This window comes from Brienomyrus brachyistius, chromosome 14, assembly GCF_023856365.1.
Source record: "Brienomyrus brachyistius isolate T26 chromosome 14, BBRACH_0.4, whole genome shotgun sequence".
In the NCBI taxonomy this organism is placed as follows: Eukaryota; Metazoa; Chordata; class Actinopteri; order Osteoglossiformes; family Mormyridae; genus Brienomyrus; species Brienomyrus brachyistius.
The window spans coordinates 17083651-17220195 of NC_064546.1; the positions used below are offsets into that span (position 1 = coordinate 17083651).

The 136545-nt window shown below is 47.4% G+C and overlaps 13 protein-coding genes and 1 long non-coding RNA gene across 30 annotated transcripts in view; 7 read left to right on the plus strand and 7 right to left on the minus strand.

Moving 5' to 3' along the window:
* The window catches only part of prima1 (proline rich membrane anchor 1), a 26483-nt gene extending 8744 nt beyond the window's left edge, over positions 1–17739 (minus strand). For 2 of the 3 annotated variants that reach the window (XM_048975732.1, XM_048975734.1), the window contains exons 1-3: positions 16553–17739; positions 15229–15379; positions 3632–3758 (exon numbers count right to left, since the gene is read on the minus strand). In XM_048975732.1, coding sequence (XP_048831689.1) covers positions 3632–3758; positions 15229–15379; positions 16553–16645 — 371 coding nt within the window. In that variant the 5' untranslated portion in view covers positions 16646–17739. Of the gene's footprint in view, positions 1–3631; positions 3759–15228; positions 15380–15938; positions 16222–16552 lie in introns of those variants that run through there. The other variant, XM_048975733.1, reaches the window with a different exon arrangement.
* Positions 17740–20642: 2903 nt separating this feature from the next.
* On the plus strand, positions 20643–22817 carry LOC125707893 (uncharacterized). The gene is made up of 3 exons (XR_007382386.1): positions 20643–20791; positions 21490–21546; positions 22743–22817. It is a non-coding gene; the product is annotated as an uncharacterized LOC125707893 (long non-coding RNA).
* Positions 22818–27871: 5054 nt separating this feature from the next.
* Positions 27872–31597, plus strand: LOC125707892 (protein FAM181A-like). 2 transcript variants are annotated; one of them, XM_048975307.1, is made up of 2 exons: positions 27872–28015; positions 30107–31597. In XM_048975307.1, the coding sequence occupies exon 2, from the start codon at positions 30186–30188 to the stop codon at positions 31050–31052; it is 867 nt and encodes a 288-aa protein (XP_048831264.1). In that variant the 5' UTR covers positions 27872–28015; positions 30107–30185; the 3' UTR covers positions 31053–31597. The 2 variants fall into 2 exon arrangements, with proteins under 2 accessions (XP_048831264.1, XP_048831263.1); XM_048975306.1 differs by lacking the exon at positions 27872–28015 and adding an exon at positions 29796–29936.
* Positions 31598–31649: 52 nt separating this feature from the next.
* LOC125707890 (ankyrin repeat and SOCS box protein 2-like) lies at positions 31650–43360 on the minus strand. 5 transcript variants are annotated; one of them, XM_048975305.1, is made up of 11 exons: positions 43209–43360; positions 40921–41101; positions 38617–38748; positions 37436–37605; positions 36804–36959; positions 36354–36599; positions 35266–35437; positions 34071–34674; positions 33818–33971; positions 32855–33003; positions 31650–32643 (listed from the first exon to the last, which is right to left on the minus strand). In XM_048975305.1, exons 2-10 carry the CDS (start codon positions 40971–40973, stop codon positions 32858–32860), a joined length of 1833 nt encoding a protein of 610 aa, XP_048831262.1. In that variant the 5' UTR covers positions 40974–41101; positions 43209–43360; the 3' UTR covers positions 31650–32643; positions 32855–32857. The 5 variants fall into 5 exon arrangements, with proteins under 5 accessions (XP_048831262.1, XP_048831258.1, XP_048831259.1 ...); XM_048975301.1 differs by having other exon boundaries at positions 31650–33003; XM_048975302.1 differs by having other exon boundaries at positions 31650–33003; positions 40921–42801; positions 43209–43349.
* A 541-nt stretch (positions 43361–43901) lies between these two features.
* Positions 43902–46973, plus strand: si:ch1073-416d2.4 (coiled-coil domain-containing protein 42 homolog). The gene is made up of 9 exons (XM_048975617.1): positions 43902–44273; positions 44496–44547; positions 44810–44986; positions 45100–45257; positions 45443–45525; positions 45640–45812; positions 46021–46131; positions 46230–46346; positions 46723–46973. Exons 1-9 carry the CDS (start codon positions 44152–44154, stop codon positions 46897–46899), a joined length of 1170 nt encoding a protein of 389 aa, XP_048831574.1. The 5' UTR covers positions 43902–44151; the 3' UTR covers positions 46900–46973.
* Positions 46974–47365: 392 nt separating this feature from the next.
* Positions 47366–49486, plus strand: LOC125706970 (ubiquitin thioesterase OTUB2-like). Its single transcript, XM_048973812.1, has 5 exons — positions 47366–47897; positions 48011–48126; positions 48261–48345; positions 48511–48702; positions 48980–49486. Exons 1-5 carry the CDS (start codon positions 47820–47822, stop codon positions 49184–49186), a joined length of 678 nt encoding a protein of 225 aa, XP_048829769.1. The 5' UTR covers positions 47366–47819; the 3' UTR covers positions 49187–49486.
* ddx24 (DEAD (Asp-Glu-Ala-Asp) box helicase 24) lies at positions 49399–55385 on the minus strand. Of its 2 annotated transcripts, none has more exons than XM_048973806.1 (9): positions 55248–55385; positions 52690–53477; positions 51723–52175; positions 51397–51550; positions 50751–51263; positions 50509–50584; positions 50241–50429; positions 50022–50151; positions 49399–49749 (listed from the first exon to the last, which is right to left on the minus strand). In XM_048973806.1, the coding sequence occupies exons 1-9, from the start codon at positions 55250–55252 to the stop codon at positions 49487–49489; spliced, it is 2571 nt and encodes an 856-aa protein (XP_048829763.1). In that variant the 5' UTR covers positions 55253–55385; the 3' UTR covers positions 49399–49486. The 2 variants fall into 2 exon arrangements, with proteins under 2 accessions (XP_048829763.1, XP_048829764.1); XM_048973807.1 differs by lacking the exon at positions 55248–55385 and adding an exon at positions 54028–54161.
* Positions 55386–55418: 33 nt separating this feature from the next.
* ppp4r4 (protein phosphatase 4, regulatory subunit 4) lies at positions 55419–78001 on the plus strand. 6 transcript variants are annotated; one of them, XM_048973800.1, is made up of 25 exons: positions 55419–55611; positions 57000–57073; positions 65742–65844; positions 65956–66103; positions 66554–66630; positions 66759–66865; positions 67184–67291; positions 68112–68233; positions 68439–68561; positions 68663–68826; positions 70433–70552; positions 70638–70715; positions 71394–71477; positions 71781–71963; positions 73604–73709; positions 73818–73965; positions 74036–74180; positions 74631–74669; positions 74753–74824; positions 75322–75385; positions 75584–75664; positions 75920–76010; positions 76126–76199; positions 76411–76561; positions 77441–78001. In XM_048973800.1, the coding sequence occupies exons 1-25, from the start codon at positions 55522–55524 to the stop codon at positions 77616–77618; spliced, it is 2730 nt and encodes a 909-aa protein (XP_048829757.1). In that variant the 5' UTR covers positions 55419–55521; the 3' UTR covers positions 77619–78001. The 6 variants fall into 6 exon arrangements, with proteins under 6 accessions (XP_048829757.1, XP_048829760.1, XP_048829759.1 ...); XM_048973803.1 differs by having other exon boundaries at positions 77445–78001; XM_048973802.1 differs by having other exon boundaries at positions 71784–71963.
* serpina10b (serpin peptidase inhibitor, clade A (alpha-1 antiproteinase, antitrypsin), member 10b) lies at positions 77946–80436 on the minus strand. Its single transcript, XM_048973808.1, has 5 exons — positions 80319–80436; positions 79260–79984; positions 78847–79120; positions 78547–78694; positions 77946–78415 (listed from the first exon to the last, which is right to left on the minus strand). The coding sequence occupies exons 2-5, from the start codon at positions 79846–79848 to the stop codon at positions 78224–78226; spliced, it is 1203 nt and encodes a 400-aa protein (XP_048829765.1). The 5' UTR covers positions 79849–79984; positions 80319–80436; the 3' UTR covers positions 77946–78223.
* Positions 80437–80583: 147 nt separating this feature from the next.
* Positions 80584–84738, minus strand: atxn3 (ataxin 3). 3 transcript variants are annotated; one of them, XM_048973809.1, is made up of 11 exons: positions 84620–84738; positions 83906–84070; positions 83735–83779; positions 83522–83607; positions 83183–83249; positions 82997–83084; positions 82690–82831; positions 82428–82594; positions 82106–82271; positions 81965–82019; positions 80584–81887 (listed from the first exon to the last, which is right to left on the minus strand). In XM_048973809.1, exons 1-11 carry the CDS (start codon positions 84641–84643, stop codon positions 81804–81806), a joined length of 1089 nt encoding a protein of 362 aa, XP_048829766.1. In that variant the 5' UTR covers positions 84644–84738; the 3' UTR covers positions 80584–81803. The 3 variants fall into 3 exon arrangements, with proteins under 3 accessions (XP_048829766.1, XP_048829767.1, XP_048829768.1); XM_048973810.1 differs by having other exon boundaries at positions 81965–82023; XM_048973811.1 differs by lacking the exon at positions 84620–84738 and adding an exon at positions 84380–84512.
* Positions 84739–84810: 72 nt separating this feature from the next.
* On the plus strand, positions 84811–104011 carry ubr1 (ubiquitin protein ligase E3 component n-recognin 1). 2 transcript variants are annotated; one of them, XM_048973798.1, is made up of 47 exons: positions 84811–85136; positions 86038–86297; positions 88001–88079; positions 90394–90504; positions 91821–91951; positions 92973–93111; positions 93199–93261; positions 93383–93506; positions 93627–93734; positions 93843–93931; positions 94055–94153; positions 94239–94396; positions 94473–94572; positions 94687–94815; positions 95028–95208; positions 95300–95361; positions 95635–95745; positions 95845–95910; positions 95997–96098; positions 96198–96261; positions 96461–96585; positions 96676–96732; positions 96853–96951; positions 97031–97079; positions 97178–97332; positions 97448–97547; positions 97863–97966; positions 98047–98127; positions 98225–98400; positions 98572–98774; positions 98943–99036; positions 99132–99284; positions 99510–99610; positions 99694–99781; positions 99869–100017; positions 100098–100153; positions 100232–100328; positions 100431–100498; positions 100595–100742; positions 100951–101038; positions 101303–101433; positions 101524–101632; positions 101783–101839; positions 101932–102009; positions 102267–102437; positions 102521–102622; positions 102784–104011. In XM_048973798.1, exons 1-47 carry the CDS (start codon positions 85092–85094, stop codon positions 102923–102925), a joined length of 5202 nt encoding a protein of 1733 aa, XP_048829755.1. In that variant the 5' UTR covers positions 84811–85091; the 3' UTR covers positions 102926–104011. The 2 variants fall into 2 exon arrangements, with proteins under 2 accessions (XP_048829755.1, XP_048829756.1); XM_048973799.1 differs by having other exon boundaries at positions 98575–98774.
* Positions 104012–105938: 1927 nt separating this feature from the next.
* On the minus strand, positions 105939–108326 carry LOC125707572 (photoreceptor outer segment membrane glycoprotein 2-like). Its single transcript, XM_048974808.1, has 3 exons — positions 107554–108326; positions 106738–106984; positions 105939–106202 (listed from the first exon to the last, which is right to left on the minus strand). Exons 1-3 carry the CDS (start codon positions 108183–108185, stop codon positions 105939–105941), a joined length of 1143 nt encoding a protein of 380 aa, XP_048830765.1. The 5' UTR covers positions 108186–108326.
* A 15350-nt stretch (positions 108327–123676) lies between these two features.
* On the plus strand, positions 123677–127818 carry LOC125707934 (transmembrane protein 179-like). Its single transcript, XM_048975369.1, has 4 exons — positions 123677–124310; positions 125407–125544; positions 125819–125897; positions 126303–127818. The coding sequence occupies exons 1-4, from the start codon at positions 123898–123900 to the stop codon at positions 126480–126482; spliced, it is 810 nt and encodes a 269-aa protein (XP_048831326.1). The 5' UTR covers positions 123677–123897; the 3' UTR covers positions 126483–127818.
* c14h14orf180 (chromosome 14 C14orf180 homolog) overlaps positions 127410–136545 on the minus strand; it is a 13392-nt gene continuing 4256 nt past the window's right edge. The window contains exons 3-9 of the mRNA XM_048975368.1: positions 136102–136188; positions 134971–135097; positions 132631–132661; positions 132315–132423; positions 130906–131072; positions 130250–130379; positions 127410–129378 (exon numbers count right to left, since the gene is read on the minus strand). Coding sequence (XP_048831325.1) covers positions 129173–129378; positions 130250–130379; positions 130906–131072; positions 132315–132423; positions 132631–132661; positions 134971–135097; positions 136102–136188 — 857 coding nt within the window. The 3' untranslated portion in view covers positions 127410–129172. The remainder of the gene's footprint in view (positions 129379–130249; positions 130380–130905; positions 131073–132314; positions 132424–132630; positions 132662–134970; positions 135098–136101; positions 136189–136545) is intronic.

Sequence of the window (136545 nt, forward strand, 5' to 3'; positions counted from 1 at the left end):
ATGCAGCAAACGTAATGACCAGTCTAATTTATTTATTTGCTATAAAATATTTATTTCCCCTCCCAAGCATACGAGTGTTTACACAGTAGTTGTTTCAATGGGACACTTATCAAGTCAATCCATAAACTGCCACATTATCGGTATTATAAGTAACAGCATAATCAGCTCCTGGTCCATAACCTTGTTTATTTCAAAATGTAAATATTTACTTTGACATAAAAATGCTTCCTGACTTCACTTTACAGCATTAATATGTTAATTATTTGTCCACAGTTAATGAATTCAGAAGAGTGCATGATAATGAACTGGAATCTGGTCCTCTGCACTCTGCTTTAATTACAACTCTACCAAATAAGTGGTATGAAAGATGTATAGATGGATCGATGGATGGATAGATGGATCGATGGATGGATAGATGGATCGATGGATGGATAGATGGATGGATGGCCAAAAAGAAAGTTGTATATTACAGGTATAAGCAATCAGCTGTGCAGCTGATAGACACTGATTTTGTTCTGCATACATAAATATTACAGAAAAAAAAGTAATTTGGGAAAACAATGCACCAGCCGATGTCAGATTTGGATTTGAACCTAGAACCTTCCGGAAAACAGGTCAGTGCACTTCCCTTAGTTTCCAAGGACATGGTCAGCCCAGAGAGTAATCAGTGCAAATGGATTATAGTTTCCTAAAATACAGGGATCGCATTTTCAATAAAAGCGGATGATTCCATCCGCAATAACCTGAGGTCCTAGTGTTGAAAATAATCATGGTTAGCTATCTGCGGCATTTTAACCATGGTAAATACAGGCACTACTTATCATATTTATACCCTACAAATACTGGGCACCCCTTCACTACAACCTGCCTGAGGCAGGCGTCGCCTGCGATCAGAGCCAGGCGGCCATGAAGGGAAAAGGAAAACGCGAGTTGAGAGGAACCCATTTACAGTGAAGCATGAACAGCGAGTGACCAAACATCCCACCCCACCCTGTGTGGTGTTTACCGCTCACCGGCACGACGGGCGCACTTACACCTGTAGCGTAACAAGTCGCAAAACTGGCAGAGTAACTTTTAAAACGTAAGAAAACGTGAACGTGGGAGATTAAAAAAGAGAAGCGGAGTCTTCAGAGAGGTCCTGGGCGCAGAAGCGGCAGCCGATACACCGGTCAGCGCCTGAGGAGCAAGCGGCTGCTGTGATTCATTGCTGGTAGCGTTGACCTCCCAAGCTGCCACTCTGAATAACGTTACGCATCATCCTCGCTGCGCACGAGTCCAACCTTTTCACTCCGTTTACATAAGATCTACCATCTATATTTCACCCACGGCCTTGATCGGCTGTTTTAACCGATCGAATTCTCCTGTTTGCCGAAATTAAACGAGTTTATTTGAACCCGTCGGGCTTCATCGGACTTCCTGATGCTCTGATAGATGCTGCGCATTCATTTTAATTTGATGTCCGTGATGAGTGATGTGCGTGTGGATAGACTGCAGACGCTTCTCATGAAGGCCGGTGATGCGCTTTCAAATGTAGAGAGAGGTAGAGAGAGAGAGAGGTAGAGAGAGAGAGGGAGAGAGAGAGGGAGAGAGAGAGGTGGAGAGAGAGAGAGAGAGAGAGAGCTCTACGCAGCTGTGGGTGGTGTGTGTGGGACGGCTGAGTGCAATGGACCTACACAGCGGTGAGACTCAAGGCAGCATCCGCTGCTGCTTTGCAAACCACGCAGGCTTTCTGGGAAAAAAAATACAGCTAGCATGCAGTTCTGCCTCAGAGTGGGGGGGGGGGGGATGGCAGGAGGAGGTGTGAGATTAATTACTGGACAAATGTGATGTGCTGGCTGCACACACGCAGGAGAGAGCACCACTATAAAGGCCCCCAGCCATAACGGCCCCAAGCCTTAAGGGTTCCCAGCCCAGGAGTGCAAACCCAGAAGCCTAAGAGGCACCATCTAGCCCCCCCTGCCCATCCCCCTGCCTGCTTCCCCTCCTCTGTGCCCATTTTCACTCCCGCTTGGCAGCGTTACCTAACCGCAGAGCCCCACGTCTCACAGAGACTCGCAAAGCCACACAGCGCAGACGGGAACGTACACAAGCCCGCCGGGGACCACCTCCATCACCAAGGGAAATAGCCGGATGGTGCTGGTCCCCTGCCTAACGGATTAACAACCTGTGTCCAGAGGAAGCTGTGGTGGTGGTGGTGCAGTGAGGACTCCCAGGCTGAATCCTGGGGCTGTGCTGTGATCCTATAGCTGTGTCTGGGCCCACAGCATGAAGTTTTTACTCTATAAGTTATTCGAAGACTGGAAACAACTGCACAAAAATTCACTAACAAACACACTGAAACGCCCCAGCGAAGCCGGCCCTTAGTATGCATGTCGTCAGCATTACATGCCCCCCAGGGGCAAAGGAGGGGTCTCACAGTGGGGGAGGGCCTCTGTAAAATTTTGCAGTAGCCCCCCCCGTTGAGATGAGCTCAGGGGCAGACACCACACTGCCTCCTTTGTCCCCCCTCTACCCCCTGGCTCCTGACAGCCATACCAGGCTGGTAAAATAAATCATATAATGTGGTTTTACCACACCCCAACTGGAGACTGTAGTAGGAAGAACAAAACAACAGTGATGTCTTCACTAGCCCTGAGACAAACCCTGATTGTGTTTTATGAGATTACATCACAAGGGCTTATGGGTAAATCTGACAGGCCAGTACAGAATGGAAAGGTCTGATTTCTGACATATGATAAAGACCCCTTTCTGTCCCTGTCTTTTTGAGACGTGTACAATAAGGAAATAAAAGGCTAGAACAAAAACCGACACAATGAGCGGCCCTCTAGCCAGCACCAAAGAGTTTAACCGGCAGGGACCAGCAAGACAGGAAGTCCTGATGTTCTAAAATCAGATTATAATGCAACGAGGAACATTCCGAAGTCTTTGAAACCAGGATTTGATTTTAATCTTCTAAAAAGCTCCACTCTACATAGGAGATGAGAACAATTCTGTATGGAGCTATGGAACATGATGTGGAACACTCTGTACAGGCTTATAGGAAATGTGGAGAACATGATGTGGAACACTCCATATAGGCTAATAGGAAATGTGGAGAACATGATGTGGAACACTCCGTATAGGCTTATAGGAAATGTGGAGAACATGATGTGGAACACTCCATATAGGCTAATACGAAATGTGGAGAACATGATGTGGAACACTCCGTATAGGCTAATAGGAAATGTGGAGAACATGATGTGGAACACTCCGTATAGGCTAATAGGAAATGTGGAGAACATGATGTGGAACACTCCGTATAGGCTAATAGGAAATGTTGAGAACATGATGTGGAACACTCCGTATAGGCTAATAGGAAATGTGGAGAACATGATGTGGAACACTCCGTATAGGCTAATAGGAAATGTGGAGAACATGATGTGGAACACTCCGTATAGGCTAATAGGAAATGTGGAGAACATGATGTGGAACACTCTGTATAGGCTAATAGGAAATGTTGAGAACATGATGTGGAACACTCCATATAAGCTAATAGGAAATGTGGAGAACATCGTTGCTTGGTGATACAGGACATGGTGAGGAACACCTCTGTATAGGTGAGAAGCTTTAGGATGGGTCTGGAGAAGCTTACCTTTTTATGGCCTTATAGCAGATGATGGCAGTCAGAAGTAGGAAGACCCCAGAAGCACATCCCAGTGATCCCAGTACAGCTATCTCCTTCCACCAGGGCTTCATCTGAGGCACAATGGATTCAGCCACTAGGAACAGAATGGGGATGGGGGCAGGCAAGGGGAAGGAGGTAACTGAGTGTGTGAGCTTCTGCTTTACAACACAAAGCTCCTGACAATTTTAAGTTGTAAACCATTTATTAAAAATCCACAACGTTGCTCGTTAGTTTGGAGGGGAAACTCTTCATCCAGCCAGACCAAAAGCTCGTGACATTGGACCTGCACGGACCACTATACCAGACCATGCACATGTTTCCCATTGAGCATTACCATCACCCCAAACTCCATCGGATGCTCAATCTGTCTCCTAAAAATGCCATGTGGGCCGGGCTTCCCACGGAAGCGCTCTGATGATGAGAGTGACAGCACTCCGAGCACATCGGCAGAGCAAGAAGCCTCCTATCCACGGCTGGTGTGTCGGCAGATGCACTCACCGCGATTCCATTCGGGACTCGGAACCCCTAAAGCGCTTCATTTGCATGATTATAGAAGTGCCCCAGGCCTGACCACTTAAGCCCCCACCCTTAACGCTCAAGAACCCCCTATTGCTGGCTAGACGTCATCGCTGGTACATCTCTCAATACGAAGAACTTAACACCAAGAGTCCATTTCCGTTAATGGACCATCGTCCACAGTGGATAAAAACCATAAATAACATAAGTGGATCCCCGAGAATCTGCTCCTACCATCAGGATAAAATTCATACATGTACCATTATTCTCCAGACTACTGTGTATTGTGATTGGACGATTTAAAATGTAATCATTTTTGGTTGGTCATCTATCAACAATATCCAGAATACTATTGTTCCCCATACATGCTGCATAAAGCTGCCGTGTAGAATTTGGAATTACTGCTGCCCCAAAAGTCAGCAGTGTATCTTTGCCGGATATTTACTGAAATATCACACCACAGGTATGGCACTTGTGATTTGAACCTGCACCCTACCGGCAGAAATTCCAATTGTCAGATCCACTCGTAGGTGGAGTGCATGGTACCGGTAGGACATTTTCAGAGTACTTCATCTCGTCTTCAACAATGAACAGCATTAAACCAAGTGCACTTAAAGCCTTATCAATGTTTGACTGACTGGCAGTTATGATCCTCAGATAAAGAGATGGGAACAAAGGGTCCGTCTCTGTCCACCACCACGCCCGCCGATTTAGCTTATGCGCTCAGATAAGAGGGGGACGTGGCTCCTTCCAATACGACCCTCAATCGTTATCAAAGTGCTGCATGTTCTGTTTGTTATCATCGCTGCTTCCCAAGGATGACCGGGATGCTGGAATCTGAGAGACACAGACATAAATCGCCCGGCCCCCACGGACGGCGAATTTCGAAGAAATCTGACGACAAATTCTTATCTCATTTGACAGAATACCAGGGGGATAGAGGGACCTTTACTCCGGTAGGAAGGACAGGAAACAAGTATTTTTAAGAAACGTTTACAGTTGTCAGTTATGATGTTACTCCGAGCAAAGGGCACTAGCTGCTGGCATTAAGAAATGTCAGCCAGTCAGCCAGGGAGCCGCTCAGCAGATAAAAAAACATGAGGGAGAGGCCTGATTAAACCCCTCCTCCATCACTTCAATGGGCAGAAATGTCAGGATTTGTGTTTATAATTGGTATATAAATACAAACCAAACATTTACAATGTATATGTTGAAAGGCATGTCTGGCAGAGTGTCCCCTACCACCTGTGCTTAAACTCACTGTGACCTTGTACTAGAAGAGGGATGGATAGATGGATGGATGGATGGATGGATGGATGGATTTTGCATTCTTTACAAAGGTAGATATACCTGATCATCTTTTTATCCTGAGTAGTCCGGTACCCAGAAATAGATATCATGGTGTGTTTGACAGCCGTACAGATAGCCCCCCCCCCCTCAGTCTCCAGGAAAGCTCCATCTGAATATTCATCGTCTTTCCCTTCTCTCTCAACTCACACAATGTCCAAACCCACAAAGCTGCACATTTCAAGGGAAAAATCCATGTAAGATGCCCAGGGGAATTACTATTGCTGCTGACTTAATATCAGTTAAAAAAAATCTGACAATTCGAATAACTCTCTTCACTGAATATAATGGAGAAGAATCAAGTTGCCTACAGTTGTCAAACAGGAGACATTTGCAGAGTACACCTACAGAAGAGCGGGTCGCAGGGACTCAAAACTGACTTCTGATGCCGAACAACTTGGGAAGCTTGTGGCTGAAACCTTTCAATCAAAAGGGTACTTAGCAAAGTTACATAAACAGCAGGCTCCCTGTCTTGCAGTGCACTTGAAAGTGGCTGCTATGCAAAAGATACATAGATTGACATGCATTTTAAACCATGTTGCTTCTGGCGAAGGGAGATGTCCATCAGGGCACATCAGTCAGGAACACACTACTTTCTGATTTTATATCATTTCAGATTTATGTATTTCACCTAAACAAGACCAAGTCATTACTAAGACCAAAGTGTATTGAGACCAAGACACGACCAAGACCAAGGCAGGGCGAGACCAAGGCAAAACCAAGACTAAGGCAGGGCGAGACCAAGTCAAGACCAGAAACAGGCTAATGTTTGAGCCAACATAATAACACACTATAAAAGTTGGAGCATAAGCACCAATTTATGGCTAGACAGTACGGACTAAAATTTGTATCACAGTATTATTTGAACCATGGACGTTTTTTTCTTAAAATTTCAATATAAATGATTCAGCACAAATGTAACTTTTTTTTTCAAATAAGACCTTATTGGTTGCATTTGAATTCTGAAGCATGACGTTTCACACCCAATCACAGAACTGAGTTGACTCTTTGAATGCTATCCACTTTTTAAGTGTTGTTGTATCCCTTTGATTTTAGGCTGATTACATCATATATGCATGAGTTAGCTGCATATGCTTTATGGTTTTGCTTTCAGGACATTCTGGGCTACTCAGATATGTCATAATTTGATGGGTGAATGCTGACACAGTCTTGATATCATCCTTCCTATGAGGAAAAACTACTATCTATATGAATATATTTGTAGTGCCTGCAAATTTATCTAATAAATGTTGAGATTCTATGGCTTACTATTTTGAAGGAATACACGGTTAGTGTCAAGCGGAAATGAATATCTTTGATTTTACATCCATTTTGTAACTTGTCGAAGTTATCCGACAGACAGCAAATGCATAGTTTTATGTTTATATTTTTTTATTTATTACTTCTGAACATCTGAAAGAAATTGAAATAGAAAAGCATTGTTCAGTTTATGATCCACTGGATAAACACAGACATAACAGACGGTTTTAGAGTCTAAGGCTGAATGTTTATTGCTGTCGTTTTTCCGTTTATATACACTATGATTGGTAAAGTGAAATTTGAGAAGGAAACTTTTAGTCTGCATTTTAGCCTCAAACAACAAACCGGCGCTGTAACAAATCATTGTGTTTCCATGTAGGAGGTGTTCCAATTACACGATGGGCGCGTTCTAGCTCAACTGATTTGACGGCGCTCGACATTAAATATACGTATACAAACTTTTGTGAATAAATATTGCAAAAATATTGTCTTCCTAATAAATTTACTCAGTGACAAAAAAAAGTTAAGTACCCAGACAGAGTGCTGGAAATAAATCTGCACATGGTGAAAGGTCATGTGACTGTATCGCAATGATTATAATATCAGATCAAACGGACAACAGAGTGGGCAGTATGGGCACAGTGCTGGTCCCAGGTCAGTAGGGTATGGCACCTCCATGGGCCTGGATACATACACAATATGGTGCAGAAGGGAGTCATACAGCTGTTGTATCTTCTCATGCGACAAGTCGGCCCACAGCTGTTGTAACTGGCCCTGAGATCCTGCAGACTGGCACTGAGTCTGAGTTGATGTACAAGCTGATCCCACACATATTCGATTGGGGAAAGATCGGTGGACCTGGCTGGCCATGGGAGGACCTCAACATGAAGCAGGCAGTCCATAGACACACGTGCCATACGTGGACAGATGTTGTCTTGTTGAAAGGTTGTACCAGGGTGCTGTCACAGGAGGGGTAAGACATGCGAATGCAGGATGTCACTGACGTCATGCTATGCTGTCATGGTCTCCTGAATCACTACCAGACATGACCTGAAGTCATACCCTATGGGTCCCCACACCATGATGTCATACCCTATGGGTCCCCGCACCATGAAGTCATACCCTATGGGTCCCCACACCATGATGTCATACCCTATGGGTCCCCACACCATGATGTCATACCCTATGGCTCCCCACACCATGATGTCATACCCTATGGCTCCCCACACCATGAAGTCATACCCTATGGCTCCCCACACCATGATGTCATACCCTATGGCTCCCCACACCATGATGTCAGGAGTAACACTGGTGTGTCTCTCTTCAACATTGGCAGCATTGGTCCTCTCCCCTTGGTGCCACCATACTCGCACATGATTATCATCCATCTTAATGCAAAACCGAGATTCATCGCTGAACACGGTGCGATGTCACTTGTCATCAGTCCATGCCTCCCGGTTATGGCATCACATGCTGGTGTTAACAGCAGAGACGGTGAACCCAGAGTTCGGCTGATGCATTGGGTGTTGTAGAGGGTCCAATGCCTGTCTCCGGATCGTAGGCACCGACGTCATGGGGTTCTGTAATGCTTGGCGTACAATACGACGATCCTCCCTTGGTGTCGTCTGTCTTGGGCAATCAGAACCTTCACGACGTATATGGAAACCCTCATGTGCCTGTTTGGCTCCAACGTCGGGTGACTGTAACATCTGCAGGTCCACATACCAGGTAATTTCACGATACCACCACCCTGCCTCATGCAAATACACAATGTGACCCCTATCGAACTCCATCAAGTGCTGGTAATGCTGTCCATTGCGTCTACAAGGCATCCTCTGTGCCTGGTGACTAGACGTGCCAGTTCCTTGCAAATCAAATCATTTACATACCCATCGCTGGTCTGCACATGTACCAAATTACATCCAAATCGGACCATTACTTCTGGGTGCTTAACTTTTTTTGTCACTGAGTATCGAATGCGGCATTTTGTTATTTCTAGTAGAATTCTGGCCCTTTTTCTATCCCATTATTTATATGCTTATAATAAACAAATTATAAATTAAATATTTTTTTCCCCAGAAGGATAGTGCGACGGGGAAGCGAATATGTGCTTCGTTTTTCATATAATGTGAATAATATCGATGTTTTATGGATCATTAGCGGTGCTTTTTCATGGAAAATGTTTAAAATATATGCCTCATTGCGCACAGGAATATTTTGAAAAGGTATGCAATTTATGTCTGAGCGTTGTACTTATCCAAAGTTATGAGCCTGACATTACTGGGGGTGAAAATCAAAACGTGTTCTCAGGTATAACAGATGAATATTAAGCCATTGTGATAAATACCGAGCCGTTTTTATGAGTGGTCTTGACCCGTCTTGAAATAAAACCTTGAGCCCTCTATGTCCTAGACAAGACAGAGTCAAAATAAAGTCAGTTATGCGACGAGACCAAGACTGCAAAAAAAAACTGGTCTCAAGACCGATCCTAAGACCAAGACTGGTCTCGAGTACTACAACGCAAACTGCAAGGCCACGTTTCAAATTATACTCCACAACAGCGTTATAAATGAAATATAGATAATGATGTCCCACTGCAGCTCTACGTGAGCTGTCGGTCTGAAACAGGAAGAGCGGATCTTCCCAGATGTTCGGCGCCACTCACAGCTGCAGGGGATGCGACAGTCGCAAAGAAATCTGTGGGGGTTTTTGTGCAAGTCATGCGAAAGGAGGCGCTCCTGCCAACAGCCGCCGATGTCACAGGTCACAGAGCTGAAGTCACAGGGCGGTGCCACCAACATCTTTCTGAATCTCAGGTACAGGACATGGGGCTCAAACAGAATTCTGGTACAACATGCATGGATGCCATCCGGACAGAGTGGCTGTCCCTGCAGCAGTCTCGTCAGCGGGGAGCTTTGCAGAGATGTGAAGCGCAGGCCTGCTCCAGCACAAGCGCATCTGGCTGTAGAGAGCATGAGTGAGAGAGCGGCGGGAATAATTTCATTTCCACGAAGCAAGATCGCCAAGCACCATTGTACCGTAACGAGGACCTTAGCGGGCAAATCAGCCTATTACATAAGGCTATTTTTAAACCTGCACTGGAGGTCAATCCATTTATTCCTCTTCGGAGTGTTGCACGCAGAGGGGGGAAGCGATAGCAAACAGGCCAGGAAACTGGTCAATAATTTTGTACTGAACCAATGATCAGTAATTAAATGCACAAACTGGCTGAAGAACAAGTTCCAGAGTCAAGATTAATTAAGAATAAAAGCCCCCTTTTCTCCTGCGACGGTGCCGTTTTTTTTTTTGCCGTGTTGCTTAAGGTACGACGTCATCTTTGGAGCGAGATGCTGGGATCTGTTACCACTGCTGCAAACACAACCATAATAGGACCCCCCCCCCCTACAAAAAGCTTAGGGCCCCAGCCCTTACTGGCACTTTAGTTAAAGGAGGAGCCAATTGTCACCGTGCCACTAAATTACAACCAGGTGCTAAAACCTGTCATTTTATATGTGTAACACCCTATTTGAAAACAGGTGTTTTTCAAAATACTGGGACAGCTAAAGTGCCAGGCTTTTCATTCAGACTGGGGGTCTGTCGGGTGGGGTCACGCCCCGCCATTACTGAGGCGGCGAGTCTCACCCTCTCAGGTGAGCCGGAAAAGCCCGGCAGCAGGAGAGATCCACACAGATTAGTCCATGAAAGCCCCACTGCTGTTCTTTAATCCCTCTTTAATTAAAGTTAAAGCAGACTCCAGTTATCACAGTGTACGCTGGCACATCGCTGAGGTGATGCAGGGCATATGCCGCGGGTTTCCCCCCCCCCCCCCCCCGCGAAGGGGCACGTTGTGACCGCTGATGGCCGTGAGGCACCGGGGGTAATAAATGCTTGATCCTGGGGGTTAGTACGAACAGCCGATAGCTCCACCTGTCTGTAAGCTCCACAGGTGCAGGCGCGGGGGAGGTTTGGGCAAACTATTGGAAATTGAACCTTACTTCACCTCTAAAGCAATTAAATAAGGTCAGGCTTCGCCATGAAGAGCAAGGGAGCCATGATTAGTGCTGTTTGTCTTCACAGAGCCGGGCTCAGGCAGCCACAGCGAGCCAGAGACGGCAGGCAAACAGGAATTGATTGTTCCAACCGATCTTTAATGGGGGAGTATGGCTGGGGAGGGCATGGAAAATAATACAGAGTTTTGCAGTAAATCCAGGAGATGTTGAAATGAGTTGAATCAGCCATTTTCCGGTCATTACAGGCTGTAGAGTTTGAAGAATGAAATGAAATAAAAATGTTTTTAAATCAACCTACTGTGCGCGGCATCCTTGGAGCTGCTGGCCGATTTACGTGTCCTGCAGAAATGCTCACAGTGCCATGATAGTCTTGATAACATGTTAAACACAATTTGTTAAAATAGCTTAAATTATCATTGCCAGTTGTGACCAGTGTTTGACATTTTAACTCATTTTTATGGCTCTTTCCAATAACAAGAAATAAGCAAAATAGTTCAGGAGCCAATCAAGATCCAAACGATCTTGACCTTCTTCTGCACTGATCCGGCGTAACACCAGTGATTCGATGATGGTTGGTGATAAGTCACGATCTTTAAACAGCACTCGATAAATGCTGATTCTAAGAGTTACCCGAATTAGACTAGTGGATTGATTATGGGGTGATTGTGTGGGGCTGCCAGTCAGCTGCCTTGGGGAAGAAGCTGTCAAAGAAAGGCAGCAAGAGACAGCCAACCAGAAACAACCATAGACATCCAACCAAAGATGACCGACTAAAGAGAGCCAGGAACCCAGAGAAAACTCCAAGACGACATGGGGAGAACATGCAAGCTCCACAGACATACAGCTGGGGAGGAAACTCAAATCCTTTTCTCCAGGGATGTGATATAAACTTGCTATCCACAGCACTGCCACACCACTCTTAATTCCACCATGTTCTAGATTATCATGACATTCTAAGCAATCGTAACTTTATATTTTGATCTGCTTCAAAATCAAAGTAGGCATTCTGTTTGCCTTTCCCTCAAAGCCAGACAGCTTCACCTGAAACAGACAAGCTAAAGTTTCTCAGAATAAAATCAGTTGTATATTTCCTGCTAAAAATCACTGTCTCTCCCAGTGTAAGCCTGTGACATGGTGACCAGAGCTTCCAAACATCATGAAAGCAGTAATATCGGCACATAGCATCAGGCTTCCATGTGATCAGCTGCTGGGTGAAGAGTGGAGGCTTCAAGCCAGCAGTGGGTAAAGGAGAGTGTCTCATCATCTCAGAGCTCCTCACACACCTCTCACCATTCAGGGCTCCAGCACTAGAATATAATAAACACGAGAGCAAAGGAGATGACTCTACAGTTTTAACATGGCCTTTGAATATTAAATGAGCTCATATTTTTGGATGTTTTAGGCTGTTTCGAAAAAAATAATGTGGAGAAGTACATAAAAAGGGAGATAAAATTCATTCATCAGAATTTTGTTACGGTAATTACAGGGGCAGGGGAATAAGTGCATCTTAGCTAAAAATGATCGGCTAAAAATAGTAGCTTATCTGCATCCGGCACAGTCGTGAAGTCGTTCATCCTTCGATTTTGTGAATCTTCAGGCATTAAAAGTGTTCTGGATGCACATGTGCGTGGCACGGCTCCTTTAACGAGAGCGTCTGGGCTGTATTAAACGTGACGCAGCAGACTTGGTAGTCAGTCACTTGTGTCAAACAACGAAAGGCTTGACGAGGCCCCATTCCAGCAATCGGGGTGCCATGGGACCCCAGACAGAGAGGTACACACCAGTGTGTCACACCCTCTGATGCTGCAGGGGGCAGCAGAGAGCACGCATGTGCGCACACGCATGCAGCCTGTCCTCTCCTAAGCCTGGCACAGTGCCGCTCACTTCCAGAAGCCTGTAGCCAATCTGGGCTCTTCCTGTACACCAATAATGACATCCAGTTAGAGCCAGACAAAAGCAGAGCTTTCTGCTATTTTTGGAGTGTTTTTTTTTTTTTTTGGGGGGGGGGGGGGCGGTACTGTTCTCACCCCCCACACATGGTCGAGTGTGCCTCTGGCTGATTGGGGCACAGATTAAATCCAGCCCAGCTTCTGCAGCCAACACAAAGACACGGAGTCGGACACACGTGGCCGTGGGCACAGCCAGCGAATACTTAGCATGGTACCACCAAACTGAAACAGATACTTAATCCCAAAGGTTGACATCGGACGTACGACTTAGGGGCAGGCACAGCACGGATTCCTCTCACGGTGACAGCCAGCAGGTCACATTCACACAATAACAGAGTCAGCACCAGCATCAGGATGTCGCCTGCACTTGACTCTCTTTTAGGAGTGTCAGCCTTTCTGCATGAGCCGATGGTAGTGCTCCCCTTGCACGTTCCAAACTCGAACACAAACATGGTCCTGGAGCGAGCCTTCTGGAATCTACCGCTTCCATCCTCTGCGCTTTGATCAGATATGCACTGTAACCTGGAGCAAATCCTGTTTTGCCTGATGTTCTGTTGTTAAAAACCAAAATTATGAATATTTGCTGTCATTCATTTGCAGCTCTGGAAAAATTAAGACACCAGGCCGTATTTTATTTTTTTAAATCCGAATTTCTAAATCCTGGTTTAATTCTGGTTCTGCTGGCAGAAGGCTACACTGCGAGGCAGGCTGCTTCCAGGCTCAACGTTCATAAGACAGTAGGACAAAAGAAGAAGATGGGACAGGAGACACTGGAAATGACCACAAACCAGCCAGGTAGAGGGCAAATGTCACTTTCTAATGCCAGAGGTGACCGTAAACTTATCCGACCTCAAAGTAACCTTCAAAAAGAACGGGAAACATTAAATGGTGTGAAGTACACTGCTAAGACACGATCGTAACAAGCTCCTGGAAGCAAGGAAGAAGCCCTCCATCAATGAGAAGCAGGGAAGGGCCAGGCTGTAGTTTGCAAAAAAAAAAACAAAAAAAAAACGTATAATTCACACAGACGCTAACCCATAAATTGAGAAATGAGTGAAACTGAAAATTACTGTGCTCTTAATTTTTTCTAGAGCTGAATTTATGGTAAACTGGCCTATCGATCAAACAAACGAATTGTGCATTATATGTACTAACTTGTTTTATGGGGGCAAATGCTTTAGTGTACACAGAATGGGGTGGTGGTGGCCAGTTTGCGGCCGGAACACAGCCCAGCGGAGGCAGAAGCTCACAGGCATGCATAACTCTTTTTTTACATGGTGACATGGTGTTGGGGTCTTCGGTGGCAAGTGTGTCTGCTTGCCGTGATTCCCGCCTCAGGAGCTGAGCACAACATAGTGAGAAGATACAAAAAAAAACAACAGCACAAGCAGCATACATAACTAAAGCAGTGTGTCAAGGTGATCTGAGGGAGGAGGTGGAACGGAGAAGCAGAGATTCTTAGGGGACGGCATGGGGTCACCTTGCTCATGACATGAAAATACCTTTTTCAGTGAGATATCACGTACGTTCCCACAGCTATGCGCTTTGTAATGTGCTCTCGGACGAGCTTACGCTATGCAGTACCGCACTCCAGCCTGCCTTTGGGTGCTATGACACCTGACCAGCTTTGGGTCATCGAGTCAAGGCCAAAACGGACCCACACATGAAGCTCCTACGCCTTCGGGGACTGCGGCTAGGGATGCACCTCCCACCACGAGGCGGCTCGTAAACCACAGAGGCACTAAAAACAGCAGCCCCCAATGAGCCCGTGTGTAAATTCAACTGGCGCCTCGCGGGCTATCACCGCCATGGTTCATGGCCCTCCATATTCATCGTCAGGGGACCTTGATATTACTACCGATACGGCTGAGCCACCCTCCCCCACACACAGACTTTAATAAACCAGAAAAGAGATTTTATAACGGCAAAAATCTCATCCCTTTAACTGGGTTTTTATTATAGCATTCCCTGGAATTATCTTTCTTATTTGCTGTTAAAAGCCATTCAGCTCCATCTCACGCAGCTTCTTCCCCGCCAGCTTAACGCCAAAACCCACACTACAGCAAGAGCCTGGCTCATTAGTGTCCTATTCGTTTCGAACCCTAATTTAATTAAGCCGTCTCCTTTTTAATAAGCTGGCCCTCAGGGGTCTTCTAAGCCTGACGACACAGACGTTGTGCAGCCCCCGCCCTGCCGTCAAGGGAGGTTCTCCCCGAGGCCCAGCACCGCACAAAGGTCCTCTTCTGGGGTCCACCAGGAGGAAATTCCAGCTTGCCACCTTGCTCCCCTGCTGGCCCGTCACCTGCACTACCCATAAGGCCAAGGGCTCACCACTCCTGCGGGTTCAGCCTGCCCTCATCCAATCACAATCCATGGACGACATCATCGACACATGACAACGTGAAAGTCCTGAAGAGTTCAGTCTGGCTGACGCTTTGTTTTTATTTTTTTATTTTTTTTTGGGGGGGGGGGGGGCACGTACCTGTGGAAACGAGCAGCCTGGGAGGTGGAGGCGGTGGTGGTGGTGGGGGCAGCGGAGGGTAGGGTCTACAGTGGCAGGCCAGCTGGCATGTGTCGCTCACCTTCGCAGTCACAGTCTGCGAGCATGACCTCTGGAGGTCGCCTTGAGTGCACTGGGGGGGGGGGGGGGGGGGGGGTTAGAGTCATATTAATGCCCAACCACTGGAGCCTAAACAGAATTACAGGAATATGTACTGCAGTTTTAAACCTGAATGGCAAAAGACATGTGCCTGAGACCCAAAGCCATGTGATAAGGTCTGTTAGGGGAATCACATAACCCCCCCCCCCCCAATAAAAAAAATTTAATAAATTAAATTAAATATCTGCAGGAGAAACCATCCAGTACGTGAAGGAACCCCGGCCGCCCACTGTGGGCATGCTGTGACCGTGCTTCATAGGAGAGAGGAGTTTCCTCCTACGTAGAGGGAGCAAAAGTGCCCCAGGCTGAGAGCCTCTCCTCTGAAGGGCCGCCCACCGCCAGCGTGGGTGTCCAGCGCCTCCCAGGAAGAGGGCAGCTGGGCCACGAGCATACCGAGGAGAACCCTGGTTTTGAAATCCCTATGGTTAAAGCAGGCTGCGGGACACTCCACGCTGTGTTTTCTAAAACCAAGCTGCTTCAGCTAAACACACACACATTCCCTCAGGGTCTGAGACGCACTTCTACCCGCTTACACATCTCAAGCGACACGCGTCCCACATCTAGGTGTTTTCACAGCTGTTCCTGAGGTGCGACGGGCAGAAATGTGAACTAACACACACATTAAATGGTATTTCGCGGTGATTTTACAGCTACACGCGCTCTGAAGGCGCTTTCGAAGCAGCCCTGTGTCGTGATTCTAATAAAACTGCCTTTAGTGGCCGGTACCCAAACTAACACTTACGGCTCCTAAAAGCCAACAGTGCCCTACCAGCCCAAATAAGTTCTCCTGAAACCCGAAATACGCATAATCCTAACTCCGCCGTTTGTGCATTAAGTTTGAGACAAATACTGCAGACCGTTAACGGTAGTTTATTCCAAGCGGTACTTATAAATATACAGGTTTGTACTCAGTACACAAAGCGACTCACGTGTGACTGCAATACATTCATGCTATTCTCAAAATAAAATACCCTACCGTCACTCAGTCTCCACTTTTTCGCACCATTAATTTATTCTTACGACTCAAAGCTACAAATTAATTGCCGCAACAGTAACACCGTTGCTGCACTGAAAGCCCGACTGTCATCCGACGAGAGACCCAAGATAAAAGTTCAAGCAAGAAGAACAGAGGAAGCGAAGGACCCACCTGCAACAAGAGCAAGAAAGACGTGAGAAAACAATGACTGAAGAGAAAACGCCAAAAACTTAAAATGAGCGCTGGGGGGTCGCGGAACAGCATTCCTCCGTCTTTGGGGCAGGCAGACGAGCAGGAGGCGCACACGGCTGGGGCGCTTCGGAACACTTAACCCGCTCTGCCCGCGGCGGCGGCGAGATCACTACCAGCCGATTCCAGGAACGATCTGCACCGCATTCTCTTCTTTGGATCCCTGTTATCGCTAGCATGGGGGAGCCCGGATTGGTGTACACCTAGCTCCAGCAGTTTCTGACAATTTCATTTAGGTTCTGGAAAGTTAATCCACCCGAGAAAAAAAAGACATAAAACACGCCGGGTAACTGATGCACTACGTCTGAGAGCGAAGTTCTCCGCTGCGCCGCTGGACGGGAGCGATGCTGAGGCACCGTCAAATCTGACGTCCCTTTCCGATCGGGGGCAGGTCTGTACCACCAAAGTTGGACTAACTAAAGACTTAAATAAGTGCAACGTCAGGAACACATCTATCTCCCGGCATCACTACAAAGAAACTGTAGGCGCTGACTCCCGATCCCCCAGTTTAGGTTTGCAGCGTAAACAATTGCGTGTTTATCCCCGGTGGGTACAGCAATCGCCGCTGGATGAGTGTTGCACCCCTTCTTGGTTAAAAGCGTATTAGGAAAACACCCGTCCGCCCGGCTACCAACATCAGTGCCGCTCGCAGTCCCAAAAACATCGGGGCAGCCCCTCCAGCTCGGTGCTCAGTACGAATTTCACTGGAGGTACCCGGATTACATCAGCGTAATTCGGGTCGGAGAAAAGTGCACAAGGTCCGTGTGTTTTATGGGAATTGACGAGCCGCGAAACGTCGAGGCTGCCGAAGTGTCAGTTTGCACGGCGCTTGCAGAGACGAGCTTCTCTGAGGACGGTTTCCGTAGGTCGCATCGCCAGTCCGTCAGCTGGCGGGGCTACACACGGAGACTGGGGTCCTATCAAGGAGGCTGTGAACCGTGTTTTACGAGAGAAGGGAAAAAAGGCGATGAGATCAAAAGATTGAAAGAGAGCAGTGGAGAGATTCAGGCAGCCTGCCCAGTGCCACCCGCGAGTAGCACATTGCAGTCTTCTGTCGTTCAGCCCGACGGCTTCCCCTCTCTCGGTTAGGAGGTGCGTGATCCCTGCCGCTGGCCCTGACAAAAAAGGAAAAACTGCCCGTCAGCATCGCGGAACCGTAACAGGTCCTGGCCCAATTTGGAGGAAGGGTTCAATGAATATTAAGAAAAAAATGCCGAGGGGTAAACCCCTACTTTATCTTATTATTTGAGGGCACACAATCACATTAGATCCAACGCGATATTTAATTATTAATGACTGCTCTAAAGACGCCGCATACGTGTATTTGCATTAGAGAATAGGAATATGCATTATACTGTATATTACCGCACTATATGGGGATCTACGAGGACGCCCGGGATTTCTCTGAGAGCAAGAATAAAGCACTGGAAAAGTTGCGTAATAACTCTGGCACTGGTCCGTGACTAATGCGCGACAGCTGATTGTCATCATCCTTTCCTCTTTGTCCCCATTTGCGACGCAAACGTGGACTCATGTGGGGGAATACAGAGCTAACATATCCATTTAAAGAGTGCTAGGACAAGCGGGTACAGAAAATGGATGGATTGATGGATGGGTGCTCCACCCTAAAGACCAGGACTGCACTTGGGCATCATTTTGGCTTGTGAGTTTTCATTCTTTGCTTGGTGACGTAGCTCGCCTTTGAGAAGAGAAATTCACCCACTCCCAGGGGGCACGGTGGATTCAGTCAGCCCTGCAAACAGCCCGGGGGGGGGGGGGGGGGGAGAGACGCAGACTTAGTCAGGTTCTGCTATATAGGGAGGTCAGGAGATCTTAGGAGGGAACGAAAGATCGATCTGACAGCTGTGTAGTAAATGCCCTGAAGGTGAGCTCTCTTCTTAATCTTACTCCTCATAAACGATTCACATAAAGGAGTAAGAAGGACACCCCTCACTATCCACACCTCCACATGGAGGAGAACTTGCTGGATGTGGGTGGAAGATGCAATCGATTCAAACGTTCCAGTGGACTTTGTGTCATTGCTGGATCACAAACCTGTAGCAAGCATCTCTTTGGAGAGGCATCAGCGTACGTGCAGTTAGGGGTCACCCCTCTCCCGAAAATGGAAACCGTCTTATGAATGCTGACTCTTGTAACAGTTCAGGCACTGGCTCATGGCGAATTTCCACAATATAACGTCTTTCCCCCTTTTGCCCAAACTGGACAGCATGCAAACACATTAAGCCTGCAGGTATTTCACGAGTGTGTCAATTCGTATGATGGGTGGTGCTCCTTGATCAGCTCCATAATCGCCAAAGGAAAAAGGGAATAATTCTCACGGCAGTGATTCCCATTGAATCTCATTAGGAGCTGTGCTTTTATCCTCCATTTAAAGCAGCGGCCTAGTACTGGTCACAGCCCAGTATGTAAGGTGATGTCACCATATGTAATGCTACCTTTGATTGTTGACTTGGCTCTTTGGTCACATAGTCACCTGGTTTTCTTCTTTTGTAGGAAGCGATCGAGGCAGAATGGCATGCTGGAGTTATGAGGGGGGGTTAAGGTACCAGTGCAGTCAGGGGGTGGGACATCCTGCCTCCTACTCCCTCCCCCCCTGCTAAATGGCAATCTGCCGCCGGCTCTAATCAGCCTGGGCACACAGTCCACTCCCCCGGCGACCGTTACCACACACATAAAAAAAACACCCACACCACTCCTTCAGAAGCGTCGGCTGCTCACATCAAGGTCAAGTGGCAGCAATAGCTGTGAGGCCTTTTTAAATGAAATAAACAGGACGTGTAAAACAGCACTGATAGTAACATACACACATTAGTGTTACATTAGCACTACACACACGTCAGTGTTAAAACACATACCAGTGTTACACACATTTCAGCGTTACACACATCAGTGTAACATCAGCACTAAACATATCAGTGTTACACACATCAGCATTACACACATCCCTGTTACATCAGCGTTACATATCAGTGTTACAGTGTTACATCAATACTACACATATATCAGTGTTATATACATATCAATGTCACACGCATCTGCGTTACATGAGTGTTACATCAGCGTTACACACAAAGCAGTGTTACACACGTCAGCATTAAACGTTTATCAGTGTTTCAAACATCAGTGCTACACATATATCAGTGTCACACACATCAGCCTTACACACATATCAGTATTGCACACATCAACATTTCTTCAGCGTTACACGCATCAGTGTCACACCAGCATTGCACACGAGTGTTACATGCATATCAGCATTACACAAAGTGCTACACACATATCAGCGTTACACACAAATCAGTGTTACATGCATCGGAGTCACACTTATCAGTGTTACATCAACAGTACAGACATATCAATGTTACACTTATCAGTGTTACATCAGCAGTACAGACATATAAATGTTACACTTATCAGTGTTACATCAGCAGTACAGACATATCAATGTTACACTTATCAGCATAGACACATCAGTGTTGCAGCCCCCACCCGACATGGTGTGCCTGGCATTTAAATCGCACACAGCCGTGTGTGGCCAGTGCGTGGTCATCATTTACCAGCTCTTGTTCTTTCTGACACTAGTCCAGAATGTTGTATGGGGCCTCCTTTTGTGAAGCCTTGTAAATGACATTCGAAAGCTTCTATTTCAAAACACAATGAACCGAGAACAAAGTGCAAGTGCAGTAGTATGAAATTCTGCTCGGACGTCTTTTTATTTTATTCAGTATATGTTTACGTGCACACTAAGAAAATCGAATTATTTTGTTAGTCCTACTAAAACCGGATCTTTCAAGTGCATGTAAACATGTTAGTCCGACTGAAATCGTACTAAATCATATTTCTCAAAGTCAAACTAAGACAAGCAGATAATGCGATTGGGAGTCGATTTAAAACTGGCTGAAACTGAAAGCGGCCTAGGCGCTCTGCGCATGCTCCAGTTTCCCCCTGGTTTTCTGACCCGGAAGTAACAGAAGAAGCTGCCACGCGGAAGAGGCTCGGAGCAGAGCAGAGGTCGCGTTGTTGCCGCACTTCATTTGCTTTCCACAAGGGAAAAAAGGAAGATGGAAAAAAGGACAACATACAAAATGTACAGCTGTCGAATTCACAGCTCAACTAAAGGGTGCGTTTCCACCACACCAGGTACCGTACTTTTGGTACTTCAAGAAGGTACCAAAACTGCACTTCAAATGTGTTGGTTTTCAACTGGCACAAAAACTGGTACCGGTGCCAAATGACATCACAACACGAAGCAGGGTATTTTGTACTGATTTCAATAAATGGCTGTAGTAGGATTGGACGACGTGCAATATTATTACCAACATCACATGTTATGCACATCCAATTCTTACACCGCTAGTCAGCTAGATTAAGATTTTAAGGAGTTTAAGTTTCGTTCAAACATTTTTACTCTGTCATAGGAAAAAAAAAACTTGGCAGGTTTTGCAATTTTAATGATTAATCCTTTTCAAGATTATCTAGTATATGTTTAAAAATCAGTTTAAAGTTTACCTCCACAGCTTTTGTATGAGCGCTGCATCAATCATTTTCACCTTTGCTGTTTAAATCACTCCCAGACGGGTTCATGAGAATTTTATGCTGACCTCCTTTCTTGTTTCATAAATACCTCAATATTTATTACAACAAAATCACATTGCAATATTTGTGAAATTTCCAATACCGTGCTGCCGTAGTATATTATACAGTATACTTGGTATTTCGTGTTCGTGTTGCGATCCTGATCTTGTTGTATCTGTTCTTCTGACCAGATCGCAAATAATTTCATGTCCATCCATTATTATTTATGTTATTCATTTTTTTTTACGTCTGTGACATAATAGGTCAACCGGGAAAAGCCCTGAACTTACAAGCTAAAAGGAGCCATATCGCCACCTATTGTAAGTGGAGTCGGACATACTTCGCTCAATAAATCATTTTCCCTCCCGTACATGTATACTGGGACAGGGACAGTAGTCCGATTAAATGGCGCAGTCGAGCTATAACCGTAGCTTATTGGTCTCGCACGATTTCAGTTTCTGAATAGAGTTAGCAGCCAAGCAGAAAGGTGACAGCTTTCTGGATCAAACATTTCCTGATGTGAGTTTGTGCTTAAATCTAATATACCTGTCCACAAAGAGACACATGCTACCAGCTTATGGAACCAGGACAGCAATAATCAGAGTTGGGTAATTCGGGTCCAAGAGTAAAAGACCAGACCAACATCTTGCTTCAACCAACCAGTTGAGTACTCTGTGACTCTATATGCTCAACTGGATGGTTGAAGCAAGGTCTTGGTCTGGACTTTTACTCTCTGAACCTGAATTACCCAACTCTGGCAATAAACAGTACCTGGTGTGCCCCATGTCACAGTGTACCGTCCCAGTGGTTTTTCTCCTGACCTCCACGCAGCCCTGCTGGTGGCCGTACCTGAGAGGAGGGACCTCAGGCTGATTATCATATCACACAGATTTCAGATGAATAATGAGGAGCAGAGTTCCTGTGGGAGGAATCCATTGCCATCACGCTGATCCTAGACCAGACTATAATTTATCTTTTGGCCCTGGACATAATTTGATTCCCAGAAGCTGGCATCAGCTGTAGAGAGCCTCTCCAGAAAGTCCAGGAAGAAACGCATAAAGGAATCATGAAGCATTTTCAGTACATTTGGGGCCGTTTAAGAGATAAAGCTCTTGTTTATTCACACAGACCAGTGCAGTTTAGCACCCCAGAGTACCTAGCGTACCCTGTTGTGTTTTCAGTCACCTGATTCTCTTACCTCCATTTTGAAGTCTCCCAGGTGTAGCGGAGCAGCTGCTAGCTGATTAGCCTGCAGTAGTGTTACTTGCCGCTCTTGATAAACAGCTGAATATTCCGTCTCCCTGGTGTTCCACTCAGACGATCGACCGCAATATCGACCAGACCAAACTTAGGGAGAGCTAAGCGAACATGAGAGTGCCTCAGTAGGCTGTCACGGAGGCAGGTGACATGCTTGAACTTCAATTTGCTGATTGGAGAAGCCTGACCAACGGCCTTTTCTGCTAATTGCTGGCTGTTTCTGTGAACACAGCCACAAACTGACGCCATTTAATTACAGGAAGCTGGTGGATGGTGGAGCGGATTAAGAAGGTGGAGAGGCCTGCTTCATCGGCAGTTTGGACCCCCCCCCCCCCCCCCCACTGGCTGAACTTGGAGACTGTAACATTTTTAAATGGTGATGGATGAAGTTGCTATGGATTCAGGTCCACGCTTGACTGATAGCCCTCGATGCTGCCATTCCGCAGCTGGGAGTGGGCGCTGGAAGGTGGAAGAGGGCTCCGCCTGCCTGCTGGGCTGGGAACGAGCCCCAGCAGCGTGCTCCCTCTCCTGATGAATGACTGACAGAGTGATGACCTCGCCTTCCCACAATCCCACATCAAGCCCATAAATCTGCCACGAGGAACATTTAAAGAGCTCCTGGACTTCCTGTCTGTCTCAACCAGTGACATAATACATATTTCTCATCTTGTGAATGTCATCAAATACATTTCCATAAAAACAATGATTAGGCGTAGCTCCCACACAAAAACATGCACATACTTCCCCAGCCTATTATGTCCATATCAGCTTGGACTGACTGCAGGCTCGGTTCTGGTCGGATCAGCCGTTAAAAAAACCATTCTTGGTTCTGCTCAAAATTTTTTTTACAGTGAGACATAAATAATTTAACAGGAACTGACGTTTTACATCTTCCCTTTATTAGTCTTTAAAAAATTTAAATCCTTTTTTATTGAGTTTAATTGCACATGAGCTGACACGCTTGAGATAAAATCCGACAAAGTAAGTGATAATTTTTACATTATCTGCTGCTGGAATTCGCCAGCCGTACTTGATGCTATTAAGTCTGTAATTTATGAAGTCCTGAGTATTTATTTTAAGGGGATGTATTTTTAATTCACTTTCTGCTCCTATTCAGAAGGAAGACTGAATAAATGAGGCATCATTAAAGCACGTCAGGGATGGGATCAGACTCCCAGAGAGTTGGCTTCTGTTGGCTTATATTTATATATTTTTTTCTTCCCAGAAAAGTCGGCCGAATGCCCTGAGACCCACCAGCTCATACATTGTTGAAATGATGCGCCCCCTCCCCTCGGGGCCAGGTATCCTGTGAAGAGCTGATAAATCCTGCCAGGGGTACGAGGCGTCCCACGGGGGCCGTTCGGCTGGTCGCCTGAGCAGCCTGCGTCCAGAATCGATGCACGGGCAAGACAGAAGCCTTAAATCACCCCCCGGTTTCTGCTGACGGTGGTTAAAACCCCCAGCTGGCAAACAAGCGGCTGTCACAACACGATCCATCACAGGACCGACTCCCGCGGCACAAAACCGTGGTGGCAGGCGTGGGGGGGGCGGGTGGCAGGAAGGGATTCTGCACCCACAGGGTCATGACCCCATCTTACACATACCAGCCCTTGTGGCACCACTTGTTGACTCACCCTAGCTAGTAACTTTCCCTCCAAATAATATAATTTGCACACCAAGATTTAATTGTGCCTCATGGGCATAACAGACCCAGTTCTATATCCGTCTCAGAGCTGGTGCAATAATGACAGGTAAATCCACCGATGGGAATGGCTTCTAAGTGCTGTTGTTTCCTCTTTCCCCATTTGTACTGTTCTAAGATGGCGGCATGTTAAAGGGGCTGCCCCAAATGGGGAATGTTTGAATGGGGCCTGTTATGGCTACAGAATTGCAGGCTGACACTCATGGACTCAGAAGTGGACCCTCTGTACCCTTCTGCCTTTGGAATTTGTTCAGCAGTGAGGCGGAGCTTCAGGATCCCACCTCGCACGTGAAATGATGCCCCCCCCCAAACGAAATGGTTAGAAATCACTGGAAATTGTACTGTGGCTGCCCTGCGCTACAATTTAGCCATCAGGAGCCAGTGACAGTAAAAGCCATATCGAGGATCCCTGGAACAGTGCAGCACGCGTAAGCGTGCAGTGGCGCAGTGCTGCGACACTTCCCAGAAACGCCTGGAGCTGGATGCTTTGATACATAGAAGAGGCAGCAGGATCTGCCATCACCTCACATACTGGCCCATCCTCAGGGGCCCAGCCAGTGAGGTAAGAGCGCCTGCTAATGACAGGGCATGAGGGCACAATTAATCTTTAGCCACTTTTATGGTAAGCGGGGGGGGGGGACTGTTTACGTGACCCACTGAAACACTACAGGCCTGTGCCGGGAAATTAATGTAACTAAACACAGCCTCGGGACACAAGTCAGGGGAGTTAAACAAACTTACCCCTCCTGACACCCACCGGAGGGATCGGGGGGGGGGGGGCATTCTGACAGCTGAGTACAGTAGTATTTTCTAAAATAATAAAAAAATGGAGTGTTTCTTGTGTGTTCAAACCTCCTAATGTAGAGAGAGCTCCGTTAAGCTTTGCGTGCACCGTTTCCCACTGTGCCTCATTCTCTCATGGGGACGTGGGTACGGTCACCTGTCCAAAGGGCCTGACACACAGTCCTCCTCCAGACTCCTTACCTTTGGCAGGTCTCTTCATTCCAGTTCGTTTGGTTATTTGCGTACTTTGCTGTGTAACCAAGGAGAACAACAGCATCTGTGAGTGACACACGTCCATCAGAGTCCAGCTCTTCCTCACTACCTACATCGGAGGATTATCGAGGTGTGACTTTGTCTATCACACTTGTTTCTTAACAGACCGCCCATGCTTGTAGAATGGATTATAATAGTAGTAAATCATATATTGCTTAAGTACAGTGAGTACAGTGTCCTGCAAGATATTGTCGTTCCAGACGCACACAGTCATTTTAATAGCAAACTGAAATGCAAGGCTATTCTCTTTTTACACTTTTAAAAGATGCTACATACCCAGGCTCTCTTGCGTTTCTGAAAACTGCCCAATGAAGAGATACAAGTCTGACTGAAGCTGGAAGGTTGTCAGATGTTGGCCGGGTCTGAGCCAGTTGTGCACTGGAAGGTGCAGAACCAACAGGATTGACAGGTGGCCTCCTACCTTGCTATTGTAAAGCACTTTGTGACCAGTGTCTGTGAAAAGTGCTATATAAGTAAACTTTACTTACTTACTTACTAACTGTCCCACTAAGGGAAAAGGGAATGTTTATCAGAGCTATTCTCAGAGAGGCAGACAGTCTCAGCCAGCCAAGCGGGCACACAATCCATCTATCAATTTGAAATATACCAGCAATGGGGTGGGGGTGGGAGTGGGTTGGGATGGTTGTGTGTGTGGGGGAGGGGAGGGGATTCCACCTTCTGTTCTATTTCAGAGTGATAGTTGGGAATGTCTGACCTAGACTTCCTGAAGATTCACGTATAACCCACAACCATTGTTATCACGGGCTAAGGCAGCAGAGAAATATTCAGCCTCTCAAACCCATTTACCCGCTATTAAATATCCCCTCCAATACAAAATACAAACTGATATGCAAAAGAAAAGCCTGATCATTAGTAATGAAATCATTTCATGTGCCTGATGCAGAGAAAAATGTCAGGCTCCGTGAGATCGGCAGCAATAAATATCTTTCAGCAGAATTTATGCTCTGATTTCTCACTCTATATACCCGCTTCCATGTGTGCATATAATTACAAATGCTGTGCCCAAAGTTTTTTTTCTTAAAGCCGAAGTAAAACACTGAAATACCAGCTCTGCAGAGGAAATTCATTCACTGAACTCTTGCGGGGCCTTGAAATATTCAATAAAGTGCTCTATTGCCACCTAGTGGAACAACGTTATACTACATCAGCTCTCTTTCGATAGCAACCGAAGTTACGAAATCGTCCAACGTTACCAATGGACTCAAGTAACACAATATAAACGTAACCGCCAGGCAAAATTATGTTATGCATCGATTCTTCCTTCTGTAAATACAGATCTAGGTTGTTACCATTATGTGCAGGGAATTTCATAAAAACTGCTATATTGGGGGAAACGTATTCTTACACTTAACACTGCAAGCCCTATGAACTGCAGTGGCTTATTTAGCATACAGTTGTGACGAAGCAAAGCTAAGTATAAACCCCCCTCCTGGAACGTGACTCTTGAGCCCAGTTCTCCAAACACTGTGACACTGGAGTGTATTTGAAATTGACCCTCAGCTGGCTGGATGAACTCTGAACAAACACTGGTGTTCTGCCTGGGGTGGGTGGGTGGGGGGGTACCAGAGGGGAACTTTCAAGCTCGCTGTATCAGAACATTCATGGGGGACATTTAGCAGACCTCTATGTCCAAGATCAGTGTGAGGTTCACCTGGATGGAACACTGTGGCATGCAGGCTCTGTGCATGTGTGTGTATGTGTGTGTGTGTGTGTGTGTGACACTTACAGCCGCACCTATTCATTCCCTAACAGCCCCGCCATCTGTCTTGAAGGCCGAGGTGCCTGAGCGTCTCTGACACCGCGACGCGCTGCAGCCCCCATCGCCGACGTCGCCGCTCCCAGCGAGGGGCTCCACTTGAAAGTAAACGGCGCGGCGTTTCAAAGCGCAGCGGCTGCTTTGGTGTGCGCGGCTGGCTTTGCAGCAGACGCCCGCGGGAGCGGTTCAGTCGCGGAGCAGCCGCTAATAAGAAGGGTAAACACAAACAAAACGGCTGCCGGCACTGGCTGCACCTGCTTTGGCCCTGAACCGCATCCACTTTTAATCAAGTTCTTTATGAGGCGGCATGCAGTCGCAGACTCGCCGCTTCTGTTTGATGAGGCTTCGCGGTGGAGCTGCCCGCGTCGCCCCACGCCGCTCCAGGATTCGGCCCGGCGTCCGCGAGCCCCTCTGTGAGTTTTTGTCCCATTCGGGCACTTAAGCACACGATTGAAACTAATTATTCTGCTAATTGAACTAATTTGGCCTCCTCTTGCAGAGCCATTGCTGTCGGCTGCTATGAGAGAAGACCCTCATGCTCCCTGGCTATCTGGGGGTTGGTGACTGGGGGGAGTGGAGGGGGGGTTCCTGATTAAAGATGGTCGACTTTAAAGTGACATAAATAACAGGCCGCGCCCCATCCGTCTTACTCAAGTTGGCGTGACGACCAGACGTGGGGGTATTTATCAGTCCCAAATACTTCCCTTTCTCCCCCCCCACCCCTATTCACTTCAAAGACCAGGAGTGGGACTGCAAGCCCAGGAACAGGGGGGGAGGGTGATGGTGGTTGTGTGTGTGTGTGTGTGTGGGGGGGGGGGGGGTCACTATTGTTAATTGGTCTTTTGAGCTGAACAGCAAGGTGGACACGATAGAGCACTGGGACCGACAATGGGCTCCAGCACCCTCTCGGATGGCTACCGGCCGGGCCCGACGAAGAAGGATTGCTGCCCCAAAACAAGGGCCTGTCTGTGCAGCTGCTGCTGAGGGCGTGGGGAAAGTGAGTCGGGCAAAGTGTTCAGAGTCAATCGCTCTCCTGCTCATCTGGACATGCGCATGTGTTCATGTGTCAGGGCCCTGCAGTCAAATTTATCTGGTGTTGCTATGGGAGCCAGCGTGGAAAGGACAGAAATGAGTCCAATGTCCTCATTGTCACTACAGTTCTCGTTCCGCCGCTTTTTCTCCGCACTATTTGCATTTGTGCGCATATTAATTTCGTCTCTTGGACGGCCTTTTATATCCACCTCTTTAGTTTCCAACAAATGTGTATATTAATCTGTCTATTAAGGGTGAATTTTTTTTTAAATGGGACGTAATAGAATTAGCTATGAAATAGGAAAACAAATAAGTGTTGGGTTCAGAGATTGGGTAGTGTCATTTCCGTCCATCTCACTAGCATTCCCTAAACGCTTATTCCGTATTCCGTTTCTATATGCATGGAACACACCGCTTTTCCTAGGAAAAGATACATTTCCTGCATCGGTCATCCCGAGAAACTGCAGTGACGAAACAGACGTGAATACGGACATTATAATCATATCATCCTGTATCGTTTATAAGACGTATCCGGCATGAAGGAATTTGCATTAGGTAGGTCTATGGGTTAGGTGTGCGCTTAGGGTATTGGATTAATTAATTCTGAATTCATGTTTTGTCACTAAAACCCTCAATTTCGCGTGAATAAGTCGGCTGTGTACAGTATTTCACTCTTAAAACCTGATCGTGCAACTTGACAGTTCATCGTAAGAGGAAATGATGGGCGAGGTGGACTGCGGTCCGGTTTGCAGAGGAGGCTGCAGGGGCGATACGTCGCGCGTTACCTTGAGGGACAGTCTACGCGCATTAAGTGCCACCTTGCCGGGAGGAGGTGCTTCAGGGGAGGGGGTGATTGGTACTCCTTTTTTTCTCAATAAGGGGATGGAGCTCAATTAGCATTTCACAAGTCCTTTCTCCCTTTTCTATTGCCACCTTCCCCGCGGAGTCCATGCTTTCTCCACGGATTGTCCTGTTTTTGGCCCTTGTCGGCGTTGGCAGGGTGACAGTATTCGAGTGTGCAAACTTGTGCTATTGTCCCCGAGCCAGGAGGAGCCATGGAGACCTCACTAATATGACACAGGAAAATGTTTGCTGATGGCAATTCTATGGGCTTTGTCCCACTCTTTCTCCTTCATGACGACTCGATTTAAGTCTCTAAATGTTTGACTACAAATGCAGGAGTGCTATCCAGCTCCTTTTCCTTTGTCCCGTGAGGTTTGAATGAGTAATTCAGCCTTTGTGTGGCTCGATTGAGGGGGCAAACATAAAGACAAGATTCTTGAGCGTTCAAGCCCCCTTTCCATGGATATGCGCACATCTCTTTAGATTCCACCACCCCCCCTCCAAATCCTACTTTTTCTGACATCACTCTTAGAAGGGGAAAAGGACTCCAGATCAGAACAGTTAAAAGTAGCCCGAACTGAGCCCTAAAAGCTGGCATTGTCTCGTGGCGGTGAAGCATGCCCACTGCCAACCCCCAGACAGACTTAAGTTATATTCGAGAATAAAAGATTTAAGTAGTCTTTGCACACCGTCAGCATACGACGTTTTTGAGACGTCGGAGAGGAAAAAACGTGACAGAGGTTCAGGGGTCCGGAGAGTGAGGGACAGAACAGAGAGGAACGGCTGCAAAGAAATATTGCATCTATTAGCCGCTTTTCATGGGGGGGGGGGGGGGTCCCCATGACAACAATTTGCAATGGAAAAGAATGTGATACCGGGAAGCTCGGTGCCTGATTGGGGTGCATTGTGTGGCGAAAGAGGTCGCTGATTGGCTTGAAGAAAGCAGCACAACTACATGCTGTTTATATTCATTCAGCTTGTTCAAGTGGTAAAACTATTTTTGGAAGAGAGGTTGTGTCGGGATTCTACCATTCAGAGGGACGGTAAGTTGAAGAACGGCAAGTTGGGAACATTTCATACTCAAGCGACTGTGGCATGCCGAAAGAGCATGCAGCATGTTAACAGGGGGGGAGTAGCTTTGGGTTATCGGTGTGAAAACGTGACGCTCCCAATCTTGCGTTGTGAATGATGCGAGAATTTGATATTTTTCTAGGTTATGAAGACGGCAAAGAAATCCGTAACTTGCACCGATAGTATGGATTAACCGAATCTATAAATCTAATAATGAAATCATGGCCAGCGCGGACAGTGAAGTAAAAACATTGCTGAATTTTGTCAACTTGGCATCAAGCGATATAAAGGCTGCCCTTGACAAGTCCGCTCCGTGCAGGCGCTCGGTGGACCACAGGAAATACCTACAGAAACAACTGAAACGCTTCTCCCAGAAGTGCTCCAGGATGCCCTCCAGGTGCCATGCGTACAGGGCGGATGAATGCGGAGTCCCCAAAACCCTTGAAGACAAGTCTGCAGTGTACGCGTTTGAACCAGTGAATCGTAACCTCCAGTTTTCCCGATTGAAAGACAGGAGCGGAGCGGAAGTGCGAACCGAGGACAACTCCGGGCTGAATCCGAACCCCAAAGTGGAGCACGATCCTCACAGGCAAGACCAGGTGCCCATGAGGAAGCGGCAGCTCCCCGCGTCGTTCTGGGAGGAGCCCAGTTCCTCCAGGAGCAAACGTGATGCTTTGCCGGTCTCCTGGAGGAAGAGCCCTGGAGACGTCGGAGCCAGTGGGCCTTCAGCTCCGGAGGAGGAGAACAAGAAGAAATCTCCAGACGAGAGAAAAGCTCATTTAATACTCTCAAGTGATCAGATCGCAGCCGAGAAAGAGCCGCTAATGCTGGACATCACCCCAGGAAGCGTGAACGTGTGCGGCTGCTGTCCTTTTCAGTACCATGGACACCACGTCTTCCAAGGCCATATAGTCCTTCCCCACTCAAGTTTCTCGGAGGTGGGATTATGGGGGAATACCACGGTTGTCCATGCGGAGACATCGGACATCCAAAATGGACAGAAAAGTCAAACTCACGTCGTTGTGAAGCCCATCCCCACAAAACCGTCGGTACCATCTCCTATTTTCAGTGTATTTGGATTTATCTGACGGTCATATCGTCTTTTAGACCATGACCAGCAACTATGGAACAAGCACAATGTAAATAACTGTTAGATATTTTGTGATATTTGGTTAAAACTCCCCGATCAATCTATTTATTGCAGGCTCTAATTAAAACCATTGAAAATGTTTATTTTTCCAACAGTAAGGCTATTTTTTTCTAACGGGCTAAAGTTTTGTTTGTTAACTGTGTATAGGCCTATGTGATCTGAAGCACTTACGTCAAATTAACAAACACTGAATGAATTCATGAAGATGTGAAAAGAATTTAAATGTTCTTTTTCCGCGATTACCAAGGCAGCTGTATAGAATAACGTAATAGGATACAACACATAGAGGATTAATTATAAACATGCTATAGCCTATATTTTGAGAATGTCAGTTTCTGATGTAACAAATTGTGTATTCACTTGTACGTCAAAGCTTTATCAGCATAAGGGTATGTGTAAAACTTACTAAATCTGTGTCATGGAAAATGCCAAAAGAACGTGTTTTAACAGCAATGTATGACACCTTGTAAGATTAAATTGTGTTGGAAAACCAAACAAATCCGTATTATAAAGAAGGACCTGCGTAGAACTGATCGCAAATTAATGGTAAATTTATTAAATTTCAGGGCTCGTACTGAATAAAATACATTCCGAGTTCATCACATTTAAATCTGAGAAGATCTCAGTTTTGTCTGAAGTTCCTTCCCGTTTCTATTTGTAATATATTTCAGATGACTCAAGGAACCCACGTTTTTAAATAAAGAGTAAAGAATTCACATTTTTAGGTATGTTCTGTTTCGGTCAACACCACACAACAGGATCCCTAAAGCACACTTTAAATATGTGGCAATTCCTGATAGGCCGATAATTAAACATAATTCACGTTATAAAAACGTGGAAACGTAAACATTAATACAACAAGCAGAAAGAAAACACCGTGCAAAAATATCGACATTCATTTCAATTTCCTATAAATGCGTATGTTCACTATATTCAAACACATTTTTTCCAACACTTCAGCAGGCACCACCGTACAACCCGCAGTTATTCCAAAATATTTAAAACCCATTTAAAAACTGCAGAATTTGATTTATTTTTTGGTATAAAATGGACTTTCTTATATAATACTGATTAGTATAACCGGAAGCAGTTTTATTCGAAACAAATGTTCAACGTGTAAAACAAACTCGTGTTGCAAAACGACCGACATCACACTCACGTCTGACATTATTTTCACGCATTATAAATAAGGCAACTTCATGCGGTCTACAGCTTTTTGGAAATCAGTCATTGCGTTCTAATTAAATACAGTACCACCTACAATTCACAAGATCACGAAATATTCACGCAACGAATGAACAGTGAAAAATCTCGAGACAGCGACGCGTGTTAAGCTGCTGGCGTGTGGAAAACACTCAGACACAAACCGCTTCAGCTGCACGCCTACCGTCATACACCGCAAGATTCAAGATTCAAGAGCTCTCCAGGATCTATATCGGTCAGGACACGATGGCTTCTCGGAGGCAGAGTCTAGTTTAATCTGTGAAGCATCCTGACCTGCATAGCTCAACACATCTTCCTTTAAAATCCTGCAGCCAATCAAGGAGAAGATACACACTGAGCAAGGACACATATAAGGGATTGTACAGTAAATGTACACCTCCAAACTGAATATTAAATATTCTCTGATTGTTTTGTTTCCAAATCAAGCACTACTGGGATATGACCTTCCACTTAATTGTCTGATTAATATCCACATAAGGCCTGTTTGTAAGCTCAGTATCCATCCTGGCCAGTCACCTGTCAGCAGTCATCCTCAGAATGGTTGTTGTTCAGGTATTTGAGCAGTCTTCCAGGGAGGGGCAGAGTGGCCAGACGCCGCAACCCCCGCCCTCCCACCTGCTCACGAATTCTTTGTCTGCACAGGTGCATTAGTGGGCGGGGAGATGCTGTAAACACAACGAAGGGGATGGGAAAATCACATCAGCAATTTATGAACAATTATCTTCGTGATCTGCGCCACCTGCCCGATTCGTACCTTGCATATACGGCACATGCACAGCATCACACTTTACGCCATATTGTATGGTGGTGCCTGATTTGTACCACTTTGTCTCGACGTAACTAGATCCTATTATTATTTATTTTTGCTAGATAAGGTTCCTTTTACGGACGGCTTGTAAGCGACCAGCCCAGAAAGGGACATTGTGCCAGATATTCTGATTTTCATTCTTTATGTTCTGTGTTTAATGAAAGTCCTGCACAGCACCTGCACCCAAGTGCACGTTTATGGGTCTTGTTTGGAACCCCAGTCAGGGTCGGGTGACCGTTTATGTCCCTGACGGCTGCCACTGTTATGCAGCAAAGAAAATATGATTAATATGAAATGGCAGGATGAACAGACTGAGCAGTGCCAGAAAATGTAATACAATATACACACTTGAAAATCCAAATCGGGCTGGTGATGCGGTAGCGTCAAGCCTGAGGGTCTAGGTTTGGATTCAGCATCGACAGGGACCAAATCAACCCCTTGCTCCCTACCCCCCCTAAACACACAGTACTTCCACACTATTGATTGGGACGTGATTACTGTCCAAACCCAAACATAGCTCTTCAACATGCTACTGGATTCTTCTAAAACTGAGATGTTATCTAATAGAAAAATGTACAGAAAACGCTGACCCCTGCAGCGTATCCCGTTAATTTTCCCTCCACTAAATTAGCACTTGTGCTTGGTTGCTTCCCAATAGCCGGCGCACTCACCTGACTTGTCCTTGATGGCAGCCCAGCCTTCGAAGCTGTCCAGGTGCTGGAGGAGCCGGGAGCACAGCCGCACGCTGCCCACGTAGTCCAGCAGCAGGTCGATGACGGGTCCTGCCCAGCGGCTCACGGCAGGAGAGGAGATCGCCTCGCAGAACTGGCAGGCAATCGAGCAAGAGGAGAGTTGGGAGGTGAGCCAGGTCACAAGCAGAGTAACCCCAGTCCAAGGCTGGCTGCCATCAATGTTGGCGGCTACCTGCAAGGGGACCGTGCGGGCTTCGTCGGAACTGACGGGGAACACCGGGGTGCTGAAGCGCAGGGTGCTGCTGTTGAAGTCGCCGCTGATGCCGCTGGTCTTGAGAGGAGGGTGTGGGTCGCTGCCGTACTCGCAGCTGAAGAAGGCCTGGGCATCGCAGCCGCCATCCAGGAGGACTCTGAGCAGGGAGGGCTGGTTCATGCAGAAGACTGCGGCGGCTGGGAAAGCTGTAGGGTGGGTGGGGATGCGGACGTCGGGGTCCGCGCCATGCTCCAATAGCAGGGCGACGGTGTCGACGCAGCCCTGCCTGACGGCCAATAGCAGTGGGCTGAAGATGTCCAGGTTCGGGTTGGCGCCGGCCTCCAGCAGCATCGCGGCAGCCTCCGTGTTGCCGTTCGCCACGGTGAAGTAAAGCGGTGTAGAGCGGCGGTCCTCATACTTGCCGGAGTGGTCCCCGGACAGCGTGGCGTTGACGTCGAAGCCGGTCTCGATGAGGACCTCCAGAGCCTCGTCCTGGTTGTGCTCGGCAGCCAGGTGGACCGGGCTGATCCCACAGTTTCGCACGCTGGTCCGACTGGTGACCGGGATCAACAGGGACACGATCCTGCGGGGGGAGGGAGGGACACAGGCCATGTGATTAGAAAAATAATAAAAGTAAGATCAGTGAACGGCCCCCTGGAGTAGGACTAACACACACAATGGGTGTTTAGAGTAGTGTTTCCCAATCCGGTTCTCCAGGACCCACAGACAGTCCACGATTTTGTTCCCTCCCAGCCCCCTACTGTGGGTCCCTGAGGACCGAACTGGAAAACACTGGTTTAGAGAATATTCCCATCAACCATATCTTGAGCATCACTCAGCGACTGAAATTTTTTAATGCTATTATAAAATATATATAAATAATAATATATAGTCTAATTTTCTGCATATACCATTCATATTTAACATTTTTCAGTTATGTTACCATTGCTATACTACGATATTGATACTACAAATATAACAGCAAACAAATTATTAACTCTTAAAAGTCTTACGAACATTTGTACACACTTTATAAACATCTGCCCAGGGCTTATATGCACCTGTATTGGTGTTATATACATCCGAGGAAGTATATATACAAATATATGCCGGCTAACTTGTCCCTGGTGCTGAAGCCCATGAGCTCAGTGTGTCTGTACTTGGTCACACTTACTCATAATGCCCGTGCTGGGCTGCCACATGCAGCGGTAGCAGCCCCGCCTTGGCTGGCCGGTTGGCGTCCGCATTGTGGGTCAGCAGCAGCTCCACAATATCCATGTGACCGTTCCTGCAGGCCTCGTACAGTGCCGTGGCCCCGTCTCCCGCCTGCCCGTTGATGTCAGCACCTGTGGGGCCACATGGCAGAGGTGATCAATTAACCCAGACGTCTCCAGTCTGTGATCCAGTCTCCAGACTATAATCCAGACTTTTGCTCCTGGAAAAATATGAACTGTCTGGCAGGGAGTTGGGAGGGGAGCAAAAACATGGACCGTTTTTGGGTCCCCCAGGATCGGGTTGGAAAACATTGCATTAAACCCTCAGGCTACTCGTGGAACGTGGCCTTGGCTTGCGGAGGCTGTCCCACATGGTTCCGGTACATCCCCAAGCTACAACCTACAATGATTCAGACTCTCGGCTCCAACTGAACAACTGCCGCACCAACATGGAAGGTGAGCAGCTACACAAAGTTCACAGAGTAAGATGGAGCGTAGCTGCTGACACTAGTACCACCTGTATGGCTGACGGGACTCTTGGGCTGATTAGCTACTGAACAGGAAGTGAGATCCAGAAGAGACCCACATGGATTGATAAACTGTTGATCATTGTGCGTGTGATGCAATGGCTTGAAAGGAAAGTTGCGAGAGGAGACCGTGTGAAACAGGGACAGATGGGACAGGCAGGATAAGATAAGAGCAAAGCTTAGATCGCTGAAGGTAAAACCAGTGGCCAGTGTGGTTACCAGGCGTAATCTGAGCTCCTCCTGAGGCATAGATGAGCCATGCCAAAGGGAGTATCTGCAACTGGCAAATGTGCACCAAAGTGATAACAGACCCTGAGAGTCGTGTGTTTTGCATTGCATAAACATTCGAAGCAAGGGTTCCTTGTAGCGTTCACCTCCATTTGTCATTGGGGTTCCACATATACACTGACTTAATTTATCGCATTTGATATCTCAAACATGGTTTCCACTACACCCAACGTGAAGTCATAGAGAATGACCCAAATGGAGCCCCTGAAGTACGGGGAGCTGTTGGAACTCACCATTGTGGATGAGGAATTCCAGGGCCTCTAGCCGCCCGCCCTGAGCCGCCAGGAAAAGGGGCGTAACCCCATACGTGTTGGTGGCGTCCACCTTGGCCCCGGCCTGCACCAGGATCCGGCATATGTCGACGCTGTTGCGACAGGCCGCCTCGTGGAGAGCTGTCCATCCCTGGCTGCAACGCTGGTTCACTCCTCCGCCGAACCTCAGGAGGAGGTCCACAACTTCGGCATTCTCACGCTCGCAGGCTTAGGGGAGGGGGCACAGAGGTTTGTTACATTTGATAAATGGGGGGGGGGGTTTCCAAACTGAAACACATGTTAGCCTCTTCACACGGTCAAGCTGCGTACGCAGGGGAACCTCCAGTAAAGGTTTCAAATCCTGCTGTGGCAGTTGGGATTTTCCCGGATCAAGCCGACAGCTGCGAGGGCTGCAGGCATCAGCACACTAACCTTTGTAAAGAGGGCTCTCTTTGTTTTTGTTACTGATGTCGGGGTCCGCACCGTTCTCCAGCAGCCATTGCACACAGGTCACATGATCGCCAGCTACCGCCAAGAAGACCGGCGTCTGTTCCTGGAGAGTGCGTTTGTCGATTAGTTCCGGCCGCGCTGACGAACAGAGGAGGGACAAGAAAAGTGGTACATAAGGGTGACACGGTAAAGTGAGGGGGATACAGATATAATCAATATTAATGCTACACTGATGGACACTGAGGGGCGACATGGTGGTGCAGTGGTTAGCACTGTTGCCTCACACCTCTGGGACCCGGGTTCGAGTCTCCGCCTGGGTCACATGTGTGTGGACTTTGCATGTTCTCCCCATGTCGTCGTGGGGTTTCCTCCGGGTACTCTGGTTTCCCCTCACAGTCCAAAAACATGCTGAGGCTAATTAGACTTGCTAAATTGCCCATAGGTGTGTGAGTGAATGGTGTGTGTGTGAGTGAATGGTGTGTGAGTGTGCCCTGAGATGGGCTGGCCCCCCATTTGGAAAATGGATGGATGGATGGATGATCCACAGAGGGATTAAGAGAGGGTTTTCAGGGTATGTGAGGGTGTTAGGGGACCACTCAGAGGGGACCACTCACCCTTTAGCAGGACCATGATGCAGTCTCTCTGCCCGTGATACGCCGCCTCGTGCAAAGGCAGCCAACCCTCCCTATTGGCCTGCGTGAGGCTTTTCGGGGATGAAACCACGAGCCTCCGCACCTCTTTTACATCTCCGTTCTTGATCGCCATGACAACCGGGTCCACGGCCCTTAAAGACGCAAACGTGACAACCGTCATCTGTCTTTCGCACAGTTTCATGCCTTAGTATTTCTGCACTGATATATGGCGCGAGCTCTGATGATGTCATCCACCTTCCCATCCACCATACACCATAAAATGCTCTCAGGTCCTCAGACCAAGTTCCTCCGTCTAAAACTCCAGATCCAGACCAGAGTTTGAGAGAAAGCTTGTGATTTATTATTAATATGACAGTACACTGTGTTGGCAAAACAACACAATTCAATGATGATACTCCTCCACGTCAATTAGCATAGATATTGTGCAGGATGTTGTAGGCAAGTCTGAAAATAAATACCTGAAAACCAGTTTTATGGCTTCTGCGCATTGCACTTAATCACGCAAATGCCAGGTGGATGATGTCTTTCGTCTAACAAGTATACAGACACACCTTGATGAATTGATTCCTCTCTGTTCAATTCACCAATTATGTGACATATAAATACCAAACAAATGCTATACAGACGGGATAACTGTGTATGGGCTGATGGGTTAGTGGGCAGGGAGAATTACATATAATTACAAACACACACACACACACACACACACACACTTTCCCTTCATATCTACTGGGAAAACTCTAATCCCAGCATAACAACATTAACCCCTACCCAGACCTAACCTTAACCATAAGTAACAGAACAAAATACAAGGCATTTCGCATTTTTTGTTTTTTTTTTATTGCAGTGACAAACTTTTATAAAATTTAGTTTCCCATTTTTTCAGTCCCCACAAGGTCAAAATAGCATGCTTTCAGTTACATTGTGGGAACATCTGATCCCACACACAAACGGCAAAAACAAAAACTCTCTACGAAAACTCATTACAGATATATGGCATACATCATTTTTAGTTTATACTTTAGTAAACTGTTCGTTAGCATGTGATACATTGATAATACAAACGCTTACTTTAATACAATTGCCCCATATATCAAGTGACCGATGCAATAACAGAAAGCGAGGTAAATAAGGACACTCACTCCTCGGGTTCCGGAGTGACGAAGAGGCTCCCATCCGAACGCTTCCAGGCAATACATCGCTTCCCGTAGCCGGTAACAAAGGAGTAGCTCCTCACTGCACCTTCCGCGTCGCCGCTGTCGCTCCTTTTCCCGCTGGAGCGGAATAACGAGAGATACTCAGCGTAACTAAACCGTGTCATCGTCGGAGCTTCCGTGCTACCCGCCGCCGGCGTGCGGAGCTTTACTGCTGGGGGATGACAACAGGGTCCCAGCTGCGCGATCGGCGACTATTTTGGGTCTCTTTTGATATGCGGAGGGGGGTGGGAGACAGCTGGATGACCATATAAGACAGGGAGAAGCCGACAGCCGCGGCGAGCGAGATAATGCCAAATTTCACTGGGACCTTAGGAGTCCTTTCAGCTTATTTTGCGTGCTTGTTTCAGTGGACGGTCGTTTTGCATGTGACATTGCGCAAACACGGGTGGACCTTACAGTCGGAATAACCGGTATGTTTGGCTATTTGCATGTACTTCACCCGTAAGTACTTCCTCGGAAAGCCTCAGTTATTCTTTAGAATTCCAAAGCCGAGAAAGGAAATTCTGCGAAAGATCTCTGGACAGAGGCAGGCACTAGTGAAAATATAAAACACAAGAATGAAATATAATGCAAAAGTAAACTTTTAATAAAATTTCTCCGTAAGGTCTGAGTTTCGCATTTATTTTGCTTTTGAACATGGTTTGTGTCGGTTGATTTTTTATTTTATTTTTTTCAAAATACAAAACATACAGTTTCTTTTGTCTCATTTTATGACAGGTGCACATCCCAGCGATCGAGTCTATGGTCTGTAGCAGTCACATGCACCAGTCTGTCAAGTCTAAGTCAGCTGCCGCACACAATAGCTCCCTTAGAAGTCTGAAGGGACAGCCTGGTAATCAGTGTTAGCCGTCGCCTGAGAGAAGCTGCAGACCCACTGGAAATATTACCTACGCGATATATATAGTACGCACTTGTTTAATGTGTCCCTTCACAGTTGAAGTACATCCTGAAATTTATCACCGTTATAACCTTTTCTTCAAATGTTTGTAGGAGGTTACTTCCTGGAGCGTGTTCGGTTATCTGACATAGAAGATAAGCACTAAGTCCTTCAGATTGATAATGTGTTCCTTTTATTAGCTGTACTAGTAAATAGTTTCATTTTGTGGGCTTCCTGGACGCAATCACAAACACGTCAGATAATACAAACTTAAAGAGGGAGTGAAATACACGGATAAAGAGGACATTGTACTTAAATTACAAATCTGAGACATTTAAACCACTACAGAAAAAGGGCGTGAAGCTAACTTATAACACTTTACGTGACGGGACATAAATACTTAGCAATAACTCAGTTACTGCTGAAGTACAAACCATGAACAAATATTCCATCATTTTCCAAACCGCTTATCCTACTGGGTCGCAGGGGGTCCGGAGCCTATCGAACGAAGCAAGGAACAACCCCGGATGGGGGGCCAGCTGGGCACATTCACGCACCATTCACTCACACACCTACTTAGCAACTCCAATTAGTCTCAACATGTTTTTTGGACTGTGGGGGGAAACCGGAGTACCCCACGACGACATGGGGAGAACAATTTTACCGAATTAAGAGCTATAGCAAGAAATATAGCAAGTAACTGGTTGGGATAAAACATGCGGCACGATTCATTTATGATGAATTAACATTTTATCGGTATGTAACTAAGACTTCGGTTGTGGTTATTTAATACGTAAATAATAATATAATGTTATATTATTCGTGCCCTGTCAAGTAAAGTGTTACCATTACAGTACTATACCCTTATAATTAACTATGAAGATGGCGCACTAGCGTGGCGACACGCTGAGTCCCACTCTCTTTTGTTTTTTTTCTTGTATTGCACTGCTTTTGTCTTGCGCTGTCTTGTCTTTTATTGCACCGCTATTTTGTCCTTTATTTCACTGCTGCCCTATTGTCCCCACCATCCACCTGTCTTTTGTCTTTCATTACACTGCAGTTTGTCGTACTCTCCCCTCGTGCACCTGTCCCCTCCCCCTGCCCAAGAATTCCACATCTCCTCAGAACACGTGACAATAAAACTTGAACCCTATGACGTGTCACTATAACAATAGGTCGAATGTGAGTAATGGTGTTTAAAAGGAAGAGGGCTGTGGTGTTTCCGTTAATCCCAAATATTCACTTGATTACTTGATTAGTTATAAATAGATGCTGATGAAGGTTTGATGAATGCAGTTATAGCATATTTGACATACATTTCTTAGTCCTTTGAAAAGCACAGATGAGCTTACCTGGAAAAGCTGTTGGTCCTGTTGTTTAACAAGGAGGACCCACCGGCCTGCATGGGCGGCGATGGTGGTGTGTACTGTGTCTCTATGGCTCCTCACTTTGGCCGAAGAGCGTCCCAGGTAGTCAGGAACGATCCAAAGGCAGCACTATAGCGGGGGTGGGTACTGTCCCTCCATAACAGGCCTGGCCAGTCAGTTAGCTATCATTAGCCATTAGCAATTGACAAAATCTCAGCTGCTGTCCCTTACACAAAACAAACAATAACATTTGTTTTCTGGAGACTCCACAACATCTGGTCTTTAACTGATACTATCCATTTGTGGGGATACTTTCCCATAATGATTTTTTTGTTTATGTACTGAAAGCTTTCAGAATTTGTACTCACACAAACACACGCAGCGGTATACCATACAAAAAGCAGCAAATCAAAGGACGTGTAGCCCCTCCTTAAAGCGCAGCTGCATCTGGAGATGATGTGCTCCTGTCTGTCTCGGACATCCTGTGGCTTGACCGCAGCAGCCCCTCATCTCAGCCTGACTGAAGGATGTGGCCCTCCGGAGGATGAAGCTTGAATTACGCCTGCTGGCACTCAATTTTATGCCTGTCACGCTGTACCCTGGGAGTGTCGTTTTGTTCGATATTTGGCAACGTAATTGTTTATGTGAAAGCTTTTAACTGTCCTATCACTATTGAAATGTTTGAACATGCAATTTATAGTAATAGCAAATCAGGTTCATAATTTCAGTGTCTGTTAATTGCAGAGGCGGACATTTCAGGTCCAGAAAATAAAAATCCAGACCAGGATTTTGTTTCAACCAACCACCTGAGTACTATATGACTGTGACTCTTTATACTCAACTGGTTGGTTGAAACAAAATCCCTGTTTGGATTTTTACTTTCTGGACTGGAAATTTCCACCTCTAATTGTTCTATCAAATATGCTGTAGCAGTTACGGCCTGTGTTGTACAATTGTTGTACAATTACGTTGCCTTTACCACAGGTAAAGCTGGATTATACATGCTCAGGTATGTGCTTACCACATAGTTTATCTCATGGGCATGGTTAGGTCCCATTATCTGGGGCTATAGCCCAGAGTACTGTAAGCCTAGTCCCAAGTATTTTACCTCCGATGTCAGTCTTCCTTCAAAAAAACATTCAAGCCTCACATACACCTGACTTAGCCCCCTTTTTTTCAATAGTTATAAACGCCGCTGACTTTTCTCTTTCCATTTTCTATGCTTCTCCCTTTCGATTCTCTTGTAATTCTCTTAAGTCATTCTTTCCTTTGTAAATATTCACAGTAAAAGGGCCTGATTCATGTCAATCAAGGGTTTTTAATCCAAGTTTGTTTTGGCAGATGCACAAATCGCAATTGTCACTTCCTGTCGACAAGATAAGACCTGTGGCAAAATACTTCCCAAGAACAACAGAACTGCACTGAGTGATTTATACATGTCCGACTAATCTTAGTAAACATGACATATTCTGTCATAGTTATAATGAAAACCCCCATCAATGGCACGCAGCAGCTGCTACAAACTACCAGGAGTATCTGTGCCCTGAAAACACAGGACAGATCTTATGGCAAAAATCTGAATGCATGTACAGTCGACTCTTCTGCATAACGACTTTCCCCATCGCGGTTTCGATATATCGTGGGCGTAAGAAATTAATCTGGTTTTGCGAAAGCAGACAACACACAAAAAGTCTAGTAACTCTTAAATGCATAAAATATATGCAAGGTGCTGCTTTACAGCAGCTTCTCACCTGTTATCTCGCAGTGATCTCTTACATATCTTTGCACCTCGCCTTTCTCGTACCTTTTGGACCCGTTTCCTCGCTCGCCAAGTGGACCAAACCATTTTACGTGGTTTTTCCAACCCTAACCCCCCCCCCCCCGCAATGTGGATTAGTCAACTTTACATATATTTATTTGGCAGGGGCTTTTATCTAAAGTGATGTATTTCTGAGATGGTGGAGTCAACAAGTCCCTCGAGCAGCTGAGGGTAAGGGCCTTGCTCAAGGACCAATTAGTGAAGTTACTCTGCTGATCAGGCACAGTGTCCTAACAACACACCACAAACCAGCCCCAGAATGCAATGCACACGCACATATACCATTTTAGTGCAAACTACTATAAATTAATGCGTATCTTTAAGATTGAATGAATAGAATTTTCGTTGAGGTCAGATTCAGTGGAAGAAATTTCAGAAGGGTTTGAATGACTGGAACAATGCGGTGAAATCCACTTTAACTATAACTAGCCAAACAAAAAGGACCCAAACCTACCTTTTCTTGATGAATTGTTTGTTTTCGTCACCGGTGACTTTTTAAGAAGTCTTCTTGTTTACTCCAGCAAGGTCTCCACTATGATTCTGGATGGCCCTTAGAGGCCTATGGGAGCTAGTGACTATTTCTGCTGGAATCACATGGTACTATATATATTAGGCAGGTCCTATTTATAACATTTATTTTGAACCACAATCTGGCTTTGATCTTGGATCCAGCAACAGTACTTAAGCCTTTCCTGCATACTCCACTTAGCACGTCTTACAATAACATTTAATGTTTGAATTTGACTAAAGTCAATTTTATGGTATTTTCATAAGAGAATATGGGAAGGACAAATAGTTATTGCGCTAATTTACAATGCAATTTATTTTTCAGTCATGCAATAGTTGTTATAATAAATTAGTTACTAAATAATTACATTTATTTATTTAGCAAATCTTTTTGTCCAAATCATTGTGCACGTGAGACAAATAGCACAGACACAATGTTATGTCTCCTTTTTAACATTTGAATACCTTATATGGTATCGTGTAGTTACATCTAGATGAATGAAATTTAATCATATCCATATCTGCTATCTGGCTGTGATGCCCCGTGCAAATGCAGTCTAAACAAAGGTCCCCGCTTGTCTATCTGTCTGCTCTGCGGGGAAGTACTCTGCGTTTGTTTCCTATGAAATATAGCGCCTCCGGGGCAGTTGCTATGGTGACGGGGAAACGTTCCCCCCCCATGCATACCTTCCTTCCCTCTGCTTGTTCCCCGGCAACACGTTACAGAAGAAAGCGCAGGCAAGCGGGTAAACACGGGGGCTGGGGAAAAAAGGAATGTCGCGTTCGGGCTCGTCCGGACAGCACCCCTGAACAAGGGCGACCATTTTAATATTTATAACAAGGCCAAAGAGCTGCCTTTAGCTGTAACGGCAGATTTATCCGCAACAAAAATGGGGGAAATGGAAGCCCTATCCTTACCCCATATAAGCTTAAATAAAGACGATCCACGTTTACAACTTAAAGTGGAAAACAGAATGAAAAATATATTTGTGACGCAGATTGAAGAGACCAGGTATGAAATGTTAACGTTTTTCTTCTTTCTCCCACTATCTTTGCACGTATATACGATATTTATAAAGCGTCTAACTATAAAACTTACTAAGCATGTTACACTGCTAACGCGTTGTTGTCTACAGACACGCAATGGACATCTAAGGCTTATCTGTACCCCGTCTGCAGTTAATCAATGTGCCCTTATTATTCAAAATGAAACTTAGGAATGTTTTCGTTCCAGATATAGGGGTGAAAAAAATGAAAATATCAATCATATCCCAATTATCACAGAGGTAAGAAATTTCAAACTTTTAATTTAAACACTGGAGAAGAAGTATGAGACAGTCACATTGCCCTGTGCTGCAAAATAATGACTTAATAATTGACTTAGGCACTGCACTAATAAAGGAGCTTGCTCTTCTGTGAGGAACCATAGTTAGGAAAATGCAATATTTCTCAAATGCTGTTTCTCATATAATGGCAGCAGTGGCGCCTATCATACCCACATCAAACCAGGGGCTCAGCCTTTCATGGGTACTGCTGCTGTGTTATTAGAGTCCTGGCAGGCTCCTGGAGACAGGTGTGAACACACTGCAGAGAACCCTTGTGCTGAGGAAGCAGGTGGAGGCAGACAAGGTGGATGCACAGCTGGCCCTGAAACGCCAGGAGTTCTGGCAGCGCATGCAGGCCCTCGGACGCCGTCGGGCTGAGCTGGAGCTCCAGCAGCAGGAGGTGAGTCTCCATCCACTGGTCGGGAGGCCTAAAAGACTCAGAATAATGTCGGCAGCGAACATCCTGGCTGCTTCCTTATCAGGTCTGAACACTGTCCATTCACCTCTATACAGAACAGAGATCGGGCGGTGAAATTTGAGAAGTTTGTTCAGGACAACAAGGCCAAACGGCAGAGGGCCTTGAGGAAGTACCAGGTGGAGAAAAAGCAGAATGAGCTGAAGGAGACGGAGTGGGAGGAGCTGACACGGCAGCTGCTGGTGCTGGAGGCCAGGTGCAGAAGAAGGGGAATATGTTCATATATCACCTGTAAAACGGTCTGCCTTTATCAGGCTACAAATGCAGAAGCACACAGTAGACGATGAAACCCAATACCCACAATGCTTTGCTACCTAATGGACCACGATACTTTTTAAAACGGCAAAACTTTTTACATCTTCATTTTATCAACTCCTGCAGGCAGCAGCACTTAAAGGAAATGGTGGCCAAATATAAGATTTATGAAGATTATTTACTCAAGGTTTTAGACCAACTTCCTCAAAGTAAGTCTGTTTTGTCAGTCCATGGTACATCAGTGAAGAAACGAAGCACTAGGTGCATGACAGCGAATAGTCCGTTAAATGGACGTCGCTTGCTGCTTCCACCTATTTGCACAGACTCCTTGGAGTATGGTACAGACTCGCCGATAACTCCAATCATCCGGCGGCACGAGACGCTGTCCCTGACACGCAGTGACCTGCTGGAGCACCTCTGCAAAATGACGGAGAGGCTGGAGCAGAGCCAGCACAGCCTGGAGGCCCTCAGGCGGGACCATAACATCAGCAGGCTGGTGAGCCTCACGCCAACCATCTTTTCTCCCCCTACATTAATGCACGACCTGTCACAACTTATGAACCTTTTGACCGACAATAAATTTACCATACTGGGGCAAATCTAAGCTCTATTGGACTTCCACCCTGAGTAGGCTACCAGGATGATCATTCTTATTGCTGAGGTGGCATTAAGAGATGATGTCAGTTGTTCTGCCGATCTTGCAGATGACCAACAGAAAGCTGTCTGAGCTACAGGCTGAATGGGACAAGGCCAAGGAGAGGACCAAACAGCTGGAGATGAACCTGCAGATGCGTCAGGACCAGTCGAGGGAATGGGTCAGCACACAGTCGACCCTGTAAATGTAACTGTGAAATCCCTACATTATACTACTCTGGGTTCTTATTTATATAAGTTTTTACTGGTCTCCTGCTAGATTGAGGAGATGGGGAGTCTTCTGATAGCAATCAGGAACCTGGGAGAGCAGTGCCACCTACAGCATTATGGGCCATTGGAGAACTTGGATCTTTTAACCACGATGGACATGATTAAGGTGAATGAATGAATCAATCAATTTAATTATTCTGTTATTACAATAACAGGTAGAACAACCCCAAATTTGCATAAACATCAATTTAGCAAATACTTTATTCCAAAGCAAAATACTGCTTTTTGAAAAAGCAGGATCAAACGACCCCTTGAACAATTGGGAGTTGAGGACCTTATTCATGGGCACAACAGTGACATCACTCTGCTGACCCTAAACCAGCGACCTTCCAGTCACAGGAACACTGTCCCAACCCACTGAACCACACAGCGCCCCCTATTGATAGTTGTGGGCATTATTACATTGATAGACTACCTGCAAGTTTAAAAGCAAATGATCAGATGGTCCAACCATGACCATTTTGTCAAACATCTGCTCACAGGAGTTCATGGTGCAGAAATCTGATGTGGAGAAAAGAGTGACACGTTCAGTGGACCTGAGCTCAAATCGGACTGGCGCAGCCATCCGGGGAGCGAAAGTGACATCTTTTAAAAGCCCCAGTAAGGCACTGCTGAAGACCAGTGGGAAGAACAGCCTGGCGAGCATGTCAAGAACGTGACAGCATGATTGCAAGGCACACTCAGCATCATGCTCATTTTCTTGGAAATAAATTTGTCCTGAGGGCTGGGTCGAGTTGTAATGCATTGTGTCATTATGTAAGGGGATGTATTGGTGATATATTCACTTCCAGATGACACACTATGCTTGCTATCCATTTTGCTTCATCCCTTTGTATTACATTAAAGGATTTCAGTCATTTATATATATTATATATACACACGCGCGCGCGTATGTGTGTGTGTGTGTATATATATATATATATATATATATATATATATATATACATACATACATACATACATACATATATATATATATATATATATATATATATATATATATATATATATATATATATATATACACACACACGTACAGATATATACAAATACACGTACAAATACGTAGAAATATAGAAACAGCGTCGTCATCACTTATACCGAGTGTTGTCAAAGATCATAAAGTGCAAAATTCAGCACTTTTGTCGTTCTCCTACGGTGGTATTTAAAGTGTTACAAACAGCGCCGTTGGTTTCATTTTCAATGCGGTCCCTTTAAAAGGCCATCTCGATAACTTAGCCGCCCGTCTATATGCCTGTTTAATAAGCTGTAGGTGCAATAAAAAGTATGAGGGATTTCGTGTTAATGTTATCGTAAGAATTACTGTTATTTCGTTACTTTAAAAAATCAATAACTTCTGAGATCTTGGTTACGGTCGTTATTCAGCGGTGGTTAGTTTCATTCTTAGGCGGATCATGGCGTCTCGCGACCAAAGACTTTAAAATTAGCCTGAAAAGAAACTTAGTTATCGTTTTACTAAGATATAGTGGTTATCTGCATTTGTGTCTTGAAATGGTACTGGCATTATTGAAGACAGCCCACTGGACAATCGTTAATCAGCTACGAAGAAATGTGGTAAATGGACGAGAAGTACATTTTTGAACCACAGGAAATCTCTACAGCACTACCGGAGAATCCTGAAGATAGAAAATATCAGGTAGAATAACAGCCGTATTTAGCTGCAGAAACTGAGATTGATTTGTCTTCCCGTGCTAAGCTGGTATAGCCCATTTTTAAACTTTAATTAACCTAATGCTTGTGTTCTCAAAGGAACTCTGTACCCAATACGCATTAATAAGAAGAATCAGGGGAGATGGCAACTGTTTCTACCGAGCCGTTGCCTTTGGGTGTCTGGAGTCATTTAAACACACAGAGGGCATGCATATGTAAGTAGGGTGACCACCTATCATTTAACTAATCCGTGGTCGGAAAAGCATGCAGGTATGTAACCTGGTTTCGGTCGCTAGGGGGCGTGTGGACAACGACGCACATGCGCATACGCTCTCTTCTATTCCCGTAGGTTCAGAGACACCGTGCTGCGGAGCAGTACCGCGCTTACAATCTCCGGTATTTCGGAGGACCGTTTCAGATCCTTGTTTAGCACAGTGAGTGCACATCCGACCTCGAGTCGGCAGCTTCACTCAATGCTGTCTGTTTTCTCGTCTGTAACGGCAGCACGTTTCAACAGAATCCAGTATGAATGTAATGATGATTCGTGTTCCATTCTGACATGGCCCACGTTTGTAACCTTCCCAAAAATGCCGGCATAGTTTGTTAACGTCGTGGAGCGCGTTGAAGCAGACCCGCATGGCAACACTCTGTTAGAAATGTTCAACGAGCAGACGACCTCAGACAGCGTGGTCCAGTACCTACGGCTCCTCACCTCAGCCCACCTGCAGAATCACAGCGAACGCTTCCAGCACTTTGTAGAAGCACCCAACCTGAAAGCATACTGCACCCAGGTCAGTGTTTGGGCTGCGTTTCCTAAACAGCTGGAAGTTACAAGTGGAGAGGTTGTGGAAAAAAAAGATTTATTTACTGTTCAATAACGGGTAACTTGTCTTGAATGTTTTGCAAGTGCTTCCCTCTAGTGGCAGTTCAATAGATAAGCCAACAAGAATCTTGTGTTTTCTGTAACTACCTATTGTACTGTATTTGTTTTGGCAGCAAACCTGCCCGAGGGCACGGCTTTGTTTCATTTTTATGTCTGATGAGTGGCATTCTGTTCTGCACCATTAGGAGGTGGAGAACATGGCGATGGAATGTGACCACGTGGAGATCCTTGCCCTGTCAGAAGCCCTGGGTGTGACCATCAGGATCGTTTCTGTTGAGGGAGGCAGCGGAAGCCTCGTTTTCCATACCATTCCAGATCAAGTGGAAGCCACTCTGCACCTTCTCTACAAGAACTCCCACTATGATTTGCTATACCCAGTTTCTCCTCGTTAACATTGCCGTCACATTTTGCCTGTGGACCCATTTGTGTTAAATAAAACCGTCTCGCTAACCTAGGAGGAAAATTCTGGATGCATAATACATGGAAACTTCACAAGTTTTCAACACCGTCGGGGAAAATATGTCCCGCGATCACAGCTGTTTGCGTAGCGGGAGCTATTTCAGACTTGAAATTCACAGCTATGTGTGGATTCAAAGAAAATGACTTGTTTGAAAGAACTATTCTTTTTATAGAACAGTATTACAAATACTTCATAATGCATCTGTCCAAATTAAAGTTTTTAAAAAGCTGAATCAATCTTGCTGCTGTTTCTTCTTCTTCTTCATGTTCCTCTGTTTCTCTCTTTCCTTCCCTCGCTGGCTGCTCAGGCTCTCCAGGGCACTCTCATACTTGGCCAACGGTAGGTCGGGCAGTGCCAGTTTCCCCATCTGCGTGGGGTACTTGGTCCTCATCACGTTCTTGAAGACAGGCTGCTGCAACAGGTACTTGAGGTGTTTCTTGAGGCTTTTTACCATCTTCTGCTGTTGCTGCTCCTCATGTGTGTCCTTCCTCCCTCCTGGGAGGGTAAAAAAAAAAAGCACGGATGGGATTTTAAAACCAGCATGTCAGTGCGGATAATAAACATTTTTCAGGGAAAGGTTTAGCCGTCCATTTCCACAGGCTGCATGTACGCTATGTTTGTGATGACTACTTAGTCTCCAATTACATCCCGCCTCAAAACTAACTGATCGTTAATAAATACCTAAGATTGACATTATTCAGTTTGTTCAGAGAGGAGTGTCCCCTTCTGTACGAGAGCTTGCGCGAATCCGAAGAGAAAACGATTACCCAGGAGAACGTCGTCGTCCAACTCAAGCTCGAGTGCCTCCGCTGCTTGCTTGAACCAGGAGTTGTGATGCTTCTCTCTGCTGTTGTGGTACTCGATCTTCTCGATCTTCCTCGCCAGGTTGACACGCTCCTACGAAAGCGGTTAGCGTTAACTCATCCGGATGAGGGTATACGGGCAGGACCATCTCATCACTCTGAAAACGGAAGGAAACGGGATACCTTGATTTCTGCCATGCACTTAGTCTGTACGGGAAACAGTGGGAGCTCTTCATCCTTTCCAAGCGTCCTGTATATTTTCTTGAAGTTTATCATGTCGTCCGGACCAATCAGAAGCAGACTGAGGCCCTCTTTCGCGGCTCTTGCCGTGCGGCCGCTGCGGTGCACATACGTTTCTGATGTCCGAGGCACCTGAAACGGTAAGACCGCGATAAGGGGTCTGGTGACGGGTTAACCTCACTGGGCCACGCAGATATCTGCAGCGACAGACCTGATAGTGGATCACATGCTGGACGTCGGGAATGTCCAGGCCTCGAGCTGCCACATCTGTAGTGAGGAGGACACAGCTGTCCCAAAGAAGGACATGGTTATTGTCCATGCATCGATAAAGAAGAAATGAGCCGTGAAGAAAAGGAACCACTGAATTCATTCCAGTGATTTTAACAGTGGTGAAGACATATATACCACGAGTTTTACTGCTCTGACTATCCATTCGGTCGATTAACCAATTACCTATTCTTCTCAGCAAACCTCTCCAAGTTCTTGAGCCGCTGTTTCTGGTGCATGTTGGCGTGCAGAGGCAGAGGTGTGCACTCCAGGATGGTGAGCAATGAGGACAGGCGCTTGATGCAGTCGATGCTGTTGGCGAACACCATGGTGCGGCCTGGGTACTGGAGCAGAAAGTAGTAGAGGTAGAAGTCCTTCTCATCCTTGTCGCAGTGGATTCGCGTCTCCGTCAGCGTTTCCACCGTGGCCTCCTTCCGGGTTAGATCAACGACCTTGGGCTTGGCCTTGATGCCCACTTTCTCCATGAGACTCTCCAGTTTGCCGTGATGGACTACGTTCTTGCTCTTCTTCTGGAATATGCGGCTGGGAAGCTGGTGCACCATGGTCAGCGTGGCAGAGAACACAAATGTCTGTCTTTCAGGACTGAAGTGAGAGTTGTTCAGCATTTCCAAGAGGTTCTCCAGCTCGGCAAAGTGGCCCTTTTCCACCATGCGGTCTGCTTCATCAATAACAAGGCTCCTAGTCGACATAAACAGCACAGCATTCAATAGAGTTCACTCATGTAGTGTTACATGTACATAAGAGTCTTGTACATACGATACGTCTTCTAAATATTTATTCCAAGCTCAAATGAACCACCCCATCATGGTACCTGAGCTGTCTGAGGTTCTGGAGGTGTGGGTGTCTTTCCTTAATCAGCTCCCAGAGGCGACCAGGAGTGGCAATCACGATTTCAGGCCGACGTTTCAGTATCCTGTTCTGCTTTTGTGGGGCCATCCCGCCGACAACAATGGCCGTCTTTATACCTTAATCAGGAGAGAAGAAATTATATCATTATCATATTGAGTTTGACTTGGTTATGTTGCATTCCAAGGCAGATCAATGCGGTTCCAGCACCATGTGTCCAGTACACTGTAGTGTTTAAACAAAGCAGTAGAATGGAGGTAAATGGTCTGACATAGAACTGCACCCACGTACCTGTGAACTGAGCCACTGCATCCACGTGGTGCTTCACCTGAACAGCGAGCTCCCGCGTTGGCGTGAGGACCAATCCCAGCAGAGGCTGTTTCTGACTGGCTTGGGTCTTCGTTGTGCTCATCTCATCAGCAGCATCAAAAACCTCCACATCCTCAATGACTTTAACACACCCTAGCTCCTGAGAATGGAAGTCTTCATCATCATCATCATCATCTGTCTGTGTATTTTCCTCCTCTTCGTCGTCATCAGCACCCTGCAGTTTGGTTTCTTCTTCATCCTCATCTGGCTCTTGCTCTGCTTCCTCATTGTGTTCTCCTGTCTGCACTTCCTCTTCCTTGGGGACTGGGCTGAGATCACTTCCAGGTGGCACCTGGCCCATCACCTCCTGTCTTTTTCTCCACTGCAAGATGGTGTGAATCATAGGAATCGCAAATGCCAGTGTTTTACCACTTCCTGTCAAGGTAAAGGTATTTGAATTGAGATCATCACATCCTTCCCCTGGATTTCCTACACTAATGTAATCGAACAGAGTTTATGATAGAAAAATATTATAATCTGCTCCCTGAGGTTGATGACAGGAGCCATAGCATCTTAGCTTGTTGCATTTTTTCCATACAGTCATTAAAATCCAAATGATGAAACACCACGAGAATTTAAACTTTCCCCACCAGATGTAAAAGGTTTTTTACAACTTAATTTTTCACAAAGTCACTGACATCAGGGATACTCATACTGACTCATCCCCAATCACCTTAAATCAATGTTTCCCAATCCGGTCCTTGAGGACCCACAGACAGTCCATGTTTTTGCTCCCTCCGATCAGCTTGGATGTGCAAAAATATAGACACTTTGGCAGGCAGGTCGGAAGGAGTTAAAACGGACTGACTGGGTCTCCGAGGACCAGATTGAGAAACTACGTTAATTCAACAGGGAGGCAGATCATTACTATGATGAGGTATCAACTCACCAGTCTCAGCAGCTCCCAGAATGTCCATCTTGTCCCTGATGGCAGAGGGCAGGGTCAGAGCTTGAATGGGTGTAGGAGAGCTGAAGCCAAGGCAGCCTAGAGCCTGCAGCACCGGTTCTGGGACTAACAGATCTTTCCATGCCGACAAGTCTGTCTCTCGGTCTAAGGAGTGAGAGAGTCTCACATTGGTCCAGTTCTTGGGCTTCTTCTTGGGAGGCAGAGTGACTTTTGCAGGCGTCTCTTCTCCTGTAACTTCCTTTGCTTTCTGTGCTCCTGCTTCCTTCGTCTTTTTCACCTTCTTTCTGTTCTTGTTCTTTGTCGGCTTTGTTAGATCGCTCAGGCTGTCCACCTCAGGTGCCACCACAGTCTCTTCTGACTTGCTGTCATCAGGCTCCTGGGTACCTTCTTCCTCACGCTCGCCATTCTCTTCTCCCTCAGCTACCTCCTTCAGCTTTGCTGTCTTTTTCTTCTTTTTTTTCGCCGGTGTTGTCAACTCCATTTCGGAGGTCCCCTCGCCGCTGCCCTCTCTGTCACGGGCTGATCTTTTCTTTGCTGCCCTGCCCTTCTCCTTTTTCTTGTTCTCCTTTATGGCAGCCTTAGAATCCACCAGGCGATAATTCGTCAGCTCCTCAAAGCACACCAGTCCATCCATATTTTCCTCGGAGAAAACACTGGGATCAAGCTGCACCGCCTGCCAGGTGCCCCTCACCTGGATCCCACGCTTCTTTGGTTTCATCGCACACCTACACTCCTTTTTCTTACACTGAATACTCAGGGTCTTCTTGCTCCTGGGAACATTTATATATGTATTTTACACACAAATCAGTATAGGATTACCAACAAGATCATTTGTTGAACTTCCATCACATTTTACATCAAGGTATGGGGTCAACATTGGGGGGACCAAGGCCATAATTATAATACATGGGTGGGGGGGGGGGGGTACATTGTGAGTACATCTGAATACTGGAGCGGACGTGCTCCTCCAATATATTTTATATTAATATATATTATAATTACTGCCATGCTTTATATACTGTTCTTGAAGTGGCATTCAGCGTTGGCAGAAAACACCGTTTCTTCTATTTAAAGAAGTCATAAATATAAAATTTGAACCTGAAAAGCAAGTAAACGTTTTACAGTATATCGGTTTAAATTCATAATGATAATCATCATGATCAAACAGGCCAGTACAATACAGTACTGTACCTTGCATTTCAGGTGGAAATAAAAATCGAAGCATTAAATACAACTATTAGCAGTTAAAATGATACTGAGAACAAAAACAACTCATTAAGATATATATTATATAAATATATTATGCTGATTCATACTTACAGTTCAAATTTTACGGTGTTCTACTTCAAACTTAGATATTTAAACGTACACGCACGGAGAAATACAACCCCACGCCACATGCGAACGCAGCCATTCGAGTCAAGGTCACGTGAACAGCCTCTGAGCCAATCCGAAGGCACAGGATGATCGTTAACCAATCAGGATCCAACTTAATAACTTTATTGTCAGTCAGTACAAGAACACGGACAGCACGCTCATTAATCTTACAGGACCTTAAAATATGCAGCAGAAATCACCATATTAGTTGTAACTTCAATTATGCAGCCTGAGTGGTGTGTTATATTAATTTCATGGTGTATGTCAATAAAAAGCTGTCATTATCAAAAGTGTGTTAAATATTAACTTTAGCATTATCCTATCTCCTTAATATTTCTATATACATATTTCATCATATTAATTACGATCGGTGGCGATTTTCTTTCACTGCACCATTTAATCCTTTAATGATCGCATCTCTTAAATTCCTGGGACCACCACGCAGTGACGCACGCTAGCGCAGTAAGTTTCCCAGCTGGCGGCTGCCTGGCTCTCGCGCCTCGTCTCCATGGAGACCCTCCAGTCGCTGTTTGCCGGGGAGCCGCCGTTTGCTGCGTGGTGCCTGTACGGGTGTGTGTGTGTTTGTGTGTGTGCGGGGGGGGGGACCGTGAATATTTAACCGAAAGCTTCTGCTCTCTGGAGGCTTCAGAGCCAGACCAAGATGTGGGCAGTATAGATTTGAAGCTGCTCGCTGTCGCCGTTCACTCGAATTTGATTGTTTTATAATAAGAAGAACAATCGTTTTTATTAATATTTTGTTTACGCTGGTAGTTATTTCCTCGTCGTACCGCTGAAGTACATGTCACCTTCTTTATTCCTGATTCATTTATTTACCCGCTGGAATCTGAATCACTGGATAACTTAAAACGGAAGAAACTGGGGTTGAGGCGCTGTGGCGGGGGATCAACGGGGGAAACACCATGTTATGTAACGTTACTCGGACAGACCACAAATCTGGAGTCTGGGGATAGTAATATACCAAGGTGGAGAAGTGACAAGACCGTTCCTTGTATTACTAGTGATCGTCGGTAACTAGTCTTGCTAGACCCGCTTTGAGAGTCACGCACGATCTGCATCATTCTAGTGCAGCTTATGAGCGCAAACCGGGCTCACCTTGGACACGTCCGGGCACCATGTAGTCATCACTTATAAATCAAGTTTACCTCATCGACGTGAAACTTCGTGCCCGAAGGGAGGACCATGCGAGAAGGCGGCCGCCGCCTCACCGCTGGCAAGGCGGACTGAAACCGACGGGCAGTCTTCAGCTGAAACCGATCTGACACCACATCGGTCCTTAGGGTCGGGGGCTTCGTGGGTGGATCGCACCTTTTTCACCTCCCTGTTCAAAGAAACCAGTGCAAGTCACCTCCGCACCAGCAACGACCACCACAGCAGCAGGGGGGAGGAAGGGGAGATCAACTTAGCATCGCGATCAAGATGACTCTGAACCAGTCCAGTCTGTTCGGGCAAATAGACGACCTGCAGGACCTAACATTCATCGAAAGACCGATACGACGGAGCCTGAAGGTATCTATCCATCCTCCACACTACATGCTGAAACCTCTTAATTCCAAATACTGGATATTGTGCACGTGTTATGTTAAATTGGATTTTTATGACAAATTACACTCTGCTGACAACATGCCAAGTAAATCATTAGGCAACAGCAAACTTGTGAGGCAATTAGCTGCTTGTTCGCTTCTGTTAGTCACACACACTGTGTATGCATAGATAGTTACCGTCGATGCACATCTGTATCAGCCTCTGGTGACTTTTAATTCCTCGCGGTTGTCCCTTATACCTTTTTAATTTCATATTATATTTACACTCGGGAATTGTGATTGATTAGAGATTACATGTTTGTAATATGTCTAATTAGTCATTTTGAATTGTTGCAAATTAAGGTTAAAGACTGCGCTGTCCCTGCGTTTTCTCTGTCCTTCATTTTAATGCCATAATTATAATAATCAGGCGATCGGGTCCATGCGTTCGCGTTGTAAGATGCCGTCCGTGTGCCGTAATGGAAGAGAGTCGCCGGAACCGCAAAAGCAGTAAAAAGGAGAGGCGTCTGTGTAACGGGGTTACCCACTTAGCCTCCCTGCGTGACGCAGTTTCGGTCAGCTCGGCTCCCCCCACCGCACCTCCACATCTCTCTGCAGCAGAGGCAACAGGGCTCCGTTTCTAAGTTCCGAGTGAGCATGCTGCGTCCGGGATGATGGAGGATATTGACCATTATCTCCCGCCTTACTGAACAGCATAACGTTAAGCACTTAACCAAATAACGCTCATGATACGCAGTGAAGTTAGGATAACAAGTGTCACTTCCCATTTGTTGGCTAGCTGGCCATGTGTTTTGCTGCTATGTCCAGCATTTGCCTCGGAATTCGCCTTGTTTTAGTAGAAGTACCATTATGCCTTGTGAAGGTACTGTTGGGGGGGGGGGGGCACAGCAGGCGAGGGCTGCTCTGAGCATGGATCTGGAGGCGCACTTCAGATAATGAGAGAGCCTTAAAGTAACAGAACAGACTCACGCTCCCCTGTCCTCCCTCCATGCCTCCTCCCCCGCAGTGGGAGCTGGAATACCGTCTTCCTCCAGGGAGAGAGGGATAATGTTGAGTCACAGCCACAGCAACATGGTGGAACCCCCTCCCACCCCCCTGTCCATGATGGGACCCCGTTGGCCGGGCGCTGGAGACTGTCGGTTCAGGGAGCACTGGGAGTCTGTCATAGATGCACACGCATGCAGTCTCTCTCAGCCATTAGGATTCAGAGCCCATAGTCAGACACATTTCTTTCAGTCACATCCTTGAAGGTTGACTCTCCTTGCCCAATGTTGGTAACATTCCATCGTTTCTTTTGAAAATGCTCCTAGATATTCCCTTCTGACCCTCCTGTCTCACCCCTGTTCCTCCCAGACAGCAGAGGAGATCGACAAGCTGACGGTGGATGAGGATCTGAATGACATCGAACGGGCTGTGTACCTTCTCAGGTAAACCAGCTGGACCAGGTGCATTTAGAAGCCCAGGGGTAGTTTCTGCTGGTGTGCTTTTTATGGCCTGAAGTGTCACCAGTGTTGGGGAAGTCAGTTACAGACTGAGGTGGAAAGTATACGTCAAGAAAGTACAAATCCAGGCCAAGGATTTGTTTCAAACCAACCAGCTGAGTATAAAGAGTCACAGTCACAGAGTACTTAACTGTTTGGTTGAAACAAAATGTTGCTCTGGATTTGTACTTCCTGGACATGAACTTTCCACCACTATCTGTAATGGATGCAATGGACGAGTAACTTCCCCAGTGTTGAGTGTCACCTCAGTAATCTGTCCAGGTGTGAGGATGAAGGACTCAGCTGTCATCTCTAAATACCGTCATGTGAAAATGAAAGTACACCCTCTTTCAATTTTGAGGTTTTACCTATCGGTACATGATAAATCATCTCGTCCTTAGCAGGTCTTTAAAAGAGGTAAATACAACTTCAGATGAACGACACATGCCATTTTACACCATGTCAATATTTAATAACCAAGTCAAAATGCAGAAACACTGTGTGAGAAATTAAGTACACCCTTACTGCTTCCATAGGAATTAAGAAGGTAAGTAGCAGCCAAGTGTGACCTCCTCTATAAAAGCAGAAGTTTGGGAGTTTGCTGGTCTGGAGCTTTCAGATGTGTATTAACACAATGCCAAGAAGGAAAGACCTCAGCAATGATCTGAGAGATCTAATTTTTGCTGCCCATCAATCTGGGAAGGGTTATAAGGGGATTTCCAAACAATTTGAAGTCCATCATTCTCCAATAAGAGAGATTATTCACAAGCGGAAAACATTCAAGGCAGTTGCCAGTCTTCCCAGGAGTGGTCATCCCAGCAAATTCACCCCAAAGTTAGACAATGCAATGCTCAGGGAAATTGCGAAAACCCAAGTGCTACATCTTGGACTCTACAAGTCTCAGTTAGCAAGAACAACTTGAAAAAGGCTGAACAAGTATGGTTTGTTTGGAAGGGTTGCTAGGGGAAAGCCTTAGGTTTGAATGACTTAGGTTTGAAAAGTAGCATTTGAACAGACCACAAGACTTCTGGGACAATGTCGTGTGGACAGACAAGACCAAAGCATAGATATTTGGCAAAAACCAAACACAGCACAACAGCACAAACATCGCATACCAGTTGTCAAGCACATTGGTGAAGGGGAGATGATTTTGGTTTGTTTTGCAGTCACAGGACCTGGGCATCTTGCAGGCATTGTGTCGACCACCAACTCCTCTGTGTATCAAAGTATTGTAGATTCAAATGTGAGGCCATCTGTCTCACAGCTAAAACTTGGCTGAAATTGGGTCATGCAAGAGGACAATGATCCTAAGCACGCCAGCAGATCTATGATGGAATGACTGAAAAAGAGAAGAGTCAAGATGTTGCAGTGACCCAATAAAAGTCTAGATCTCAACCCGACTGAAATGCTGTGGCAGGACCTTAAGAGAGCTGTGCATAAACGAATGCCCACATAAATCAATGAACTGAAGCAACTTTGTAAAGAAGAGTGGGCCAAAATTCCTCCACAATGCTGTGAGAGACTGATAGTCCTACTGAAAATTATTGCTTCAAGTTATTGATGCTAAAGGTGGTTCTACAAGCTATTAAATCTTGGGGTGCACTTAGTTTTTCTCACTTGGCGTCTCCATTTTGGTTTCATTTTTGTTAAGTAAATAATGATGCAGTGGAATCCGTTGTGTGTTGTTTTACACCTGAGCTTAGATTTAAATAGGTTTAGAACCTGGCAATGATTTTTTTTTTATGATTTATGTTATGATTTAGTAGTTTCTTTTTCACTTGACTGTGAGCGATCATGCTGTGAGCTGATTCTCCTGATTGCATGGCACTCAGATGCAGGTGTTTTGGAACTTCACTGTATTGTTTACACTAGGAAACTTCGGAAAGCCAGGTTTTAGCAACAGGAGGTTGGAGGCTTTGAAACCCACTTTGTATGGGATTATCACTTGCTGTCAGTCACAGACTGATTTAGCTCACTTCTCATTGGATCAGACCTGGTGGTGATTGATGGTGCTAGGTTAATCCCACAAAAGGTGGGTTTACAAAGCCTCTTTTGGGCTCATGAATGCTTTTGCATCAATGCCTCTACAGACTATTATTGATCAGACGCCACTGATGACCTACTGGGGAATCAAACTGGGATAGCACCTCAGTGCTTCGACCCACAGCTTTCAGGGCTGTGCAGACTCGTCGAGTTGAGTTGGGTGCTGCAGTGACGTGTGAAATCAACACCCTCTTAACAGTATACATGAAGGAGGGCAAAAGTTATCCGTGCAGGTCTTCACAAACCCAGCCTGCCATAAGTTTAATCAGGTTGATTAATCGGTGCCCATGCAGTCTAAGTGCTGGTAGGAGGATGGGCGTGACCCGTAACTTCTTGGCTGCCAAGGAACAAATCCAAGCCAGCCTCCCTCCGGAAGAATGAGGCCTGCAGACTGGGGAAATGACATGGTGCAGATTTGGGCCGTCATCTGGGTCATTTGCAGGCAAAGTACATCACTGATTGAGCTACTTGGGCTCCAGCGTTTTGGCCATGGTGGTAACACCCCCCTCCTCCTCACTTCTGAACATCTCCACACCTCTATTGCTTCTCCAAAACCGGGTTTCATATACAGGTATTCAGACGTTCCGAACGGCCGTTCATAACTTGAAATGCTCGTAAGTCGTTATTCAGCATCATTTTAAGGGTACTCAAATCTACATTTATAAGTAAGTATAACGTCAATACATGTTTTCTTATCCTAAAACACATTACTAATGATGCATAAAACAAAAATGGATAATGGTTGCACAGAATATTTCGCAATAAAATTAAATTTTGATCTCAAGAGTGCACGTCTTGCCGATACGTAAGTACAAAGAACTGGGATGCTGGTAGTTTGCACGTTACTCTGCTGCGCGGCGGGAGTAGCGGCCAGAATTCCTGCTAGGCGGAATTGGCGCGCAGAACAAAATTTGGTGTTGTGGACAGGAAAACGGGAGCCCAGCAAACACAATTTGGACTACGATCCTCTTCATTCGTATGTCTGAAAGTTCATAAGTTGAAAGTTCGTAAGAAGCGCCTGTACTACGTTAATTTTGCAGACACTTTTGTCCTAGCATTAGAGAGCAGGTTAAGCGCCTTGTCCATGGACCCAGCAGTGGTGTGACTACTCTGCTGGAAACAGGATTTGAACCTATGACCTTTGACACATGGCCCAGTTTCCTAATTCTCTGACCAACACACCAGCCCATAGTCGGACAAGGTCTGTGTATCAATGATTTCTTCCAGAGAGCCCCAGAATTAATTCAGAATTAATTTCATGCTCTGCCTCTGTGCGTGCTGATGGCCAGTCCATCTGCAGATTACATTCTTCCACCGCATTGTATTTTTCTCAAATCGATTGTATCGCTTGTGGTAACGCGCTCCTGCAGTGACAGGTGAACACCTCCACTTGGGATGCCCTCCTTGTGATGGGTCAGTCAGACAGAACCTTCACGGTGTTGGTCAAGGTTGGTTACAGTTCATGGGATAAGGTGCAGCAGATGGCAGCATGACCCACTGTGGGCATACCTGATACTGTTGTGCGTGGCCCCCAGTGCTGTTGCTGATGAATATTTCAGTGCAGCACTTTAGCTACTCCGGTCCGGCCTCCGTGTGCACATGTCCTGGGAGGTTGATGACACCGGGGAGCCCTGAATCCAGCATCTGAGCCATTTCCTGGTGTTGTTTATATGGCCAGGTGTCATTTCACTTGGAACTGAGGTCTCACTGAAATGTCAAACATAATACACTAATACAAATGCATTTTATAAACACTGTTAAATATGACTAATCGCCATATTAAAGGAATGTAAAAGCTATATATATTTCTGGCTGTAATGTGATATTGTATGACCGCATGTAACCTATTGAGAATGAACGTTCTTTACTTACTAAAAAAAATCTCCCCTCAAATTTGTGTTTAACTTCCTCCTGAAAGTTTTTTTTTTTTAGTATTTTGGTATGTCTGCATTAATTTGCTTGTGCATGATTTAAAGTCGCTCTGGATCTTTACAGGAAAGGGTGTTTTGATTCTAGCTTTACTTTAAAGCCTCTTCACACTGTAGAAAGTAATACCTCTGGAAGATTGGCATCTTGTATTTTAAGTGTGATGTGTGATCCCACATTCACATTTTTTTAAATGGCAAATTCAGCCTGGTCTCATCATCTAGTATAGCCACAATTAAAAGTATACATATGGAAAAATATATTTTAAAGTTTTGTTTTCCATTTTACGGCTGTGCTATTAGTGACCTCTAATCCCTTTGTTCCCTGCTGCTCATTAGTGGCGTAATCTCACACCCCTCCACCCCCCTCCGCCCCTCTCCAAAAATGCTGGGTCAATCATTAGCTCTGAGCCCTAGCCATCTTTCTACTCTGTTCATGCCTCATTTATTGACTGTTCAGTGTGACAAGCTCACGGTGCTGCGTCTGTATCTAGCGTGACACGGCTCCCTGTTTGATCCCGGTTGTTATAAATGGCATCTGTGTTAATCTGGCATCTCAGTTCTTCTCAAATAGTTTCTTGCAGCATTAGCGTTTGCCGCGGTTGTGAGAAGGAGCATTACTGGCCTGGCAGGGCTGTGTGAGGAGCCCACAGTGAGTTCTGCTTGGTCTCAGGAGGGCGATGAGACCTCAAGCTGTAGACGGGAGGGTCCCAAAGCAGTAAACACGTCTGGAAAATGGGCTTTTTAAAATTGGGTTGGTTTTTTTAACGCTGCAGCTGGCTTCCTTACACTCAGGGGCAGGGTGGCCTACAAACCCACAATCTGGATTTTGCTACTAATTTAGGAGAGTGCAAGGACGCCCCTCTTCCTTTGTGCGGCAAAGCACTGAGAGCAGCGCAGAAGGTAACACGGAGGTCAAGCTGGTCTGTGTCGATGTCAGTTTAATTTCCAGGGTGAGCATCTGGCCTAGGTACCGATATTACAACCAGTATTATTGGTAAAAGACATATGAGAATAAGAAGCGGAAGTGAGGGTCACATGATTTTAGTGCAGCACAGCTGGGTGAGCACTGTATCTGAGGGGGCTTCCTTGAGGCCCGCTGAGATGACGCCGGTGCCGCAGCAGACGGGAAGCCTAAGACAGGGTGAGCTTGGTGGGATGCGGGTGGGGAGACTTCCTTGTAGACGTGGCCGGAGGTGCTGATTCACCAGCTGTCGTCCTGACCGGGAAGAGAAGGAGGAGGAGGAGGAGGAGGAGTAGGAGGAGGCCGACACAGCCTGGCAGCGACGCGGTGGTTTGCATAATGCCTCGTCCTCTTCCCAGTGACCGTCAGGACTTCCTGCCAATTCTCAACTGGCAATTGGGCATCCATTCGGGGGCTGGGCTATACTAAGTCACATGATGCCCAAGTCAGCAGCTCACCTCTAAAAGCCCTTCATCCTCTTTGAGCCCCTATCAGTCTGCCAGGGAAAGGTGTTTGAGTAGCTGAAGTGCTTTTTCTGCTGGGATGGAGTGGGTTTCCATAACGACATTGAGGACATACCTAAGAGGGAGCAGCGATCTGACTGACGGAGCAAAACTGTGCCCCGAACTGGAGCTGCGGGTGCCTGCCCACTGCACAGTTGGCTATCCCCAGCCCTGCTCCCCACCCAAACAAATGACACACTCCAGGGAGTAGTAATGCAGTAGGGCTGGCAAGACATCAGCGGCAAGTCACAGTCTCGCTACTCATGGAGTTATGGGACCCTGGGGGGGGGGAAACAGGGCTCTGGGAAAGGCTTCTGACAGGCGCTGATAGAGGGTGCCTTTGAATCTCTGTTTGATGGCTTCAAGGCAGGTCTTTATTTCACTTTGGTGCCGAGAAGAAAGAGTAAACAGCAGACGAGAAGAGGCTGTTTTGGTGAGAGGCTCTGGACTTCAGTGTAAGGATGGGTTACTGTTTAGGCAGTGGGTGACCAGAGCTATAGATTAACCAGCGCTGCACCCTCCTAGGCCAGTTACTGTAACGCCGGCTAGAAATGGAAGCGACCCTGGGTGATGATCCGTGCTAGAACTTTCCAGGGATTTCGGAGGGCCCATTAGACGTCCCTGAGGGTGTGGATGGAGGATGCTGAGATTGGCTGAGAGCCAAGGAACTGAGAGGGTTTGTGTGCGTGTGTGTGTGTGTCATATGTAATCACATTGTAGGGATCAAATAGTCCCACAATGTGATAAAAACCTGTTATTTTGATGTTGTGGGGACCATCTTTTAGATAGAGCAAACTCAATTTTATAACAATCTGTGAATGCAATTATAAAAAATAAAAATGCCAGAAGTCGGTTGCATTTTGTTCGGTTACTTATGGTTGAAGGCTGGGTTGGGGAGAAGGTCATCATAGTTGGGTATTAGGGTTTTTCCCATAGAAATGAATGGGCAGTCCCCACAAAGATATGAATGCAAGATGTGTGTGTGGTTTATGTACATGCCTCTGTGTGTCCACCCACGGGGTGCTGTGGCCACCTGAGTGTTGTTTTGACAGTCAAGTGCCTCTCCATGGACGGCAGGTGAGTGTGTTTGTCAGCTGCCTTTGTTTACCAGCTTCACAGTCGTTTCTTATCTCCTTGGAGACCAGTAAGCGGTGTCCTCTGTGACCAGGGCAGTGAGTAAAATGAAAACTTCCGTCCCATCGACAATTACGCGTGTCTGTCGCAGCGACAGATGTGAGAGAGAATCTTTGAACTTGTGTGGGATGCTGCTCTGGTCACTGGCCTTCCCCAGTGGACAGTAATTAGTCTTTCAGGAATAAATGTTAGCTCTGCCGAAACTCCACCATCGTGGAGTCGGGGGTTACAGTGGCCTCAATGCTTGTTTTTCACTCCTTTTTTGAGGGATCATGCGGTCTGTAGATGGATGTTGATGGAAAGCCTGAGACTGACCTCCCAGTGGTCTTCCTCGCATCCTGCCTGGTCTGCACAACTCCAGGGCATGTTGCTTTTCTGATGCATCAGAATCGCAAATTGCAGGGTGCCTCTTTGCATCTTCCTCATGCTGCCAGACCCAGGCCCTCTCAGAGAGATCCGATCAGGTTGCCGCACCTTGTTAGCCCTGAGCCTTAATTGATTAAAGTCTTCTTGTCCAAAGTAGTTTAACTCCACATAATCCCCCTGGGTAGCATTAATTAAATGGAGCGATTACCAGTGAGAGGGTGAGAGATGTAATACAGAAGGATCATTCGGGGCTGCTTTTCTGTGGGCTCTTTTCCAGACTCTCTTGGCAACGGTTCTGGCTGTTCCTAAGTTATTAACTAACTCTCTACCAACAAAAGGCTCCCTAAGGAAAGTCTGCCCCTGAGGAGAAATTTATACATGTTAATAGTTTAATACATGGTTAATACTTGTTAATAGATAAATACATTGACATGGATGTGCGCAACCACTTGGTAGTAAACAGTTGTCTCGAGATGTTTGGCACATACAGCTGACCTGATTCAAAAGAAGGACGGGCAGATGGACCGGAATGAATTCAGTTTGTAATTTGCAGTATGTCTGTGGCATGCTGTGGTAGATAATTGAAGAGAGAAGTCATTAAGATACTGATGCTATCGGTGAAATGAATCCTTCATTGTGACTGCAGGTGGGTGGGTGATACAGAGGATTTTCTTATCCTCAGCTTGCTTAAGAAAAACATAATCTTCAAGGCCTTCAAAGCCACTCTAAGATGGTCCAAACTGGGATTGAAATACCCTGGTAATGGAAACGAGTATTCATAAGAAGACCCGTGTATGACAGAATGGTAGACAGGCTCAGCGGTCCGGTTTGATGATTTGGTGTGTGGGGTCCAGGTTGTCGCCCTCAAATTTCAGAGCAACTAGTCTCACGCTCAGTGGTCGTCCATGTTTACCGGGAAAGTCAGCTGATGTCCTGGCATCTTTATGAGAGTGCACATGCGTGCCTCGGTAGGAACGTAGCCCCATGGCAACCCAGTGCCAAACCTTTTGTTCCTATTGTAATTGCCTCAGTTAAGTGTTCTTCTGAAAGCCAGCTTCTTCAGCAGGTCCAGGTCATGCCGGAAAGGTGTGTTAGAGCCTTATCAGAGCATTGTGCCGGCATGTCCAGCGTTCACACAGTGGATTTAAAGATCATACATATGAGGCTATTAAGGATGTGAAACGGGTTAATTTTTCATTTTCTTAGTTTTTTTCTCTTCTTTTCTCTTGATTGCTTCATGTATGACATAAAGAATCTTTTACATATTCTTTATGGCCAAAACTATGTCGACGCCCAAATTCATTTGAGGAATTGCCAAATTAAGTCGCACCCACAGGTGCATATTTAGGCACGCAGTCACGCAGTCTCCTGTGACATACATTAGCAACAGAACGGGTAGCTATACAGAAGAAATCAGTGGCTTTTCCCTTGGTACCATAGCACACTGTTTTCCCAACAAGTCAGTTTCTTTCTGCCCTGCTAGAGTTGTCCTGGTCAACCACAAGCAACTGATTCAAGTGATGTGAAGGTCAGAATGTTCAGTTGTTGAAGTGGTCAGCCAACACAAGCTCATGGAAAGGGACCTGATCACCCATCGATATCCCAACCTCGAGATTAGACAAAGCCACCTGGTTTAGTGGGTCTGCTGCTTGTCATTCGTTCCTGGTTCGTCCCTCCAGCTCTGGTCAGGATATCCAGCGTGCCAGCGTGGTTGTGAATCTACCAAACCTGGTGCGTCAGAACCCGGCCGAGACTTTCCGGAGGGTCGTGCCGAAAGTGCGGGTAGGCCAAAACATCTTGTTTCTCGATATGCGAAAGCACATTTACTTCCTAGGGTAATAGCTAATGTCTGCCTGACATTTTACAGTGAACCTCTTCCTGCTTCTCACATAGGAGGTGCTGCATGTGGCCGGGGTGGAGATGCAGCTGGCTGCCGCTGGGTCGTTCCTCACCATCCTTCAGGATGACATAGTTCTCATCCAGACCCACACCCACTCCATCCTGCAGATTGTCCTGCTCAACCTGGACCACCGAGACGCAGGTCAGCATAGTCCATAGTCATGTTTGGATGGTGTATTGGTTGGTCACAGTACAAGGGAGCAGAAATCCTCTTTGAGGCCCAGTATATGTTTTTAATTGCTTAATTTGTAGTAATAATCTAATAATTTCAGCTACTCAAACCCTCAAATTCTTTGTGTTGTAGAGTAGAGTTGTAGAATTTGAGGGTTTGGGGGCTTGGGCGGCTATAATTTGGGGTTGGGGTGGTTGTGAACTATTCAGCAGTCCAAGCTGTATAGGTCAAACTGCTATAGTCCAGACTTTACAGTTATCTAAACTCCCTGACTCTGCAATTACTAAAAAACATTGAACTTTAGAGCTACTCAATTCTTCAAAACCCTACTCTGCTCTAAAACAAATTCTGAGTCCTATTAAAAGTGTGGCAACAGTCCTCTTCTGTACGAATTGGGGCTGATTTCACGTTGTTTTTCAGCAGTGGTCAGCAACGCATGGCTAGAGACGCTTCTGTCTGCCATCGACGCTTTGCCAAAAGAGACCATCCGGCAGGAGGTACTGTAACTATGGGCAACTGCCTGTCCTCCAGCTTGCTGCTAAATGTCGTCAGGCATTCAAATGCTTCCTCTGGCCCGGACCCTCCGCTGCATCCTCGTGATGCATTCCTTTTGGCCCGTTCACAGATCTTGGGCCCACTGGTGTCAAAGGCCCAACTCTCACAGTCTGTGCAGGCTCGGATGGCTAGCTGTCGTATCCTGGGGAAGGTGGCTGGCAAGTTTGAGTCCTCCATGTAAGTGGGAGTGAAGGATCCCTGCAGATGTTTGCTAAATGATGGAACAAGAACAGTCCGTAATTTGAGGGAGCCTTTCATAGCCTATGTCATGGACCCTCAGTTAGAATGATATAAATATTGTAGAAATATTGTAAAAACACTTATGTGCTAAATACCTGTTCACAGTGAAGAGGGACTACCTGTGAATGTACTTTTTATACTTTATTTTGTCGGTTTAAACTTTTTGAACATTTTTGTACAGAGAAGTTGATCACACTGATGCAAAAGTTGGGTTACCTATGTCAAAGACTTGCCCAATGTGCCAACCGTTTACAGGCTGAAGAAGGAGCTGCTGCCCCTGGTCCGGTCCCTGTGCCAGGATGTGGAGTATGAGGTGCGCTCCTGCATGTGCCGGCAGCTGGAGAACATCGCCAGGGGAATCGGGTAAAAAATAACAGAAGAAGTTTACATTCCCCCCTCGATGGGGGAATCACATCTAATGACTCCCTAGATTCCAGGTCACCGCACAGTCCGGAAACAGACATCACCCCCAGAGGATGACTGCAAATAGTCTGTCTGACACCTTCACAGGAAACCCAGTTGCTCCGCTGGCAGACACGTGCAGGAAGCATTCGCAAGAAGACGAGACTAGGCCTGCGATTTGATTGGTTACTGTCTGCTTAAAAAAGCTGTGTGTCTGAATCTGATTGATTGGCATGAGGGTAAGAGAAGACAGGCCTGGTCTTCAATTGGTGGCCCTGAGGAGCAGGAGTTTCCTCATGACTGGTGTAGGTAATGGGGCTGCAGCTTCAGCAGATCTGGATTGGTTCCAACTCGGGTCGTTTTGCTGATATCGGTGGCCCGTTAGGTCTCTTTCAGCCGTCCTGGTAGTCGCCTTGCTGCTGGGGATGCGTATCGCATTCTGCTCACATAGCAGAAGCCCCAGGAGCTGTCAGTCGAGTCGTGGAAGCTCCGGCAGATGAAGAGACTCCTGCCACGAGCCCGGCTGCTTGTCTGACCTATTCAGACATGCTTGGAAATCCAGCCTCGCGAATGCAGGGATTCCCACCCGCTTACTTGGGTTGTCGTTAGAGAACTGTTGCCTTTCTTCTTAATGTCCCTGTCTCCATGGTGACTTCAGAAGAGTGTATTTACAGCACCGGTCTGATCGCAGTTTGTGTATATGCGAGTCTGTGGGCACACATTGGTCTGTGTGAGTGTGTGGTGTCCCCCCGGAATTCACTGTCTGACCCCTCCTCCTTAGGGTGGATCACACCAAGGCGATGGTGCTGCCAGAGCTGGTGGAGCTGGCCCGAGATGAGGGGAGCACCGTCAGGTTGGCCGCTTTCGACACAACCGTCAACCTGCTGGAGATGTTCGACAATGGTGAGACACTGGGTCCAGAGTGCGAGTCGGCCGGCACGCCGCATTAATATATGCACCACAGTGGTGGTGTTTTCTTTTTACGGGTCTGGATAACAAGCTGTCCGTGATGTAAGAGGATCGGTTTAATAATCTTTCCACCTGATAAGAGGAGAAGCTTAGGGCTGCACTCTGTCACACCTTGTCACACCCATGCCACCCCTTGCAGATGATAGAACGCGCATCGTGTTCCCTCTGGTCAAGACCTTTTGTGAGAAGTGCTTCAAAGCAGACGAGGCGGTTCTGGCCTCGCTGTCCTTCCAGTACGGGAGGCTCTGTCATGGCCTGTCAGGTGGGACCCCGCGCTGTCCATCTCTTTCTCCCGCTGAGAACTTTGCCAGCAGGGTTGACCGCGTCCTGTGAATGCGATATCATGGGCCGCTCTGCTTACAGGGAGCTTCACGGACGAGCAGCATCTGTGGTTCCTGGAGTTCTACAAGAAGCTGTGTGTCCTTGGCCTCCACCTGGAGAACGGGCACTGCGAGAGCCAGGCTTACACCCTGGACCTGGAGAGGAAGTATGAGACAGTTCGCAGGAACTGTGCATACAACTTCCCTGTGAGTGCCAGCAGCCTTCACTGTGCTGGTTTGTACTGCCTTTAGGCCAGTGTTTCCCAATCCAGACAAACCACAGACAGACTATGTTTTTGCTCCCTCCCAGCTCCCATCTCTATAATCTGGAGCAGAACCCCTCCCACCTCTTCTACAATCTGATTGGTTATCTCTCTGAACCAGTAATTTTTTTGTTCTGCCCTCAGAACACTTTTGTATACGTAAAACTACCATGAGCCACAGCATACAGCCGGCAGGCCCCCTCCCAGTATGGAGTTAGGAGGGAGCAATAATGAGGACCAGCTTTCCAGATTGGGAAACACTGCTTTTTGGGTATCTTAGAAGCACCTCCAGTCTTGCCATCCCCAGAGGCTCGTATCCGTGGCCACAACGGCATGGGTCCTGCAGGACCAGGGTGGGGCTGCGTATGGGTGTAGTCTTGGGTTGAGTGTTTTCTGTGTAGGTCTTCCTGCAGAGCTAGATGTTTTATGCACTCAGATGTGCCTGGTGTTGAGGTACCAAACAAGGTGCAGTCTCTCAGGGCCATTCATTCTCATCAAGCTCTTTTTCGAAGCTTATTTCAACTTTCAAATATACAGCACTGTGTGGCATGTAGAAAAGGGACATTCACTTTCCATTGGTGGTAGTCACAGATTAAACACACCCATACATAAATTCCTCCAGCAGTACCTGGGAAGCCCGGGACTCATGGCAGAGGCCTCCATCAAGCTAATAATTTTTCGTTCTAGGAACGTTTACCGAACGTTGCGGTTAAGGCATGGAAACATTCAAAGTGTCCAGTTTTTCTGATGCTCCCACTAATCTCACTCATCCCACTAATGTATAAATACATATAATACATAATAATATACAATAAAAAATAATATAGCACATTTATATATTATATATATATATATATATATATTTGCCAACATTAATTACATTTATAGGATGTTCAGAAAATAATGTTATTGTGCTAACATTGACAGAACCTTTGTTAACATATAAAATGTGGAAATAACGTTCGATTAACATTATCTGCGCACTTTGAGACTCTCGTATAGCATTGGGAATATTCCCTGTTAGCTAGAACAGTGGCACCTCGAACTGAGCGGGCATCAGGGCCCCAGGAGGGAATGGCACATACAGCCTGTTCTAGGCCTTTTGTTCTTCAGGGCCCCCCAGAGCTTGGACTGGTGGACACACACCATGTGCCTGCTGAATAAAACATGGCTCAGAGTGGCTGAGGTGGAGCTCGTAAATGCAGGTCTCCAACTCCTCATTTCAGGAAGGGGCTTGTGGGCTGCATGCAGTATGGTGTGGCTCATGGGAGTTTTACGTACACAAAAGTGTACGTAAAAGTTGTAAGGGGTCCCGGGACCCAAGGTATGTATGGTGCTGGTCCTGTGACTGGGAATCAGGACTGTCCATTTTTCTGTTGATTCAATGTGAGTTTGTGTGCTTGGAGTCCTGACAATTCTTCTATTAAGACATGAATCACATCAAACCTTAAGCTGTAGGTTGAAGCTACTTAAATCATTTTTAAAAATCCATATTCTGTGAGCACATGTACGAATACATTCCCACTTCTTCGGTATCCTTTGTTCCTCAGGCTATGGTTCTGTTTGCGGACCCTAAGTGCTTCCTGTCGGAGCTGTATCCCACTTTCTCCAGCCTGTGTCATGACCCCGAGATCTCTGTACGGCGCACGTCCGCAGATGGGTTCCATGAAGTAAGTCCAGGGGTCCTTCTCGGCCTTGTGGGCGATGGTCACCTGTCCCTCGTTGACGTAGGTCTCTCTCCCCACCCCGTTTCAGGTTGTGAAACTCCTGGGCCCCAACGTGCATTACATTCATAAGGAACTCGTCGCGTTATTGCAGGACGAGTCTCTGGAGGTGAGGCTGCGGCTTTTCCTGCAAGCGATGTCCGAGTGAACCAAGGAAAATCTATAGTTTCACGGGTGCATGCTCGCTATCACTCATGTTTTCAAGCTACCTGGCATTCATTTACATTCATCCATCCATCCAAACATCAATCCTCCCATCCATCCATTTATCCATCTATCCATCCATCTTCATTCATCCAGTAGAAGGTGACCAGTTCATTCACCACCAACAGTATTACCGTATTAGCCGGGCCATAGATTGTCATGGGAGGGCATGGGGGGTGGGGTTGTGAGGGTGTGTGTGGGGGGGTGTCAATCATGCAGGAGCAAGATGGGTGACACCTCTAGGCAGTGATGTTAAATGTTGTTGATTGGGGAGGGTTGAGGGTTAGATGGTCTTGAAAATTATTACACCAAACAAAGCTTTAACGTTAAATATTAACATAAAATTTTTTTTGCTTCAGAAGTTATTAAAAATTAAAATGAAAGTTTGTGTCCTTAGTGGGTGGCATTTGGGGGGCTGTGGTGAATGCCCAGCAATGCTCAGCCTGGATGTATGTATGAATGTGTGGGCAGCGTGGGACAGTGACTGGGTCCCACCAAGAGCACAAAATATGCCCAAGCTTGCAGGTTTCCTTTGTCAGGTTGAGCGATCCCCTCCTTGTTCAGTGGTTTTCTCCCTGTGCAGGTCCTGGATGCCTTGTTAAACGCCCTACAGGACACGCTTGAGCTGGCCACATCCAGAGGGGAGGGCACTGGCTCTGAGAGTAAGGTATCTATTCCTTCTATATCTATTTCCAAGCCCTGGTATTTACTCAGTGAAGAGTCACCTCTCTGTGTTAGTCTTCTCATACCCCACAAGTGTGTGTCTTGCCTGTCAGCTTATCAAGTGAGTATGATTCTCAACTAGTTAATGAGTTAAATAGTGGATTTCATCAGTCATCAGAATCAAAAAAAAAAATTCTAAAATCCTGAACTCAAGGCAGTGTTAGGCCAATCGATGTTATTAGCTCCACCTCTTGGTGGGGCAGTGCATTATGGGTACTGTCTGATTCCGCCCCTCCCACTACTCCAGCAGGTGAACATACAAGACCTGATCCCGGCTCTGGCAGCAGCAGAGCAGAAGGCAGCGGCCTCGCTGCGGTGGCGCGTCCACGAGAAGCTGTTGCAGAAGTACGCCTGCCTGCCCCGCGTGGTCTCCGGGGACCAGATCTACTTCCGCTTCTTGCAGAGGATGTTCGCCATCGTCACAACCAATGTGAGCCCAGAGCGACGGTCCCCTCTTCCCCATCCATCACACATCACACTGGCTCCTCTCGGTTAGTCAGCAGATCTGCAAGTGCATTATTAACCGAAAGGGGACCAGAACCGCTTCAGGGCTCCATACAGCAGTGTCAGGAGGGTGTGGCAACCTCCCGGGTCTGGATGCATGCGCCGATACGGTGCTGAAGGGAGTCGTGCAGCCGTTATGTCTTCGCTGGTGTTAATGGCAGCCCATGCATGGGACGGTGAAGCCGTAGTCTGGCTGATGCCAGTTGTTGAGACATACGCTGTTGTAGAGAGTCCAATACCTGTGTCTGGATGGCAGGCACTGATGTCATGGGATTCTGTAATGTTTGCTGCACAATACGACGATCCTGCCTTGGTGTGGTCTGTCTTGGGCGACCAGAACCTTCATAACATGTGTGGGTGCCCTCATGTGCCCATTGGTTCAAACATCGGGCGACGGTGACATCTGCATGCCTCACATGCCGGGCAATTGCATGATACGACCAACAGGCCTCATGCAAACCCACAATGTGACCCCTATCAAAGTCCACCAAGTGCTGGTAAAGCTGTTTAATGTGTCTACGAAGCATCCTCTGTGTTTAGTGACTAGACTTGCCAGCTCCTTGCATGTACAATCATTTACATATCCATCGCTGGTCTGCTCGTGTACCAAATTACATCCAAATCGAATCATTATGTGTTTTTGTCACCGAATGTAATTGGCTTTTTCCAATGACGTGTATTACATTGATCTTAACTTGTTGCTTCAGGATTAAATAGGTTCTCTGAATTTATCCTTTTCAAAAATTTGTCAATGATCTTGTCTTTTCACTACATGGGCAGTTTACAAATTGTGAATCATTATTCTCCGCCACATTTGATTACATGACAAGTGTGTTATGATACACACACACACACACACACACACCTGGCCAGTTCTCGGGGCATGCCAGTTGAAAAATACGACCATAATATGACTATATGCTTTATTTAACAAAGAGATGGCTTTGAGCTGAACGCCTCACAGAGCTCATACTGTCACAGCCTTTGAGGTCAGCTTTTGGACCTTCCATTAGCATTTTCCATTTCTGTAACTGGAACCTTTGTGTTCCGTCTCTGGAGGTGCGTGGCGATGTGTCGCTCAGTAAGTTAGGACTCAGTGCTAGTAAACGGTAGGTCACTGGTTCGTATCCCTTGGTCAACAGAGAAATTCCACCTTTATCCCAATTGCTCCAGAGCTTGGCTGACCCTGTTTTCTCCATCGTATATCATGTTGGATAAAAGCATTTGCTAAATAAATTAATGTAAATGTAACGTAAAAGGAACCTACACCGATGTAGTGTATGTAGTTGTTGAACTAAGGGTATTTTTGGATTTGTTCCAAAGGCTTGATGAAATAATAGGGTATTTAATGAGAGAGGCACTCTCCATGGTTAGTCACCCTCATTAGTTTCCTGCCGTTAGAAGAATTTAGCGGGACTGTAAAGGCCAGCGAGATGTGGAGTCACAGTTTGCTGCCGTGTTTGGGGATATTATTCACCATGGCAATTATGTACCAGGAGGAAGGTCTGGTTGCGCAGGGCACTGCTTGTAGGTGTGGTGCTCAGGTCATCTGCTCCCCCTTTCCAGAACGTTCTCCCGGTTCAGCGGGAGGCAGCACGGACACTCTGCATCTTTCTTCGCTACAACCGTAAGCAGGAGCAGCGGCAGGAAATTGTCGGCAAGGTGGTGGAACGTGAGTATGTCTCCTCCATCCATGCAAGCAGAGACAGCCAGCAGGGGGTGCTGTCCACGTGTGGTATGTGAGAAGTAGAGTAATGTAATATCTGGCCCTCTCTCCCAGAGCTGGCACAAGGGAAGAGCTATTGGAACAGGCTGAGGTACCTGGACCTCTGTGAGATCGCCATGGACCTCTTCTCTAAGTCCTACTTCTGCAAATACTTCCTGGGCCCTGCACTGGAGCTGGTCAACGACCCCGTTGCCAATGTCAGGTATGCTCACAGCCTCTGCGCTTGACCCTTGTGCGTTAGGTGACCTCTGACCTCCAGCCCCACCCCACAGATACAAGCTGTGTCGAATGCTGCCCAGGCTAAAGGCGTCCATCAGACTGCCTGCGGAGAAACATCTGCTGCAGCAGCTGGAGTTCTGTGTGCGCAGGCTGCTATGCCGTGAGAAGGACAAGGACGTGGTGTGCACTGTCCGCAAGGTGAGGAGCACCAAAAGGGGCGTCGGGGGGAAAATGGGGAATGCACTGCTAGACTGTGTTTAACCATGCACGTACAAGAAGAAGGTAGGTGGACCCTCTGAAGCAGTGTTACCCAGTCTGATCCTTGGGGACCTGCAGATAGTTCATGTTTCAGGTCCTGGGAGCTGGGAGGGAGCAAAAATGTGGACTGTCCGGTAGGAAACAGGGAAGGAGCAAAAACATGGACTGTCTGCAGGTCCCCAAAGGACCAGATTGGGTAACACTGCTTCAGAAGACTGGGTTGGGTAACACTGCTCTAAAGAGTCATCTAGACAGATGGACCAATTACAACTGCCCCTCCAGAGCCAGGAGGTGACTCCAGGGTTCGACACTGAATGTGGCATGCATTGTACTATAAATAATATTCCATGAGTTGAGAAATTAGCCTTTATGTGATCTTTTAACCTTCAGATTGTGCTGGAACTGGACAAAATGGACATCACAGAACCAGTAAGCACCTCATTTCACCCCCACACCCTGCCCACGGTCACCTCTCAGGGCTGGATTCTCAGCGACTCTCCTTGTCCCCCCAGTACCACAAGAGGCACGAAAGAGATCTGCTGGACCAGAAGAAGGAAACGGAGGAGATCCTCCTCTTAGAGATGGTGAGAAGACAGAGGTGAAACATGTTACTCAAACCTAGCTTCAGCTTAGATAGAAGAGAATGTGACAAGCATTATGGAAATAGTCCCTTCCAGATCCTGACTGGCTCCATGCTGCCCCTTGACCGTGATGTCCCAGCTGCATACACATGGTGGTCCGTCCACCTACTAACTGACATTTTTGCTGGTGTTTACATGTTCTGTCCTCTCCTTGTGTATAAGGGAAGTCAAAAATGTAACATGACTCACTGGGTGACTGAGAATGTTGAGGACCTATTTTTAATGTTATGTAATCACTTCAAACAGCTCTGTTTTCTGTTTTTAAAAGCCAGCAGTTTTCCCTCCCTCACTTGTTTTTGAGCTTTGAAACCTTGAAAGCTTGATGTTTTAGTCCAGGGAGCCAGTTTTATTTTGTGCCATTAGCACACTGGGTGGGGTGGGGGGGGTTGACCTTTCGCCACTCCCTGTTCCTTCCGGTTCCTTTCCTGCCACTTTAACAGGAGCAGCTGGAAAGGCAGCCGATAGATGGAAAACTCACAATCGACAAACACGCAGATAAAAAACGTGAGTGCTTCCATCTTGCCCGCCCCCGCCCCCTTGTGGCATACTGTTAAACATGCATAAATGTCCAGAGGCCAATGGAATGGCTGAATCATCATGCTTGAATATAGATTTGAGGTGGGAATTATTATTTTATTTCAAGCTAGTCTCAGTATAGCTTCACATAATCATTAGTAAGCTGTTGCCTCTGCTCTGTTTAAGGGAGGGACAGTAAATCTGGGCTGTCTGTATCGAAAAGCATATCGGGCTCTACATCCGGGACAATGCCGTCCACCTCGGCTGGTAAGTCGACCAGGCTGATGCTTGTCCAGAATGCATAGGATTATGGGAAATGTCACAAGCTTTGACTGATATCTGTAGGACAGTGTGTTACAAGTCCTTTGTGCCATTAATCAAACTCTCCTGTATGACTATTTACTTCCAAAGATCTTGATGCCAGTTTCTCTTATAGTTTAGTTCTTTGTCACCCTGGGCATTGCTGGCTGTCTGTTTTCCATGTTATTCTGGGAATGATATTGAATGTGGTTAAATCCCAAGGCAAGGAGCTGAAGAAGGCCAAGCTCTCCCGGAGTCGATCGCTGAGCAGTCACCCGAGCACGTCCAAGATGGTCAATCCGGAGAAAACAGTGTAGGTTGAACCCTGTTCCTGGGAACAGAATGTGGTGCGATAGGCCTGCCTCCATCGGAGCCCTTGTTTGTCGAGCCTTGCATAATGGACTCTCTATGTGCGGCTTCTTTCGCAGAAAGGTTAAGGAGTCTGGGAAAGAGTGCGGGAGCTGTCCAGGAAGCGGGAAGAGTAGCCACCATCCTGTCAACGGTAACCACGCACCCAGGATGGGGCCATGCACTCCGTGTAAAGGGACAACCAAAGAATCTCCTAGGATTACTTGCAAAAATTACTCAGTCGCTGTGAACTGTTTTTCCGCCAACATCACTTACAAAGCACGTTATTAATAGGAGGTGCTGATTATGAGGTGAGCGCCAGAAGTGTGACCTGCCCCGGTCTGAATCTAACTTCCTGTTCCTAGGTGACACCCTGCCTAGATCCCACCATTTTGGCAGCACGTCAAGCTCAGCGCCCCCAGCTTCTCCCGCATCAGCCATGCCAGTGCTGATCCGCAGCAACACGGAGCACCGGCCCAGTGGCTCCAAGGAGACACAGCCCAGGAAACTTAGCGTGTGGGTGCCGCAGAGCAGGCCTCCGACATGCATGCCAACACGCTAATGCACACCACGCGTCACAGCCTGTGCAGGCAGCTCCTCCTTCAGTCTTGTGTCTCGTGCTGCATTCCATTTGAACTCAGAAATTCCAACTGGAATGCACCCTGAAGTCGGAATTGCAACTTGTGAACTCAGGGGAATGCACTCAACCCCAGCATCAGAATTCAAGATGGCCGCGCCCTTTGTCAACAGAAGTTAAAGCTGTAGTTTTATACGGTTTATTAACAGTTATGTTTTACTTGTGGCTAATTTAATCAGCTGTACACACAGTACTGTCCAACTGCTATCTGTGGATGTGCTGCTGTAGTGTTTTTATGAACAAAATACTGGGTAATGTGTCGGTATGAACTGATATTGCTAACAATGGCTAACAGTTAACTGAGCTAGACTGAGCTGGAACCTGTTTCAGAAAGCAGGATTTCTTGCTTGGCTGGATAACTTCTCGGATTTAAGGTAGTCTGGACTAAAAGTAAGTGAATGAAGAGAAAGGCCATTTAAACTTGGGTAAATTACAGTAAATCCAATAAGTTATCCGGCTAAAAAATTTTGCTTTTTGAAACAGGTCCCTGGTATTGGTAAATGGCTTTCCGCCTTGTTGATCTGGTACGTGGTTAACTTATGTGTGATGTCATTCCCAGTTCCGAGTTCTAACCTGCAAGGTAAATGGAAAGTAGCAAAACTTTTATGTATTACATTCCCTCTTAATACCCTTGACAGATGAGTTGCAGGTTCCTCACTGACCTGTAGGTGGCGCCAAAGCACCTAGAATTTTAGGTACACCCAAACATGTGCAACCCACGTTGACACACTCTAACCCATCCCTCTCTTTCTCTTAAGGCAGTCAAAGAAAGTCAAACTCTTTCGGCATGCAGACGGGGCGGGAATGATGGAGAAGACCTCCTTCCCCTCGTCCCCTGGGGCAAATGGGGGCTTAGAGATGGAGTCAGCGGCCAAAGTACACCCTCCTGAAAGCCCCCCCCCTCCTCGATTAAAATTGTCTAAATCGTACATTTAAGAAATGAAAAATACAGCATTTCTTCACCTTGGCTATTGGGAGCATCGGAATCTGCTTCCTACAGCCCCATTTCTGCCTTACTCCACCATTTTCAAACCATATGTTACAATCACACTGCTGTACAGTATGTATTTTATTATTTATTTGTCCATTTTGTTGTAAAATAGCATGCAAATACTGTGATTTGCAAATCACTTAGGACATAGTGGAATTTTTTTTAACAGATTTCTTTAATTCCAAAAGCTTTGAATTCTGTGCCCAGACCCCCGATTTGGATTAACCGTGCCTGGTGTGTCCGCACCTGAGTGATCCACGCCAACATCTTCATAAGACCATTTGTCATGTTTAATGAACACGGATTAAACACACATTTTACACCCATTTTCAAGCCGCTACTTGTCTATGCCTTTTCGAAGCTCTAAATGAGCTTTCCCAGTCCCATACTGAAGTGGTGAAAATAGTGAGGAAAGCTCATTAGTAAATAAAGGCTGAAAAGGGGACTTCCATCTCTTGGCTGCAACACATTTGCCTTAAAATCTGTAGAATTACGGCGTGGTTTTGTCCTGAAAAGTTGGTGCTGCTGTATGGCTGTTTCACTGGTGCTGTTATATCTTGGTGGGGTTGATGACCCTGCCCATGAAGAGGACGGTTTTGGTGACCTCATGGTAGATGAAGAAGAAGAAGGGTCGATCAACGGCAAATCTGGTGGGCAAGGAGTACGGGGTGATGCCCATGACAGTGACAGCGGCCGCCGTGGTTCCCATTTCATCCACCTCAATCATGGCCTTGTGCTGCACCTGCAAACCACACTCGCATTTAAAATGCATGTCGAACAGGCCAAACACCCACAGTAAAGTAACTGAGGGGAAGGTGCACTGCCAATCCTCCACAGCCAACTGCTTTGGATAGTACAGGTAGATGCACTAACCTCAGACACCATAAGGCCGTGCTCTGCGCTCAGGCCGCTGAGATTTGCGGCACTTGTGAAGACATTGATTATGCCCAGGTCGGGAAGAATCTTGTGCATGGGGTAGGACTGCTCCATCTTGAACCGGGGCATTATCAGCTCAGTTCTCCTAAAGAAAAACACTCCTCTCTAGCTATCCCTCTGTTTTCCATTTTAATGTCAACTTAAGACAGGGATATCAGCATTGCTTGGTTATGTAGATTTGTGATCTGTGACTGCCGTTATTTGGCTAAGCAGCTATGGTAGTGATCGGTCTCATACCTTTTGGTGAGCTGCTTGAGCCACCTCAGAAAGACCTTGCCGTTGATGTGGTCATCTATGGTAGTATAATCCACATTCTTGTCGGGCAGCAGGATAAGCATAGCTGCTCCCCCCACGTAGGGCAGTTTTGCAATGCTTAACTTTAGGTTTGTGTCTCTGGTCGTGTATATCTTGGCCTCAGTGAACATCATAGGCACCTGGACGATGTTGTACTTGTCCACATAGAAGCGATCGTTGACTGTGGACTTGACATCAAAAGGGAATTCCCACATACCTAGGCACAAGAATTTGGCAAACTCCATCAGTGCAGATCTGGTGTTCAGTAATTATCTATACATAGTGCAAAGACCATTCTGTGTCTCAAAGACCCATGATCATGCAATTTCAGTTATAGAATGATTGACGTCCCTCACCTTGGAAGAAGATGGTGTTAATGAGAATGAGTTCAGTCATGGGTTCGATTTTGCTGAGTGCCTCTGTTATTTTATTTCTTGTCTTGTGCTTGATGTACTCGTTGATGGTGGCCTTGCTGAGTGCATGGTTGGTAAAGTTGACATTCATAACATCGGCATTGAAGACGTCCTTGATCTGGTCACTGAAGGTGGTCGACACCTCAAAATCATCATGGACAAAGAGAGCAAAGCCCTGTTCCAGTTGCAACTCCTTGTTCTGGGTGACGTTCCCCAATAGTTCCTGGAACAGCGCCGGGATCAGCCCAGATCCATCCTGGTCCAGTGTGGCCAGGTTGAGCCCCCTGAGGATCTGCTCACGTGTGTACCCGCCTGCTCCCATAGACAGAGTGACAAAGGAGGTTGACATGCACAAGGGTGAGAAAAAAATGTTTTCATCGTGGTGACTGGCAATCTGCCGATACAGGTTCATGGCGAAGTCCAAGTTACTGGTGGTCAGCTCTGTGACATTGGGTCTTGTCACATAAGCTCTGCTGGTAAGGGCTAGGAGGAGGGCAGCCCACACTACCAGGGGAGCGCCTACCATCTTCATCACTGGGCTTACTCTGTATTCTCCTATGCCCACCCAATATCACCCAGGCGAGATTCCTTTATCTTTATGGTAGTCCTCTGTCTGTCTTTCAGCTAGTTCCCACAGCTGAAATGTTCACTTAATGAAATCAGGAACCCTGTGAAAGTATCATTTGGAAGTGCATCAGGTCTCAGACTCATAGAACCTCCTCCCCCCCCCCCCCAACACCACTGATTAGTCCCAAACAGGTAAAGGCTTGTAAATACATACAGCAAAAGGTTTCCAATAGCTGCAGATACAGGCCACCGATACATCAACAGAATCTAATTCTCACCTTAACCGTATTCAAACCTGGTCCATCATTTCATTAATGTCTACCTTACTAATAATACACAAACATTCAGTATGTATTGCAGCTTTAGCACAATTTCCAAACATAACAAAACATTATATAAAGTACATTCTTCACAATACATTGATTTCCAACCTACCTCTGGAGAAGTCCATTTGCTGTTTTTGGGAGTCAAAGTACAACTTTGACTTCAGGGTTATACATTAACTGGTCAAAGTATTTGGGTATACAAATGGGACCCGAGGTTATTTTCATGTGTCAATATTTATGTTCACAAGTTTAAGAGAACGCTGAAGGGCCATCTTGCACAGGAGACCCTGTTGCTTGGAAACCTGTTTCTCTCATAGTACAGTTTGAATCTGCATTTTTCACATAACGACAGTGCAAAGTGCTTGAAGAGACAATTGGGGGAAATGGTCACTTTAATGAAGCAGAGTAGAAATTTTTGCAGCAGATTAATTAGTATTTTGTTAGACGACTCCAGAAAAACATGAGTGAGAGACCTAACACAGTATTTTACAGATCTGCAAACACCACATCACAAGTCTAGTCCATTCCTGCGGATTGTGTCCAAATCAAGTAATAAAAAAAAAAAAAAAGAACATAACTGACACAGAATGAAAGCTACATAATGGAAACCACCGAAAATATTCCTACCGTGTTAAATTTTATGGGACGCCGTATGAAACTGCCAGATTAATATAGCGGTTAAAAATATCTGAATTGGCACATCAAACCTGACATGTGGTACCACTATTAAACACAGAATTTCTTTGATATTTATGACTCATCACGGACAGTAGCTCATTTTAGGTCATAGCTTTACTTTGTGAAAAGGAATGAATGTCATAATCTGTGAACAAAGGTATTAAGTGGTCAAAAAAAAGATACATTTTATTACTTTAAATGGCCAGATAAGAATATAACCATAACTACCTGGACCTTGATTATTATACTATCAATGCCTTTACTTAAAAAAAAAAAAAACAATAAGACTGGAAAACACGCACGCGCGCACACACACACACTCCGCTACATAATTAATAGTTCATAATTCCTCGGCCTTGATTGATGAGGTCATGTTGCACCTGGGAAAGGATGCAGGTTGGAGGGAGGGAGGAAGAATGTAGTTTAAGCCTGTTGTCACACCCTCAGACCCCCCAATAGTCCCGCTGGGTGGCACGGGAAAGAAGCCCCCACCTCCATTCCACTGTATGCCACTTCTTATTAAAGTACCAGCCTTACCCTGTCATCTTTTCTTTGACTCAGAGACACTTACATGGGCTTCCTGTTCACCTCTCCCAGCGCAGAGGGGAAGAGCAAATAAATACATTAATAACAGGAGCTGAAGGTGTTGTGGTGGAAGGCAATTGCAGACTTTGAGTAACTGCAATAGAACTCTATCCATCCTCCCTTCTCTGCACCCTATTAATCCGCATCGTTACGTTACACTACTGGATTTTTGCCATTTCTCCGTTTCAGCCTGTACACACGTCCAGGGTGTAGTAAACGGCCAGCTGATACTTGGAGAAGGCGCAGCAGGGGGCCAGGAGGTGGGGAGAGGCTGACCCTCACAGAGGGGGCGGGGCAGCACCGCGACAGGCACGACAGGTCGTAGTCATAGTCAGGCTTGCAGGCTGGCTTGCTCCGCCCCTGGTCCATCACTGGGCATGCTCGGTCTCAGCATCATGGCCGCCTGGTTCTGACCCTGCAACAAATAACATGTAAACTCCACAGCCAAAGGTGGCACAGCTGTAGTCAGGATGGGTCGTCTGCTACAAGTACCTGTGCTTCCTGAGGGGGCTCCTGTGTTCTGGTTTCCCTGGGCCAGCTGTTGGGACTGTCTGCAAGGAGAGCATGTCAGTTTAGCTCCAGGCCCCCCCGCTTTGACGGACTCCTATGCAGGGAGGGACTGCAACGGCCCACCTGTCGAAGTAGGCCTGTCTTTTCCTGCGTAGCTCCTCAGCACTCAGATTCTCCTTCTGGGTGTTTGCAGGCATCTCAGGGGGTATGGCAGGGGGTTGAGTTGACCCCATTGTCTGGGTGACATCCACATCTTTGGGCTCGAGGGAGTTACTGGTACTTGTTGCACCTGGGACCCGGGGGGAGAGGTATATAATATAATTATCTTGCTAATTATACATTCGGGACAGATACTGGTTCAAAGAGGAAATGACAGTATGACGTAGATCCAAGACCAGTGCATTACGAAGTTAATTCAGGGTTAAAAGTGCGTGATGCCACTTACCCAGCATGCTCAGCTGGATGGCCCGGCGTAGGTCTGCCTCTTCATCCTCAACCTCCATGTCCTCTCGGCTCAGGGCGATGGCCTTCCTTAGTGCCTCCTCGTCCTCGTCCACCACGCCGGCATCCAGGCCTGGTTCCACTTCCAGTGCCCTTTGCGCTGACACACCGCTGTACGAAAACAGAGTAACGAGGAGGAACGTCATCATCGCCGCACAACACTACGATCCATCTGAGCACTGAACCTGGCCACCCAGGGTTCGCACCCTTGGCCGCCACTGGACTGGGCTGCTGCTGCCTCTTCTCCAATCAGCTTGGGTCTCTGTCGTTGCTCCACCCTCATAATGCGCAGTATCTGCTCTGCTTCACAGTCCGGCAGGTTCCCTCTTATAACGAAAATGGAATACCCTGTAGGAAACATGGGCCACAGCCTGTCATCCCCCACGCAAGTCAACTCTGCATGGGACTCCATACTACTGAGCATTAAGACAACGCTGCAAACTGTTGCAATTACTGTACACTATCATATTAAATAACATATGGGACGGTGATGTAGTGTACTCCTGCATTTACCTTCTTGTTGTAATTGTGCCAGAAAGAGAGCCAGATATGTATCCGATATAAGCTCTGGCCCCGTCAACAATGAGTTCAGGTTAAACCACTGTAAAGAGACAAAACAAGATGGCAAAAACAGCCCAGTTTTATTATATATATATATTTTATTTTATTGGGCGAGTGAAGGGTGAGTCACACACTCACCTGTTGTCCCAGTTTTCGCACAGTAAACCAGTGGTCCTTGTAGTTGCAAATAAATGCCTTCTCGTTTCTGCACAATACAAAACATCTTCAAAAAATGAATACTTCTCTTTTGGCTCTAGCAAGGTAAACAATGCAGATGGGACACACCATAGCAAACAGGTGTTTTTCCCCACTGATACACTGAGGTATTGGTAAAAGTTCAGAAAGTTGATAAAGTTCCCTTATATAGCAAGCGTAGACCTTCCCACACTGCTGTGCCACCTGCTGCACAAGCGGAGTAGTGCATATACGCAGCTACATCTCGCACGCGCAAGTTACCCATCTCTGATTTGCTCTTACATTGGGTTGATCATCATCCGTTGATATTCGCGGCTGTTGAAGAGAATCAGTTCCAAACCCCAAACCCCTAGAGCATTACTGATAACCTGCAACCGAATGCAGAGCAATACAATCACACATTATGACACAAACAATGACATGCCCCATCACAGCTAGGCCAATTCGACTTGAATTGCAAAACAGGAGAAAATTTGATTCAGTCATGTGACTCACTTGTATGGAAAAGAAACCACTGTCGTCCATGTTCCCGGATGGTTGCTGGTGAAAACATCAGTGTGGGAGAATAAATGTCAGAGATGAGTTAAAGCATAATTGCTATTCCGGGGCATAAGATGTGTAAGGACATGCAATTATAATACGGGATAGACGCTCCGAGTCTCCTACCTGAAGGAATGTCCTGTACTCCTCGCTGGTCACGCCTCCCTCCGCCATTCTCATCCGTTCTTCCTCATCTAGCTGATGCGCAATGGAGGACAGGTCCACTGGAGTAAAGTACTCTCCCTGAAGCAGGTTATTCAGACAGTGCTGGGCGCATAGGGAGCCCTCCTGCTGTAAATTGTCAACGTTTTCTTTTTAAATGAAGCCCAATAAAGCGAAACAAATATATTCAAAACAAAGTTCTAATTGACGTGTTAATACAATTCCTTCAGCAACCAATAATCTAGCATAACAGATATGCGCCAAGTCTTATATTTTGGCCTGTTTTTTGCAGTTAATGTTAATGTTACATGACGTAATCTGAGCTGGGCTACCTTAATAAAAAAGTTTACAGGAAGTAGTTAGGTAACCAAGTGCATAAATCGACGCCAATTTACAAACACCTGACACTCGTTTCAGAAATTAGTTAAGTCACCAAACCTGATAACACAGACGCACTGGTCACAACGTTAATATTGATTGTGTCAGTAATTTTCCACATTTCCATACTGTTTCGATAGAATTTGCAGACATTCACTTGCGATGGCTGGATAACTGATTCATTATCAACTATAGACGCTCACAAAAACAAAATCTTCCACACGCGTTGCAAGGGCCTTTATGTATGCACATCTAATTATGCCATCAAATTAAAACGTGAGAAATAATTAAAAGGCTTACTTTTTCGTGAAAGATGGACTCCATACTTGGTCTTTCTGCGTAACATCATACTTTGAACTCCGACCTCAAAGCATTCGCGTGCAGAGCCAAGCAGCGTTCGAAGCAGCAGGTCATGTGACCGCAGCATATCTTCCCTTCTTTGTGATTGGTCGGAAGGTGGGAGCTGAAGTCCAAATTCTGGCCTAGAATGAGCTGCCCATTAACCAAATTTGCTTTGGAGGGTCCTCAGAATGATTTTGTTTCAGTTCTGGGCTGCTTTATTGAGACTCGCCGTACGTAGGAGCATTTTGTAGCTGAAGAAGCAGTGGAGAACGACTGTTTATATTTTTTACGTCGGCGCGAAGCCACGCCCCGCACCGTCGCTATTGGCGTCCCGGAGTCTCTAGCGCAGATCTCCCACCACCGTTCAGAGTCGCGAAGCCTTCGGTGGTTCACCGCGTCTCCCTGAAAAAGGGAGCACGGCGGACGGAAGATGGCGGAATCCAAAAAGGCACCTAACGGGCTAGAGCTCAGTAAGGTAAGCACACGACAGCACCTGCTCTTCAATTTAGAAACTTCGCTGGACATGAAAACTGAAGCTATCTGTCATGATATTACTGAGCTGACTGGCATCCTGAGGAACTTTCGGTTTTCGGGGTTACGCGCTAGCTTGCTAGCATTAGCATCCGCAGCTGTGTGTTGTTTGCGAGCTACCCAGCAAACGACGACTCCCCCAGCCTCGGCCATTCGTACCCTTGTGAATGATCTCCTGCAACGTTTAATCTTATGAGGGTTTATAACCAGTATTGCCCTGTTAAGTGTATGGTATGTCATCAACTACCCAGCGGTTTGACACCTCAACTTAGACTTGCCTTATTTGACGCAGTTGGTAAGTTATGCAAATAGTGAAACTTGTGAACGCTGCTAAATCACCCTGATTAGTAATTCACTATTGGTAACCGACTGGTTCAGGTCGTGACAAGCCGTTTACGGTAATTTGCTGTTAAATGTATTTTTGGTTGATTAGTTCGCTTGCCAGGGTTTAAATTGGGTAGATGAGTGGCAGTAAGGAGACGGAGTGAAAGTACGCTGTTTTTCCTGTGGGGAAAATACTGAATAAGCAGGGAACCGTTTAGTTTCACCAATAATGTAATGGAAAAAAATAAAATCACACTCTGGGGAGTATTGCTATATCGTGTTGTTCGGAAAGCAAAAGTTTCCAACACAGTGGCGCGTTCCAGCCTCCCTGAGGTGTGAGCTTCAGTTTGAGACTCTGGTAAATGTTTTACTAAGGGTGTGTAAATGAAAATCTGCTGGTGAGTATAGTTGTAGGTGATACAGTGGGAGTGATGTCAATTTTGATCATTATGTCTCTATTATTTTGGTTATTGGGTCCCCCTCCCCATGACTTGCCTCTTGTCTTTGCTGTCTTGGGGCAGAACTGGCTGGAGTCCACCGACTGCAGGTTGGAGATTATGTGGTACCTGATGGAGCAGGTGCCGCAGATCTACTGTCTGGAGGCGGTGCCTCATCCCCAGGAGGAAGAGGAGCTGGCGACGGATCTGCTGTTGCAGCCCCTGGAATGCTTCCTTTTCGGGGAGGATCCCCACGTGGGTCTGGAAAAACTCCAGCAGGATAGTGCCTCCTCCCATCTCTGTGGAAGAGTTTTCAAGGAGGGGGAGACGACCTACTCCTGCAGGTCTGCTTTTCCCTCACTAGACACTTGTCCATGATATTCTGTTTTTTTTCTCTCAAAATAGGGAAGCTAATAGTGATTTTCTTGCATCTGGCGAACCCACATTAAGGATCAGTATTCATCTTTTGGTGGAAGTTGTCATGCTAATGGCCTGGTGCTAGAAAAACAGCTAATGATTTGTGTAAAAGTTTTTTTTCTACCGTAACTCTCAGTCTATATCAAATGGTGCATTTTCTTACTGTACAGTATGATAGTTTCTAATTGGTTTCTAATTCATTAAAAATGTGATGCCAGAAGAATAGGAAATAAAAAAAAAAAAAAAAATTGAGGAGCTACTTTGCCCCCACTGTCTAAAAATGGGAGTATTTACAAAATTTTGGGGGCACTGCTTAAAAATAGTAATTAATTTATAAAGTTTCTGTTTTTAATGTGAAATGAGCCCAGATGAAAATGCACATAGCAATCACCGCCTTGTGCCAGCATGAGTAAATAAGCAAACTATTGCTGTTCCACATCTGTTTGTGTACAGAATACCATCTATATGTGAGAGAAAGCTCCAACTATTCCGGCTTATATTTAGCTCATAATAGCCTTTGTATATATGTATAATGCATTAGTTTATAGATAAAGTGAAAACTTCATCAGTATTTCAAAACTAGTTGAACTAGTTTACGGTCATTTTTTTAACATCCTCTTTAGAAACCGTTGGTCAATTAGATATTTTACAACTATAAATGTAAACCTTTGAGCCGTTTGGCTATGTTTTAAAACTAAATGAAACAAGTACCAATTATTCGCCTATGTCAGCTGCCCTGTGAGACCCTTGCTGAACGCATCATTTATTTTCCCAATGTTCTTGACGAGTGTGCGGTTTTGACCAGAACCGCATTCTTGCAAGTTTTGATTTTAGCTGTCTGCAGCATCACAACTGAAGCTCTTGTGTTGTGTACAACCCGGAAGGAATACTGTTGGTTCTAATGCACAATAAAAGGGGTATTGATATAAATGGTATGTGTGTCACGCTACATCTCGTTTTGAAAAGATATCAGTATATCATGATAATTCAATATACTGCTCAGGCCTCGGCAGTTGTAAAAGTTGTTGATGGGTGGATGGTAAAGCCGTACCTAAGTGTGAGATCTGTAGCTATGGCCCTAACAGAGACTGGCTTATTGGATGAATGCCTTTATTGAAAAATAAAATTGGCCTCCTCTAGGCATCGTTGCGTTCCAGTTGTGTATCTATATAGAGACAGAAATGGGGAAAAAAATAAAATAAAAATAGGATGGCTTAAGGATTTGGATATTAGGCTAAACTGGTTAATATAATTTTTCAGATTCTTGGGGGGCAACTTTTGCCTTTTGATCACGGTTTTTTGGGTCATTCTGAGATTCCTTGGGCTGGTTTTTTTACCCTTTGTTTCCGCCGCTGGATGGCAGACACTTTATTTATTGCTGTTAACATTTGTAGGAAGCTTAAAATGCTCGTTTTATTTGTCTACGAAATAGCTGTGTGAGCACCATTATTTGTAGACTATTGTGTTTCAGTATACCATGGCAGTTAAAGGACCGTTTGAATTATTTACAGCTTGACACTGTTTCCAGTTTCAGGTTTGCAGGCCTCTTCAGCGTTGAAACTTGTCAGCACCACTGTTTATGATGTTTGGTTGACATGTACCTCTGACCTAATCTGATGTCTTATCCCAGAGACTGCGCCATTGACCCAACATGTGTCCTCTGTACGGATTGCTTCCAGAACAGCGTGCACAAGGGTCATCGGTACAAGGTAGCTTCAGAAGTGACCTCATTCTGTTACTTCATTACTAGAATAAATGTGACGTTTTCATATTTCCATCAGACTGGCTTAGTACCTTGTTTTGTTGTCCTCTAGGTGGCAGTAGTTTTTTGCATGTATTTTAATTGTAATTCTGTTTATCCATCTTCAGACCCCAGGGTCAGTGGGGGGAGGCCTGTAGCCTATCCCATAAAGCAGTGTTTCCCAATCTGGTCCTCGGGGCTAGATTGGGAAACACTGCCGTATAACATTGGGCCCGAGGCAGGGAACAGCCTGGATGCTAACAGATAGCACATACATACATAGACAATGGGTAACTTAGATGTCAGTTAACTTGGGGCACTTTAAAAGGGTTGAGAATATTGTCTACCCCAGTGTTTCTCAACTTTTTCAATCCATGTGCTCATATGTCTGACTGGGGAAGAGTTCGACCTGGTTAACCCTCTGAAGTTGACGGCATTCTCGTGTATTTCAGTTCATAACTCGCGGAAATCTTATTGTAGAAACATGAAAAAATGCTGACTAAATCCGTAATCCTGTCGTCTTTTCAAAATGTCCATTATTGGAAGTATTAAAATTAAGATTAAGTTAATTCGACAAAAAAATAAACCATGTCACCTTTGTTTTACCTGCATGGGGGGCGTGTAGCGCCGCCCTCACCTGAAGATCGCTATTTGCATTCTACATAGCTGCATTTCCACGTATCCAAATCGCATTCACATGGTAATTTGATGAACAACAAAATTGTGAAACGCGATCCAGATACATCCCCATCAGCGCCATAAAAGGGGGGGGGGATGTGGCCAGGTGTGAATGGCTCATGCTTACACATGAAAGTTGCTACATATTCAATGATAGGAGCCAGAAATAGTGACATGAGTTTGGTTTTTCTTATTTATCCAACTGAATGTTGCAACTACACCATTTAGTCATCTTCATGTAGCTAAGACTTTGGTGATCAGATATCTAAGATCAAAACAAAAGGCCACCATTGCTTACTATATACTTTTATAATGTTTCTGCAAGTGTTCCAAACTGCATTTTACAATGTTTGTACTTACAAACTTTGCATAAATCTGACATATTTACAATGTACACTAAGATTAAGATGAGTTTAATTGCAAAACACATAAGAAATAATTTATTTGCCATGAATTAAGTTTATGATATTGAATGAAAGTGTGTTCCCTACCCCTAGACTCCAGTGGGTTAATACATTTATTTACATACACCATCTGAGTGTTTCTCAGCCTTTCAGACACGCTGCCCACCCATTCATTGTTTATCATGGCAGTGGCTGAGGGTAAATTTTGCATATGGGGGTAGTGGTCCCCCTTCGTAGATTTTGCTGACCATGTCCCTTGGTAAAATTTGACGACCAGCTGGGGTCGGTACATTTCGCTGTCTGGGGGGGGCCCTCGGTTTATACTCACATTTATTCACATACACGATTTAATATCTATATACAAAATGTATTTTATATACTCTATATACTTTTTTACCTTGATCTAATGTTTTTGCTTAAGATTTCCATAATGTTGCCATTAAATACATGTAAAACATTTAGGAAGGTGAAATCAGGAAAGGACTGCAAGCAGAAATCTAATTTTAATTAATTCATTTGAAAATGAACTATTGCGTGTTGAAATTGAAACTGCAAACATTACCACCACAGCTGACGTCTTTTTACCTTGTTTATCTACGATATTTAAAAAATAAAAGCTGCTGAGCTGTCACCTTGTCTTGTCACCAGTATGTGACGCTTCCTCTGAAGGAGCTTATTGCTTCCATGATATTACCAAAACGGTACCATGCGGACGCCGTGAACTCGACCAACCTCGCTGTGCATGTGATTGGCAGGAATTGCGTTTGTTTCTGTGATATGCGGTTAATGGCCGCTATCAAGCGTTGTTCCTTAACAGCTTGTCATTGTGTCTCATTTTCTTGTCGTTTTTAAATTTTATCTGATGACAGGTTGATAAACAACATATCACCCAGCCCTCTCTCGCTGGTACATCGGCTTTGAGTCTGTGCGGCGGCCCATCATGAACCAAGCTGCATTTCTCTGTCACTGTCTCACTTAGAGCTCTCCCATTTGAGAAACGCTGGTCTAGCCTTCTGTCAGAAAACCATGATGGTTTAGATTCACTAATTGCATGAGATGGCATTTCACACACTTTGGGATTAACTTGCTGTTATAGTGACGTTCACACTGTTCTGTGCTCAGTTGCTCTGCCCTTTCCCTCTATTCTTCGAGGGGGGGGTCTGTCACTAATCCCAGCCTGGCATCTGCCCTCTCTTCTAGATGCATGCTTCGTCGGGCGGAGGCTTTTGCGACTGTGGGGACTTAGAAGCTTGGAAGACGGGCCCCTTCTGCCCTAAGCACGACCCGGGGGCCACAGCTGCCATGGAGACGGTGGGTGTTATAAGAAGAGTGGTCATTGGAGGCTTCCGCAAGTGCATGAGCTCATGGGGACATATGTCCGTGCGGCCACACAGTTTTACGGCCTGGGCTTAAGGGAACAAATAATTCCCTGGGAAAAAGCATAACAGGAAATGTGGGGAGGGAATGGGCAGAAGAGGGGGGAATGGAAGTGTTGACAGGTTTTGTTTATCTGTCTATCTATTTAGTTTATTTAGAGGTGCGGTTACCTTCGAAGACTTTTTTGGAGTACAGATTCAACCAACCGGTTAAGTACTCTGTGACTGTTTATGCTCAACTGGTTGGTTGAAAGTAAATCATGATCTGGATTGTTACATTCTGGACCTGAAATTGCCACCTTTGTAGAGGGCCAGAGTATCAGCACACTGAAAAGGCCGTACTTAAGTCAGCATCAGATCTCTTGCCTGATTCCAGGTGTCCTAGCACTTTTGGGGGAGCATCGTTGTGAGATAACATCTGTGAGGGGGCTGTTAGCTGATGCATATGGCAGGCCCCTTTGCTTTCACCTCCCAGACCTGTTTCCATAAACAGCAGGTGCCCCTATTGAATTAAGTTCTGCTGTCTGGCCTGCCTGCTTTGTGCTCAGAGTTGAATTTATTTTCCTGGAACCACGACATGCTTTGTGCGAAAGGGGCCATCTGGTTTCATTATGGAGCCCTTCATGGAAGGTGTCGACTCTTCCTGGCATCGACACACAATGTGATGTAAACCAACGCTACAATGACATTGGCCCGAACAAACCTGATACAGCTGCTTGGATCACGCCACCTGATTTGATTGTTGAGCAGTATTTTTATTTATGCTTTCTGCACTGCAATGGTTTTGTCTGTTCTATTCTGTTAGCTGTGTTTTTTTTGGGAGAAAGTCCAGAATATTTATTTTGAATGTGGAGGAAGTGTGTCAAAGGTTATTGTAATGTTTCTGGAATCTGCGGTTTTTGTCAAACCACTGCCGTTTTGTCACCATGCACCCCACATTGTTTTTTCAGGAGCTATTTTTACGAAGACTAAAGAGTGTATCCCCTCAGATTATGTCATTTGTGTTCTGAGTCTCATTGCAAAGTGTCTGGTGTGCAGTGAGGAAAATTTTCAGGAAGGGGTCGAAGGAAATCTGTTCCCTGAGCTGGATGCTGGCAGCTAATTCAGGCTGCGTATAGCCTTAGTCTACACTGAAAGCCAGGGCAAGTTTGAACATCCTGTTGAGTCATCTGAGAATAAACTGAAGTTGTCTGTGAGAATTGTGTAAGATCCCCAGAGCAGGACTGAAGTTTACGCTGTTTTATCCTGCAGGACACAGACCATGTCCTGGAACCAGGCCTGCTGGAACGTGCTGAGAAACTTTTTCGTGTGATTCTGCGCTACATTACCGAGCTACTGGTTTGGGAGGAGCACGACGAGCTCCCAACCGAGCTACGGCCCCGGTAAGAGAGGGGCAGCATGGCTCCGCTAACGAAAATGAGTGGCGGTGAAGTGGTGTTTCACGTAGAATTGGTAATGAGCACTGCTGCAAGGGTGCTGCCTTCAGCTGTGTGCCGGGGGCTATCGTGCACAGAGGTGTAAAGTAACGAAGTGCAAATACTTCATCTGTACTTATTCGCGTCATTTTTATTTTGTATTGCGTACTGTAATTATGAAGATGGAACAAACTGTGTATAGAGGCATGATAAACTGGTTGATATGCCTAAATTGTAGTCTAATATTTAAACCTATAGCCTACTACTGAAATAATGGTGATATTGCACTGGACGATCAGCCAGTTTTTGTAGTGGAGGATGAAGGTTTAAGTCGGCTCGTTCACCGTTCATAAGAGGCATAAAAGTACCCGCCTGCAAAATGTTTAATCCATTATTAAATCTGGCACGTGGGTCGGTCTTTTGATTCCCACTGAATTCCATTCTGCAAAACTACATCGGCACGCTCGGCAAGTTTCACTGCAGTTTCTGAATAAAAATACGATATCTGTGTATCCTCTTGTAACTATGTTTTTCCTTATTCTGATGCTGTGTATCTATCAATGCTGTTCTGACTAAAGTGAAATTAAAAGTGTAGGCTGTTTTGGGTAAGATTTTACTGTGCTTTAAAAACCAGGTTTCTGAGTGGTATTTCTGTACTTTTTACTTAAGCATGAGAACAGTACTTTTTCCACCACTGATTATGAATAACTGACCTCATGCTTTCATGTTTCCCATACACCCATATGCAGTGTCAGTGCGTCTAATGAAATAATTTTTTTCGCCTGCTTCCTGGATTGTGCTCAGAAGGAAATATGTGATACAAGTTCTGGCACTTTTATTGGAATGCATCTTATCTCTGGGTGCTTTGCTGGCTGGGAATTTTGCAGTAATGCCTGCCTGGTTTCTATGTTGTCCTCTGGTTTGTGACAGATTTTAGCCGAATGACGTCATTGCAAATAATCTCTGTCCCATCTTCTCTTGACAATAGCGTGCATAGGGACACATACTACTGCGTTCTGTACAATGACGAGCACCATTCCTATGAGCACGTCAACTATGCCCTGCAGCGAGCTCTGCAGTGTGACCGCGAGGAGGCACACACGCACACTGCACTAATCGACAAGGAGGTACAAGACGGGGATTATTTGTGTCAGCATGTTAGATGGTGCTTTTGATCTACTGTCTTTTGACCTGCTGTCGTGTTGTGGTTATAGGGCCGAAGAGCAGTGAAACGGGGGAGCCTCCGTTCATGTCTGCAAGTACAGCAGCAGATAGAGGTACGAACAAGGCGGCAGTTGGGGTTGAGGGGGGCCTGACTCTATTATTCACACACACACCATGTGTGAATGACGCCAGATGGCTTTCCTGAGATAGATGTTTGTGTCTCTGGCATCTCAGACCAACTCGGAGCAGATTTCCTCTGAGCCACTGCGTGTGGAGATCCTGCACTCGGCGGTCATGGCCCACCAGAGCTTTGCACTGTGCCTGGGCTCTTGGCTCCAGAAGATTATCCCATACTCAGGTCCTTGCACTCGTACTGGGTCGACCAGCTCCTGGTTTTTAGACTTGCACTTGTGATTAAACAGGCCAGCTGGTGTAGAGCAGCGGAAGCTGCCTGACAGGTGTGTTCTATGGCCCACAGTGGGGTTCCGGCAGCTGTTTTGCCAGGTGGCACTGGAGCCCAGCCAGGTTGCAGATCAGCCGAGTCTCATCAGCCAGCTGATGCTGCACGACTCCAAGCTCTACAAAGGTCAGCAGTGCTGAAATGTCATTAGCATTGACCCTGCGTGGATCCAGCATGATTGACACCACTGAATAAATAAATATATATATATCTCGCTCGCCCTCTCTCTCTCAGTGGCACGGAAGGTCATACACGAGCTTATTGTCTGCAGCTTGCTGATGGAAACCAAGTATAAACGACTCTTCGCCATTGAATATACCAAGGTGGGTGCCGTGAGAACTTGTAGGTGATTCTCAGCCTTCCTAGCACCATAAGAGAACCAGGTGATGTGGGTACAAAGGCCCCGTCTTATGGCCATGTCACCCTCACCCCTGTCCCACCCACAGTACTATAAGCAGCTGCAGAAGGATTTCATCATCGATGACCATGAGCGGAGCATTTCCATCACCTCGCTCTCAGTGCAGATCTTCACCGTGCCGACTCTGGTAAGCAGGGCTACCGTTATTGAAGGTGGTGTCTTCCTCTTCTGACGTATTAACCCCCATGTTCACCACTGCCCGTCTCCCCCAGGCCCGGCAGCTCATCGAGGAGGGCAACGTCATCAAGGTGATTGTAGAGACGGTGATGGAGATGCTCTCGGAGCACCTGGACAGCAGCAACCGATTTCACTTCCAGGGACACAACGTGGACCGGTTCTACAGGATCCAAGATATCTTCCATGACCTCAGGTGAGCAGTGGCCTCCAGAGAAGTGCTTCTGCATGTGAAGCATCCCCTTGTGTTAACGATGTCATCACCGTCCCAGGTACATCCTGATCAGCAAGCCCACGGTTTGGTCCAGTGAGCTCCGTGCACAGTTCTTGGAGGGCTTCCGGGCTTTTCTGAGAATCCTGGCTAGCATGCAGGTACCATATTAATTTCTCTTCAACCTATAACGTCTCTGGGGTTGGGGAGTAGAAGTCCCTGGGGGTTGGGGGTTTATCTGCCTGCTGTGGGACCGATCGATTTCCCCCTTTAAGGGCATGGAGGAGGTGAAGCGGCAGTTTGGCCAGCATGTGGAGGTGGAGCCCGAATGGGAGGCTGGATTCTCCATTCAGATCCTGCTGAGGCACATACTCTCCATGCTGCAGGAGTGGTGCGCGTCCGACGTGAGTATGGGGCCCAGCATACCAGCAACCCTGGCGTTGTCACCCATTCCCACAATGATATTTCTTCTGGTTATAACCACATCTTTGCATCTCGTAGCGTTTAAGCTGCGCTGTGTGTTTGTTTTGGACAGTCCTGTGTATCGTTAAGTGGGCAAACCAAATTGTCTAAATAATAATAAAAAAAAAAAGTTGTGATGTATCTTTGTGTCCAGGAGGAGGTGCTGTTGCAGGCCTTCAAAGACTGTCACAGCACTCTGTTGCGCTGCACTAACCAGCCCTTTCACAGTGAAGCCACGGACTCCTACATGTGCAAGCACATCCTGAACTCAAGGCCCTACAAGGTTTCCCAGGAGCCGGTCAGCGTCTACCTGCCCGTCTCCAGGCTGCTGGCAGGTGAGACCCTGGGTGTCTTGTTATGCTAAGCTCTTTACTGACTTTCAACAGCTAAGATGTCTTTCTGTCGCTTCTTTTTTTTTTGTGACAGGCCTGTACGTTCACATTTGCAAGAGTGGGGCGGTCTCTTGTTTGCAAGAATATCTTGATGAGGTGTGTTCCTACCGTAAGCAGTGCTTGTCAGTCTGGGTGGGGGTATTTGGCTTTCTGTGCATGACCCTCTGGTTCTAACCAGAGTTGGATAAACTCAGTCTCAGGAAGTACAAATCCAGACCAAGGTTTTGTTTCAACCAACAAGATGAATATAAAGAGTCACATTCACAAACAATAGGTTGGTTGAATATCTTGGTCTGGAATTATTCTTTCTGGACCTGAACTTTCCACCTCTGGTGCTCACGCTTAGCTTCCTCTTACTATTGCCCGCAGATGCACTGCGACTTCGCATACCTGGCCGAGCATCCGCTGCGCTGCCTGGCGTTGGCGGCACAGGTGTCTGCTGAGATGTGGCGTCGGAATGGGCTCTCACTTGTCAGCCAGGTAAGGCAGGGGGCAGCACTGAGCAGGTGCAGATCAGTCGAACCAATGAGTGTCAACAGCAATGAATCGAGAGCCTTGATGAACCCCATTCTTTTCCAGGTGTATTATTATCAGGATGTGAAATGCAGGGATGAGATGTTTGATAAGGACATCATCATGCTTCAGGTATGCAGTACCACTGCCATCTTACCCCAGTGGTCCTATGGAGGCCAGTCCCTCACATTCTGGGTCTTCACCTTCTGTTCCCATAGATCGCTGGGTCCAGGATGGATCCAAATGACTTTGTGATGCTCGTGCTTCAGCGCCTGGAGCTCTTTGAGCTCTTTAATGGCAGCTGCTTGTCCAAAGACCAGGTGAGAAGCAGAGGTTCCAACGAGAGGTGTGATGTGCAATAAGGGGGACGTATGACCATAGTCACATGGTGGCTGGCTGCTGACTCTGTACTCGTGCAGGAGCTGCTGAAGCAGTTGAACAGGCTGACGGAAGAGATGCTCCACCTGCTGATCGTCATCATAGGCAAGTTCCCCACCCAGCCAGCCCTTTGGGGGCTTTTTGTGTAACAGTGTCTTTGTTGACTGATTTAACACCATAGAGGTCTGCAAAACATGCCTGAAACTGAACTAGCTTACCATGAGCCTTGAAGCAAATAAGTAGTTGAGCAGATTAGACCCTGAAGGTGTGAAGTGATCGGTGATTGGTCCACATTTCTTTGCAGGTGAACGGTACGTCCCGGGGATCAGTCAGGTGACCAGGGAGGATGTCACCATGAGGGAAGTGATCCATCTGCTTTGCATCGAACCCATGGCCCACAGCAGCCTGGTCAAGGGACTACCAGAGAATGTGAGCTGCGTCCCTCTTTAGCATGTCCTTTTGTCCCTTAGTGGTATACCATGGAACTGATTTCTGTGTCTGGTCCTCCCTCCCCCCAAGGAGAGCCAAGAGACTGGTCTAGAAAGTGTCATTTCCAGAGTCGCCACTTTCAGGCAAGTCCAGCAGCTTTTCCCTCTGTGCTCTGCTATTTCTGGATGCTAAAAGGCTGTTGTGGAAGTGTATGGAGGAACATGAATCCGTGGTCATGTGACATGTCTGTTTCCCTGCCTCAGGAAGCCTGGGGTTTCGGGCCATGGTCTTTACGAGGTCAAGAAAGAGTGCCTTCAGGAATTCAACCCCTTCTTCTACCACTACTCCAAGTCCCAGCACAGCAAGGTATAGCCAGAGCACCAGTCCTCACCTTAATCACTGTTTTCCCTGTCATTTGTGTAAATCTGCACTGATTGGCTTTCAGGCAGAAGATGCTCAGAAGAAGAGGCAAGCTCAGGAAGGTGGAGGTAAAGGTGAGCAGGGCTGCTTTCACAGTGCAGTGTTTGGTATTGCTATAGTGTGCAGGTATTTCGTATCCCCAGTTTACGACCTCTGTGTCCCCCGTCATCAGCTCTCCCTCCCCCAGTTCCCCCACCATTCACCCCGCCCTTTTCCGGCATCGTGAGGGTCCTCAACTGTGACATCCTCCTCCACGTACTTCGGGTGGTACTCCAGAAGGCAGCGGAGGACCGTGCCGGCCAGTGGACAGAGGCCATGATCCAGAGGGTACGGCCTGTAGCATCCTGCCGCATGTTTACCACTGTATTTGGTTCCACGCATTAAAATCGTATGTGAAGAGTGACAGGTGGAGGAGATCAAAGAATATATGTGGGTCTTGCAGGCCCTGCACCTAATTGGCCAAGCTCTGCTAGAGGAGAAGACTCAGCTGGAGGCCAGCAGTGAGGATGAGGTGACTTTTGACTTCAGCCTCAAAGCCCGGGGTAAGTTTCTTACTGTGGTATGAATGCTGCTCTCAGTCAGTTTGAACGGTGTTTCCTAACACGGTCCTCAGAGACCCCCAGATACTCCATGTTTTTGCTCCTACCAAGAATTTGGAGGGAGCAAAAATGGACTGTCTGGAGGTCCCTGAGGACCGGGTTGGGTTACACTCCTCTAATGGGTCATCTGGACAGATGGACCAATAACAGCACCCCTCTTGAACCAGGAGGTGGCCCCATGGTTTGACACTGAATGTTAGAAGGTGACAGGCAAGAATTGTCTCCATTACCCACTTCTGTTTCGGTTCCTTCTCCCAGGATCTGGCTGTGAGCACGGCAACTCCCTGTTCCAGTTCCTCACCAAGCTGAGAAGCCTTTGTTCCCTGGAGGCCCAGAAGGACATGATCCAGTGGACCCTGCAGGTAAGGGGAAAAGATACCAGTCGAGTCCCATTCAGAGTGGTAGACGTGTTTTGATCACTGCACAGTCATTTCTAACATAGATGTTCGAGACCATCAAGCGCATGCGTGAGAAGTCCAGCCCTGCCGCTCCCACCAGTATGGAGCAGACTAAAACAGAAGAGGTAAGTGGGCCCTTTTGTATGATTAAGGGTCGTGTTCGCGTTATGTCGGGGTGAGGGGGCTGTTCCTGGAGACCAACAGTCTCCCTCCCTCCCGCAGAGTGTCCAGAACAAGAAGGCCGAGCAGAAGAGGAAGGCCGAGGCCGCCAAGCACCGTCAGAAGATCATGGCCCAGATGTCAGCCATGCAGAAGAACTTCATCGAGACACACAAGATGCTATATGACAACTTGCCAGAAAGTGGTGTGCAAGGGGAACCATCCCCCTCCGTGGACAGGTGCGAGGTGCCGCTGACATTCGGTTGCCTGCAGGTGGCAACAAGGCTCACGTATCTGTCCTCTCATTTGATTATATTTTATCATGCTTCCTTAATAGCCTGTGTGTCGACCAGCTCTTCTGTCACCTATCACCTATTGATTATCTGCGTCTGCTTTCCTCCTGCCCCCAGCAGCTCCATGGAGCTGAGCGAGTCTTGCGTAGCGGTGGGGTCGCATCGGGGCGTGCCCTGCGTGGAACGGGAGGTGCTGACCTGCATCCTGTGCCAGGAGGAGCAGGAAGTAAAGGCCCGGGGGCCGGCCATGGTGCTGGCAGCGTGTGTGCAGCGCTCCGCTGTTCTCACCCAGACCCGGGGCAAAGGCCTGCCCAGCTCAGGTCAGCCTGGTTTCTGTTGCACTCTGTAAGCTTCAGTCATACCAAAACCTGGTGGATAGGAATGTGATGCTAAGAAAAACTGCACCCTATATGGCAGAATGACCTAAGCTGTAAATGGAAATGGTAGCTATCTTGCTGAGCTGGCCATGTGCTGTTTGTGTGTAACAGATAGCTTCGACCCGCTTTTCATGCACCCCGACCTGGCTGTGGGGACGCACACGGGGAGCTGTGGTCATGTGATGCATGCGGCCTGCTGGCAGAAGTAAGTCTGCCAGGCTCCCCCAAATGGCTATGAGAAGTCATCTTCAAGGGTTGTTTTTTTTTGTGACATTGTGGGTGTCCATGTGTGTTTGACAGATATTTTGAAGCTGTTCAGAACATCACTCGTAACCGCCTCCACGCAGAGTCCATCATTGACCTGGAGAACGGGGAATACATGTGTCCCCTCTGCAAGTCACTCTGCAATACTGTCATTCCGCTGATCCCGCTGGAGCCACTCCCCCTCAACAAGTAGGTGTCTTCCTGATAGGAGAGGACCAAGGTCCCCTCATCCGAAATAACATGTGGCACCCCTGGTTAGGACTTCATAAGAATTCTGCTGCAGGTATACAGATGCTGTTAGCCAGGTATAGGTCATTGCTGCTGATTTCCACGTAGCGTTTATCATGGAAGTGAAGGTTCAGACCCTGGGCTGGTTGCTGGGTTTGAAGCTTCTTCGTCTTGCCGTTCCTGCAGTGAGAGTGCCCAGCTGGTAGGCCAGGTCCTCACGCTGCCCTGCTGGACCCAGATCATCATGGCCAGAGTGAATGGACTGAAGGCAGCTGGCCAAGACGGCGGTACGATCACCACATTGGAAGCTTTCTTTTGTCGCCGATTTGTGATTCTGGACACCACCCTGTTTGTGTCTTTGCCGAAACAGGCGGCAGCAGCGGTGTGGCAGAGCTTGCTCTTGGCGGGGACGAACACATGGACTCCTTGTCCATTTTGAGTTTCGGCGTCCAAGCCTCGTAAGTCCAGCCACCATTAGCCTGATGTTTGTAAATGATTCTTGATGGGGTCACAGGGCAGGATGTTCAGTGCGTCGTCGTCTCCAGGACTAAGTACTCGGACAGCATCGGTGGGATGTTAGCGGTTTGTGCCACGACCGTGCACCGCGTGGGCCTGAAGGTGCCGCCCAATGAGTTGGATCCACGGGTGCCCATCATGTCCTGGAACACCTGCGCCTTCACCATCCAGGCCACTGGTAAGTCTCCCTGCCTCACACGGCACTCGTATGTGTCACTTCCACCCTCACTCTAAATGATGTGAACCCCCCCCCCACAGAGAACATGCTGCAGGAGGAAGCCAAGCCACTGTTCGGCTCTCTGCAAAACAGACAGGTGAGTATATGAGAGAGCGTGTGCGCGTGTGTCTCAGCCACCCTGATTGACCGTGTTCCCTGCTTGTTCTGTACACAGCTGGCTGGCTTGAAGGCCTTGGTTCAGTTCTCAGCGGCCAATTGCCAGAAGCGCTGGCAGGCTGTAATCCAGAAGCATTTCACGCACATGCTCGCAGGTAGGATGCCGCTCGGCCGGCCGTTCCAGCTCCCTTTACTAATAGCTGCCGGTACCTCATGGTGATAACTAGTACTCTTGACACTGGTATTCCCCTTTCCAGTGCTATTACCCATCATGAATGTGGAAGGCACTCCCTGCCTCCTTGAAGTGGACTGCTTTCATCTCCTGGTAGGATGGTCTTCCTCGTAGCTGATCTCTCATTAACGATTCAGACCCGGAGTGCGTGTTAAGTGTTCTCTGGGTTAAGTGTCTGGTTCCCCATAGGTGGGTTTGGTGCTGGCCGTTCCGACCCTCTACCAGGAGGCCATGGTGGACCTGCAGCCCTCAGCCATCAGTTCAGCCTACAACCATTTACACCTCCTGCACCTGGTCACTACAGCACACATGGTGCAGGTGTTGCTGTCCTCCCAGGGTGAGAGCTCAGATGTGTAGGAGTACAAAACGGTGAATAAAACTATAGTATAATGCAGAGACCTGTGCTTGTCCCGTTTGTTTTGGCCTAGGAATCAGACCCCCTTGGGACTATTGATTACTACCACTTGAACTGCAGGTTCAAATGGTCAGACAGACTGAGTATAGTGTGTATACTGATTTTTTTAGTGTTATCCTCTGTTCTTTAGACACACCAGGGATTATGGGAGGGGATGATGGAGAGGACGCGAGGTTGGCGTCAGATTTCCTACAGGCTGTCGCACAGCATACGGATGGGTGAGGTCTCCGATTTGCCCCCTAGTGGATGACAGATTTGGTATGCAATAGTGATGGACAAAATGATGCTTCATGAACCATATGCTGTATTTGTGGACCCCACTAGATGGCGCTGTCTCTTCAGAAAAGGGCTCAGTAAACCAAGAGTACCACCTTGTGGGGTCAGAAAATACAGCAGATGGTTGATGAAACATCACTTTGCACATCACTAGTATGTGGTGTTGAAGGATTTCTGTTTCTAACAATGTCCCCCCTCCCCCACAGGTTGCGCTGCGGTTTGCAGGGCATTGCAGGCCGAGTCAGAAGAGGTATGGCCCCATTCTTGCGATGTGCTGCTATTTTCTTCAATTGCCTTACAGGAGTGCCCCCACCTAAGGAGCTCTCAAGCAGTGCAGGTACAACCTGAAAACAGTTTTATAGTACTTTCAGCTACGGGGTTGTGATCTGGGATGTGTCGGTAACGTGGCGTTGCCATCTCCCTGCAGTATCTGAGGAAGCCCAGATGGAGGCGCTGTGCTCGTACCTAGCGTTGCCCTCCAATCTCTTCAAGCTCTTCCAAGAACACAAGGAGACCATTTCCCCTTTACTGCAGAGGTACCTGCCTTGCCCTATGCAGCGGCAAAATGTACAGGGCTTTTTCCACACTAAATGAACCCCCAGGATGTTACTGTTGAGCCCTGGGTTTCTCTAGTTGCTTCACACAGTTATGTTCTCTGAAGGGGCTCCGTCTCACCTTGTCTACAGGTGGTGCGGAAGGCCTGAGATCACCAAAGCCCTGAAGGGAGACATGCCGTTGGTCAGGTCAGCACACATGCATCATATCACACTCTTGGGTTCCGAATCTCAATGGGCCATCGGGTACAAAACCCCCAGCTTGCTCTGTCATTACCCAGGTACCCAAGGAAATGCAACAAGCTGGTTCACCTTCCAGAGGATTACAGCGCCCTCTTAAACCAGGCCTGTCATTTTCAGTAAGTGAAGTGTGTGCCAAATCACACCCTCTGTCCTCTCCATTTGTTTATATGTCTAATGTTTAGTACAAATGGTGGCCCCTAGCTGGTGGTGGGGGGGGCTATGGTTCAGAGGATACCTGGGGGTTAATGCAGGGATTCTGTCTTGGCATGGTGGTGGTGAAAGTGTGTTCCTTAAGTCTTTGAGGTCCACCTGAGGCAGTGGCTCTCTGGCGCTGGTGATAGGAATAATGTTTTACTGTCCTGCCCCCCTCCAGGTGTCCCAAGGGCCCTATGGACGAGCGCAAGCACCCTGCGCTTTGTCTGTTCTGTGGGGCCATGCTCTGCTCCAAGAGCCCGTGCTGCCAAGAGCAGCTGGATGGTGAGAAGGTGGGAGCCTGCACAGCCCACGCCGCTCGCTGCGGGGCCGGCGTCGGAATGTTCCTCAGGTAGGGGGCTCCAGTGTGCTCGTGCACTTGTGCCTCCGTTTCGCTCGCGCTCATGGGCCTCTCGCTCTCCGCTGCCCCCACAGGATTCGCGAGTGTGAGGTGGTCCTAATGGGCAATAAGACCCGGCTGAGTTTGTATCCCGCCCCCTACCTCGATGACTATGGCGAAACGGACCCTCAGCTAAGGTGAGGCTGTCTGTCCTGCTGACATGTCGAACTTAAGACCAGCTGGCTTTTTGTAGTGTTTGTACTTCCGTGGGTGGACCTGACTGTGATTCGTACTGGACTGAGTGTTTTCGGAGAGGGTCAGTTCTAGTGCTCCTGCCAACTTCTCCTGCCTCTTTCAGACGAGGGAACCCCCTGCACCTGTCTCCAGAGCGGTACCGCAGGCTCCACCAGCTGTGGCACCAGCACTGCATCATGGAGGAGATCGTTCGCAGCCAGGAGGTGGTCAATGTCATGTTTGGTCCAGATTGGCAGATGCTCTAAGGCTCGGGTGGGGGGGGGGGGGGGGAGCTGAAGAGTGATGTGGGGGGTAGGTGCAGCCTGGAGGACCTCACTAGCTTCCCTAAGGGGAGACATTAATCAGCCTTGGGTGGTCTGCTTCCCTCTCCAAATCTTGCCAGGTCACACAGTGAAGGGTGAGGCAGAGAGTGTGTGTAAATGAACTGGAGTGAACTGGGTCACCTTAATCGCCAGGCTTTGTGGCTGGATTGGCCCAAATGGACTTTCTGACCATTTCTGGTGAATGACAGTGTAAAAAATTTAATTAATCAAACTAATAAAAAATGTTACCCTTTTCCTCACATTTTGTTTGTGTACTGACAGCTACCTGGAGGTGGCGCTGTAAATAGCCCAAAGATTACACATTGTACAAAATGTTTAAATGAGCATGTTATTGAAACAGCTGGGTTAATTTCAAGGTCATATTTTACCGAATGAGATTTTTTTTTTTTTTTTTAAATATGTACAATTATTTTATGTTCTATTATATGTATCCTGGCCTCAATCAGGGTCTTTCTCACACAAACACGATATGCAAAAGTATATATGGTATAGGAAATTAAATCTATGAAGTTTTTGGATAACTTGTGTGAGGGATCCAGTTTTCTGGTGTTTGCGTTCCACCGTGAACTGAGTATAGAACGACAATCCAGTACTTCATCCCTTTTGATCACTCTGCGTTTAAGAGGTATCCTGAGTTTTGCTGTTAGACTTAAATTTTCTGCATCTGTTTGTCTTTGAAATTTTTTATTGTTTTCGGCTGGTGGCGTCGCCCTCTTTGCCAGTCTGCTTCCTGTGAAGAGACTGCTCTTACAGGAACCGGTCTCTGACTGTCCTTCAGAAGTGTGAGCATAGCGACGGGGGAGGTGCAGTGTCTGTTAAAGGGATGCAGAAGATCTGTCTGCCGGGGATGTATGAGGTGCCCTGTCCACCTGCCCTTGTAGCTAATGTTCCGGAGGGTGGGATTCCACTTGTTTTCCTGCTACCTATAATTTTCCCCACACGTTGCCGTACTGTTCAGGCCAGTATGTTTAAAAACTGTGAATAAAATATATTGCCTGGCCGCCTTGATTATTGTGCTCGTGTCTGATTAGTTCCACCTCAGTGGTTCGTCGTTTGGTGGCTGGTTGAGTGCTGGTAAGTCATTGATTCTGCTTCAGTTTACATTCCTGGGGGCATTCTGTCGATCTCGGTGAAGACTGACGGCTTGCTTTTGGTTTCAGTGGAGATGGATGCATGTTTAGTCTTTGCCTGTGGTGATGTGATTAACTTAAAGAAAAACCTTTTACAGGTGGTTTAGTTTAAACTAGGGACCAACGGACGTTCCATGTTTTTGCTCCCTCCCAGCTCCCTGCTGTACAAAAACATGGACTGTGTGTGGCTCCCTGTGGAGCGGATTGGGTACCACTGGTTTAAAGTAAACATTGGATCTCTGGTAAAAGCTAGTACCTGCTGTCATTGTTTTTAAAAAGGTTTATTTAGTGTACTGCTCAAGAGTTCCAATCATCCTTAACCGGTAATTGTAAACTGTAGCAGGTAGAAATGGAATATGCTAATTTCGGTATTGTTCTGCAGCCTGAGTCCCCCAGTTGCATATGGGCCTGATGGGTGGTTGACTAACAGCAGCGTATCGTCCTAGCTGATATGGCAGTGTCACTCTCTCCTCCCTCAGGAAACCAGAGGGCCCTTTCTGTTTTCATAATTGGCTGGTTATTGTTCTTACTTCCCCCCCCCCCTTTGACAAAATGGGATTATAGAAGCTGACAGGTACCCGATGGCCAGTCTGAGGTCATGCTGTGTGCACGTGTACACGATTGAGAGAGAACATTGCATGGTGTCCAAGTTCACAGCCTGTCGCTTAAACTGACCTCCATTTCTGAGGAGATGTTTTGACCACAAAATAACAGCGTACTCTTTGTTTCCATGTAATATTTTATAATATTTCTTATAGCTATGCACATGTGCACAAGCAAATTCGACCCGTATGTTTGTTTTTTTTTTGTTTTTTTTTCCTCCCCTTTGCAACTCACATGGCATGAATGAATCCTCAGATGTTTTGTAATGTTTTAATCTTTTTGAATATTCCATGGAAAATGAAAATGACTACTTACCAAAAGGAAAATGCAAATAATTTCTGGGAACTGATGGAAATAATGGAGAGTTCCTTTCAGTTGTCTAATCTTTTTCCTTAGAATGGTTTCCTTGCCCTCTTTCAATTAGGCATGACTGTCATGTCAAATCACCCTGGGCTTGAGGTAAGGCTTTGATATACTGGAGACTTTGTTAGTTTGTAAGTTTTCTGTTGCTATAAGTTTATAAGTGTAATCGATCTCATATATTATGTATCCATTTGACCTGTTTAGTACTGTGTATTAGTTTAATGGAAGTTAGATTCTGATAGCCCCTTGTAACCTAGGGCTTAGGCACAGTAGTGTGCGGTACAGCTGTCTGGGACTTTCTCCTATAGTTTCCAAAAAGCCTATAGACCTAATGAGAGCCCCTCACTGTTGTGAGCTTCAATGCCAGGTTCATCAGCGGGTGAGAAGTCGCTGACTCTTAGTACAAGTGGTTGCCCCTAGCCGGTGGTGGGGGGCTATGGTATCTTACTGAGGCCAATGTGGGGCTGTCCTGGCATCTTCAGGTTGTGGTATGTAAACGGTATCATGTCGATTTGGCTGACCTTCTGCCTCGTCACAGGGTCAACCTTATCCCCCCCCCCCCAGCATAAATGCACCAGATGATAGATGTTGAAGGCGATTTTGAGTTTGTCTGCCAGTCCATGTGGCTTGTGTCCATATTTTATATACAGTCTTATTCAGTTGGTTTTGTGACCAGTTGATGGTATTTTGTGGTCCTTCTCAAGTCTTCTCTGTTTGACGTAGCCTATAGTTTTCACTGATACTTGATCTCTGTTAAGACATCCGTTTTCTCATATGCCAGGTGTGTGATGTTCCCCTGTGAGGTATATTTGGTGGTACCAGTGGCAAGAAGGCGCTGATTAGCTGGTTGCAGGAATCAGTTTTGCCGGCAAGTTTCCGGGCCCTTCCTGCGAGGTACTGGGAATGTCAATGTTGGGATCATCATCCGTGGTATCGACCCGATTGCACTTGCCCAAGTTCTTGATGATGTTGAAGTTGGAACGGGCCGTCTCCGCTAAGCTGTTCTCCAGGAGCCAGCCATCAGACTCCGAGTCAGGGTCCCCATTGCGTAGCACGTTATCCATGGCTGTCTGCAGGTAGCGTACGCCGGTCAGTACCGAGAGCTGCAGTGGGAGACCACAGCAGATCATGGCAATGAGGAATAGCTTTCTAAAACTCATTCGACTTAATTGGCACAAGATCAAAGGGGGGCATCATTTTCCCCTGTAGTTCCAGTGATTTGGCTACAGGTTTGATTTGATCATGTGATGCATCCAAAAGAACTCCTGGGAGTGTTTACTTATGAGTCAACATTTTAACCACTCCCCATATGAAACCACTAACATTGATTTGTAACAATGGTGCACAACAAGGTCTGGAATATATTAAGACTGTACACTAACATTCAGTTCTTGTAGTTGACATGTCGATTTGCCAAAGAAACTGGCAGACATAGCAATATGAGAAACTTCGATAAAGGCCAATTTGTTATGACCTGTTGGACTTGGTCAGAGCCCCTCCAAAATGACAAGGGGTGGGCTGGGGGTGGGTAGCTCATGGACAGCAGTGGGGAGGGGAAAAACCACAAACCAGGCTGGTACGACTGGACTACTATGTCAGTTGCAGTAACAGTTTGACTTCCTCCAGTGAATCGCCTACCTCAAAGAGCCAGATGAGAAGCACCGTGAGCCCCACAGACTGCAGGATCTGGCTGTAGTACTCCATCAGGGCCTGGCAGCAGCCCCGCCTCCACAGGTTCAGCTCCTCCCTCCGGTAGTCATAGTTGAAGTGGGCTGAGCTGTTGGTCACCTGTTGCTGGATGCAGGGCCGAGGGGAGCTGGGGTTGCAGCAGCTGAACGGCACGGCGTCTACAAGGTACTTGCCTTCGACGTTGCTCCTCAGGCGTCTGGGAAACATGGGTAGGGGGGAGGACGATGTGTGTAAGTGTCTGTTTGTCTCGGGTGGCGGGTTATTGCCATCTTGCTCCATACTGTCCTGCTTGGGACCTGAACTGGATCAGTAGATCACCAAGTGCTATAAAATGTTATAGTGTGACCAAAAAAAACAGGTCTTGGTTCACTCTGAACACGACAGAATACCAATAAGCGTATGGGAATTTTAGCCATCAGCAAATGGTGTAATATTGTCATGCGCCATTGTATTCATTCATTAAAAGGGGAGAGAAACCAACAAGAAGGATTGAAAGATCAAAAAGCGAGTAACTTTGATGTTTGTAATGCTCAGAATGCCCTTATCAATAAGATAAAGGTCTGTAATTGGCTACTGATGGGGGAGGAATGTCCTCCCAGGTCTGGCCAAAGGAACTGAGAGAGAGGAATTGCTTTATTCCTGGTGCTGTGATACGCACTCTCATTGTCTCAGGAGGACAAATCCCGTTTAATCTAAATTCATCCCTCCCCTTGTTCATTCTTCCTTTTATCTGTGCATTTTCCCTTGCTGCCCCCATTAACTTACTGCACAATTTCCTTGTGGGACATATCCAAGTATCTGTTACTGATCCATTGAATTTGGAACCAGTCTCGGAAGTCGACGCTACCGCAACACTGAAACTGCATCTGCAGCACGTCTACAGTGCGCTTGAGAAAGCAACGTCCCGGCGTGTCTGTGTCCTTGTAGTAGCGTATGGCATCATTCAACCCAGCCAGCAATGACGACTCCAGCTGGCCGCGCATGTTGTAGCACATGAGCGCCCCCACCAGGATGCAGAAGGTGAAAAAAAAGGTGCAGATGGTGTAGGGTAACATCAGAAGCTTCCAGCGCAGGTACTTGGCTGTGTCCACGCAGTCGTGACAGATCTTGCCTCCCAGCAAGTTGATGATGCAGGCGATGAGCCCCACGGCGATCAGCATGTCCGGCACAACCTGGAGCTGCCGATCCGACAGCAACTCCCGACGCTTGGCAATCTCCACTTTCAGGAAGAGGCCTAGACTCAAGAGGATGATGCCTGTCACCACAGAGACCCAGTTCAAAATCCAGAGCACTTGAGCCAGCTTGTCTCGCTTAGATTTGGTGAACTTCACCTTCAGCACTGCCATCTTGGATACGGTGAAACACTTGGAGTTATTTTTTTCTCTACTTGCTGACATCAGTAGAGAAAGAGGCTACGCCAACGGTGTGGGGTGGGCGAGAAGGGGGAAGGACTGCAACTACGCTCTCGAGGTCTGCATAAGGTGCTTAGCAGATGACCGGTACGATGGTCTGCCGATGTTCCTGGGGGAAAGAAAAAGGACAGCAGCAGTAACTCCATCAGCCCGTAATTATCGTCTACACCCCACTGCTGCAGTAAAGGCGCCCATGTCTGTTTGATAGGGCTGGAAGGGTACCATGATGTGCTTGTAAAGAATATCATAACTAACTGGAACAAAAAGTAGCTTCACATCACTACACAACTGCCTACTGAATAGGTTTTGTTTAGAGTTGGTAACGAGCCAAATCGAAGCCCATCAAATGTACGGTGATGCTACTGCTGAAGACCTGCGATTGTTGTGCTGATGTGCACTGTACCTTCTGCCCTGGTGACACACAGCAATTACGGTGTAATACTGACCTCTTTCTGTGTTTCTTCTCCATTTTCTAGCGAGGTATCTGCAGGATCAACGTGGACGGCTACACGGCATGTTTCAGGACCGTCTTGGCTGGTCAACGAGGCCAGTGGACGCTTCAAAGTAACTCCTGTGTGCCTGCTCTGAACCCTGTGCCTAAATCCGCATTAATCATGAAATCCCAAGGGATTTATAAGTAGGTCTGCGGCCCCTGTACTAATCTGACTGCAGTGCAGAGCTGAACAGTGTGTCAGCTGGGAGGTATAAGGGGTTAACAAAAAACATGACCCCGTTGACCTTTACGTGTACGGTTTAGCCTTGGTCACTTGTAAGAAGAGTGCAAACAGTGCACATATAAAGCCAGCCCTTATAGTGCCCTGTGGGTTTGTGCCCCCTAGAGGAAAGAGGGTGTATCACACAGTGAATGTTTTGGACCTCGTTGGATGAACCTCCAGAGCTCAGTCACCTATGAAGGCGTAGACACGTGTAATTTATGAACTTCCATTGTCTTAGCTGAGATTTTCAGCTGGCCAAGTAGGTGAGTTATATGTTCTTGTAAAGCAGTATTCTTGACTCTCGTGGTGCTGAGTGACCTGCTTATTTAGAACACATTGGTATGACCTATGCCTGTCACCATTAACCCCAAACACGAGAGAGTACCCATAAGCCAGGAGTCTTCTATGTGTCTCACCTCAGCCTTTCAGCTGTGCTTACTGTAGCCAGGGTGGATTACTGGATTAGCAGGCCCCAAAGGAGCTTGAGTCAGGGGAATGTGGGGTGATGCGTGGGGGTGCACTTTCGGGTGGGTGTATGGTGGGGGAGGAGGGCCTCCTGTTTGTCCCCAGGAAGAGGAAGTGACGTGGTGCTTGAATGAGGAATCCTGGTCTAATCCCCACATAGTTACATTCACTGTGGATCTGTCGTCCTCCTCAACGACCATAGTAAAGCTGGTGTCTGGTCTATGATGGGTATCAGCAATGTAAAATCTCAACAGATTTAGAGTTTCTGTGATTTTGATTTTTTTTTTTTTATTTTAATGTTTTAATACTTCTTAAACAGTATTGTACACATCTGTGTCATACATGTATATCCTACAGGGCTGGTGTTCAACAGCCAGCCATGGGAAAATTTTAGATCACTCTTTTAATCAAATCTGCATTTTTAAATCCTGGTTTAATCCCGGTTCTGCTGGCAGAAGGATACACTGAGCAGCAGGATGCTTCCAGGTGAAAAATGTCTAAGACAGCAGGACACATGAATAAGGTGAAGCAGGAGACACTGGGAAAGACCAGAAACCAGCCAGGTGGGGGGCAGAAGGAACTTCCTAATGCCAGAGATGACTGTCAACTTATCCCACAGTTTCTCATGAATCGTACGATGACACCGAGTGACCTTGAAAAGGAATGGGAAACATTAAGAGCAGGCATGAAGTGCACTGCTAGGACAGCTCATATCAGGCTTCTAAAAGCAGGACTGAAGTTGCATAAAGCAAGGAAGAAGCCCTTCATTAAGGAGAAAGAGAAAATCCAGGCTGCGGTTGTTGAAGTACGCCGACTCCACCGGGTCCGTAGATGAGAAGAGATCATTTGGAGGCGTGGATGAGTTAATCCAATAACCATTTATTCCAATAACCTTTTATTCCATTTATTCCAACACATCGATCTGGGAAGTCTGTGATACACCGTATCCCAACGGAGTTCGACTTCCTTACTATTCATGTGTGTCTTATACCCTTCTACAAGCAGCCCCCGCCCCTGTCCGTACTTTTCCACTTTCTGGCAATTTCGCCTTATTTGGTACACCATGTTATTCAGTACGTTATCCTAGCAGCTGCTATGTCTAGCAGTCTGCGTCAATAGGTTAATTTTGGTATGCACAGAGCCTCCCTACGTGTCCTTACGTTCCCCTGCAGTTATTGCTCTCCACAGGTTTGCAAAAAATATATATATACTGCACATCCACAAATTCAGAAATGAGTAAAACAAAAAAATTGTGCTGGTTTAAATATCTTGAAACCACCAGCCTCTGCAATCAATAAGAGATTTACTTTTTGGGAATCTAACAGACCTCCGTTATCCTGACTGTGACTCAACAGATGGGGTTTGCAGCAGACCGATAAACGGCTGGAGCAAAGAGCTGCGGCTGAACCCAAACATACCTGTGTGGTGCTCATTTGAGACCCAACACAAGTGGGAAGCAGGGCGCATTGGCTGCAGTTGGAGCAGATCTCCAGGAGGCCCCCAAGCTCTCTCCTGGATAATAAATAATTTTGAGCTGTACATTTGGAGGGCTGCCCTAGAGGTGGCAGGATTGGAAGAGGTAGGGTGTGGGTCTGTCATTCAGGGGATAGTGGCCCTTTTGGAAAAGCAGCATGGCTCGTCCTGGACTGCCAGGGTTCCTCAGCTACAGCGGATCCCCCCACCCAAACTCCAGGCTTCGTTGAAACTGCAGCTGATCCCTTATGTCAATACATCTCATGCCCAAGGCATTGGCTCCTTTTGTTCATAAAGCTCTCAAAGCAAACAAAATCAGCCTTGTTAATACGCTTACAGAGTGACTCGGTGTTGTCACCGTGTCCACCTCCTGCAGTAGGTATGGCTGGCCCAGTGTTCAGCTGGAGAGCAGTCAGATGCTGTGATCTCCTGCCAGACTGATAATTATTTTCCTCTGATTTTAAAAACACTGAATACCTGGCATTCCGTTTGCTACAGGACACACAGGCTCTGCCTTACATGCTTTTGTGCTGGTTCCGGTTAAACACTCTTTATCAGACCAGGCCAGACAGATCAGGTACATAACCCTAAGTCACACCGACGTGGGGCGCCCTTGAGAAATACTCTGATGAGGTGAGAGAGCCAGCTCTTGGATGAACCTGCAGGTATATTGCAACTGGAATAGCTACAGCTGTGTTATTGATCTTCCCAGATTTCAGTGGACTTCCTGAGGCCCAAAAACCGTTGGATTGGGTAGCTGTACTAGCCTGTAAAGGAAGATGGGACATTGAGGTGCCCTTCAGTATGTCTGTGGGATCAGACCTGCTATCAGAAGTGCCTGGGATTTTGAGAAGCCTCCTATGTGCTGGGAAGTCTGATGGCAATGACTTTTGTGGGTATGGAGGAAACAAAAAACTGCATTACTCCCTCTGTCACCGTTGTTGTACAGTAGCAGTCAAAGGTCTGGACATACATACTTCTAAAGCATTTGCTACAGCATTTGCCTGTATTTTGGCCATGTTATTCATCTCATAGTAAGAAGCTTCAAGAAACTGAGGTAATACATATGAAATATTGTATCAACCAAGACAAGTGTTCAACATTTTATCAAATATTGGACAAATATTACTCCCCTTTTACTTTGATGACAGTATTGCAGACTCGGCATTCTTTCAGCCAGTTGCCAGATGTGCCACCTGGAATGCTTCTCCAACAGTCCTGATGGAGTTTCCACAAGTTCTGGGCAAAAGTTGACTGCATTGCTCTTACTCTTCAAATCCAACTCATCCCAAAGTTTAGGTGGGGGAATTGTGGGGGTCAGGTCATCTGTCACAGCACTCTGTTTCCTTGTTCACGTGATAATACAGTACTTAGATGACCATAAGCACGGCTAGAGGTTATTATTTTGTTGAAAAATGAATGATTTTCAGTAGGTTGCACTGCAGTTTCGTGCCACTGTATATCTGTATAGGAATAATATGATAATCAAGCCCACCTGACTTGAAATGATTATTGCAGGAAGTGCCAGGCTCACACCAAGCATGTAGCGTCCAAGCCTCATGTGCTCCAAGCATGGAGGCTAAGTGGAGAGGAAACGTAAATGATTGGGTTTGTCTGATCCTGGGCTGCTGGGCTTCTGGTCTGGTCACCTCAAGGATTACATTTGTTCTTATCTTAAGAAATGCTTTGCCTGCTAATTACATGAGGGATCTGGTAGATGTGGCCACAGCTAATTAAATTATCAGGAAAATAAGAGTGTGGGGAATCTGGGACACAGTAAGAGGGTCTGTGCCTGGCCCGGGGTGAGGGTTACATGAGGTAGGGGGAGCAGTGCATCCATATCCTCTGTCTACTTCTATTTAAAATGCCAGCCGTCCCCTGCGGTCTTTCTACACAAAGCACTTACCATGTAGAGGCGGGGGCACCCTCACCTATGAGGATTTATTTGTGGTGCTAAGAGACTGTGTCAGGGCTGGTGGACTGCCCCCTGGTGGCAAGACACAGAACTCTGCTTTTTTTCCAGTACGTAGCGCTAAACCACGTGTGATGGGTAATCAGGAAATGTTTGTGCCAGAAATATATCTGCTAACTGCTGTGTCTTGTCTGGTTATGTGTCTTGTCAGTGTGGCCAGTATACCAGGAGTAAACACCAGAGGGCGCCCTGCCTCTTTCTGGATATTCACCAGTTCCTTTGACTCCAAGTAGAGGCTGGTAAAGACATTATCTGGTTCTATAGTACTTTGGATTCCAGGTCCTCCTCCCACTTTGGTTTTTAGCTCCCTGTCCTGAATAAGAGTGAGGAGAGATTGATTGCAATGCAATGCAAGGCAACCTGCATGTTGTCAAAAAGCTTAGAGTATTCTAAAAATAATTTTCTTGTTTCTACGTTAAGAAAATGTGCTTTGAAGTTTAAATCTTCGTTTCACTTAAAACAGGGCTCACTGAGTCATTATTATCAGGCCTTGTGAAGGACAGCCTCAGGGGTCTTGTCTGGTGACATTTGTGGGCCAGCAGAGGGCGCTGTGGGCTTAACAGACAGGCTCTCCTGCTAGAAGAATGTGAAAAGAACTGCTTAAAACAGGGTTTCTCAAACCATGACTTGGGCCCCATCCCCCTCCCTCCCCCTGCCACTTTTACAGTAACACAGACCATCAAGCAGATGCTCCTGAAACCCCTATAAAGGCAGACAGCTTCATGTTGGCTGATGTCAGCATACTCACATAAAATGGGTTCCTGGCAATTATGAATTTCAAAAAGGGAAAGAAAGCATACAAAATGCCTGGCATATCAACCAATCTGACTTTTCCTAATTAAAATGGTCAATTTTCCATTTGATAAATATTTATTTTTGTTGCGGTACAGTAATGATGGTGTTTCTGAACAGTTTCCTGTATTTCTTGATTAAAGAGGAAGATGGCAAAGGACAGGACTGGACTGATGATCAGGCAAACCAGGCATTATTGACTGCTCTGTAAAATACACAGGAACTGCCCGCCAACAGCATGGCATCGTCATTTAAGAACAATTTTTCCCATGATTCAGTTTCCATGTTTCCCATGATGCCTCGTGTTTCCACACCTTCCTGGAACCTGAAACCTCTGCAGCTGACTGGCATTGCTTCGTTCAGTATTGATTGTTTGTGTCTGCTCTGATTGGTTGACACCGTCCCCACGGAATTGTGTGATAGATGAGGAACCCAGGGGCGTCAGAAGCATTTTGAATGTGGCGGGGGGGACACACTGGCATAAAACTAATATTTTATGTTAAATGTGGGGGGGGGGTCCAAACGAATAATTATGAAATGTCTCCTTTAGCTAAGCTTTACAGTTCGGTGATGTTAGGACATCCTCCAATTTCCACTGCCAGTGATTTAAATGTTATTTGACGTCACCTTGGAGGTTTGAGCTTGTCAATGACATTATTATCAAAGGACGTTAAGACACATTTTGATTTGTGCCCATGCATTTATTTGAGTGAATTTTAAATGATGTTCTGTCTGTAAGGTGTCACAAACTGCTGTGCTCAGACTTTTTGAGGGCCAGGTGCTCAAACTGGAGGGGGTGGCTTTGGGGAAATTTGCAGACTGGTCGGTGGGTGGGGTTCCCTCTCAATAAAATCTGCATGTTTATCATTGAAATGAGCACTTAGAACTTATCAAAGAGGATATTTTCAATCGTTCATGCTCAGATACCCCCCCCCCCCCCGCCCCCCCATATGCGTGCCTGGCTTCAGGGAACCTCAGGGAGCTTTTGAGACCTGTATGGGCGGCTGGACACTGACGCTGTGGGAAAACCAGGACGGGATTGGCATGGAGAACCGAGCCAGCCAGCGGTAATATCCATTCCTGTTCCTGGGGAGTTTTACATTGAAATTGAAACAAGCAGAGAGAACAAACTAATTAATTTCTCATTTAAAATAGACCCCCATTCCTCCACCAAAGGCCACCTTCCCATGGACCCTGGTCCCGACAGCTGGTGGGGTGGGGTGGGGTGGGGTGGGGGGGTGGGTAATGCCATTCTGTCGCCTCAAGGGAAACCAATATCATTTTCTGATGTGGGTCACTGTAATACTGGTGCATCCAGGGCAGTAAGGCTACGATATGAATGTGGGCTGGGTGTCCATTACCTCACTGAATGTCTGTGGCCTGGGGAGCCTTAGCCTGCTCTCTGCAGCAATAACCCTTGCAGTGGTGGGGGGCATTTTCCATGTTTATTGATGAGGTGTCTTATTAAGAGAGACCCGGCCCCCCAGGCCCTATCGTCAGGCAGTAGGGTCAGCAGGGTGGCAGGAATGGATCAACATGGACCCCCTGAAAGCAAGTACGCGGAGCCTGGTGTACGCGGAGCCTGGTGTACGCACAGTGGGGAGCTGACTGGAAGGGACCTGCTGGATGGGTGACTGACATCACTGCAGTGTAAGCCCCCCCCAAGAGTGTAAGTGTGCCATCACCCTGCGATCTGCCTCCTGGTAGGAACATGGGGGCCAATGCTGGAGCGCAAGCCGGGTGCCGTATTGGGCTGGGAACCCTGAGCCCCAGAGAGCCGGTTACAGGTGGATGCTGTTCCTACCGTGCTTTTGCCCCCCCCCCTGTTGTGAGATAGGCAGGTATACATACATCCCCACTACCCCACCCTTTTTCACATATCGGTGTGTCATTGCACAGGCTGTGTGAGGTTCAGCTCTGCGTGAGCGTTTACACTGCCCCCCTCCCCCCGGCAGGGCTGTGCGGGCAGGTGTGACGGCCTGTTGCTGCCTCATGCCTGATGAGCTGATGGGCCTCAGATGTCAAAAATTTGGGGGGGGGGGGGGCAGCAGGGATTTCAGTTTGGCTTTTGCCTTCATGGGTGGCCCGGGGGGGCTGTCAGTGGGACTGGGCCAGCAGATGGGACATGGATCTGTTAATTCAGTCAGCACGGTGCCCCCCCAGAGTGGGGGAATGACGAAGGCACGTGATGACGTGCCGAGCCTTGACTCGTGCCTTGATGACGTGCCGAGCCTTGACTCGTGCCTTGATGACGTGCTGAGCCTTGACTCGTGCCTTGATGACGTGCCGAGCCTTGACTCGTGCCTTGATGACGTGCCTGCTCTGAAGCTGCAGCCAGTCCTCATACCCACTGTGATGACACCGGGGGGCCGAGGGGGGGGTATTTGAAAATGCATCAGTGAATGACTGCTGACTCTTTTACTGATCACCTCATTTCTGAATTTATGATACATCCTGGCTCTGGGGGGCTACTGACTCGTGCTCATTTCCTGCTTATCTGTTATCCTGGCCGTAATGTGACAATGTCATATGCTGTGGCAGTGGCAGATTTCGCCTGCTGTTGTATTGCTGGGCATCTGGTCAGCAGGGGGCAGTGTTGCCCCAGGCTGAGGCTTACTATGCCTCTTAACGATGAGCTCATCCTTTAACTCCCCTACACTCCCCCCTCCCCCCCGGCTATCCCCAGCGGTCCCAGTAAGCTCCCCAGGACCAGCTGCCTCCACTCCATCCTGTCCCCCATACGTCCCTTCTCCCCCCTGCCCCCAACTTCACCCATTAACACAAAAGTCATTTATCTGTTGACATGTGCAAGGATGTTGAAATATAAGCTTACTATGCAGAAGGAAACCATTGTTTAGCACAGCGTCATTTAAAATGATCTGATTACTGTCCCGCCAGCACATTTCTGCACTGTAACAGCCCGTCGAATCTATCAGCCTGACAGTCGGAAATGCACGTGGTGGCCACACAAAGTAATTAGTTAATTGCCTAATTGCTGCCTAAGAGGTATGGGGATCATGTGTAATTCAGCAGAGAAAATATAATTAATTCCTGATGATGAAGATGGTAATTAGCCTCTTGGCACCGTGATACCATTGATTGGTGAAGCAGGATCTACATAGCTCACTTGTGGGATGGACTGAAAATCCTACCTATCCAGCACTCAGAAATCCTCTTCTGTTGGCATTAACTAGACACGTTTTAGTTGTGACTTGTTAACTTGTGCTTACGCCGGCGTGTGTGGATTCCGTGACCAGGCTGAGGTTAATTATGTACCGCCACAAATCTGGTCTCTGTGGTGGCATGCTTGTTGGTCTGCTCTCCCGCTCGGGCTGCAGCCATGGCGCATTTGCATTGTGATGGATGGCCTTGCTGCATCGTGGGAAATTACGGTGCCTGCAGTATGGTGACGGTGTAGTGCTGGGGGTCTGCCTAGCTGGGGGGCTGCTTTGGTTAGAGGGGTATTAGCATGGGAGCATTTATCTGCTGCTGCCCTTGTATGTGTGCGCAGCCTGATGAGAGCTGCCACACCAGCTTGTGGTGTGTCACCTGGTCGCGCGGCATCCACCCTGCCACAGCTTATGCTGACACACTCATAGCCACTGGGGCAGCGCTGGGAGGTGGTAGGGAAAACCAGGGAGCCCTCGGCAGAGTCTCCCGCCTCCACAGAGGAGCCAAACGCCATCGCGTTTGTAGGAGCATTGCGCTTAATCGACGCTGTGGGGGGTATAAACAGCTTAACATCTCAATGGGTGTGAATGTAGTACACAGGCTGGGAGAGGTGCTCTGCAGCCAGGCGGCGGGGGGCTGGCAGCTGCAATGGATGGCCTCTATTACAGGCATTTAATCACTGACTTTCGTCTCTGAACTGCCCCTCCCAGACTCTTGGGGCAAGATTAATGGGGTGGGATATTCTCCTCCCAAATAACATGAGCAGGCAGGCAACAGGGCCTAATTGTGTGTGTGTGTGTGTGTGTATATATGTTGTTTGTGTGTATTTGTGTGTGTATATATGTTGTTTGTGTGTATGTGTGTGTGTGTGTGTGCGTACAGGTTATGTATCTATTATATTATGGGGACCAAATGTCATTTTGATGCTGTGGGACCAATTTTTCTTTCCCCACAGGGGGAAACTCAATCTATGACAGCAATCAAAAAACAAAATATGCCGACAGTCTTGTATTTTTTTGGTTAGGGTTAAGGTTGGGGCTGGGTAGGGTTGGGGTCGTCACTGTTGGAATTAGGGCTTTTCCCATAGAAACGATTGCACGGTGCCCACAAAAATATGAATGCAAATGTGTGTGTGTGTGTGTGTGTGTGTGTGTGTATGTGTGTGTGTGTGATGAACTTGGCCCATAGGAGCCTTCCATGACGTGAAGACAGTGGCCCCCCCACAGATGAAATGGCAATGCTTGGGTTGGGAATTTTTATTTTTTTTTGCTTTTGTGGTTAAGTTTCCTATTTGTGTTCTTTCTGTGGATAAACATTCTAGGCAGAATTGCTCAGCCGTCAGCATATATATGTATAAGTCACATATGCCCATTGCCATGACCCCCATATCACCCCCAGCAGTCCTTTCATGCATGATAATGTGTGGAGCCCCCCCCCCCCCCCCCAACTTTTCCCACTAAATAGAACAAAGGGAATGTTGACTGACTCCACCCTGAACTGCCAGCTTACTCTGCTTCTACACGTGCCCAAAGCATCTCATCCATAATTAACCCCCCCCAAGTAATTATTGATAAGCCTTAAATTATTAAAGTAAGAAATCCGCTGTCAAAATCAGAAATAAGCTATTCATTTGTTTTATTGTTCTTTAATCCTCACAGAAAGGCATAACCGCTAGGATTGAATGAACAATGGACAATAAACCTGCCATTCTTATTGACTGACGTTGGGCTGGAAAGGTGGCCTGTGGCCGCTCCCATTTCTCAGCAGTACTTTCCAGGATCTAAATACTCTGTTTGCTCACTTGGGTCTTGTGAAGAATAGCCCTATCCTCAACCTGCCACCAGATGTTCAACACTGTGGTCCATTTATTCTCAGATTTGTACAAGTACTGCATTCACCCCCCACCCACTTTTGGGGTTTCTCTGGTTTGAATAATTTAACTCATCCTGGCTCCATACTTTGCTGCTTCACTCAGGAAGGAGTCTGGCCTTCGGTCCAGAGGCCAAACGGGTCCTGCTATGGCATTTCAGTGTTTTCTGGTGAAGTAGCATCACGCGTCTTATTGCTGAGGGCACCATCAGATTGGGAGATGTTGGAGTGAATTCTGTTGAATTGTCTCCGTGGAGCCTCACACAGAAATCACAACGCTGGTGATGGAGGAGGAGACCTTGTCGTCTTCAAAAGTCTGCGTTTGGAGGTTAGTTTTTACTCTTTGTTTTGATATTAGATTAATTCAACTTTTTATCATTGTGTAGGTTCAGCAGTTAGCATCTCATCCTCTGTGAATAAAACCTGCAGAAATACAAGGAATGCAATATAGATAAATTATATAGAAAATGTATAAAGTTATCCATCCATCCATCCATTTTCCAAACCGCTTATCCTACTGGGTCGTGGTGGGTCCGGAGCCTATCCCGGAAGCAATGGGCACAAGGCAGGGAACAACCCAGGATGGAGGGCCAGCCCATCGCAGGGCACACTCACACACCATTCACGCACATATGCACACCTACAGGCAATTTAGTAACTCCAATTAGCCTCAGCATGTTTTTGGACTGTGGGGGGGAAACTGGAGTCCCTGGAGGAAACCCCACGACGACATGGGGAGAACATGCAAACTCCACACACATGTGACCCAGGCGGAGACTCGAACACGGGTCCCAGAGGTGTGAGGCAACAGTGCTAACCACTGCACCACCATGCCACCCCAAGTTATGAATATAAGTGTGAATTGTGGTTATATACAAAAACATGCGTGAGGTGTAGACAGGAAGTACACTGTTAGAAATAAAGGTACAGTCCTGGTTCAATTTTGCTTCCCAAGGTACAAACAACATTAATGCACCCCCATTAGTACAACAATGTTCCTCGTAGTCCATTCCTGTATCTTAAATTAGACTAAAAGGTACGTGCACCTGCAGTTAGGGTACATTTGGGAGACCCTTGAGGATACAGCTGCAGTGGCAAGTAATGGGTACAAAGGTACAGATTGATTTTTTCCTAACAGTGTACAGAGAGAATGACTGTGCTAAGAAATATGACCAGACTGAATGATGGAAGTGCAAACTGGAGATATTCATTGTGCAAAACTAATTGTTATTGCGAACAAATGAGCTGATGGTGCAAAAAGGCCGAGTTCATTTGAGGTACCGACTGCGTATGGGGGTGTAGAATGAACTCTGTAAGGTGCTACTGAGCACATCAACATCTTACTCAATATGCTACAGTACAGTTAGGGTTAGGGACTCCCATTTGGGGTTTGGGGCTTTTTTTCAAGAGCCCAGCCCTCATATCACTCTGCTTGTAATCAGATTTGAACTAGTACCCTTCCACTGGTACCAAGTTCTAACCTACAGAACCAGTCACCACCCACTGTAGAGCACAGAGATGCCTCTTGTTTTATGTGATTTAAACTGCAAGTTCACACAGCACAGAATAACAGGCACAATGAGAGACACATACTGAGGCTGTCATCTTAGTGTGAAGGTTTGGCTCCGGTGCAGCTTTCTTCCTAGGTGCAGCTATAGCATGTTGTGTAACCACTACATTGCATTGCTTGCTCTGGCACTTACACTTCCATATTGCATTTAATGTCTTAATTTTCTGATTTCTGCAAGATTTATGCTGGGGAATGAGGGTTAGTTTTAATTTGGCCATTGTATCATTATTTAATAAACATTCTGAAAACTAGAGCAATGTAGTCCTCACACAGCCCAGTCCCACCATCTTAAACCCTAACCTCCCCCACACACTCACTCTCCCCACCTTTCCAAGAAATCTTTATCAGCCCGACTGTATCTGACTTGTCTTAATGTAATCAGGTTCATTTCTCCCCCCCCCCAGGTCCGTCTGTGGGCTGTCCTTTCATGTTCCACCATTAACTGACACTGCTTCACTTTTGCTGTGATTTGTCTCAAGGCGAAATATGTCCCAGATCTTTACCTGCGCAACATACCTGGAAAGATCAAAAAGATCAACTAAATTCTTTTAGATTTAATCCGTGTTCGAGATCAAGCGTCTTCTATAGCAGCCCTTTCCTCCCTTTGCTGCCACCTAGTGCCGCTGCTTCCGTTTTGGTGTGATTTTCAGTCCAAATGACATCTGGTGCAGATCTTCATCCATAGAATGTTTTTGGATTTTTGAATTTAAATAGTGTCTCTCAGCTGAAGTCCTTCTCAGAGATGTACAGGTGTCCTTTTCGCAGACACATCTCCCTTCTGGAGCTGGTTTCATATGAATAACCTGTGTGTTTTACCACAGCTACAGAGCTGAGCGCAGACATTTCAGTGTCGCTTTGACCCAGAGGGCTCTAGCCCCATTGTCACCATGGAAACGATACCCACAACTGCACTCTGCAGATGTTCAACGAGAACAAAGCTGCCAAAATACCACAAGCGTGTGACAGACTGTCTGTCAGGCGTTATTAGAAGAAACTGAGAAATCTGACATTGTATAAGAGACAAAGTCCACAGTCAAATGATTTAAAAGGCCCCGATTTGCTTCTAAGCAGTGGGGAGGACAGGTGGGGTCTCTTTATTTAGAGAAGCCTGTGATTGTCTGAGAAAAGCAGGTGTGTATCTTATCCAGACATGCAGATGGGCTACACGCTACACTGTCTGTAGAATGAACAGAGTGCTGATCTGTAGGAATCTGCTTCATCTTTTAAATAGATCACAGCTTTTTCAGGTCCAAACCTCTATGGTCCAGAGGACCGTGGATGCAATTTACCCCCAGAACCCCACAAACAAGGTTTTGAAATATTTCTATTCTGTTTATTTCTCTTTTACACTATAACCAAACATTTATGCGACATAAATGTAGCGCCCCTGGTGCGACATGAAGGAATTGCAGGGTCCTGCACAGGTGAGGCTAGAAAAAACAGAACTGCATAGGGCAGGGGTGTCAAATTGCAGTCCTGGGGGGCCGGAGCGATGCACATTTTTGGGTTTCCCCTCATTTAACGCCCCCGATCTCCTTGCACCTGCTTGAACGGAATAATTTGTACACAGGGCGCCGCCCCCTCCTGGAGTTTGACTGCCCCTGGTGCAGGGGGTCTGAGTGGGAGGGAGATCTATTTCGAAACCGCAACCTTCATTGCCATCAGTGTTACACCCTTTTGCTCTGAATCATATTTAGCAAACTATACAATGGGACATTTGGAGGAATTAGTTTTAAAACGAATATTCTCACGGGAGCAGCCTTCCAGGAGAGCAGTGCCTTTTGGGTTAAAGCTGTACACCAAATAACTATTTCAGAAGGATGAATATTAACTGCCCCCCCCCCCCATGCTGGTGACGAATGAGCGCGAGGAAGCTCATTTGCATATGTGTGTATCACACTGTACCATCACCCTCTGTGAGCTGTCTGGATCTCTCACGGTCTTTGGATGTGTGATGAGCCAATCGGAAGGAAGCAGGTGGACTCCCCCCCCCCCCCCCCCCCCCCCACATCCCTGCCACTGCCCACGTCTGTCAGAGCGATTGGAAATGGCTGCTGCAGCACCAGGGCTCATCGAGCAGCAGGTCTAGTCATCTGTGAAAGCAAAATGCAGAGAAGGACAGTCTTTGATGTGCCTGCCATTACATGGCACTCTTTTCGGGGGGGGGGGGGTCATGTGGTTTTGAACCTGCCACAAATCATTACCACGTCATCGTCAGAAAGAGCATGAAAGATATTAGAACTCTTACACACCTGTCACACTGCCAACTCGCCTGAAACCTAGACCCAGGACACCAGCTCAGAGGATGCACCACAGAAACCAGTAAGCATGGCAGGCCAGTGAAGATGGGACTGGTGTGGCTCACGTCAGGCTCCACGCAGAATCTCTTCTCTGTCAATTCCTGTCCATTGTCATTCTGCAATCAGCAAGAAAACATGCAGCTTGTGGGTATTTATCAGGTGAAATCTCAGCTGCCGCTGACAGCTAATGGCATCGTGCCGAGCTTTTCCTTACGACGGAGAGCGAGCAGCCAGACGTGGCTTCTTAAACACTCATCACTTTAAAAGTACTGGCCGTTGGGGCAGAATTAGCCAAGCCTGGTGCTGGTGGTTTAATGGGAATAGGTCCTTGTCTTTGGCGAAGGAGCTGGTGGCATGTCCAGTCACTGGAGTCACCCCGTCTGCAGTTGTTACAGTAGGAGCTTTTTGATTGGCAGCTTGTCTTACGTTCTTCTGCATTTTAATGTGACAAGATGCAAACCGCCAGGACCAGGCAGAGACATTTCCCTGCCATTGGCCAGGTGCTTTCAGTTGCTGTGGGATTCTCTATATTACAGGTTTCAGGCATCATCAGACTTCACCACCCCCACCAAAAAGATGAGGTCCTGAGGTCTGCATAGAGTGACCTGGCATTAATCTTTCTAAACAGCCCCTTTTAAATATTGGGCTCTGACCTGAGGGTTTGTATTCATGGTGGCGCTACAATGAAGGATTATGGGCAATAGTTTAAATCCTGGTGGTGTGTATGATGAACATGTAAGACCAGGTGCAAAAACATCAGCGTTTAGAAGTTAAAATTGAAATCACATAGAATGCCCCCCCCCCCCCAGCCGAAAGCAGACTTTGGCGCTATTCAGGTTGGTCTGGATTCAGCCCGTGCCTGACTGATCAGCTTAAGCACAACTTGTCCTTCTGCCAACGTCACTGCCAATCGGGACTGACGTTTGCAGTGACTGATGGATCCAAATGATGTTGGAAGCCCCACTGTAGCTGTCCAAAAGTCTGCTTGCCTGTGGGTTTTAATATATGTAAATAATCTACATAATATGATAATATCATACAAAGCAAGCTGGACTCACTGAAGGATTACAGACTAGGTATAGCTTACTGAAGAGTATAACTGCACCATTCTCATACAATCTCCAGGTTTTGCGTCCAGCTATTTGTAGGTGGAAAGCATAGAGCCTCGCGTGGAATAGTAAGTTTCACTAAGTTATTCAGTACTGTAACCTGTGTATTGGCGATCAGAAGCCTTCAGATGTCTGCAACTAAATTAGACATACACGCGGGATTTTAACATGAAATCGAGCGTTTCGTATTGTAATGCACGGGACAAGCGGCAGGACACGCGCCGCTCCGGCTCGCGCTGATCCGGACTCGCTCCCCGCAGATGTGGCTTCCCGGCAGATGCGCTGTCGTGCTTCATGCGTCAGGCGGCGTGTCAGTGCGCAGCCGCCGCTGCACTGAGCGCAGAAAGCCGGAGCACAGGCGCCTGGCGAACATGGCACTCGACAATTTCCTTTTCGCACAGTGCATCCTCTACTTCCTGGCGTTCGTCTTCGGCTTCATCGCCGTAGTCCCCCTGTCCGAAAACGACGATGACTTCCAGGGTAAATGCCTGCTCTTTACTCGGGGCATGTGGCAGAACGAGAACATCACGGTGGCGAAGCAGCGCTTCATCGTGGATGAGTGGGGACCCGAGTCCTCCTGCAGCTTCATCACCTGGATCGGGATCGCGTCCCTCATACTGTCCGCAGTACAGGCGTGGCGGCTGCTCTTCTTCCTCTGCAAAGGCCACGACGAGTGAGTGTCCGCATTGCTGTGTGTGTGCTTGTATCTTCGTGTCGTTTGCTATATGTTTATTATATTGGGGAAAAAAATCACCTGCACTCAACGTTCCGCACTAAGCCGCATAGCGGTGCAATTTTATATTTGGACAATTTTAAAAGTACGAATGTTATAATGTACAGATTTTATTTCGAGCTCCCGATTATCCACACTCTTCACCGCTGCATCATTGATCCAACCGGTCTTGATTTAGGGTAGCTCTCATAATCAATGTGAAATATTTGATTTAAGGAATACTTTTCAGAATGAGCAAACGCATCCTTAGGGGTTCTGTCATGATGGAAGTGGGGGGTTGCATGCCGATTCGTCCTGGACGTAACAGCCGTTTATTAATCAGCGCTACAGAGGACAGAGGATGCAGGATGAAAGCATCATCACGGGGGAATGCCGCTTTCTGCATCTCCTGCCTCCGCTGCGCAAAGCCGCAAGGAAAAACATTTAGTACCATCGGGGTTACTGAAGACCGTTTGTCCTCAGTCGGATGTGCGAGAAAGTGTGTGTAGGTGTGCGAGACTCCGAACCTGCTTCCCCATACGTGGGCGAGGTGCGAGAGTCAGTGATTAAAACGCAGGGAAGTGTAGGAGGACCCCCCCTCCTCCCAGTACAGCAGTTCCACCGACAAACCAGAGAAGGACATTGTGCTGTTTCCATGTGCCTGTGAAATTCTACATGATTGTCTAATCCTGTCCACTTATCCCCAGTACGGTATTACCTACCAGGTGTTGACATATCAAAATAAGTGTAATGGAGTCTTCATGTAGCCTCTGTTCATTCATTTGTTTTTAAGTGAGGAAATGCAATACACTTTTAATGGCGTCGCTCGGGGTAACAGAAACGGCCTGAATTACCGGCTTTTTTCTGTACTGCGATGCTTCATTAATGCACACACCTCTGCTTCCTGACAGTGTGTCCGTACTACTGCCTTCTGTAATGAGGACAGGGACAAGATGTAGAAATTAAACAGAAATAGTGAATCTTTCATACTTATCTGGACTGGAACTTGGAATCAGCTCTCTCTCTCTCTCCGTCCCTCTCCGTTCTCCTCCACCAGCTCCATCTTCAACGCCTTCCTGAACCTCCTGGTCAGCTCCCTGGTGGTCTTCGCAGTCTTCGTGGCCTGCACCATCATCAGTGTGGGCTTCAACCTCTGGTGTGATGCCATCACGGAGAGTGGCAGTATGGTCAGCAGGTAGGGAGGGTCCTTTGCTGCTTAAACCGAGGCGGCTGCCTCCTTGAATTGCAGTGAGGCCCCCATACGGTTCTTCAGCACTGGGTCATGGGTCTCCTCCTCACCCCTGTTTACCTTTGACATGGATCTGACTGCCTGTACCGGCCTTGGTGAGATCGTCCTTGAGGCTAACAGTTTGTTACACAGCTTGCTTACATGCTCAGTCATAGCCGGGTCTGCAGGCGCGGCGCAGCTGCCATAACCTGAACCCCCTCCCCCCCCCCCCCGTCTCCAGCTGCGAGGACCTGCAGGACACCGACCTGGAGCTTGGCCTAGACAACTCCTCATTCTACGACCAATTTGCCATCGCGCAGGTGAGGTCATACGAAGAACAGGCTCTCGCCAGGATGCAGATCAGTCACACGCAGACTCACATACTCAGAGTTCACACACGCACCCTGCTGCCCCTCAAATTACCCCCCTGGGCAGCTGCCCTGCAGTCTCATCATGCCCTGTATCCACTGAAGCCTGTGCAGGCTGGATTATTAATTGCCTTATTACTGTGAGGGTGTAATGCAGTCAGAGTCTCTTCAGAGTCTCTGAAGCGGAGGTTGAATCTCATCAGACTCAAGCCACATGAAGAGCGATTATTTGCCCATCACTGCTGACATCCATTATTGCAGCTGATGCATCATGGGTGATATGCGGAGTGGCAGAGGAGATGTCCTATAGACGTGCCTGGGCTGAGCCGTGACTGTGGGCTGCTCTGTGTCCTGCAGTTTGGCCTCTGGGCGGCCTGGCTGACCTGGCTGGGCATCGCGGTGCTGGCTTTCCTCAAGGTCTACAACAACTACCGCCAGGAGGACCTGCTGGACAGCCTGGTGCGCGAGAAGGAGCTGCTGCTGGGCCGCGGCGCCCGCCGCTTCTCCGACGCCGAGGACAGAAGCGCAATGATCTAGGCTGTGCACAGGGAGGTCGCGTTGCTTACAAACTTCCTGTGACAACTGACCGTCAGGCTGGTGGGTGGGGTCGGGACCCAGGTACATCTCTCATTGGATCATATCATATGACCACACCATCCAGCCCTCCCCTCCCCAGGAAACACACGAAAGGGCTAAACAGTGACCCCAGTCGCTATTCCTCATCTCCCTCTGTGAATTGTGGGTCAGCGTTCCCACGGATACCTCCCCCATGTCCCTGTCCAAGAACCGGGTTCGAGTCTCACAGCACACAACGGCGTCACAGAGGGGAAAGCGAATCAGCCATATTCCGGGTCCACCCCCAGGTTGAATGTGGAGTCTGGGTGGTGGAAGTTTGTAAACAACGCCCCCCCACCCCCCCCTTGGAGATGGGCATTCGTTGCTCGTAGGCTCCTCCTAGTGGAGCACGTCGCATGCAGCAGCAAGGTGTGTGTAGTGCCTGCTTGAGCTGTCACATGTGCACAGCTGGCTAACAGTGGCGTGTAAAGAGCCGTACAAACACATGTGGTTTAGCTGCGCTTTCCCCCCCCCCCACGTCACATGTGTGTCTGTATGAATCTTTTGGTGTGATTAGTGCTCGTTAATCCCATCTCAGGTCCCAGCTCCTATAGGCAGGCCTGCGCTCTCTCCCAGTATCAGCAGGCCGCGATCATGATGGTGACACTTCTGGCTTCCTTACTGACCAGCATCCCTGTGGCCACCAGTCTGTAGGAGCCGTTCAGTAAGACGAAGCCCAGGCCTTCTCTGCTTGACGGTCTACTGGCTGCACCTGTAACCCCGCCCCCATCCTGCTACGCTTTCTGCATCTGTCATAAGGTTGAGCCCCCCCTCATGCAAACCATGCTGTGCACACACACACACGCACACACACACACACACACACAAAACACACTGTGCTATCTGATGTGTGTTTGCAATGCCGGTCCTTTATTGAAAATGATACAGACAAAAAAAATTGATAAACAAAAAAAATTATCATAGCGGGGGGGGGGGGGTGTGTAAGGGTAGCTGACGAAAGGCACTTCTTTGGAAAGTGGCTGCGTACATCCCGTGAGCAGTGCCACAGACACCGGGGCGGAGAAGCAGGGCGGTGCCTGAACCGGCGGGAAGCGGCCAGGCGGGCGGACGTTTGCGCGGCAGCCAGACGTTGACGCGGCACACGGCACTCGCCGCTGTCGCATATTGCTTTGAATTAAAGGACAAAGGCTTCCTACTAATCTGTACCAGTCTGTTCCCTGAAACCCGTGGTGACATTTATCAAAACTTACATGTATTATTGCTCTTAAATTAAAGTCGTACATGGCTGTAAACCAAAGTGCTTTTCTCGGTGTCTGAATGCTTTCAAGTCTGTCAACAGCAGTCGGTCTCTGAGGACACGAACACTGATAGACGCAAGCATGAGTGGGTGATGTCACGCTACGGTACCGTGTGTGCCCTCCTGCATGTGACGCGCTTCACTGCGTCAGGATAACAAAGAAGACGCGCACCTCAGCTACACATGTAACCGGTACCTGTGTTACGCAGGGATTTGGGCCTCTTGTAGTATACAAACTGTCAAGGTACTGAAAGGATGTTTGCTACAGACGACAGGATGTCACATGCCAGTAAACTGGAATATGGCAATTTCTTGTGTTGCTCTTACTGTGCTTTATATGATCCAGATATGATAATTTCACAGCAGTTCACCAGTCCCAAATACACCATTAATGTCTGATAATAGGATTAAAACCTGAATATCAGAGAAATTAAAAAAAAAAATAGAAAAATGAACACAGTGAAGTTTATACAAAAGGCTGCAAATCAAAAGAGGTGGGGATGTGCACTGGAACACTGCAGATAATGCACACTGCGTATGTACCTTCATGTTGGGTGTCATTCCAATCACTAGACCTACGAAGAACAAAATTGCTAAATGGCTTTCGATTGGCCCGGCTCCTTGCTTTCGCACTCGCAGGCCGCGCACCGTCAATAAATGTTACACTTGGAGTTTTTTTGCATGCTGGCCGCTGGGAATCATGAATCAGCTGCTAAAATCGAGGTACCGTCGAAGTGGGAGGGGTCTAGACACCGTGAGCAGATCAGGCCGTCGCCCATAGTGTCGGACCCAATGCGGTTTAAGTGGCTTTGTGCCTGTTTCCGTTACCGGAACGCGGGATGTTTGTGCTTGTTTGACGGTGACACGGCCTCTCAAAGCTTTTCTGGGTTTTTTCTGTTTTCCACAATAAATCCACAACAGAGCTACTTTATGCCATAACGTGTGTTGGAAACCGGATGTTCTGGTAGCGTGAGTCGATACATATAGTGTACTGCGTCGGATCTGTAAGATATTTACACGAAATGCAATGCAAGCGAATGAATCTTCAGTAGCATGCGTAAGTCTTTAAATGCCACAGTTTCTAGCTCTCTAAAAACTTAAACATGACATACCCACAGCTAAAATATTTACACATCCATAACAGCTACATAATTCTGAGAATATGCTTCTGTTTCTCTACATGTAGTTGCAAGGGAACACAGCTTCAGGCCCTTATAACGCCTGTCACAGCACCTCCCGCAGATACTGTATGTGAACGGCCTGCACGTGAGGCTCATGCCCTCTGCAGACTTTGGTTGAGCGGCGGGCAGGGAGTGAGCTGAGCTCTGGGGTGCCCCCTCCTGGTGGATCAGGGTCATTGCATGGTGAGCCAGACCCAGCAGCCCCACACCAGCTGCTTCACCTGCAGGATGCAGACGGCCAGGATGGCCTCCAGCTCCTCGCAGGTACGCAGCGGCCGCCGCCGGCCCATGCAGTACAGCATCACGCCCAGGACGGAGAGCAGCAGGAAGAGGCAGGCCAGTGGCGCCAGGTGTGGGCGGGCAGGAGAAGCGTCATACCCTGTAAGTTAGAAAAACTCACTAAGTGGGTGTCATAGAGCGAGGCCCTCTGCTGGACGTTTGCACGCAGCGCAGCTATGCAGCTGACAGGGAGCGGAATCCTGGGCACTGATACGCAGACCGAGAGGAGGTGCTGAGTCCCCGCGGCACGGAGACGTTCATGGGCATGGAATGGGGGGCGTGACTCAATAAGCCGTCATCTGCTATTCACATATAATGGCCCCCATTAAAGCGCAGAGCACATGCATTCAGGGGAGGGGCAGTTGGGGGGGGGGGGGCTGCTCTTCTCCTCCCAGCCTGATCTGCTCCATTGTGAGGAAGCTTCCGGCACCTGATTACCTTTTTTATGATTTAATCTTTCACATCCATTCTTTTTCATCACACGCTGGGGGGGCGGCTATTATGCCTTACGGGGTTTTTTTTTTATTATTAATTACGTGTCACGTGTCCCACAAATGAACGTCTCCGGCTTTGAGACTGCAGGCACACAGACTTTTCAACCTGTGATCTTTTTTTCCATTCAATAATAATAATAAAAAAAATTGGTCATTCCTATAAATCCTTAAATTCTACTCTACATGAGAAGACTGTGGGCGGAGTTCCAGCCCCAATCCGGGTAAAAAGCAAATACTTATACAGTCCACACACTGTCACTAAGCTGAAGTGGGTAGCTGTCCTGCAGTGGTGATTTTAAACCACTAGGTGGCAGCACTAACAATATCTAGGTAGGGTGGATAAGAAGCAGTGATTCTATGCACTGACACATAGCACTGTAATCAGGTGGGATAAAGAAGCTGACATGACCTGATTTGTCCAGCCTAGCAGGCTGCTGACCCTCGACCTTTGCCACCTGACTTCTTGCCAGATCTTACCGTGTACGACGTTCTCGGGCTCCCTGAAGCGAACTCGCCGCTCTGATCGCCGTCTGTGGGTGGCTTCTAAGTCGCTGCCACTCAGGTTGGACCGCTTCAGGATGGAGGGCGGAAATTTGCAAGTGGTGATCTGGATCGGGGTGGGGCGGGGGGGGACACATCAGATGTGATAAAACGTCGCTAACAGTGGGGGATTTTCAGAGCGGTTCAGTCAAGGGACAGAGAGGCGACAAGGCGAGCAGGAGGAGGACCTTCCGGGGCTGAATACGCTTTACCAGAATGGGAGTGTGAGCAAACTCTCAGAGAATAAATTACCCACAGAATTCTGTCACATATTCGCAAGAGTGTCTTCGCCTTCCCTCCTTAGGAGATCACTGGGCTGTCGTCGCGGCCTGTCTCACACACACAGGACGTGTCCCTCAGCACTCAGCTTGGCCAGCAGTGCAGGGCTCAGACGCTCCATCAAAAAAGGCATCGCGGCATTGACATCCACCACTCAGGGAGTCCAGGGAGAATTAACTGCCTAAAAATCATCGCTGAACTCAAAACGAACCTCGCTTTCACAGCGTACAACACAGGCGTGATAACAGTGACATTTTCACCACTGAAGGCCGAGTCGGGTGCCATCGCTCAGACGGCTGGTGAGGTCACTGCACCTTTGTCACGGGCACTTCCGGTAGGGGGTGTGGCTCCTTCCTGTGATGGTGTCGCACGTCGGAGCGCCGCTCTCTGTGACTGGAGGCCGTGCTGCGGGAGGCGTGGCTAAAGGCCTCGGTGGGGGTCATCGACTTTGACAGTGCCGTCACGCACTGGCCGAGCGAGTCTGCAAACGGAACACAGGTAAGACACCTGCCTGGACACGGGACATGAAGGGCAGCTCCGTGGCCCCCCCCTCCCCAACCCACCAATATTACAGACGGCCCGATTTACGGCGGGAACATCATGGACACCCGTTATCTGTGGGGTGAGGGTGCACAGCCCGGCCTTCTGGCGACCCAGGACAAAATGGGACGCAGAATTAAATGTTCTTTTCAGATTGCTAAGATAGCGATCAGGCTCCCAAAAACGCTGGCCTTGCCCGCCAGGCCGGGGACAGATGAGTGTGAAGTTCTCAGAGGACAGATGGCAGATCTGACGCTCATTCGAGGCCGGGCTGCCTTGCCATCCAGCACGGCATGTAACTCTGCTGCCACGGCCAACCCTCTTTCACCCAGCAGCCCCACTTAAGGCCCTGACCTGCTCTTAATCTTCAAAAGAATGTCACCCTGGGAGGCAGCAGCAAGCTCAGGAGCCACGAGCATCTCGCCAGACGGGCTTCGCTCACAGAGCACTGCGCACGCAGCAAGACCACCGGGAAAAACAAACTCATTCCGTCCGGCTCGTTAGGGCTGGCGAGCCATGCTAATGTGGCTGTGTAAACGGAATACAAAGCCGGAACATACAGCAAGACGGCCACGCCACGCCTCCGGGGAGCTGCGAAATAGCTTTGCATGTGTAATGATACTTGTAGTTGAATTTAAGCTGCTCAGAATGGGGACTTAATGAGCTAAAAGTTCATTCCAAGATTTTCTTTTGAATTAAATGAGGCCAGCTGTTTGCCTGCACGTGCAGTGAAGAGGGCGGCACGCCTGTCTGCTAGGAGAGCAGGAAATCGCACGCTGACAGCTGCCACCTCGGCACGGGGACCAGAGTGTCCTTCACCTGCCACGATGAGGCTCTGTTACTGGTGCCTGTGAGGAGTTTGTGACATAGGTGCTTGGGGGATGTTTAATCCACAGTAACTGAAACAGCTTAAAACGTCTCACTGTAATCCAATTTCACGACCGAATCATTTCGGCCATCCCAGTTGTACCAGGATACGTACTGGCTCTCTCTGGGATCTCAGCTGGGAAGTTCCTGATTTTACGCTTTCGCGAGATACACGGTGCTGTTCTCCTGTATCCTATGGAAAGTGGCATGATCTTCCAAAATACCGTGAGGTCACATTGCCTTGAGACTCAGGGAGTGTGACTGTGAGTATTTGAGTACTCAATCTTACTGATCTCAGTGCATTATTTCTGTGTACCTGAATACTCGGTCTTCCCAATCTCAGCATAGACGGAGGCAAGCAGCTCCAGGCTCCTGGCGGTGATGGGGTGGTCATTGCCAAACACTTTCTGACGGATTTTAGTGGCCTGAAATGGGGGGGGGGGGCGGGGGTAGGAGGGGTCAAACCAATAACACTGTTTCCCCATTGGCTCGATACAAAAAATGCCGCTGTGAAACAATGCAGTGGTGCAGGGATACAGCAAACATGGGCTGCAGGTCACATGATAATGATTGTAACTGTTACAATATCTGCATATGGAAAAGCACTGTGGATGGGAGAAGCGTCCACCTACCTTACCACTGTACTCCAGAGCGAGATGAGGTCTGGAATGAAAGGAGGATTGAGAGAACGTCACTCATCACGCATCAGGGGTACAGGTCACATGTAGCAAGGACGTCCCCGTCACCGTGCCCCCCCCGCCGTCGAACAAGGACAGAGCTTCAAGGTGGTTCGCTGTGTAAGCCCATGTGACCGTGACCCCTCCCCCAGGTCCCCGTCACCGAGCAGATGGACCATCTGAGACCCCCCGCCAGCAGTAATTACCGCCCGATGAACACTCTGTTAGTGTGGGGGCCCGGCGGCCCGATATAGTCCTCTGGATACACGGCGGCCTGCACGGGGAGCTCCGCCAGCTCATTATTCACCCCCATTTTAATACTCCTGTTCTCCTCTTTCCCTTTCGCCCCCCCCCCCCCCCACCCACGGCCCTCAGGGTTACTATCCTGCTGATTTTATTATTGCCGAATAATCAGATTCAGATTTGCTGGATGGACTTTGCAGCACTGGAGGCCAAGGCTTGGGACACGATTTATGAGACAGTGACGTCACCCCATTGAAGCGCGTGGCGCGTGTAGCGTGTAGCATGTAGCATATAACGTGTAGCGAGTAGCGGTCTCATCCCTTCAAATGAACGAGCCAGTGAAACCAGTCTGGGGTGCTGACCGTCCCAATGCACCATAAGTGCGGCACCGGAAGCAGCTTGGTGAAGCCAGGCCCGTCTGCGGACCTCACTAATCTGCGAGCCCAGTGGCCTTGATTGCTCAGGCTGGCACAGGCTCCCTGGCACTGCCAAGGAGTCCTGATTATGGAGTCAGTGGAAATCTTCCCCCGCTGCCAAACGCTGGCACAGTAATCCGGCAAGAAGGCGGTGCCGCGAGGACGGTTGCCACAGGTCGAGTTCCACCCTCCATCACGACGGCAGCCCCCCACCCCGGACTCATGCAGGAGAAGCAGTGCGTGTGGCACAGCCCCTCGCCCCCCATTACGCGCTCGCTGCCATAACGCGTCCAGGGCATCGACCACTCTGCCACGGCACGGGTGCCAAACCCCGGAGCTCTGAATAAGTAATGTCCGGGTGTCGGGTGAAGTTTTTAAGTATTTCTCTGGACACCTGATCGGCATCTTCCTGGTGCCCTGGCCACTGGAGGAGTGTCGCTGCGTCCCGCTGAAACATTTAACAGGCACTTCCTGCAGGTGCGGCGAGAAGCGGATATGAGCCTGGCTGTGGCCCGATGTTATCGGCGGTATCGGAGACGGGGGAGGGCAGCAGGGTGCAGCTGCCTCTGACCCCACGTGGCCCCAGCCAGAAGCAAAGACCTCCTCCGGCTCCTATCCGGCCCCTATCCGGCTCCCCGGGCGCTCCGGTCCCAGTCCACTGTGGCTGACACCTCACAAACGTGCCTCGGTCCCGCTCCAGACGCGGACCTCCAGGCGCCGGAAATATTTATCATGAGGTCTCCTGCCTTTCTGTGTCACGAGACAGAGCACAGGAGGGTGGAGGCAGGAAAGGCCCGGCGTCAGGGTCGTGCAACCCATCAGTCACCCTGGAGCTCGCAGACATTCACGCCGAAGCCTGCAGATCCGACAGCGGCGGGCAGGGAAACCGAGCCCAGGAGGAGATGTTCCGGAGACAGGTGAAACCCGAAACGCGCGATAAAAGCACTGTTTCCATCTGTCTCTCAGGACCGGAATGACGAAGTGCTCACCCTGTTAGTGCTTAGGGTACGCTGACGACCAACCTGGCTCACAGAGAGGGAATTTCCGTTCTATTTTCGTAAATGCTGGGGGGGGGCTAGGGCCATGAAAAAGGTCACAGCTCAAACCCCCACCCCTATCCCGGCATACAGAAACATCACAATATAGCACTAGACATTCATCACATTTATTTTAAATGCAAAGGAACAGAAATGAACAAAAAACAATAATGAACCACGAACCAAACATTTTTTTTTAATGGAAGCTCCAGAAATGGAGACAGCTAACAGTATGAGGCGTGTGGTTCAGAGATCAGCAGAAGGACGTCCTCCATGGAAGTGTAGTTCCCAACGCACTTCAGAAGCGTGCTGTGGTACTGGGAGGGGCTCACCAATGAGGCCCCAGTAACCCCACAAGTAAAACTCTCCAAAACTCCCAGAATGCCAGTGCCATCCCTGTTGACCTTTGACACATGCCCCGCCCTCTCATTAACCCTGGCAAGCCGTGATAGGTCCAGCTGGTTAGAAACCTCAGCCTGAAACTGATGGCTATTTAGTCAGGGAAGCATCAAAGTTGATGGCTCGACTCCTTCTATAGGCCAACCGGGAATGGATGCTGGTGCAGGGGCGGGGCATGGCGGCGTGTGGGTGGGGCCTACCTTTTGCTCATAATGCACAGCTGGGCCAGTCTCTCATAGTCCTGCGCCTGGGAGGCCAGCTCCGACAGTTCCTCCTCGGGTCGGTCCCATGCGGCGGAACCCAGCGAAGCCGGCGAGTCCTGCGTACCTGTGACGGATATGGCCGTGTAATCAGAGCCCACAGACTGGACCGGGCGGGCGGGTCGGAGCTCCGAGGACCAGGGAAACCGGATCCTTGACGTGGGCATCAAGCCGCTTCTAGGGGCTCTGTGAACTTGCCAGCAGGGAACGCATGCAGAGTGGGTGGGTGAGGTGCCTCCATGCATACACATCCTGTGCCACACAGTACGCAAAGCAGCCTGTTCTCCTGAGCTTCCCCATGAGACACCATGTGATTCGGTCACATTACCTACCCTCCCCAAACAGGACAGAGGAGAAAGGGGACAGCGGGGGGAGAAGGTGGAGTGACGAGAAGGTGAGGGGGTGGGGGGAGAGACAAGTTAAGTGCTGATTCAGACGCATGGTGGTTGGTGGGTCTCTGAGAATCCCTTAATCAAATGAAGTACAGCAGGGCCATTTGTCTTGTGTGCATCCTGCCTCCTCCCTGCTCCACGCAGAGCACTAGATGCTGCGTCAGCAAGCCCCCGTCACGGAGAACCGCCCGCACTCCACCTGGCCCACCAGTCCGGTGACGGATCACCCCCCGGGCAAAGCTTTCGCGGTACATTAAAGGGCTGCTGTGGTGCCTGGAGGCGCCAACGCATTTAAGCCCTTAACTGCTGTCTTGTCCACTCTCCCGTCATGTGACCTCAGTACTAACGACTGGCTTGGTTTGGAATTCTGCGCAGGTCAGTCGCAGCACACACACTGGGCTCGTTCTGAGAGTCCTAATGGTTCTGCCAAGGCCCACTTATTTAGAGACTGAGAAACCGAAAACCCAAATAAGGAGCTCTCCTGTGTACAATGGCAGCAGCCGCCCCCACCCCCCACCCCCCGCCTCCCCAGCCCCTCAGCCCCCCAGCCCCCCAGCCCAGAGGTAAACAGAGCCATAAGGCACATCTCAAGCTTGACAAGAAGGAAGCAGTGTGAGCACGCCATGAACCAGGATGGTCTGAGGCGCTGCTCCGGAGGCCCGCCGCTCTGTGAACTTGCCTGCTGCCCCCTGGAGGGCGGTGAGCTCAATCAGCGCCACCTCGTAGAACATCTTCTCCGCCTGGATGAACTGCAGCGCCTTCACATCTGTTTATGACGGTCAAGGAGCAATTAAAAGTTGTTTGTAAGTCAGAAACAAGTACGTGACCCAGGTTTAGGAGATAAGCGCGCCCCTCCCATCCCTGTAAGACAACACCTCTGGGTATGTGAGGAGTGAACCAGATCGCTTCCAGGAAGGGAGAGGAGCCAGAGCAAACAGTTATGTTATCACTTCTGGATGGAGTTTCCGACCGCACGTGTCTTGGCTATGTGACAGACCGGCGATGCCCCAACTGTGTCTCTCAAACAATGAGGTGCCCAGAAAACACACAAACCCACAAGCGACTCTCTCCAGGAGAGATAAGCAGGCAATCCTGGTTTCAGTCATATTCACCCGTTTGTTTT

What these genes read in the sequence shown, in the direction of transcription:
- LOC125707934 (XM_048975369.1), top strand. Translation starts at nt 123,898, where the DNA reads ATGTGGCTTCCCGGCAGATGCGCTGTCGTGCTTCATGCGTCAGGCGGC. An exon ending in AGTGGCAGTATGGTCAGCAG is followed by an intron (nt 125,545 to 125,818) that starts GTAGGGAGGGTC and finishes CCCCGTCTCCAG; the next exon opens with CTGCGAGGACCTGCAGGACA. An exon ending in ACCAATTTGCCATCGCGCAG is followed by an intron (nt 125,898 to 126,302) that starts GTGAGGTCATAC and finishes TGTGTCCTGCAG; the next exon opens with TTTGGCCTCTGGGCGGCCTG.
- ubr1 (XM_048973798.1), top strand. Translation starts at nt 85,092, where the DNA reads ATGGCGGAATCCAAAAAGGCACCTAACGGGCTAGAGCTCAGTAAG. An exon ending in GAATCCTGGCTAGCATGCAG is followed by an intron (nt 94,573 to 94,686) that starts GTACCATATTAA and finishes TCCCCCTTTAAG; the next exon opens with GGCATGGAGGAGGTGAAGCG. An exon ending in TCAGGAAGGTGGAGGTAAAG is followed by an intron (nt 97,080 to 97,177) that starts GTGAGCAGGGCT and finishes CCCCGTCATCAG; the next exon opens with CTCTCCCTCCCCCAGTTCCC.
- LOC125707572 (XM_048974808.1), bottom strand. Translation starts at nt 108,185, where the DNA reads ATGTCAGCAAGTAGAGAAAAAAATAACTCCAAGTGTTTCACCGTATCC. An exon ending in TCCCACAAGGAAATTGTGCA is followed by an intron (nt 106,985 to 107,553) that starts GTAAGTTAATGG and finishes CATGTTTCCCAG; the next exon opens with ACGCCTGAGGAGCAACGTCG. An exon ending in TTCTCATCTGGCTCTTTGAG is followed by an intron (nt 106,203 to 106,737) that starts GTAGGCGATTCA and finishes CTCCCACTGCAG; the next exon opens with CTCTCGGTACTGACCGGCGT.
- LOC125707892 (XM_048975307.1), top strand. Translation starts at nt 30,186, where the DNA reads ATGGCCAGCGCGGACAGTGAAGTAAAAACATTGCTGAATTTTGTCAAC.
- ppp4r4 (XM_048973800.1), top strand. Translation starts at nt 55,522, where the DNA reads ATGACTCTGAACCAGTCCAGTCTGTTCGGGCAAATAGACGACCTGCAG. An exon ending in AACATCGCCAGGGGAATCGG is followed by an intron (nt 67,292 to 68,111) that starts GTAAAAAATAAC and finishes CCTCCTCCTTAG; the next exon opens with GGTGGATCACACCAAGGCGA. An exon ending in TGCAGGACGAGTCTCTGGAG is followed by an intron (nt 70,716 to 71,393) that starts GTGAGGCTGCGG and finishes CTCCCTGTGCAG; the next exon opens with GTCCTGGATGCCTTGTTAAA.
- LOC125707890 (XM_048975305.1), bottom strand. Translation starts at nt 40,973, where the DNA reads ATGCAGGCCGGTGGGTCCTCCTTGTTAAACAACAGGACCAACAGCTTT. An exon ending in GTCACTCCGGAACCCGAGGA is followed by an intron (nt 37,606 to 38,616) that starts GTGAGTGTCCTT and finishes TGCGTCTTTAAG; the next exon opens with GGCCGTGGACCCGGTTGTCA. An exon ending in GCCCAGCACGGGCATTATGA is followed by an intron (nt 34,675 to 35,265) that starts GTAAGTGTGACC and finishes CTCCCCCCGCAG; the next exon opens with GATCGTGTCCCTGTTGATCC.
- si:ch1073-416d2.4 (XM_048975617.1), top strand. Translation starts at nt 44,152, where the DNA reads ATGGGGGAAATGGAAGCCCTATCCTTACCCCATATAAGCTTAAATAAA. An exon ending in ACGCAGATTGAAGAGACCAG is followed by an intron (nt 44,274 to 44,495) that starts GTATGAAATGTT and finishes TTTTCGTTCCAG; the next exon opens with ATATAGGGGTGAAAAAAATG. An exon ending in ACCATAACATCAGCAGGCTG is followed by an intron (nt 45,813 to 46,020) that starts GTGAGCCTCACG and finishes CCGATCTTGCAG; the next exon opens with ATGACCAACAGAAAGCTGTC.
- LOC125706970 (XM_048973812.1), top strand. Translation starts at nt 47,820, where the DNA reads ATGGACGAGAAGTACATTTTTGAACCACAGGAAATCTCTACAGCACTA. An exon ending in CTGAAGATAGAAAATATCAG is followed by an intron (nt 47,898 to 48,010) that starts GTAGAATAACAG and finishes GTGTTCTCAAAG; the next exon opens with GAACTCTGTACCCAATACGC. An exon ending in CACACAGAGGGCATGCATAT is followed by an intron (nt 48,127 to 48,260) that starts GTAAGTAGGGTG and finishes CTATTCCCGTAG; the next exon opens with GTTCAGAGACACCGTGCTGC.
- serpina10b (XM_048973808.1), bottom strand. Translation starts at nt 79,848, where the DNA reads ATGAAGATGGTAGGCGCTCCCCTGGTAGTGTGGGCTGCCCTCCTCCTA. An exon ending in CTCAAGCAGCTCACCAAAAG is followed by an intron (nt 78,695 to 78,846) that starts GTATGAGACCGA and finishes GTTTTTCTTTAG; the next exon opens with GAGAACTGAGCTGATAATGC. An exon ending in ACGGCCTTATGGTGTCTGAG is followed by an intron (nt 78,416 to 78,546) that starts GTTAGTGCATCT and finishes TGTGGTTTGCAG; the next exon opens with GTGCAGCACAAGGCCATGAT.
- atxn3 (XM_048973809.1), bottom strand. Translation starts at nt 84,643, where the DNA reads ATGGAGTCCATCTTTCACGAAAAA. An exon ending in AGTACAGGACATTCCTTCAG is followed by an intron (nt 83,780 to 83,905) that starts GTAGGAGACTCG and finishes TGTTTTCACCAG; the next exon opens with CAACCATCCGGGAACATGGA. An exon ending in GTGGTTTCTTTTCCATACAA is followed by an intron (nt 83,608 to 83,734) that starts GTGAGTCACATG and finishes ATTCGGTTGCAG; the next exon opens with GTTATCAGTAATGCTCTAGG.
- ddx24 (XM_048973806.1), bottom strand. An exon ending in TGCAGTGGCTCAGTTCACAG is followed by an intron (nt 51,551 to 51,722) that starts GTACGTGGGTGC and finishes CTCCTGATTAAG; the next exon opens with GTATAAAGACGGCCATTGTT. An exon ending in AGCATGTGATCCACTATCAG is followed by an intron (nt 50,430 to 50,508) that starts GTCTGTCGCTGC and finishes TTACCGTTTCAG; the next exon opens with GTGCCTCGGACATCAGAAAC.